The 144,179-nt window shown below is 34.1% G+C and overlaps 1 protein-coding gene across 1 annotated transcript; it reads left to right on the top strand.

Moving 5' to 3' along the window:
* The first annotated feature begins 69,343 nt into the window (after window positions 1-69,343).
* On the top strand, window positions 69,344-128,201 carry LOC126886149 (uncharacterized). Its single transcript, XM_050652998.1, has 3 exons — window positions 69,344-70,760; window positions 98,898-99,082; window positions 128,115-128,201. Exons 1-3 carry the CDS (start codon window positions 69,344-69,346, stop codon window positions 128,199-128,201), a joined length of 1,689 nt encoding a protein of 562 aa, XP_050508955.1.
* Window positions 128,202-144,179: the final 15,978 nt, after the last annotated feature.

The following is a 144,179-nucleotide window of genomic DNA, read 5'->3' as shown; positions in this document are numbered from 1 at the left end:
TATTCCCTACCACATGAGGAAACAGTTAGAGATTTTCATCTTGGAGATCATAGGGGATTTTTTTTTCATATTTTTAGAGGTGGGTGGGAAATCTTCTTAAGATACCGGTCTTATGCCTGGTTATGTGGGATTCCCTTGCCGCCGCTGAGATGGCTGCACAGCCCACCACGTGTGGTACGCTGAACCGCATTCCCCGCCGGGGCAAGAACCTACCCACTAAAAACCCTCCGTCCTCTCAACCAAACATACTTGTGATCTGGGAATGCAGGCCGGGATCCGCTCTGGTGAGAGCATATCTGCGACACTGCATCCGCCTCACGTCTCATTTAAATATCTACAGTGTTACATTTATATACATACACAGCTCGATTTAAATACCACATATATACACATATATACACATATATACACATGCATTGCCATATACACATATATATTTTTTTTATGGGCGTTGTTGTCTTCTTTCAGTCTCCTTGGATTGGAGCGTTTGTCTCACGAACGCATGGGTCCTTGCCCACGTACCTTCATCCTCACACATCCTCGCAATCATATCACTCACAGAGTCAAAACGAACACCATTCCTTCTCTCCAATTGTAATCTATCCACACTCCATCTTGCACATTCCAGCAACGTATGTGACACGGTGTCGACCAAACCACAGTAAGGGCAGTTTTCTGTAGCTGCTTTCTTGAACCTGAAGAGATACGAACGGAAACAACCGTGACCGGTGAGCACCTGCGTCACGAAATAGTCCAAGCGCCGGTGCCCACATCCGAGCCACGTCTTCAGGTCCGGTATAAGTGATCTGGTCCACTGCGCCACATCCGCAATTGCCTCCAATTCAATTTGCCACATCCGTATGGATGTGGCTCTCTCCTCGCGTCTTGCACTCTCGGTCGGACCGTTGTCCCCAGTACGATAAAATAAACGGGCCCTCTCGGCAGCCAAGATGTGAGAGGGTACGCAGCCGGTGATGGCCCACAATGCTGCCGCAGACACAGTCCTGTAGGCGCTTGCCACACGTAAGAGACTTGCTCTGTCTGTGCGCGTCAAGAGCCTCCGATAGGACGATATTTCTACCGCCTCACTCCAGACTGGGGCCGCGTAAAGAAGAACAGACTGTACCACACCGTGTAAAGCCCTCCTCCTCTCAGATTTGGGCCCGCCAATGTTGGGCACTATCCACCGCAACGCGGCCGCTCTCTGCGTGGCGGTGCGCGTCACCACCCGCAGGTGCTCACCCCAGCTCCCATTCGTGTTGAGAGTCACTCCCAGATACTTAACACACTTTTTCGGGATGATCTCTGCTCCGCCACACTCAAATATCACGTTCTCACGTTTCCGTGGTCCCTTGAGAATCACTGCCTCGGTCTTCTCCCCAGCGAATTTCAGACCGCGCTGATACATCCAATCTTCCGCGAGGTCACATGCTCTCTGTGCTTTGTACAGAAGTTAATCCGTATCCCGCGCTACCACCAGCAACGCAAGGTCATCCGCGAACGCGAAAGGAGTAACCCCCCTCACCGTATTCGAGACGCAAGAACCCGTCATATGCCAGGTTCCACAGCGTCGGGCCAAGGACGGACCCCTGCGGCACCCCAGCCGTGACATCCACAATTACTCCTCTCTCAACAACAATTCTCCTGACGGATAGATAGTCCGAGACCAGGTTCCTCAAATAACCAGGGAAGTTCCTATCCTCAATCGCTCTCATTACTGTACTCCATTGAAGTGAATTGAAGGCGTTTCTAACGTCGAGCAGGAGCAAGGCGGCCCATTTCTGGTCGCGGGCCTCCGTATTCAACGTTTGGTGCAACCCCAACACTGCATCAGTCGTGCTAACATTCTTCCGGAATCCATACTGTCTGGGGGATAAGCCTCCAGACCTCTCAATCGCTTCATTAATCCTCTCACGCAACATTCTCTCAAACAGTTTACAAATACACGAGAGGAGGCAAATAGGCCGATACTTTTCCTCTCCTTTAGGGAGGAGTATTAATTTTGATGTTTTCCAGTCCTTGGGGAATGTCTGTTCAGTGAGTACAGCGTTCATATGGCCCAGAAGCCATGCCGGCTCCAGTAGACCCAGACGTTTAACCGCCTCAGGCGGTATCCCATCTAGGCCCGGGGCCTTGCGGAACTTAAGAGTCCCCAACGCTTCAACGAGTTCGTCTAGGGAGAAGGGCGCAGCCCGCTCAACAGACCGATCCCTCCGAGCTCCATGCCATTCGCCAGACGGGAAGAGCACTCGTGTTACCGATAGCTTCTTATCCAACGGCATTTCGTAAAGAGGGTATGCGCCGAAACGCTTCATTACAATTTTATACCCTTGTCCCCATACGTCCTCCTCCAGCTCGTCACACAGACCCCTCCAACATTCTTTTTTTCTAGAGCGTATCAACCTATTCAGCTCCCTCTTCTGTGCACGATATTCATTTTCCATTTGTAGCACTTCATCAGCGTTTGCTCTACGTTTCCTTGCACGCTGTACCCTTCGACGCAGTGCCACACATTCCGACCTACCATTCGCAATCTCAGCATTCCACCAGTAAGGCATTATCCTTACCCTCTGTGGAGCTACCTTACTGGTCCTCATTGCACTTTTCACAACTTGTTCTAGTCCCTCCGCCGAGGGCGGAAGGTTTCGAACCATTTCCACTTCCCACCTAACACTCTCATCAAACACTCTCCAGTTAGTCGATTGTATTCCGCATCGTGCTCCCGGGCCCTGAGAGGTTCTGTTTCCAGTAGCGACGCCCATTCCAGTTATCGAAAACCCAATGTAGCGGTGCTCCGTACCCGTATAGGTTTGCAGCACCGCCCACTCCTTCACGCAGCTAGATATACGTTGGGACGCACAGGTAACGTCTATGTACGAACCCGTCACAGAATTGCCTCTCACAAACGTGGGTTCTGAACCCCTGTTGAGTACAAAAAGGTCCAGGGTTCCAATCCATTCGCTCAGCATTTGACCTCTAGTGTTGGTGATAGGAGAACCCCATTCCGCCGATTTCGCGTTGAAGTCCCCAAGCACCACGCACTCCCGATTCAATCATCTCACTTCATTCATAATCTCATCCAGCTTATTTTCATATGCGTCAATTGCTATATTCGGTGAAATATAGCAACAGACCAGATTCATTCTCTCCATCTTAGCGACCAGATATCCATCGTGTTTGACCACATCATACACACGTAGGTGTCTGTTGCAGAAATATATCCCAACCCTACCCGAAGCATCCGCAATCCATCCTCGGTTCCCGATCAACGTGGGGTTCGGTTCCGCCGCGATTAGGACGTCAAAGTTTCCCTCCGCGGCGGAAGCCACGGCGAGACCCGTTAATTTGCAATTAATACATTTGTGCCCTTCTTCTGGGCAATCGTTCACGGTGTGTCCCTCTTCTCCACACCGGATGCATCCCTTCAAGACCTCATTTTTACACTCAGACCTGCGATGTCCGTACTCCATGCACTTGTAGCACCGGGCGATACGGATTTTCTCCTTAATTGTGCAGGATATATACCCCACCCTAATAAAGCCTATCCGTAGAAGGCGCGCTGCAATGTCTTCATCGACCTCAACTGTGGCGTTAAAGTCTCCACCATATGCCTTACGAAGGGGTTCCCTGACCTGACACGTTCCGTTCCGTCCCGCAAAAGTCTCAATTGCGCTGACAATGTCAGTTTCTTTGGTTAGACGATCTGCTCCATTTACAAAGAGCTCACGCCTGACTGTACCACCTTTCGCCACGGCTCTTGTGACCGTGCCCTGCCTAGCTGAGACGATGCCCTTCACCGTTTCCGCCATCTCTCTACCTCCTCCTAGTTCCAATACAATGCCCTGATATCTGGTCTGCCTAAGACGTTTAACAACAACGTCGCTCCTGCCGCAAAGGTCTGTGCGTAACTCACCCAGTAGTTCGTCGAAGGACTTATCCTTCGGCCGCCTTTAGTTTAGCCATATCTTTATCTACCTTTTGTAGATTCGCACGGGGGCGATCCTCTCCGGGGGCTACCTTACTCCGCGCATGGGATTTCCTCTTGCGTTTTCTATCGGCCACTGTCCACTCGGTAGACAGGCCGCTGGAGCTACTTTCAGAGCCGGATTGATTCGACTCGGCCGTCGATAGATCGACAAAGCCGTTTTCCGATCCACTCTCCTCATTGTTAACTTCAACAGATGTCTGTGTGACACCTATTCTGACCTCATCCATCGATCCCTCCGGGAGAGCTCCCTCCGCCGCTGTGGACGAAGAGGGCTCACCCAAGGGTTCCCTCTCTTTCCGCTCTTCCTCGACCTTTCTGATTTTTTCTTTTTTATTTTTCTTCTTCACCTATATCCCACGAGTAGGGCCGAAAGACAGTCCGGCAGGGCAGTGCGCCCTTACCCTGCTAAGGCTAGTTTACAACAGGGTGTCGCCTGGTACCCTGAGGGATTCCGTTCTCGACCACGTGTCGTGTGGCCATTCAGTCGTCGGCACGGTCTCTCACACCTTGACTTCCGGAGTTTTTATCGCAGGTTTACTCCTTCGGTTTTTTTTGCCTGGCAGGTTGTCTCCTGTGGGTAGGTAAGGTTATTGGATTTAGGATAGGTAACAGAGAAGGTAATGATGGACAAACTGGGATTTGCAGATCCATCACGAGGTTGATGTGCGGCAGTGGCATTCGGCGACCAACTCCGAGTGCCAATCTCGCCCACCACCCCGGTGAACGGCCACTCTCCTGCCCCGTCGCGACCGCCTCACAAAACTTAGCGGCCGCGACCGGACAAAAGAGCGACCGCCTCTCCGTTTAGTCGGCTTCTACGATAAGCAGGAGGAAACTGTGGGCATATTCTACTTTAGTGGCCCGTGACCCACACGGGGAGATCATAGTGGATTGGAATTTATAATACCAAATGTAATTTCAACAGCAAATCACCACACAAATGACATTACGAATACTATAATATTTAGAAATTTGTCTGAACCAAGTATGTATATCAACATTGCAAGAAAGGCTGAATCATGAGGATTTTAAGGTTGTTTATGAAAATCTCGACAATATTGACTCTGCTTATAATGATTTCGTAAATATTCTATTATATCATATTGATATATGTTGTACTTTGTAAAAAAATTAAGTCAAAATAATAATAATAACTGGATCTCTAAAGAAATCTTGAAGATGGGATTTGATTTAAAAAACGTTTTCTGGTTGACAACAAATTCGACAGACCCTGATGTACAATTAAAATATAAAGACAAAACGAAGTATACTCACAAAATTCAATAAGCAAAAAAGCACTGTTTCCAGAATGCTTTTCAAAACAATAATAATCATCAAAAGCAAAAATTTATTTGGAAAACAGTTAATATAAAAACTGGAAAAAAGGACAGTATAACAACATAGAAAAAATCGATCACTCAGAAAGTTTTATAAACGAAAAAAAAGAGATGGCAAATGCTTTCGGCGTATTCTTTACATCATTTTCAAAAATGCATTAAATGCCAAATACGGGGATTCACAATTTAAAAACTATACGACTTTAAATGTTGACCAAACATTCAACTTTTATCCTATAGACTACATCGATGTTGCTGAAGCTGTTTCACCCTTAAAAATGTAAATTCAGTGGGTATTGATTGCATTTCCACAAAGCTAGTTAAATGTATAAGCGTACACATTATTCAACCGTTAACTGATTTAATAAATAAATCTGTGGAGATGGGTATTTTTCCCACTGATTTGAAAGTTCGTATAGTTACTCCTCCTTTTTCAATAAAAAAAAGAAATCATAGTATTTGCAGGAAGTCTTTATAATCCATTTTGTATAGAATTTAATTTCATACTTACAAAATATACGCTTACCAAAAATTATGTGAATATTTTGACCGACAAAAACAATAGAGTTTTGTAAAAATGTAGCAGGGAAAATAAGGTTTTAAAACAATTTATTAAATTTTTTGTATGCAGTGAAAATGCCACATTTGGTTTACATGATAAGGTGAAAAGGCATTTCTCTCGATATTGGCTATATTCTAATCTGCACTGGGTGGACGAGGTTTACACACAACATTGGTAATATTTTATTGAATATACGATGACCGGTGCCAAAGATTTTGATATTCCCGAAGACTAAGTAGTTCCTGAAATAAAACGTTTGTTTCCAAACATGAACGTATAATTTTTACAAGGTGGTGAATCTACACATTATCGCAGGGAGGAAAAGAGGTGGGCCTAGTTCCCAATTTATGGACCAGGTGGAAGACCAGTAGATTTTCTACGAAAGGCGAAGGAAATGAATTTATGGAAGCTGATCCTAGAAGCTTTTCTACCACTATGACCAAGATTTATGAGTTGTAAAGCCAATGATGATGATGAAATTATATTGAAGTAAATAAAATAAGAAGAAGTAAATATAATAATCACCACTATACGCCAGTCAATGGGAGCAAAAATAGGATATTACCTCCGAATTCTATCCTAATGCATGGATTTTAATGAAATTTTTGGAATAGCCTCTACTTATCGCTTTATTCAAAATATACCCTATGCCGATATGTGCTTTTATCTTGGGGTGGTTTCCACCCATTCTTGGGGATGGAAAATTTTTTGGTTAAAATTACCACAGTAGTCTCTAGAGAACCTAATTCTAAGCAAAAACAGTTCTATAAAACTTTTTTAAACTCAATACTTTTTGAGTTATTCGCAGTTGAAATTGGCCATTTTCATTGAAAAATGACACCTTTGCGGACGGTTTTTTGCGAATACAATAAAAACTATGCATCTAACGAAAAAACTATATAAAATATTTTTGTAGCTTATAAAAAAGCAAACAGATTCGATCCTTCATAAATCTTTTACTTATAACACAAAAAGTGATATAGTAGGTGAGAAGAGTTTGTTTTTTTTTTGGTGCATGCTCAAATCGGTGTATTAAAAAAAATAACTTGGAATAACAGAGAAACGGTCAATTTTACGTGTATATTAATCCTAATACCTTTTGTAGTGATTGAAAATACCTTTAAAATGAGCAATATTAAATGTAGATCACATTCAAACTAAGCGAGATATGCTGCAAAAAATTTGATGGCTAATGTATTTTAAGAAAAAATGAGAAGTATATCTAACCCTTCATCCGTCAGAATTTAAATGCATTGTTTTCCTTCTAAATACTTTTTACTATAGTGTTGTTTATATGTTTAAAAAGTTGGACGGGTTTAAAATGAATGGTTTTTGAAAAAAAGAAGATCAAATTATAGAGCGCATTTTTAAATTTTCTTAAAAATCTTCCTTTTTCACCATGTAAGAAAATGATAAGATATACAGTAATGAAAACACAGCAAAATTTTAATCTAAAAATACCTTACATTTTTGTGAACTATCTTTTTTTCGTTTCTCTTATCATTTTCGAGTTACATGGAGAAAAAGAAGATTTTTAAAAAAATTTAAAAATGCGCTCTATAATTTGATTTGATTTTTTTTTCAAAAATCATTCATTTTAAACCCGTCCAACTTTTTGAACATATAAATAACACGACATTAAAAAGTATTGTTGAAGGAAAACGATGTAGGTATTTAAATTCTGACGGATGAGTGGTTTTTTTTACTTCTCATTTTTTCTTAAAATACGTTAGTCATCAATTCTTTGCAGCATATCTCGCTCAGTTTGAATGTCATTGACATTTTAATGTTGCTCATTTTAAAGGTCTTTTCAAGCACTACAAAAGGTATTGGTATCATTATACACGTGAAATCTACCGTTTCTCTGTTATTGCAGGTTAAATACACCGATTTGAGCATGCACCAAAAAAAAACAAACACCTCACCTACCATATCTCTTTTTGTATTATAACTAGAAGATTTATGAAGAAACGAATCTCTTTGGTTTTTTATAAGCTATAAATATATTTTATACAATTTTTTCCTTAGATGCATAGTTTTTGGGTATTCACAAAAAAACAATCCCAAAGGTGTCATTTTTCAATGAAAATGGTCAATTTTCAACCACGCATAACTCAAAAATTATTGCGTTTTCAAAAAAATATTATAGAATAGTTTTTGCTTAGAATTAGGTTCTCTAGCTATTTCCGTGGCTATTTCAACCAAAAAATTTCCCAGCCACGAGAAGGGGTGGGAGCCACCCCCACGATAAAAGCACACATCGGCATAGGGTAGACTTTGTTTCTCAATATATTACCTACTTACTGTGAAAATATCAAGTAAATCGATGTAGTAGGATGGAATTCGGAGCCAAATACCCTCATTGACTGCCCTACTAGACTGGAAAACAAATTGGGCTTTTACCAACCAATAGAACAGGGCGGTTTTCGTAGTGGATTCGAAAGAAATGAGCATCTTCAACGTGTTAAGACGGTTATTGAAAAATCGATTGGGTACAATAATAGGCCACTTGTCTTTGCCTTTGTGGACTTCTATAAGGCCTTTGATACCGTTGAGCTCGACGCATTCTTGAGGGCTTTACATGTATGCCGTATCGATTATCGATATATTAGGCTAATATATACAGCATCTATCAGAACGCCACAATGGTAGTGAAGCTGCACGAAATTACCAATCCAATACGAATTGGCAGAGGAGTACGGGAGTACGACAGGGCGATACTATGTTACCTAAGCTGTTTATCACCGTTCTGGAATACGCCTTTAAAATGCTTCATTGGAGGGAGAAAGGTCTAAATATAGATGGACAAAATCTAATAAACTTGCGTTTCGCAGACGATGTAGTTCTAGTGGCAGACAATATAAAGGATATTAGAATAATGTTGGAGGACCTTCAAGAAGTGTGCTCTCAAGTTGGGTTAAAAATGAATATATCTAAGACAAAGCTAATGACAAACCTGATTCCCAATGAAAACATTGTCAATAACAACTGCGAAATGCAGTTTTCCGAAAAGTACAAATATCTTGTTCATGTAATACGAATCACGAGAGACAATCAAACGTACGAATTGAAACGAAGAATTATTATCCTCTCCTTAGCCGCATACGGTAAACTCACAGACGTATTCAAAAGTGATCTTCCAATCTGCTTGAAACTGAAAGTCTTTAACCAATGCGTTTTGCCGGTTATGACCTATGGTGCTGAAACTCATTAACCAAAACATTAACAACCGCATCTGCTAAGAAGCTAAGAATTGCTCAACGTAAGATGGAAAGGTCGATGATTGGTGTGTCATTGCGGGACCATATAACAAACGAAGAACTACGATTGAGAACAGGAGTCACATATATTGTATATCAGGCGGCTAAACTTAAATGGAACTGGGCCGGTCATGTGGCCCGTCTACCAGATGGGAGATGGACAAAAAGGTTGCTCGAGTGGAGACCAAGAGCGGATAAAAGAAGTAGAGGAAGACCACCCAAGCGATAGACGGACGATATAAAAAGAATGACCACTAATTGGATTCTAAGCGCTCAGGACTGAAGACAGTGGAGGGAAATAAGGGAGGCCTATATCCAGCAGTGGATGCAAAGGGCTGATTAATGGTGATGATGAAATAAAATTAATATAATACCGCGCTGACCAGATGGGACGTGAATTGCAAATTGTAGAATTCCCTCATCTTCCTTAGTCTCAGCATCCGTATGGCTTGCAAATTGTAGAAGCCTCGGAGGTGTAACCAGAGAAGGTTCCCATTGTTTTCATTCTGGTGGGATGTAGAATAGCATTATGTTGTTTTATATGCCATTAGAGTGAAAACTTAGTCTTTTTAAAATTAATATTTTTAAAGTAAACAACCTTCGTCGGGCCTCTTAGGCACAATTTTGTAACTGTTGAGTTTTTAAATTGTGATAACTTTTTATTTTTAAGAGGTAGAGACTTGAACTTTTGTGAAATCTCTACATTTATCCAGTAGATTATGTGATCAAAATGTAACTATTTTATTCAGTTCCCATAAGAAGCCTTAAATTGTTTCAACCTCCATTTGTACCTTTGTACATTTGTACCTTGTGCATTTTTTTAAATAAATGTAAAAAAACAATATAGTTTGTATTTAAATTATAGTTTATTTGAATCAAGATACAAGATGAATGTTAGTGTGGATTTTCGCAGCACATACATGTCACAAGAATGTTGGTCACACATAGGTAGAAAACATACTACACAACTTTTAATCGTTTTACGCTGTTTTTTCCGTCCGTGTCGATAAAAACATGGCAACATTTGGTTACTGGAGTAGATCCACGAGTGTTGCTAGATAATTGAGGATGAGTAACTACAGCAAATACCGTATTTCGGCCAAGGACCATTTCTACAGCACTACCAAGAAAATGACTCATCATTATCATCCGTTTTTTACTTCGAGATTGAACTGAAGGCAAACAAAGATCTTTAGAAAGATCCTTCAAAAATTGCCTGCGTTGGTCCTTTGCTTTTTGTAATGGATTGTGCACTCGATATATATTTCTGTTGGATTTCTGTGCACTCGTTGGATGCTAGGCTAAGCCAGTGACATAAATCATATAAAAAAGGCCAATGGCCAACGCATTGTTTGACGCTTGACAGGATACTCACTCAGCAGTTTATTCATGGTATCAACCCCCTTCGGTTTTATTGTAATATTTAATTGTTTCCCGCTTTGCTACTTCACTGTCTTCTACTTCTCCTGTCATATGCATTGACGACAGTAACACTACTGCTTTGTTTTTATTTGGTACATAAGAGTATACAGTAGCATCATGATTGTATCCAAAATTTGTGGAAAAACAGCTTTTTCTTTGTTTGCTTGCCTATTGCTGGGTAGAAATCTCTTATTTTTATAATTTTGGTCATTAACATCATGTGCCATGAATTCAAGTCTTTAGCAACTTCAAAACTGGCAATAAAGTTATCTGTGGAAACATTCCGCCCAGAACCTTAATAAGACCAGATCCAAAACTAACTGTTCTTTCGCCAACGCTAACCTGTGGGGAACCATATTATGATGTTTTTCCAATATAAATACGACCTTTTACGGGATAAGCGTTTGATGAATGACAAGCAAAAAAAACCTTGATCCCATATTTAGCGGGTTTGGAAGGTATATTATTATATTGTATAAGATTTGTACGGCCTCCAAACGAAAACGACTGTTCGTCGATGGTTATGCATTGGGATGAACCCTTATTGTAAATGTTTATTCAGCATTGTCCAGACATCTCGTACGATTGTAGCCTTATTGGTTTTTTTTCGTTCTTCGCGGCATTTTCGTTGTGAAATCTTATAAATCTTAGAAAGGTCTTGAAACGACCACCAGACAGTGCTGCACGTATTAGTGGCACAGACTCCATACCCACATTTCACACAAATTTGCTTTGTTATTTCTGTGTACACCTCTTTTGTCGCCATTTCGATAAACTAGATGTGGAATCACTATTACTCATGATAATTTTTAGGCAAACAGCATTATGTGTTGGCAAACAGCAAAGAACCCAGTGTGCGAAGATGTAGGTGTTGTTGGCCTTACACTTCGTCCTGGTGCCTTTGTTTCGCGCACCAGTTATAGATCGCTGGTTTTTCCCCTTGGGGAAATTGAATTTTCTTTCCTTAGGGAAATGGTTTCACTTTTTCTCTACTTTAACGAAGGACCACCCAAAGCTTTGGGACAAAATGAAATATACGAGAAGAACGTTTTTACTAAGTCTATTTACCAAAAACAATTACAATAACGAAATTTTGGACGCCGATAGCTTGCTTGCAATAGCTCAATAAACACACTATGAGCACGAAAACAAAAAGAGTTGGCACTAGTTACTGAACACGTATTAAAGAATCCGGTTTGCGCTGAACCGAGAGCGTTGAGCTCCAACCTTTCGACTGTCCCGTCTGGCAGTTGCAACTGTACTGTCCACTGTCTCCGAATACACACACCCCAACCCCCTTTCATCGCAACCGCCTTCCTTGACCTTCAAAATTTCCTTTTTTGGTTAAAGTTTACGTCAGCGGTCTTTCTCATGAAATGGCCTGGTTGGAATTTTTGGATAACAAAGACTGAGAGATAAAAATTTCTAACTGTGTACTGTCATTGTTATAATTCTTAAGAACGCATTATGATTATATTTAGAAAGTTACTTTTCAAGCAAGTACCGGCATCCGTAAAGATAATTAAATTTTAGGAAAATTAGGAAAGTCTATATCTTAAAACTAATATACAGCGTGAGCGAAATTAAACTAATATTAAACATTGTTGTTTAGCAACATAGTCCCCCCGTTGATGTGACCTACATCTAAATGAGTATGAGGTAGAGGACACACTTTAACAATAGATCTTATGAATATTCCGTCTTTAGTTCTTACTTTTATGGTTCGAACCTTGCCGTCTTTACCTGGTAATGTTTCAATTACTCTTGCCAATGGCCACTTTAGAGGGGGAGCGTTGTCATCGATTAGGAGTACAAGATCGTCAACTTTAATGTTTTCTTGGGGCGTAAACCATTTGGGCTTGTTTTGGAGACGATTTAAATAATCCCTGGACCAGCACTTCCAGAAATGCTGCTGAATTTTGCTGCATTTCTGCCACAGTGACAAACTATTTTCGGATCTTGACGAGATGTCTTTCTCTGGATAGGAAGTCATGCTGCTGCCGATCAGAAAGTGACCGGGGGTTAGAAATGAGAAGTCATTTGGGCTGTCTGACAATGGACAAAGTGGTCGTGAATTTAAAACTGCTTCTATTTGAGCTAAAATAGTGGTTAATTCCTCGAATGTAAAAATATTATTGCCTATCATCCTTACCAAGTGATACTTACAGCTTTTTATTGCTGCTTCCCAAATTCCACCCTGATGTGGAGATCGAGGTGCAATGAACTTCCACTCAATTGATGTTGAGGCTGCGAATGCCTTTATGGTAGGTAGGACATCCGCTCCCATAAAGAAGTCGTAAAGTTCCTTCAACTGATTACGAACTCCGAGAAAATTGGTCGCATTGTCCGAATATATCGTTTTAGGGATGCCTCTGCGTGAAATGAATCTTTTCAAAGTTAGTAGGAAAGCTTCAGTACTGAGACTGGACACTAGCTCTATATGGACTGCCTTAGTAACGAGGCATACGAATACTGCTATATAAGCCTTACAAATGGGTGCACGTCGCAATCTTGAAGATTTTATTTGAAGTGGGCCCCCGTAATCGATACCAACATTAGTGAACGGTCGAGAGACCTGAAACCGCTCTTTGGGTAGATCGGCCATTATTTGATAAGCCGGCCTTGCGTTAAATCTATAACAGCTCTTACATTTGTATATGATTCTCTTGATTTCGCTTAGTCCATCAAGAGGCCAATAAGTGAGTCTTATGTTTGACAATGTATTTTGAGGGCCGGTGTGCAATAGGCGAATGTGTTCTCTTTCAAGCAACGATCTAACTACATGGCATTTTGAAGGAAGAAGGAGTGGAAATTTTTGATTATATGAAACATTTGCATGGCGAAGTCTTCCACCAACTCTTATAAAACCAGATGTGTCTATAAATGGATTCAATTTTAAAATTGCCTTATTTTTAACTAGTTTCTGGAGCTGTATGTCGTTAAATTCTGGTTGAAAGAATGTTAGTTGAATAATTTTGACTATCCTTTGCTCAGCTTCTATCAGTTCAGTAGCCGAAAGTACACCATTTCTTTTGTTTTTCTTATTCTTAAGATTGTAGATAAACCTATTGCAATATGCAATTACTCTTTGTAAACGAGTGAAGGATGAAAATTTGCAAAATGTTGTATATAGAGTTGGCTTTGAATTATTTACAGTGTGAAGAGTGCCTCTTATTTCAGGGACACCTGTTAAGTCAGTATTTGGAACGAATTCATTGAATTTAGTGGTTGTGTTCATTAAAAAGTTAGGCCCATGCCACCATAATGTATTTTCTATCAGCAAAGCGGGTGTGGTACCGCGAGAAAGAATATCTGCAGGGTTATCTTTAGACCCTATGTGATTCCATGAATAAGTTTGCGTTAACTCCTGTATTTGAGATATACGGTTTGCTACGAAGATTGACCAACGAGAAGGATGATAATTAATCCATGCAAGTACGATTTGGGAGTCTGTCCACAACCTAACCGAAGCTATGGGAGAAACCTTTGGTGAAATAATAAGGACAATATTTGAAATCAAGGTAGAGAGCAAAACAGCACCTAATAATTCAAGCCTCGGTAGGGAAATGATTTTTAACGGAGCTACACGGCTCTTTGAGGTGATTAGGTTGCACGAAACGGTTCCATTTTCATGTAAAACTCGTAAATAAATACAAGCACCATATACTTTCATGCTTGCATCGCAGAAACCATGGATTTCAATTCGAGAAATATTGAGAGGATTGAGCAGAGGTCTAGAAATTGCAAGTTTGGCGAGATCAGGAATGTGAGCTAAAAAATTTAACCATTCTGAGGAAATTTCTTGTGTGAGTTTGTCATCCCAATTTAAGTTACACATCCAAATTTTTTGCATTAGCAACTTTGCAGATACAGTAATCGGATTTATTAGACCAAGAGGATCGAAAATAGAGGCAATAATGGATAGAACTTCTCTTTTTGTGTATTTTGTTTCATTGGAAATGTCAGGGATAGATATAGAAAACAAATCAGACTTAGAATTCCAACATATCCCCAGAACTTTATTTGACGAATTTTCGGGTTTTACCACATAATTAGAATTTTGTGATTCAGTGGAAATGAAGTCGAGAAACTCAGAAGAATTAGAACTCCATTTATGGAGTGGTATTCCGGCGGAATTTAAACTCACAGAAAGCTGTTTATAAGTCTTATGCAAAGTGTCGATGTCATTTGCACCATGTAAAATGTCGTCTACATAACAAGAATTTTGTAGTGCATCAGCAGCTAATGGGTAATTTCCTTGATTACGAACTGCCAACTCTTTGAGGCATCTAGTGCTTAAAAAACTAGCTGAATTTGTGCCGTAAGTCACGGTCTGAAGTTCTAGACATTTTAATTCTTCTTGCGGGGAATTGCGCCATAGAATGTTTAACAGAAATGTCTGTTCCGGATTGATTCTTATCTGCCTAAACATCTTTTCGATGTCGGCGATGAGAGCATATTTGTAAAGTCTAAAACGAATTAGGATTTCGAATAAATCAGGTTGTACGGTATAACCTTTAAGCATAATATCATTGAGAGGCACATTTGAGGTTGATTTCATTGATCCATCAAATACAACCCTGAGTCGGGTAGTTAGACTATCATGTTTGAGAACACAATGATGTGGAAGAAAAAACTTATGTACTGACGATTCATTAATTTTAGAAAGAGGAACGCATTTACAATGACCTAAAGATACATATTCTGATATGAAATCATTGTACTGACGCCGTAATTCGTCTGATTTATTAAGCCTTTTTTCAAGATTGAAAAAACGTCTTTTTGTCAAATGAAATGATTCGCCTAATTTTCGATATTCATTAGGAGTTTTCAGAGGTAGGTCTACTTGAAATCTGCCACTGGGAAGAATTGTAAACGAAGATTTGAATATGTCCTCAGCTTGCTGTTCTGAGGGAGTTAATGTTTTTGCATGAATAGGATTGATAGGTTTAGTCTCTTCTATTTCCCAAAAGTTCTTTAAAAGAGAATCGAGATCAACAGTTTGTGCGTGTAATGAAACATTTGAGTAATGAGAGTGAACATTAGTTGAAGGATTCGAGTTTGATCCTAACATTGCATTACGAGAGTATGGAATATTTCCTCCTACAATATACCCGAAATGAGTGTTTTGAAGAATAGGAAGATTGGGACCTAGTTTTATTAAGCCATACGTAACTAGATCGAAATAGATATCAGCTCCTAAAAGAATGTCTACGTCCGACGGGGTACAGAAATGTGGATCTGCGAGTTTTACATTTTTTGGTATTTTTAATAAATTTAAATCAAGCGCGACTTGTGGATGCTGGCACGTAATGCTTTCAAGGATAGCGCAAGACAGATAAAAATTTTTGTCAGGAGATGTGTTTGAATGGATTTGAAGGTCTACCATCCTGTTTGAAACAGAAGAAGTTTGAGCTATGCCTGATATTTGAAGATTTCTGGTATATGGTGAATAAGAAATTCTTTTGGCTAACCTGTCTGTTATGAACGAAACCTGGCTACCGGAGTCTGTTAAACAACGAACTGAGATGGGATTATTTTGAACATCGTAAACAGTTACCAAAGCAGTTGCGAGTAAAACTTGTAGGTTTTTCGAATATACAGAGTGAGACGAAATATTGCTCGGACCTGGGGGATTTTGCATATCTGGCAAAGATTGCGGAATTGCATTTAGAACAGAATTGTTCTGCAAATTTTCTTGAATATTCTCCGAGGTATATTGAGAAGGATGCTGGTTTTGACGTTGGTCACGGAAATTACGAACAAATTGATTTTGGGCGGGTTGACTTTGATGATTTGACCTATCGGAAACTTGCTTTGCATTATTTTCCGACGGATGCGAAATGTGGAGCAAAGAATGATGGCGCCTATTGCAGGTTTTGCAATTCGACAATGAGGGACAAATATTAGATTTGTGGCCACTAGCAAGGCAATTGAGACAGAAACCTTTGTTCTTTACTTTTTGTATACGCTCTTGAGCAGTAAAATTTAAAAATTGTTGGCAAGAGTATACCTTGTGTGAGTTAGAATTGCAGACAAAACATTTAAAAAGTGTATCTCTGTTATCTGCAGAAGTATGCAGAGACGGTTTTGGTTTATGATTTGTTTTTTCTTCAAAGATCAAATTTTCCAATATCTTACATTTCTTTTCAATGAAATTCAAAAACTCATATATCGTAGGAAGTTCGTTAAAATCTCTTTCTGATTCAAAGGATCGTTTCATATTAAAATCTAATTTTTGTGTGAATATATGAATTAAAATTAAATCTGCAAGATTGTCGGAAATATTTAAATTGTTTATCGCACTTAAATTCTTTTTTATGTGAGTTAAGAATTCACGCAAGTTTTGAGCAGTATTTTTTGTTATTGAAGGAACGTTCAAAAGTTGTTTTAAATAAGTATTAATTATTAAACATTTATTTTCAAATCTATTTTTAAGTATATCGAGAGCAATAGAAAAATTTGAACCCACAATTTCCAAATTTTCAATTAGTTGTAGAGGTTCGTTTTTGAGAATTGATTTTAAGTAGATTAGTTTTTCAATATCTGAAAGATGAGTGTCATTTACGATAAGTTTTGTGAAAATCTCGGAAAAACTAGGCCAATTCCCTATAGTCCCATCGAAATGAGGAATTTTTAGCTCCGGTAAGCGGACATGACGGTTATTTGAGTTTGTGGGACTTTGTTGAGCTGAGGTGCTCATAACAGAATTTACTGAAATTTGATCAATTTTATCATTTAAGGCTGATTCCAAGATTAGAAATCTCCCTTCTACATCTGCCATGTCAACAGCATATGCATCATCTAATATTTCTAATTCATTTTGAACGTCAAGGTACTTGTCAAAAACTTTTGATAAATAATCTTTTCTAGAAATAAGTTCATTTTTTGAAATATTTTTATTTCCATTATCTTTTAACCAATTCTCCAATCTAGTTATCGAAGCTTTGCTACGACCCCTTGCCTTAACAAGGTCATCTCTTGCTTTAGTGAGATCGTCAACGGTTTTATTCATGGTTGACTGCGTAAATTAGACAAAAATTTGATGAGCGAAAACTACGTGAAACGATTTGATCTTTGAATTAAAAACCAAAAAATAATATTAAACAGAGAAATTAACGAAATATGAGAATGTCCAATAAAATCAAGAAAATATATTAATGTCCAATAAATATAAAAAACAGCGAAATAACGAAAGTGTTCAATAAATATTCAAAGAGAGTTTATAGTGCGCACTTCACAAGTAATATTAAAATTAAAAAGCTTACAGTTTGTTGTGAGTTTGATGCGATGCGTTGAATCAGCTACCACGATGAAGAAGTCTGGAGACGTCCACTGGAAGATCCTGAAGGTGCGTCGATGTCTAACTTGAAGGTGAACCAAGCGAAGATCTTTGGTTCGAAGTTAAAATATGAAGATATCCGGTCTCGAAGGAACATGTGCGAAGATGTAGGTGTTGTTGGCCTTACACTTCGTCCTGGTGCCTTTGTTTCGCGCACCAGTTATAGATCGCTGGTTTTTCCCCTTGGGGAAATTGAATTTTCTTTCCTTAGGGAAATGGTTTCACTTTTTCTCTACTTTAACGAAGGACCACCCAAAGCTTTGGGACAAAATGAAATATACGAGAAGAACGTTTTTACTAAGTCTATTTACCAAAAACAATTACAATAACGAAATTTTGGACGCCGATAGCTTGCTTGCAATAGCTCAATAAACACACTATGAGCACGAAAACAAAAAGACTTGGCACTAGTTACTGAACACGTATTAAAGAATCCGGTTTGCGCTGAACCCAGAGCGTTGAGCTCCAACCTTTCGACTGTCCCGTCTGGCAGTTGCAACTGTACTGTCCACTGTCTCCGAATACACACACCCCAACCCCCTTTCATCGCAACCGCCTTCCTTGACCTTCAAAATTTCCTTTTTTGGTTAAAGTTTACGTCAGCGGTCTTTCTCATGAAATGGCCTGGTTGGAATTTTTGGATAACAAAGACTGAGAGATAAAAATTTCTAACTGTGTACTGTCATTGTTATAATTCTTAAGAACGCATTATGATTATATTTAGAAAGTTACTTTTCAAGCAAGTACCGGCATCCGTAAAGATAATTAAATTTTAGGAAAATTAGGAAAGTCTATATCTTAAAACTAATATACAGCGTGAGCGAAATTAAACTAATATTAAACATTGTTGTTTAGCAACACCCAGTGTGGATGAAATCTATGTTTCCAATTGAAATACAATGAAATTGATATACAATGCTACTCTACTTAGAATTTGTTTACGAGCACTATTTCCAAGTTTATTGTTGCAGCAATTTCAAAAATTTACGATAGATAAGCCGGGTCACGAAAAAGCGGCTTCGAATATTAGTTTGTAAATCCGTAAAAGAACAAATTACCGAATATTATTATTTATTTATTGCAATAGTCAATAGGCCGGGCCGAAAAAATTGTTTTCTACTTTTTCTATACGGCTAGTTGCCAAAAGTTGTGACTAGTATTTATATAATCCTATACCAAATTTGGGCAGGTTTAAAAAATAATTAACCGGGCCCCTGGCCCTTAAAATTTTTTTTGGGTCAAATTTTTTTTTTCAAATTCTTGTACAAGGCTAGTGGCTAAAAGTTGGAACTACTATTTATATAATCCTATATCAAATTTGGGCCGGTTTAAAAAGTAATTAACCGGCCCCCCCCGGCCCTTAAAGAATTTTTATTTTGTTTAAAAAATGCTAGGGGGTATTAAAAAAGCTTCTGTTGTCGTATTATATTGTTAAGCGAAAGAAAGATAATACAGTCGATAGGAAAAAATACTTAAGCTTTTAAATGCCGTTTTAGAAGATCTAATTTAAATTTTCAAAAATAATACAACGCTGGTCATCGACAAAAGTAAAATTCAGAGAGGAGTTAAGGAAAACAGACGGCAACTCCAGCGCGAGAATAAAAATTTAAACAAGTAAATTAAAGGGCTATACTGTGATGAAAGAAAATATCAAACCATGGTCTTCGGAAACGCGAGGCGAATTATGAAAACTGAAGACCATATAGCTTTAATCGAAGGACCCGGTAATTTATATTTTGGGTACTTAGCTCTGAGCCACTCTCGTGTCATAGATACTGTCGAAGGAATATCTATTATTATTTACAAAGCCATAATATAGATCTAAGCAGTTTAAGTGTTACGGGATGTGATGGTACAAATGTCAATACGGCTGGAAGGTGGAATCATTGGAATTATACAAAGGCGGGTGCATAAACTGAGTGAGCTGATTGGATCCCCTCTTCGCAATTGCGAAAAAATTCCTGTTATTAAATTTAAACCCATAGAAGCTATCCTGCCTCTTGTAAACGAAAATGATCTAAGTCCAGATCAACAGTATTTATTCGAACTATATAATTATATAAACAAACTGGAACATGAAGTAAAAACCACTTCTATGTAAAAGGTATATTTACTAAAATTTTTTTTTTTTTTTTACTTAATTTTTTACTTTAATCCATTGGGATTCTAAAAAAAAAAAAAAAAATTTTTAGTAAATATACCTTTTACATAGAAGTGGTTTTTACTTCATGTTCCAGTTTGTTTAACTATAAGGTATACAGCCAATCCAGGGAACTACCCCTTTTTAGTTTATATAATTATATAGTTTTCTCCAATTATTATAATAATAATAATTTGAGATGGAATATGTTCTCAAAGTTTGGCAGAGAGAAGTCCAGGATGGCACAAACACGTTGGTTCATGACAGCGAACCGCATTAGAGTTTATGCAGCTACAACTGATCCTTTGTGAAAGCTTAAAGATTTTTGCTGAGTTTGTATTAAAAGACAAGTATATTCTCGTATGAGGTTTGAGATAAAAACTTAGCCAAGATTAAAATATGGTGCCAGGCATCTATGGAAATTAATACAGGCCTCGAGAGATTTTCCGAGTAATGTCTCATCAATTATCAATAAAGTTATTCAAGACAATGCTTAATTTGCACACCCGGAAGTCATTCAAATTTGTATGTTAACAGATTTACGTTAACGTATTAGAGAGGTTGCTGTCAGAAAAATTTTAAAATATAGGAAGGCTGGTATAAAAATTGCGTTTTCATAGTATCCCAAATCCCTAAATCAATTTCGATGCAGAAGATTACATACATCTCATAGTGGGTGGGTGGAACTCGCCATGCAGCTACCTCATCGTGATGAGTTCTGGGTTAAATAAATAATAATATACAAAATAATGTTAAATATGTCCATAATACTGCCGTGCTTAGCGAAAACGCCGTATCTGCAAAAATCGGAAAAAATTAGATTTATACATTTTTCTAACCCAAATGTGCATATCTATCTTATTTGCTTACTAAAAATGACGTAAGTTAAGCCAAAATACATTAAACACAACGCATTTTATGACGTATCTGCAAAAATTTTCATGGATACTTAGAATAAATGCGTCATCTTAAAAATACTTAGAAAAAACGCCGTATTTAAAGGTCACTTGCCGCGTTTATCCTAAGCAGGCACTAGATGCGGCGTTCTGCCTAAGCATTTGACAGATTTTTACAGCATGTGTAAAATTTTTAATAAGGTTAGTTTGTTGCCATTTTTCAACGTGAACGGTTGTTTGATATAATTTTTTAAATATGTCAAATAGAAAATAGAACAAAGTTAATACTGCAGAAGGCTATTTTTTTTATCAATAGAAAATCTAAACACATATGTTTGAGTTGTTGGTGATCAAGAAATAATGTGAGGTATAGCGGAGTTTCCTATGTGTATGAATATTGTTGTTGATGCGACATTGTATTATTACGTTACATCAGGCATTTTAAACAGTGCAAATTTTATAAAGTTTGTTCGAAATAGGAATTTTGGTACGAAGTATTTTGATCGCCGTACGTCGTAGAATTTTCAAATAAAAAATGTGTTATAAAAGTACATAGTTAAATCAATGTATAATAATTAATAATTAAAAATAAACTTGATCGTAAATGTTAATCGTTTCTGGAATGTTTTTAATTTTAAAATTCAAGAAACGCCCCTTAGCGGCAAACTTATTAATTTCAAAATTATTTCCAACACTTTTTTTATCCATTTTCATGACATACTTTTATAAAAAATGTTTTTTATTCTCCTTTTTCATCGTTATATTGTATTTATTATACAGTAGACTCCCTCTATAACGAGAACTGAAATGGCAGACTAATTACCTCGTTATACGCGGATCTCGTTATATCAGACAACAATTATATTGTGCATACATACCTATATCGTTGTCTAAAATATTAACTTTCTATTATATGTATAGTGATGCCATTCGGAGCAATATAAGTTGCTAAATATTGTTTCTTCAACAATAAGGCTTCGCCATCATAAATTATAAATTTTTTTACAATATTCAGTATCGGCCAATAAATAAACAGAACAGGAAGAACTTTATTATAGGTAGGCGTGGATTTTTATTAAAGCACTACCCTCGATATCTTCAGTGGAGTCGGCCTCAACAGAAAACAGTGGAGGCATGTTGTCGAGTTGGCTAAAACCCACGAAGGGTTGTAACGCCACGGAGTATTAATTAAGTACTACCCTGGAGAACCGCACAGATGTTGGGAATTTATGTATACAGGTATAGTTGGGCTATTTACTTATAGCCATTACAGCACTAAAAATAGATAAAGAATAATAAAGATACATATCGACGCTGCCAAGCCAAAACGGCATAAACGACATTAACTTGATTTTTCAGGAAACACAAAAAACTGATTATTTTCATTTTTACCAATTCTGCTTATCTGCAAAGTGACTCAAAAAAATTGGTGATTTTTTTTTCAAATTTTAATATTTTGTAAACATTAATGTGGCTGAAAATACTATGTGAAATAAATTAAAAACTAGAAAATGGCGCTTATGTCCAATCAAGATATAACATTGGTGAATATGCCAAACTTACCTCTGGCGTTTGTGTCGAACGCATTGTTGTAAGGTTAGCCAAAATGGCGCTTAAAAGGGACATATGCCATTAATGAAAAAAAACGAAAATTAAAAATTGTCGTTTATGCCAACAAGAAAAATTATGAAATTACGAAGATTTTTGATAGGTTTTATTTTTTATTAATCAAAAATACATTCTAAGTTAAAAACAAAACCCTAAATTTTTAAACATGTTTTTGGTGCTAGGATGAAATACTTAAAAGTAAATAATACTCAAATAGAAGAGCTATACAAAAATTGGTATAAGAATAAAACTCAAAAAACACTTTCAAAGAACAACAACTTAAAAACTAAGAAAAAACAAAAATCAGAGGTACATAAAAATATTTATTTTTTAATTTCAAAAATAAATAAAATAATTATTCACAATTTTTCCACGGACGTTAATGTATTCTCTTCCAGAATCTTTTAAAAACTTTTGTTTTTTCTTCTTGTCCGTTTTACAAACAATACCATCTTCTTCATTATTATTATCACAATCTTCACTTCTATGGTTTTTATTTTGCTTTTATTTTTATTCTTCGACTTTCTTTTTCTTTTCTTATCGGGATTTATGTCCTCATCAGAATCATCAGTTGTTTCTGAATCGGCGGATTCTGATTCACAATCACTGTCAATATTTGGTTCAACATCCGTATTGATTTGATTGCTTGTATTTTCCTTATTTTGATCACTACTTATACCGGCACCCAAACCATTATCTGCTGCTAGTTGAAACATGATGTGAGATCGTGACTAAATATTTCTTCTTCTGCTGCAACGTCTGGTGGATCCTCAAAGATGATAATGTCATTGCTAAAAGCTTCTGCAATGTTGGCATTATAAATGTCATAAACCTCTAAGGGGAATATAGGGGAATTATTGCCAGTCTGTATATCATTTTGTGCTGCTTCGGTATATGGTTTATTTTCATTTAGTAAGGCTATTATTTTTTTACTTCTGCTATTCATCTGCAACAAAAATATGGCATAAACGCCAAAAATCGATCGCCATTTTTAGCTATATAAAATTGATTTGAACTATATGCTGTAGAACAAAAAGCATTGTTCATCACACTAGTACAAAGTTACAATAAAAAATTTTAAAATAAACTTTTTATTTGCGCAATTTTTAAAAAAGAAACCTGCATAAGGATACCATTGAGGAATGGCGCTTGTGTCAACCACGATGTAAATATTTGGTTTTGGCATAAACGCCTCATAGTTTTTAAAGAAATTCAGGGTGTTTACGCTTCAAAAATCAATACAAATTGAAAATATTGCAGAGGTAAGTAATATCATGTTACTTATCCATAAAAATTGTAAAAATACATACCTTTACTATTATTACTGGACCGAACTGTACACAATGATAATCTTACGGGCACTGGCGGTTGTGTCAATCAGTGTTCACGTCGACCTTCACGTGCGTGACTAGACTGGCGTTTATAAAAACTTTAAACCAATATTACACCTATTTCACTTTGTTTTCGGTTATGCCGCGGTGACTGTCTGGTGCGGAAATTAAAATCCTATTTTTTCGTGCATCTACCTCAAAACTGGTCATTTTGGCGTTTATGCCGTTTTGGCTTGGCAGCGTCGATATTTTACGATTTCATTTTTCGTCGTTATAGAAATGTTCAGTTCAATAGGAATTTTATGGGACATCTAGTGTACCTCGTTATAAGCGAAACCTCGTAATAACCGTGTTCGTTATAGAGAGAGCCTACTGTATTATAAAATAAGAAAATGCTTAGCGCAAACGCAGTACTGCATTCTTCGTATGGAGGAAGAAGTTAATTTTTATGTAGTATACTTAGAAAGAACTCAGTAACATGAGTTTTTAGAGTAAATAAAATATATTTTGCCAATCTTATGTATAAATATGAATTCTATGATATTTATTATGTATAAAAAGTAGAAAACAAAAAAAAATTCTAAATAGTTTTCAACGGCTAGACATTTAAACAAAAACCAATTTTACTCAAATGCGATCTCTCTGCAGATACGGCGTTTTTCCTAAGGACGGCAGAATAGTTCAATGTAACAACCTTTCATGCCGAATATTGATTCAAGCAAAGAGGAGCACAGTTCACAGCGCAAAAATAGCAAATAAATATGAATTGTTTACCCCTCTTTTATATTTTTAGTCCTGGGGCTGGTTAAATTTTTTAAATCATGATGAAAATTTCTTAATGAGATCGTAGCATCGATATTAATATTTTAGACACTAGCCCGCCCCAAAAATAAAGCAAAAAAAAACTTTTTTTAGGCCCCCGGGGGCCCGGTCAAAAATATTTTAATTCAGCCTATGTTTGGTACACAGTATTAGAACTACCATACACAACTTTTTTTTACTAGCCCGTTTAAAATTTCCCAAAAAAATTATTTTTGCCCTTTTTCGGCCCGGCCTAATAGTCAACAATTTTTAACCCGTTATGTTAGTAATAAATAATATTACCTTAAAACTAACTAACAACACGCTTCACCCAAAGAAGTTCAAAACATAATCAACAATAATCTAATAAAAAAGAAAGCACCTGGCTATGACGTAATCACAGGTGAGGTAATTAAAAATCTACCTACCAAAGCAATTAAAATGCTAACTCAATTGTGTAATGCGGTACTAAGGCTAAAACACTTCCCAATCCAATGGAAAATTGCGGAAATTATCCTTATACAAAAATCAGGAAAACCTCCAAATGAGCCCACTTTATATCGACCAATTAGTTTAATGCCAGTAATGTCTAAGATCATGGAAAAATAATAGAAAAAAAACTTCTACAAATACTAAGAGACAGAAATATGATACCCGACCACCAATTTGGCTTTAGGAAAGAGCATGGCACCGTCGAACAAGTTCACAGAGTGGTCAACGCTATAAATAAAACCTTTGAAGAAAAAAGTTACTGTTCAGCAGCATTCCTCGATGTTAGCCAGGCTTTTGATAACGTTTGGCATCAAGGACTGTTGTATAAACTGGAAAAGAACTTACCAGAAGAACTATATACACTCCTTAAGTCGTATTTATCAGAAAGATACTTTCGAGTGAAGTTTGAGTCAGCCTATAGAAAACTATATCCCATCAGATCAGGGGTACCTCAAGGAAGCATTTTGGGACCACAACTGTATCTGCTTTACACAGCCGACTTACCCACAAATCGTGATACAAAGACCACCACCTTTGCAGACGATACTGCAATCCTAGCAATACACAAAAATCCCGTCGAAGCTGCTGCAAAACTCCAGAGAGTATTTTTTTTTATTTTATTTGGGATACAGACAGGACAAACCCATAAAAGCATCCACTACAGAATTCCAGATACATTTACAATTTTACAAACTGATATATAACTACAAACTAAAAGTAAAAATATTCATTGAAGTTAGAACATAAATACAGAAAATGATATATTATGTATGAACAAAAGAGAAGAAAAAAAAAAAAAATGAGAAAATAAGCGATAACAAGACTGAATACACCAAAAGACTAAGTTTCAAGGAAGTGATTCTTTAATAGTTTTTTAATCATATCCGCTTTATGAAAGAAGATATCAATATCCACAACGCTACAGTGGCGTGCTGACCATATAAATGAATCGGTGCAATCACCGAGAGGCTGCGGCCTCTTGAGGCCGGTCCAATAACAGTTTTTCCAAAAAAATTTTGATGTAACAAACATTTTTTTTTTAATTTCAAAAAAACGTTTTGTTTTTTGAATGTCACTGATATCTTTAGAAACAAGGAACATGGACGGTTTTATTCTTTAACATGTGTTTTAACTGAAACAAAAGTTTGAGACACCCTGTAGGAAGCGAAACGTACAAAGGTGGGTATACATCGAAGTTATGTTGTAGTCCCATAGTTTGTGAACATTTTATTTTTTTAGTTACTCTGATATCTTTAATAAAAAAGAAACTAAACGGTTTTACTCTTTAATAAGTGTTTTAACTGATGACATGCGATACGTGAGGAGGTTATGTCTAATCATACACTAAGATGAAATTATTTTCTATATAGAGTGCGAAAGGAACAAAGTGTTCAAATAAAGAAAATATGTGCACTGTACCTCTCGCTATTTAAAGAGCCTCCACGTACATAGACACCAAATCCGTACTCACTCTCAAGGAAAGTGCACCCCAAAACATAACAGAGCCTCTATTAAACAATCTCGTCTCTCTTATGTTGCGCTGTGCATACCGCTCACTTGGTCGACAAATATATCTTAAGGTTTCGACCAGAATTGTTAACGTTATATGCCTCTCTGTTTTTAAAGGTTTGTTAGCTGTTATTTTTTATTGTTAATTTAGTTTTGTTTCAGATAAAAGATAAAACATGTCATGTTACAGAATTAAACCGTCCATTTTCTATGTTTCTAAAGATATCAGGGACATTCAAAAAACAAAATGTTCACAAAACATAAGACTACAATACGATTTCGATGTATATCAACACTTATACCTTATCCTCCCTACAGGGTGTCTCAAACTTAACATCAGAAAAACATATCTTTTCTTCTACCCGGTATAAGTTAAAAAAAAGAAGTTTGAGTAAACCTTTGCCCAACTGGGTAAATACCAAAGAAAAATCTAAAATTGTAAAAAAATAGCGGAATCCGTTAATCTGTTCGCGAAAAAAACAACTATGAAAATGAGCTTAATTTTAGGTAATGCATAACTTTTGAAACTATGTATATTTTATTATGTGATATGTGATAATAGGTGATAATATAAGATTGCTTATTCACTTATTCTTAATAAAAAATATAGCAAATTTAAAAAAATTTCATTGAATTCAATGTTTCAATGCTTGATTTAAAAATAATTTTTATTTTTGTATTTTTTATTTTATATAATAAAAAATCCTGGTAATAGAAGGTAAAATGAGGATGGGAGGCCGCTTTTCTATAAAATCACCGGGCCGCTCGAAAAGTTCCAGCACGCCACTGCAACGCTAGACAATTTATTATAAGTATTTGTCATTCTATGAGCAGGTGAATTTAAAAAATAATTTGTGCATGCTTGGTCCGTAACAAAAGTATAATTATTTCTAGTAGTGTGGCTTGGAGTACGAATTTTCAGGAAATTTATAAGGTCAATACAATCTATATTATTATTTAGGACCTTGTGAACAAATAAGACATCCACAATTTGTCTGCTATGCTCAAGAGAAATTATTTTTAAATTAGAGCGAATGCGTTGTCTATCACTATCAGGATAAAATTTCCTTTTACAATAGGAAATAAACTTGTTTTGAATGGATTCTACTTTAGAGATGTATACCGAATAACGCGGATTCCAAATAATAGAACCAAACATTAAAATACTATTGACATATGCCATATATAACGTTCTAATGGTAAAAGGGCTTTGTAACTCAAAACAAGTTCTATATATGAAGCCCAATTGCTTACTGGCTTTTCTAGTAATATTAGAGATATGTTGATCAAAGAGTAGCTTACGGTCCAAAAGTATACCAAGATCTTTAACGCTTTCTACTGCATGCAATACACAGTTAGGAATTTTATATGTGTTATAGTTTAAGTCAGGGCTGCTGCGAGAAAAATGTATATAATTGCATTTTGAAACATTTAAAAACAGGTTATTTCTTACACAATAATCAGATAAATTGTTTAAGTCTTCTTGAAATTGAATTCTACCATTAGGACATGAAATACAGTGATATATCTTTAAATCGTCGGCATACATAATAAATTTAGCAAATTTAAAGCAGGCAGAAATATTATTAACATATAAATTAAAAAGTAAAGGACCTAAATGGGACCCCTGAGGCACTCCTGACGTAGTGATCACAGCATTGGATTTAAAAGCTCCTAAAGTTACTTGTTGTGATCTATTTCTGACGTATGAGTCAAACCATCTTAATAAGTTACCATGTATACCGATTTGAGATAGTTTCAAAACAAGAATCGAATGATGAAAGCTTTACTGAAATCAGTATAAACTGAATCAACGCTTTTTCTCTCATTTAGACTTTGAAGTATCGACTGAACGTTTTTTCATAAAGCCATGTTGTTCAATATTAAGCAGGTTTTTTACGTCATAATAAAGAAAATCAGAAATTATACTTGCAAATACCTTACTAAAAATATTTAACTTAGAAATAGGTCTGTAATTTTCAACTGTGCTTTTATTTCCGGATTTATGAATTGGAATAATAAAAGCATTTTTTCATTTATTAGGAAATTTACCGGCATTAAGTGATTTATTAAACAACAGAAATAAAGGTTCAGTTAAAGATTGTTTACAGTTTTTAATAAAATCAGTAGGTAGCTCATCTGGTCCAGGCACTTTATGAGGTAAATTTTCAAGTTTATTTTCAATAATTTCGCGAGTAATAGTATATTTACAGATATTTAAAGGCGTGTTAGTGTAAATATTACCAAAATTGCTAACATTACTAGGTACAAAAACAGAAGCAAAGTAATCAGAAAATACGTTACAAATTTTCTGTACGTCAGTAGTAGAGCCCTGAGCAGTAAGCAAACTGTTTGGAAACTATTGGAATTTCTCTTATTTTTTACAAATTGCCAGAAGTATTTAGGATTTTCAGTAATATTGGTTTCAACGTTAGTTAAATATTTTTTATAATCTTCATTTATTAAGAATTTAGATCTGCCACGTAAAATTTTGAAGGTTAAATAATCTAAATTATTGTTGTATTTTTTCCATCGACCATGAAATTTAAGCTTTTCTTTAATAACTTTTATTGTAGAAGTAGAGAACCAAAGATTGTAGAAGTAGAGAACCAAAGAGGGTATCTTTTATAGTAATTAGGATATGTAGGTACATGCAAATCAATGATTTTATCAATAATATTATAAAACAAATTTACAGCTTTATTTATATCATTTAACTTAAATTTAGTTTTCCAGTCAACTGCATATAAAAGACGGTTAATTTAATTAAAATTCGAGAGTTTAAAATTTCTTCGAGATTGGTTTAAAACCCTAGTGCAAATATTAAAATGAATATCTACATCAAACTCTAGAGTATTGTGATATTTATCCTCGGGAACTAGTGGATTCGTAGACAAACATACATTTTTTATCAAAAAACTATTGTTAAATATAAGGTCTAAAGTATTTCCTGATTTATTGACATTTGGGTTGTACTGAACCATAACAACCAAAGACATGGTGTCAACTAATAAGCTTGATCTAGGATCATTATAATTACTTGGTTTGCAGTGGTCATTCCTATATAGTAACCATTTAATTTCAGGAAGATTAAAGTCTCCACAAATGACAAAAATATCATTAATATTATTTAGGTAGATATCAACAAGCTTATTACAAAAAAAAATTTAATGCAGCCATGTCTCTGGGAGGTATGTAAACACAACCCACGTGTACTTCTTGTTTATTCCGAGGAGTGATGGTGACCCAAACATCTTCTGCTTCAGAACACCAAGACTCCTCGGAACAGCTAGTAAGTTCCTCGGACACAGCTATAAGAACACCTCCTCCCGTAAGTTTGCTAGAAGAACTTGTCTCCCTATCCCGTCTATACACTTTATAACAAGAAAAAATTTCTTCACTTAAAATTGATGTATTCAGCCACGTTTCCGTTAAACAAATTATGTTTTGTTCACAATTAAGAATATTGCGAAATACAATGCTAACTTCTGAATTTAATCCTCTAACATTTTGATACAAAAAAGACAGATTAGAAACACCAGCCATATCCATAAAAAAATACAAAAAACAATGTCAAAAAAATAAATATGTAGTTTAATCCAACTTCTCGATATCCCCATCGCATGAAATTTTTATAATTCGGGATCTATCATCCTTTCGCACGAATATGACGCAATTTCTTGTCCAAATATATTTGTATTGTTTTGATTTCGCAGCTAGTTTCGTATCTCGTAGAAGTTTTTTATTTTTAGGGGTCAAGTGTTCATTAACATATAATTGGTCAGATATATTTGCTATTTTCAATCCCCTAAAACTACCATTTTGACGACGTTTTGCTTTTGCGGCAGCCAGAAATGCATCCTTTTTAATTTTTTTAGAAAATTTTACAATAATAGGCTTAGGTAGGTCTGTACGAAAAGTTGAGGAACGGTAAAAAGAGTCAACATCACCTTCGGTTATAGGGAGATCGATAGCCGGACCAATTTCGGAAACTATTTTTAAACATTCTCGTTATCTTTAAAAGGAACTCCGCATATCTCAACATCATTGGCTCTTAACTGTTGCTCAATAGTATCCACTCGAGAATTTAAAAACTTGACCTCATCCCTTAAATTTAAATTTTCTTTTGTCAACTTTTCAATTTCCTTAATCTTGTTAGTAAGAGTAGAAATAGTATTTTCAAAAGTTGTAATTGAATCGCTGCAAAAATTAACAGACTGCAACAAATCTCCGTATTTAATGTTCATTGATGCCATATCCTTCTGAATACTATGCAAAACTTTCAACGTTTGTGACGAGGAGGTTTCTTCTAAAGGAAAGTCATCAGAATCTTCATCAGCGACAATGACCGAACGCCTCTTATCAACTGTCCCTCTGCAATTAATACACGTCCAAGATAAACCTGGTGTCTGAAAGCGTGAGACATCCGATTTAGTTAAACCAACACACTTAGGGTCGATTTCTCATACCTGCGTTAATCTATGGTTCAGTTGAACCAGGTTCACCCGTGATCTGTGGTTTTGTTTGAAATGCATTTCTCATTGCGCGTTCATGTCAGCGCTCGTTATACAGCTTTCGAGAAATGCCAATAGATGGCAAAAGGTAAAAAACTGTCGCCATTTTGAACTACTACTTTTATGCTGTTTTTGAATAAAGTTAAATTTAAGTATTTATAGTCAAATAGTCATTTTAATAATTATAAATAAATGTTATAAAAACAAAAATAATGTTATCGTTTATCGTTAGGCTTAATATAATAAAATAGGATATATTTATATCATGACAGCGTTTCGTGTTAATACAACGCATGCGTAGTCCATGGAATCATCTGAACTGAGTTCTGAAATCTTTGAACGGCCGAATTCCACCGTTCAAGCATCGTTCAAGTTTAAACTGCCATCGGTTGAACGTGTGAATTGAGAAAGACGATTTTGACTTTAAACTGAGGTTTACTAGAAGTTCAGGTTAAACTGGAGTTGAACTCGATATGAGAAATTGGCCCTTAGCGTGATAGAATTTCTGACAACCACCACAACATTTCAGACCAGGTGATTTGCCGGTGACTCCTTGAGTACAAAGTACACAGTTTGGCATCGTTTAACCAGAAACGATTAATAGTCTATTAAGTAAAAACTAGACGAACTTTTTACAGTAATTAGTGTATATGATTTCTGACTTGAAATAGAATTATAACCATCAAATTTATGAATTAATTACTCACATTCAAAATCCATATGCAAGCAGAAAAACTACACCAACTAATACTTTAAAGCAATACTCTGTTGTAGTGAAAATTTAAACAATATCGTTTACGGTAAGACTGAGAATATCGCCGTAAATTGAGAGCGAATATAAACACGTCCGCACCGAACGACTGTCTTAAACTCTTTCGAGATTAAATCAAATAAATACTTGGGCACAAAATTGGAGAATTAAATTGAATGAACAAAAATCAAACCATATTGTTTTTACAAAATGTCACGGTGAATCACCTACAGTAACAATAAATTATAAGGTAATTACCTCAGTTACCTCTGTAAAATATCTGGGCATGCACTTGGACAGGGGATTAACCTGGAGAACCCACATATGGAACAAACGGAAGCAACTGGGCATAAAATTTAGTAAGCATTATTGGCTTCTACGGCGTAAGTCTAAGCTCACAACAAGAAATAAACTGCTAGTCTACAACACAATATTCAAATCAGTATGGGCATATGGTCTGCAGCTCTGGGGAACAGCATCCAAGTTGAATGTATCCATAATTGAGAGATTCCAGTCCAAGGTGTTACGTTCAATAATCGATGCTCCGTGGTTTGTTACTAACAGGGATATTTACAATCATCTGGAAACGAAAACCGTCAGTGAAGTGATAGTGGAGTTAAGTGCAAAATACATCGTACGTCTTGAAAGCCACGCGAATGTGCCTGCAATTAATTTGTTAGACAACAGTCAGGAAACAAAACGGTTAAAGAGACAGACACCATTAGATTTACCGCACAGACATTAACATTGTTACAGTAGCTAAGTTAATATATTTATGTAATACAGTAATTTAATATTATCTCTATAGAGATGTGTGGCGCTGCTCACAATCTCTCTTCATGTCATTATTTCTCAGATAAAATGTGCCTATTGTTATATGTTATAACAGATTGCCTAATAAACGTAAAAAAACTAACAAATCTTTCCTTTTATATTGAGGAATTTTAAGAAAATATATAAAAGATACAAAATTCTACCTATGCCGTCTGTTTAACCTTATAAAATTATGCCGCTCGACAAAGGTTAAAAAGTTAAATACGCAATATGGTTTTGTTCGTCAAAATGTTATTGTGACGTTGTTTATAATGTGGGCACATATTATGAATGGCCTCACAACCTGGCCTATTTCTGAGAGAAGGATCTAGAGAATACGAGCCTCGACCATGGAATTCGAGACGACCGCTGTCAAAGTATATAAGAACAGGAATTCGTCCGCAGGCCAGTCATTCATTGATCGAAGCGCGTCGCGTAATTTAATGTATTCGAATCGAATGTATTGAAATGTATTTATTAGTTATCGGAATTATTATGTTTAGTTAATTAAATCATAAATTTGAGTTTGTAAATAAATTAGATGTGTTAGTTGGTGTTATTTGTAATTATTAAATAAATAAGCGATGTAAATAAAATAATATAAGTAAGTCTTCCTTTATTTAAATTAAAATTAGTGCCTAAAAATATAAATAAATAAAATAGTAGAGTCAACCGCGTAAAAAGGCAGTTTTATAACAAATGGTGCAGAAGTGAGGATACTTGAAATAAATAAAATTAACGTAAATTCGCGTAAATACAGTTCGGAATAAATAAATAAATATAAATCGTAATAAATAAAGTGTGTGATCATGTCTTCCTTGTGTAAGCTAAAAATTGCAGACCTGAGACTTGAATTGGAAGAAAGGGACTTGAGTTCTACTGGGGAAAAAGGCTGATCTAGTCGAACGTTTAAAGAACGCTCTGCAAGAAGAGGGTCACGATCCAGAAACCTATTTGTTTGAAGACAAGCATGCTGCTGTGATCTCGTCAATTTCGACAGTATCGACAGACATTACGTCGTTAGAGAACAAAGTTTCTAGTGAAATTTCCCAAGTTTCCTCGGATGTTTTGAAAGTTTCGACAGACATTACATCGCTAGAGAACAAAGTTTCGACAGACATTACATCGTTAGAGAAAAAAGTTTCTAGTGAAATCACCCAAGTTTCTACAGACATTACATCGTTAGAGAAGAAAGTTTCGGGTGATATTTCATCCCTTGAAAGCAAGATGACTAACGAGATCTCTGCTAGCATCTCTAAAGTCACTTCGGATTTTGACGACAAGATATCGTCCATAAAATCTACTTTTGAAGAAAAGATCAAGGAAATAGAAAAGAAAATGGAGGAAACAGAAAAAGTAGACAAAGGGATGGAACCCATCTTAACAGATATTAAAGATGATGAAACCAAATGCAAATTGGAGCCACGGTCGATAGTTGAAGAGAGTGTAGGTCATGCTCGTGTTAAGGTGCCAAATTTCGACGGAAAGTCATCATGGAACAACTACATGAAACAGTTCGAATCGGCGGCTAGAGCGAACGGATGGTCCGAAAAAGAAAGAGCTGTAAACCTTACTATTGCTCTTCGAGGCGACGCTTTGGATGTCCTCCAGACCATAGCCGTAGAGGAGACAGATGACTTCGAGCAGCTTAAAAAGAGACTGAATATGCGATACGGGCACGAACATTTAGAGCATGTCTATCAGTAGCAGTTTAAAAATCGAAGACAAAAGAAAGATGAAGCTCTTCAAGAATACGAGGTCGATATTGCCAGGTTAGTACGGTATGCATATCCAACAGCTCCCGAAGACATGATGGAAAAGTTGGCTGTTCAAACATTCATTGTTGCCCTTGGTGATCATTAAATGCAAAGAACACTGCGAATAGCTCGTCAAAAGACGCTGGTTGATGCCTTGTCTGCCGCCCTCGAATACGAATCAGCTACCCAGGCCTCGGGCGGGTACAGTAAAGTTAGGACTGTGAAAGAGGAAGAGGACGAAGACAAACTGGACCAGATTGTCAATATGATAAAGGGCATTTCATACAAGAAAACAAAGACCATAATGTGCTGGAATTGTGGTGAAATGGGACACGTACGGAGTTCATGTAAGTACCCTAGGTACAATAAGAGTCAAGAGACTCACCAGCAGGAAAACTAGAACGGGTCGGCCTTAGGGGGGCAGCTTCGACCCGCAACTTTTCCAAAGACCCTCTCATACTAATAGCTTCTTTGAAATGTCGTGAAGATAGTATATATGTAGATGAAGAAATAAATGGTAAAAAGTATACATTGTTGGTGGATACCGGAGCGACCAGGACCATTATTCGACCGTCAGTTATAAACAGCCGTAAGAAACTCTTACCAACGAGGTTGCGATTGCGGACTGCCACAGGTGAAAATGCCAACACCCACGGAGAAATCCAGATACAGTTAGCAATCGGAGCAGAAAAGTTCGTCCATACTGTCATAGTTGCAGACATTGAAGAAGGTGTTATATTAGGAATGGACGTAATGAATTTGCATGGATTTCAATTGGATTTTAAGAATAGGGTAATCAAAGTTGGCAACGAGGAGGTATTTCTTCATCCACATGATGACAGAACTGTGCTAGCAGTCATTAAAGAATATACAGTTGTGCCTGCGAGGAGTGAAACGATCATCGTAGCGCGGCTACAGGGAACTGTAGAAGAAGGAACGCCTGTTATGATGGAGCTATGGAACCACGACGAGGAGGTTGGCCGAGGAATCATAATTTGAAAGGAATTGGTTACTTCTGCTAAAGAAATTCCCGTGAGATTGATTAATGTCAATGACTACCCAGTGACCATCAAGAAGGAGACAAAAGTAGGAACTTGTGTACCCGTGACGTCTATAAACCGTCAGACGACAACATCAGATAATTCCAACGATAACTTCGACCAAATGGTTGCAGTTGCAGGCCAATCTCTAAATCAAATGGAAAAAAGGAAATTAAGGGAATTTCTTAGGCAATATCGTGACATATTCGTACCGAAAGGAGGAAAGACAGGAAGAACGACAGTTGTCAAACATAAAATTGACACTGGTACCGCTAGGCCGATTCGTCAAACAGCTCAACGATTACCACAGGCGAAGAGAGAGGAAGCTTAAAGGATTGTTCAAGAAATGAAGAAAGACGGGGTGATAGAAACTTATACGAGCCCATGGGTCTCTCCGGTGGTCCTGGTCAAGAAGAAAGATGGAACTACGAGGTTCTGTGTGGACTACCGTTTGTTGAACAATGTTACCAAGAAAGATAGTTATCCTCTGCCTCGGATCGACGACACGTTGGACACATTGGCTGGAAGTAAATTGTTTTCTACGTTGGACTTGAAGTCTGGATATTGGCAGGTAGAAATGGATCCAGTGGACAAAGAGAAGACGGCCTTTACGACAGGATCTGGATTATGGGAATTCAACGTTATGCCGTTTGGACTCTGTAATGCTCCTGCGACATTTGAGAGGCTTATGGAAAATGTGTTGAGAGGGTTATCTTGGAAAACGTGCCTGGTGTATTTAGACGACATAATCGTTTTGGGTGATACGTTTGAGGACCACCTGAAGAATTTAGAAGACGTTTTTAATCGACTTAAATCTGCCCAGTTAATGTTAAACCCCAAGAAATGCCAGCTATTTCAAAGTAAAGTCAATTATTTAGGTCATATAGTCAGCAAAGAAAGAGTGGCCGTGGATAAAGGAAAAATCGATTCTATTAAGGAATGGCCTGAACCAACTGATAAACATCAAGTGAGAAGCTTTCTGGGACTATGTACATACTACCGGAGTATCATTAAGAAGTTTGCAGATATTGCTAAGCCATTAACGCGACTTACAGAGGAAGCAAGGGATTATTGCTGGGATGGAGACTGCCAAACGGCCTTTGAAACTTTGAAGAGGCATTTAATTACAGTGCCAATATTAGGGTATCCACTGCCAGAAGGAGAGTTCATATTAGATACGGATGCAAGTAATGTGGGAATTGGAGGAGTGCTGTCGCAGATTCAAGGAGGACAGGAACGAGTCCTTGGATATTTTAGTAAAGTGCTTTCAAAACCTGAACGAAATTATTGCGTCACGAGAAGAGAACTTCTAGCAGTAGTAAAATCAGTGGAACACTTTTATCAATACCTCTACGGAAGGAAGTTTCTAATCCGAACCGACCATGCCGCCCTTAAATGGTTAATGCAGTTTAAGAATCCAGAGGGTCAGATAGCCAGATGGATTGAACGACTTCAAGAATATGATTTCAAGATCGAGCATCGGGCCGGAGTTAGCCACAGGAACGCTGATTCTCTATCTAGAAGACCGTGTCCATCAGAATGTTCCCATTGCAACAAAACAGAGTCAAAGGAAGCAGCAGTACTAAGAACAACAGTGGTCAACGACGAGTGGACGCCTACCAAGATCAAGGAATAACAAGAGAAAGATCCAGTTTTACAGAAGATTCGAAAATGGAAAGAAGAAAATCGTCGACCATCTTGGCAAGAAATATCAAGTCTAGGCTCAGTAGTTAAGACGTATTGGGCCCAGTGGGACTTATTTATCTTGAAAGACAGCTTGCTTAAACGAGTAATAGAAAATGATGATGGTTCAGCGAGGAGAGCACAGTTGGTGATTCCAAAGAGCAGAGTAGCCGAAGTACTTCGTCAGTTACACGACAGTTTATCAGGAGGGCATTTTGGTGTAAAGAAAACCCTTCAGAGAATTCGGGAACGATTTTATTGGATGAATAGTTCCGACGATGTGAAGGACTGGTGTAAGAAATGTACTACCTGTGCTACAAGTAACGGACCCTACCGGAAAAGAAAGGCTCCTATGAGACAGTACAATGTTGGAAGTCCGTTTGAAAGAATAGCTTTGGATATTGCCGGACCATTTCCAGAAAGTGACAGTGGATGCAAATACATGTTGGTGGTAATGGATTACTTCACGAAGTGGGTTGAGATCTACGCAATTCCAGACCAGAAGGCCGCCACTATTGCAGATGTGTTAATCAAAGACTGCATCAGCCGATTTGGAGTACCTCTGGAGATCCATAGTGACCAAGGAAGGAACTTTGAGAGCGATCTGTTTCAGGGAATTTGTGATAGATTAGGCATGAAGAAGACAAGAACCACGGCCTATCACCCGCAATCGGATGGAATGGTGGAGCGTATGAATAGGACAGTCGGCAAGTATTTGACAAAGATGGTGTCCGATCATCAACGAGACTGGGACCAGTACCTTCCGTTCTTCGCAATGGCCTATAGATCTGCTGTTAATGAATCAACGGGCCAAACACCAGCAAAAGTCCTATTTGGACGTGAGATGCGTCTACCCTGTGATCTAGAGTTTGGATGTCGACTTGGAGAAGATGTTGCTGGTGAGGATTACGTGAATGAATTGCGAAGAAAAATGGACGATATACATGAGTTGGTCCAGTCTAATCTTCATATCGCTAGCGACCGAATGAAGAAACGATACGATACCCAAGCCGAGAAGGGATGTTTCAAGGAGAACGACAAAGTCTGGCTTTATAATCCAAAGAAGCGAACAGGTTATTCTCCCAAGTTGCAGCAGTTCTGGGAAGGTCCGTACCTCATTGTCAAGAAAATTAATGACGTTATCTACTGAATAAGCCAGATTCCTAGGGAAAAGCCGATGATAGTCCACCATAACCGGTTGGCGCCGTATGAGGGAGACCACTACGTAGATGAAGAAGTGGAAGTCAACCAAGTTCTAGAAACACCTGACCTCACGTTTGAGGAGTTCATGGGGGCCTATGGAGGTACCGGCAAAGCAAGACATGGTGTTACCACTGAAGAAAAGCGAGATCTATTCGCACTTCCCGATGACTATTCACTGGCCCATACCATCCCAGCCAGTATCAAAGACGCACGAGGTTTGACATCTGCCTTTCGAAGAAAGTTTGGTTGAGTTGCAGAACTTCAATGCCAACTGCCAGCTCCTGGCAAAGCATTGAAACTCCAAGATGCATCACGTTACCTATTCTATCTGGTAACAAAAGACACTGTCCGTGACCAACCTACCTACCAAGATGTATGGGATGCATTGATTCAATTGAGAGAGCACGTGTTGAAGTCCGACGTGCAAAAGTTAGCCATGCCAAAGTTAGAATGCAGCCAATTAGACTGGAGAGTTATCCGAAATATGGTAGAAGAAATTTTCCAAGACACCGAGGTCCAGGTGTTAGTCTGTTGCAATCCGCATAGTTACTGGTGCGGAGAGAAGACCGTACCCTGTCACTTTTATACAACTGGGAGTTGTAAAAGAGGGTCCAGTTGCAGATACCAGCATCCAGTCCCAGTCCCGACAAGGTTCCAGGAGGAACCATCTTTTAAGGAGGGGGCAATGTGACGTTGTTTATAATGTAGGCACATATTATAAATGGCCTCACAACCTGGCCTATTTCTGAGAGAAGGATCTAGAGAATACGAGCCTCGACCATGGAATTCGGGACGACCGCTGTCAAAGTATATAAGAACAGGAATTCGTCCGCAGGCCAGTCATTCATTGATCGAGGCGAGTCGCGTAATTTAATGTATTCGAATCGAATGTATTGAAATGTATTTATTAATTATCGGAATTATTATGTTTAGTTAATTAAATCATAAATTTGAGTTTGTAAATAAATTAGATGTGTTAGTTGGTGTTATTTGTAATTATTAAATAAATAAACGATGTAAATAAAATAATATAAGTAAGTCTTCCTCTGTTTAAATTAAAATTAGTGCCTAAAAATATAAATAAATAAAATAGTAGAGTCAACCGCGTAAAAAGACAGTTTTATAACATTATTATTATAATCTGTGGCTCAGTGGTAAGAGCTCCTCTGTGGCGAAAGGTCCGAGTGGTCGAGGTTCAAATCTCACCTGGGTAGAGAATTTTTCGTTCATTTTAAATTAATAAATGAAAATAGTTTCCGTCCTTGTGGAATCGGTTCTCACCGGATGGACCGCAGACTGTACCATGCCAATGGCCATTAGTTGTCGAGGCATTAAGCTAAATAAAAAAAAATGTATATGTTACTATTTTTGGTAGAAGTAAGCCACATTTTTTTATTTGACGTTTTGATTTCCACTTAGGAAATTGTTATTAAAACCCACAGATTTTATACTCTGATAACGATTTTCCAAGTGGAAATCGAAACGTCAAATAAATTTACTTTTAAAGAAAAGAGTCTATAATATTATTGTATATGTATACATATAATTATATACTGTACTCTGCAAATGATATTTCTTTAATACCGTAAATAAAATTTACCTTTGATATATTTTTTGAATAATTACACGTTCAATTACGTAGGTATTGGCAATTAATCAGCAATATTATATTTAAATATTTATTAGATTTCATTAACATAATATTAAGTGATTAATATATTTATAAGCAAGGTTGCTATTGATCTTAATCCTCAACATTTCTATCATAATTTTGTTACGGTTATTTTCTCGATGGAATAATTATGCAAACATGGTTGACATTAAGTTAAACTTAAAAATTATAGTAGTTATTAATTGTGTTTCATTGCATATCATATTTTTTGATCATAGAGTTTTAGGGTAGTAGAATACAAACATAAAAACACGGTCTACCAAATATATTTGGTAACTAACTTTTGGTAAATAAGGTTAATTTATTCTCACAGGTACCTACGCTGTTAAAGCTATGAGGAGTAGGTGGCCTAATACAGGGGGTCACCAATTGGCGGACCGCGGTCCGCATCCGTAGGCTAGTTTTGTGCGGATCGCGATTAAATTCAGAATATAGTGTTTTGCAATTTTCAAAATATTGGCCACTAAATTGTGTACTATATTTGGCTCAACTTATGTGTGCAAAGTAGCTTTCTACACATCTCAGCTAACGGATGAGTACCTAAACTCGCTAATGACAATCAGTTGCACTAATAGTCTAGTAAAATAAAATTACACTACATGTAAATCAAAATGTAAATTCGTACAGTTTGAAACAAATTTTATATCAAAGTTTAGGAGGGTATATTTTCAAGAAAGTATCCAAATCATACAAGGGGATCATTGTTTAAATAATTAAAAGGGGTCATTTTTGCAAAAATTACTTTTTTAACTGCTGAGGTCATTCAATTAATAATTAAGGTCTATAGGACTGTTTTCTGCAAAGTTGAAGGGTAAATCTTTCAGATACGACTTACTAAATTAAATTTGACCTCCTATTTATTTAGATAATTATACATAAATCTTTAAAAATCAATTTGCAAAAAATTATTTTTAGCGTTTTAAATAAGCACTATTAATATCTTAATTTACAGGAGAAGTTGCGCTATGTTATCATTATTAATAAAAAAATTGGTCCAAAAATATAAAATATTTTTTGAGATATTGAATTTGTTTATTAAATGTTACTCTATTTTCAATTGCAAAAACGCGGTTGTTGCCAAAGAAAAATTCACCTGTATTAAATCTAATTATTTTTATTTTTATGTATATTTTCGATAGATGTATTGATAAATTCAAGGTTCAATTATACTTCCCCCTAAAATAGCATTTGAAAATTATTCAAATCTGTTTATAATTTGATTTTTTAATAACGTGACGGGGATTAAATATTTTGAGATGCCGTTTCGATAATTGGGTTCCTGGGAATTTTTCACTAATTAACAAATTTTTTTGTTTTTTTTTTTCTCTTCTTTTTTTTTGGAGTTATATTATTACGGGTCCTTTTAGGATTAAGTTTCATTAAAAATGTCGAATCTCTAAGTTGTAGATTCAAGACCTAAACATATTAAGATTGGTCTAAAATCACTTAAATAAAATGTGGCTACTTACTTAGTTACAGGGTGCTTTATTTAAAAATTTAAAAATTATTTTTACCAAGTACTTTCAAACTATTTGACGTATCCTCATCATACTTGGCAGAAAGTGTGGATACTATACAGTCTACTAAATTGTGATAAATAAAAGTTTCTAGCTACTACCAGAGGCGTACGACAGGGGATAGTTAATGGTTGACCCTTCCCAAATTCTACGCCACTGAGGGAATTACTATTTTAGCAAAATTTTTCGATTGTTCAATACTTTCTATGTAAATAATATACTCTTTACTGGTAACGATTAAGTCGATAGTTTTCGAGATATTGGACGTTAAAAATGAAACGGTATAGTTATTTTGATTCATTCATTAATTCATTTTAAACTTCCAATATCTCTCAAACGGAGAGTTATCGTTACAAATGAAGAGTTAATTATTTACATAGAAAGTATTGGAGAATCGAAAAATTTCGGTAAAATAGTAATTCACTCAGTAGCGTAGAATTTGGGAAGGGTCAACCATCCACTATCCCCTGTCGTACGCCTCTGGCACTAGCTAGAAACGTTTATTAATCACAGTTTAGTAGGGTGTATAATAGCCACACTTTCTGCCAAGTATGATACGGATACGTCAAATAGTTTTGACGTTTTTAAAGTACTTGGAAACAATAATTTTTAAATTTTTAAATAAAAAAGTCTGTAACTCAGTAAGTAGCCCACATTTTATTTAAGAGATTTTAGTTAAATCTTAATATTTTTAGGTCTAGAATCTACAACTCAGAGGTTCGACATTCTTAATAAAATTTAACCCTGAAAGGGCCCGTAGTAATATAACTCCAAAAAAAAAGAAGGAGAAAAAACGACAAAAATTTTTGTTAACTAGTAAAAAATTCCGAGGAACCCAATTTTTAAAACGGCATTTCAAAATACTTAATCCCCGCGACGTTATTAAAAAAACAATTTATAAATAAATTGGAATAATTTTCAAATGTCATTTTAGGGGGGAGTTTAATTGAAATTTGAATTTATCAATACATTTATCGAAAATATACATAAAAATTAAAACAGTGAGATCTTAAGCAGGTGAATATGTCTTTGGCAACAACCGCGTTTTTGCAATTGAAAATATAGTAACATTTAATAAACAAATTCGATAACTCAAAAAATATTAAGTAATTTTCGACCAATTTTTTTTTACCTGATACTGATAATATAGCGCAACTTAGTCTGTAAAATAAGATATTTTATAGTGCTTATTTAAAACGCTAAAAATAATTTTTGGCAAAGGCCTAGCCGGGTAAGATGATGAAAAGTGCCCCCAACTCGATTCGAATTCCATATATGTCAACGTTTAGCACATATAGTGAAACTAACTTTCTGAAATTTTTAGCCCCCTAGGTGGTCATGTGACCCACCTAGAGCCTAATTAGGGTTTTTATGTTTTTATTTTTTATCTCAGCCGCATCGAGAACTAGCGAAAAAATTTAAATAAAAAAGTTGTAAGCTTTAAAAAGTTCTGTCCGTAAAAAATTATTTTTTTTTAATTTTTGGCGGGAAATTTATATTTTAAAACGATTTTAAAATTTTAAATGGGTATAAAAAAATAACTAAGACATTCGTTTTCACGAAAAAAATATATAACGTGTATTTTTGCATAATATTTCATCACAAATTTTTTTAAATTTTTAAAATTGGTGCACACATTTAAAAATAAAAAATCGCATTTTTCGGTTCTTTTTTTTCGTTTTTTGATATAATTATATACATATTTTTCAAAAAAGGTAACACCGTCACTAGAATAGGTAAAAAACTGAAAAATAATTGGGGTTTGCTTAATAAAAATTTTTTGTAATGCCATCCGTTTTCAAGATACAGGCCGTTAAAGAAAACAAAATTTTACACATTTTTTACGATTTTGCTGAAACTACTGGCAACATTCTAATAAAATTTGGCGAGTTTTAAGAGGTAGTTGTTGTGCATTTTTTGACATACAGTTAAGAATTTTGTATTTATTATTGGCGCGCATAGGGGTACTGGTCTGAACTTTTTAAAGAAAAAAGATAGTACGTCACTGACATATTTCAAATTACCAATCGTTTTTGAATTTCTCGTTCAATTTGTAACAAAAAATCTATCATCCTATTTTTTCATACAACGCGCCATTTTTATTCAAAAAATAAAATATCTTAACCCTTACAAAGTATTCGAAATTCTATGAAATAAAATACTACTTAGTAGTAGCTTCTACATATACAGTAACACGCTGTATTTTCCTGTCACCGTATCACACAAAAAATTGGCCAGCGCAAGTACATGTAATAATTATTCTTACATGTACTTGCACTGGACAATTTTCTTTGTGACACGGTGACAGGAAAATACAGCGTGTTTTATACGTTCGTTCATGGGTATTCTTTCATTTTTCCGACTGTATATAAACTCATATACTTATCCATTATAAAATACTAAATCGAATACTTTGGAAGCGTTAAGATATTTTATTTTTTGCAGAAATACGGCGCCTCGTATGAAAAAATGAGAAGGTAGTTATTTTATCGCAAATTGAACAATGGATTCAAAAATGATTGTTAATTTGAAATATGTCAGTGGCGTACTATCTTTTTTTCTTTGAAAAGTTCAGGCCATTACCCCTAAGCGCGCCAATGATAAATATCAAATCCTTAATTGTATCTCAAAACATGCACAATAACTACCTCTTAAAATCCGCCAAGTTTTATTACAATGTTGCCAGTAGTTTCGGCAAAATCGTAAAAAATGTGTAAAAATTTTTATCTTGAAAATGGATGACGTTACAAAACATTTTTATTGAGCAAACCCCAATTATTTTTCAGTTTCTTACCTACTCCAGTAACGGTGTTATCTTTTTAGAAAAACATGTATAAAATTGTATCAAAAAAACGAAAAAATTAACCGAAAAAATGCGGTTTTTTATTTTTAAAGGTGCGTTTTACCAATTTTAAAAATTTGAAAAAATTCAAAGTGAAACATTATGCAAAAATACACTTTATATATTTTTCCGTGAAAACGAATGCCTTAGTTATTTTTTTATACACATACTTACTTACTTAAGGCGTCCTCTTGTGGCTTACGGTGTCGAGGTAAGTGGAGAAATGAGACGTCTCCATGCCTTTCGGTCGGTAGCTAGTCTTTCTGCTTCTCTCCACCCAATATTTCTTTTTCCGCAAGCCTTTCCAATATTTGCATTCCACGTTCTTGCTGGCCTGCCTCTTCGTCGTTTGTTGTCAGATGCCGCTTTCCATACCTTCTTTACAGTTCTACCTGCACTCATTCTCGCCATATGTCCGAACCACGATAACTGTTTCGTTTCAAGTCTGTCTTAAGTTTTCACCGCACCTTTCACGTATGTCTTTATTTCTTATACGATCACGTCTGGTCACCCCGGATACCGCACGTAAATATCACATTTCTCATGCTTGAATTTTACTACGGATGTTGTCGTTCACTGTCCACGTTTCAATACCGTTTAGTAGTGAAAAGTTTCGTTTCACTACCGTTCTTTTTTACTCATTTAAAATTTTAAAATCGTTCTAAAATTTGAATTTCCCGCCAAAAATAAAAAAAATAAAATTGGAATAAATCATTTGTAAAAGGTATAAAATTTATTAAAATCCCTAAAGGGCTACATCAGAACAAAACGTTTTCGATTTTATTACAAAATCATCATCAGTGTAAGACAGTCTAGATGCTAGCTGAGCCACCAAAGAAATATAGGGGTAATAACCCTTCAAATATAAAATGTATGCTTTACAGATGCATATTTACTTAAAATGCCTTGTGATGGGCAAAAGGCAACATGAATAATACACTGATGATGATTTTGTAATAAAATCGAAAACGTTTTGTTCTGATGTAGCCCTTTAGGGATTTTAATAAATTTTATACCTTTTACAAAGGATTTATTCCAATTTTTGTGATTGATGGTATACAGTACTATACAGCCAACTACAGGAAAACTTTTCTTTCCTTGTGGATTTTTTAAAAAAATAAATTTTTTCAGACAGAACATTTTAAAGCTTACAACTTTTTATTTAAAGTTTTCGCTAGTTCTCGATGCGGCTTAGATAAAAAATAAAAACCTATAAACCCTAATTAGGCTCTAGGTGGGCCACATGACCACCTAGGGGGCTAAAAATTTCAGAAATTTAGTTTCACTATATATGCTAAACGGTGACCTATATGGAATTCGAATCGAGTTCGGGGCACTTTTCATCATCTTACCCGGCTAGGCCCTTTGTTTTTAAAGTTTTATATACAATTATTTAAATAAATAGGGGGTCAAATTTAATTTAGTAAGTCTTATGTGAAATATTTACCCTTCAATTTTGCAGAAAAAAATCCCATAGACCTGCATTGATAAGTTAATTACCTCAGCAGCTAAATAGGGATTTTTTTGCAAAAATGATATTTTTAATTATTTAAACAATGATCCCCTTGTATGATTTGGATACTTTCTTGAAAATATCTTTTGTACCCTCCTAAACTTTAATATAAAATTTGTTTTAACCTGTACGAATTTACATTTTGACTTTTTTTTTATTTTATTAGGTTATAAACTATTTCCAAATTTCAGAGAGATTGTACATTTTTTTACACAGAAATAATTTTTTTAAACAAATTCAAAATTACGATTTTGCTTCGAAAAATGTATTTTTAGCTTTTTTGGTAATTTTAACTAAAAAGGTATCTTGTTATTTTTCTCAAATATTGACAGTTTTCGAGTTGTTAGCAATTTAAAATCTGAAAAGTGCGAAAATACGCATACGCATTTTCGAGACTTGAAACCTCATGTGTAAATTATTAGTGTTTAGGTTGACAATTGTCTAAATTGAAGCTTATAAATTCAACTTCAAGATTCTAACGAGTCATCGGGGCTTATTGTAATATAGACCGTTGTTTTTTAATTGTCAATCGTTGCGCGTCACATTTTATATGTATATGTGCATCTCTGTCGCACGTATACATATTAAACGTACTTATGCGAAATTATATTATGTACTTACTTATGCTAAAATTTATTAAAATTTTATGATATATTATTAACATAGCTTTTTTTTAATAATTTATTTGTTTATTTAGTTAATTATTGCAAATGTGCTAATTAAATACGCTAATTATATAGTGCGATACGCGCCATATAGTGCGACGTGCCCCCGGCTTAAGGGTCGAGTGGACGTGCATAATTAACAATTAAATACAACGGTCTAAATTAAAATAAGCCCCGATTACCCAACAGAATATTGAAATTGAATGTTTAAACTTCAATTTAGGTACTTGACGACCTCAAAAATTATAATTTACAAATGAGTTTTCTAGCTTCTAAAATGCCTATTTTCGTATTTTTCAGATTTTAAATAGCTTAAATCTCGAAATCTATAAACTTTTGAGAAAAATAACAGAAGATCTTTTTTGTTTAAGATGACCCCAAAAATGCTAAAAACATATTTTTCTACGAGCGTGCAAAAATGTCTACTTTCGCGCACGCATTTTAGTTTAGAAAGTTTCACTTTTCCGCACGCGTGTTACTTTTCCGCACGCGTGTTACTTTTCCGCACGCGGTTTTTACTTTTCCGCACGCGTGTTAATTTAGATATGTTAATATGGCCTTAAAGTAATTATAATACATGCAATAAATTAATATTTAGATGTTATTTACTAATTTATTTCAAATATATCTTATTGTGTTCCTGTTTTAATGAAATTAACGCGACAATTCGATGAAATAAAATTATTTTGACATAATATTCGAAAGTCAAATCGGTAGACAATAACAGTCGTTTTGAATCATCGTCATGGAAACCAAGATCGTCGTCATGCTAACTAATTATATTGAAAGTTTAGTCTTGACAACCTTGTCCATTTCTGTATGTATTTTCATATTAATTAAATTAATTTTGGTAATTTTTTAAAGACTCTTAGAAAAAATATTGTTCCTAACTCTTGCAGAAAGTCTCTTTTCCGCACTCGACTGCTTGCCGAACTCCTGCTTCGCGTCGTTCGGGAAACTGCAGTCGCGTGCGGAAAAGAATGACTTTCTGCACTTGTTAGGAAAATAACTATTTCGGGGGCAAAAAGGTAATGTTTTGAATTCGTTAAAAAAATTGTTAAACAATTTTTTTCCAAAAATTTTGCCCGGGACCGTTCGGATTTATTTAAAAGGTATATTTTTAACATGAATCCAAAAATAAACCGAATCAGAACAACCAGACACAGATAGCATTCAATCCGGACCCCGCAAGTGTTATAGGTTTGCGAAACGGACCCTCAGAGAACATAGTTGGTGACCCCTGGTCTAAGAGGCTGAAGCAACCCACAGACATTTTCTGAGGTTTCTAGACGTCGCAGGCTGTAGTACAGTTCATCCCAAACCCTTCTTCAGTGCGTCATAGATTATCGAATTCCCTGTAACGCATTAAAGTTGGAAGTGACAGACAAAACGTACCTCCGTGAATATTATACCTAGAATTTAGGAAATTATGTATTCGTTAACGGGTATTTGCATATTAAAACGACTTATACTCATACATGTATAATTGGTTGGCAATTACTGTATATATATATAGTGGCTAAACACCCCTTTAGGGGTTACGCCGCTTACGCTCTCTAGATCTATGTTTTGAGGTAGATCAGTCCTCATGTTCGTTATTTAATTTTCTCTGTTATTTTTCTCCACTCATTCCTGTCTCTGGTTTTCCCTTTCCAATGTCGTATGCCCGCATTGTTGAGATCACTTACTACTTCTTGTAACCATGTAGATCTTGGTCTTCCACGTCTTCTTTTGCCAGCTGGTGTCCATTCCAATATTGAGTATATCGTCGTAGTTGATCCGGATCTCCATATGTGTCCTAGCCATTTTGCTCTTTGCTGTTTTATTTTACATACTATATCCTCCTCAATTTCTTCCAGTAACTCAAGGTTCGTTCTTTGTCTAAATTCATTGTCATTTATTTTTATTGGTCCTAATATTGCTCTTAGTATTTTTCTTTCTTGTATTCTAAGGTTTTCCTCTTGTTTTTTTGTCATGCTAAGAGTTTCGGCTGCATACATCATCGTCGGTCGAATTATTGTTTTGTATACTTTCATTTTTGATTTCTTACTCAATAACTTATTTTTAAGTAATTTTTTATTTGCATGGAAGCTCTTATTTGCTGTAATAATCCTTTCTTTGATTTCGGTTTCTCTTTCTCCATTGTTTGTTATTAATATTCCTAAATATTTAAATTTTTCGACTTCTTCAAAAGTGTATTCTCCTACTCTAACCTTTCTGTTTTCAAAGTTTTTGTCAAATCTCATTATTTTGGTTTTCTCTTGGTTTATTTTTAATCCCATTACTTTTCCTTCTGTTACCATTTCGTTTAACATTCGTTCCATTGTTTTTCTATTTTTTGTTATTAGCACAATATCATCAGCGTATGCTATTATTTGTCCTTCTCTCGTTCGGAGGGTGCCTTTGTTGATCTTCCTGACGACGTATTCTAGGGCAAGATTAAACAGAGTTGCTGATAATGAATCTCCTTGTCTCACCCCTTTATTGATGACAAATTCTTCTGTGTCGCCTACTTGAGTTTTTATACTAACTACAGTTCTACTCATTGTCATTTGTATTAATCTTCTTAATTTATGTTGTATTCCCATTTCTTTCAGAGCTACCATTAGTTTTGATCTATTTATTGTATCAAATGCTTGTCGAAAATCTATAAAAAGCAGTTCAATTTCTATTTTATATCCATGAGCTTTTTCCATAATTTGTTTAACTGTATGTATGGCATCTGTTGTAGACTTTCCCTTAACAAATCCGCATTGATAGTGTCCTATGATATTCGTGGTAGCTTCGGTCAGTCTTCGTTGTATTAAGGCGGACATGATTTTATATGCTGTGTTTAATAGCGTCAGTCCTCTGTAGTTTTTACACATCTGTTGATCTCCTTTTTTATGAATCCTGATAATTTGTCCTTTGTACCATTCTTCCGGCATTTTTTCTTCGTCCCATATGTCTTTTATTAAATTGTATAATCTATCTTTTAATTCTTCACCACCATATTTTATAAGCTCCATATTGATACAGTCCGATCCTGAGGCTTTACCATTACGGCTGCTATTAATAATTTCCTCAACTTCCTCTTTTGTTGGTATTTGTAGCTGGTTTCCTAACATCATTGTCTCTTCTCCTCTGTTTTCATTTAGGTCTTGATCTTGTTGTTCTGTTAATAATTCTTTAAAATAGTTAGTCCAAATTTCTTTATACTCTTCATCGTTTTCTGATACTTTTCCATTTTTATCTTTTATGCTTTTTATCTTTCCTTTAAACGTTTTGTTCTGCTCACTAATTTTCTTATAGAATTCTTTTGTGTTTCTGTTCTTACTCTCTTTTTCTATTTCTTTTATCTTATCATCCAACCACTCACGTCTAATTTTCCTTATTTTTTTCTTACATACATGCCTTATTATATTGTATTCTTCCCTATAATCCTGTCTATTTGTTCTTATCCACATTTGTCTCATTTCTACCTTCTTTTTTAACATTTTATGGCATTCTTCATTATACCATTCTTGTCTTTTTTTGTTTCTTTTTATCCCTACGTGTACTTCCGCTGTTTCATTTATACATTTTTTTATATTTCTCCATTCTGTTTCTATATCCTTTGTAGGTTTAGATTGTTCCTTCAGTTTTTTGTTCATGTCATCAGCATATTTAATCCTTATGTCTGGAGTATTCAGTTTTTCTACGTGCCATTTATTTTTTGTTGTCGTGTTTTTTAGTGTTCTTTTGACTTTTTGTCTTACTTTTGCAGTCACCATAAAATGGTCTGTGTCTGCATGTGCACCTCTGTAGGACCTCACGTCTGTTACCGATGTTTGCTTCCTTCTTGTAATCAGAATATGGTCTATTTGTGACCATGTTTTTTGGTCTGGGGAAATCCACGTCACTTTATGGTATTTGGGATGTTCGAATTTTGTACTAACGATAATCATATTGGTACTAGATGCTAGATTACATAATCGTTGGCCATTGTCGTTAGTTTTTTCGTGTATTGTGTGCTTACCTGCTACTTGGTTAATGTAGTCTTCCTTACCTATTTGGGCATTAAAATCTCCCATTACCAGTATTGTGTCTTCTCTAGGTAACTTCTCCATTTCTCTTTCGAGTTCCTCATACAATTTGTCTTTTTCCTCCGCAGTAGCACTTTCAGTTGGGGCATATACGTTTATGATTGATATATTAAATGGTTTGGCGTTAATTCTCAGGTAAGCCATACGTTCATTTATTGGTTTAAATTGCATAATGTTATTTTTTATTTTTCCCATAATTATGAAAGCAACTCCATATTGACCTTGTTTTTCATGTCCCGAGTACTGTAGTGTGTAGTTTTTTCTATTTATTTCTCCTTGACCTGCCCATCTGATTTCTTGAATCACTGCAATATCAATTTGGTATCTTTCTAGTTCTGAGACGATATCCTGCATTTTTCCTGGTTCAAGCATTGTTCTGATGTTCCACGTACTTATTTTTAGTTGATCACATTTTTTCGGTTTTTTATTATATTTTTTTGTGTTCGTATGTTTTATTTTATCTAATCTGTTCAGGTCCTTTTCCTTTGCCATTTTCGTGTCCGTTTTTTGTGTTGTATCCAATATTTGTTTTTTTATCAGTTTTTTGGCGTGTCCTGCTTTGCCCTTTCCAGTTCATTCTTCTCTTTGTTCCATTTCCATTCAGTCCCGTCAATAATTAATTTTTGATAACCTACTCTAGTGTTCTTACCGTTTTCTTTTTGAAATTTTGCAATTCTCCGTATTTCTTGTTGTATTTTCATCTCTTCTTGCGTTAGATCGTTATTGATATATATTTCCGGCTTTGAATTCCTTAGTTTGTTTTTGTTCTTCATAATTTTTTTTTTTCATTTTTGTTTTTTAGTTTTACAAGACATGTTTTGTCCCCTATTTTATAAGCTTCTTCTATTTCTACTTTAATACCTAATTCTCTTTCCACGAAATCTGCCATAACCTCATTGACTACATTTGGGTTATTTGTATCCATCGGTAGACCCTGGACAATAACATTGTTAGCTTTTCTCTCTTTCTCGAACTTTTCTACCTTCATTTTCACTATCTTTAGTTCCTGTTTCATTTCATCATTTTCTTTTTGTAGTTGTTGGTTACTTTGTTTGAATTCATTTATTTCTTTTCTTAATTCTCGGAGGTCATTTCTATATTCTCGTTGTTCTTCTTTTATTCCTTTTACCTCCGATGTTAAACTTTGTGTTTGATCTGTTAAATTTTGCATCATTTTTAAAAGCTGATCAATTTTGTTTTCATCTTTCTGTTGTTTGGATGGTGTTCTGGATAGTTTCTTGCTCTTGTTAAAAATATTGTCTGCATCTATCTCTAGACTTCTCTTTTTACTGTCTTCTGAGGTGTAATCATTATCACTATCCACCATTTTTTATGTATTTGTACTCTATATTAAAGCAAGCGATAAGCTCTAGTTCCCCAGTCGACCCGGCGAAGGCTCTAGAACTTCTCAAGCAATAATTGAGTATGACTTTAAATATATTAAAATTCTTTTTACTTCGAAATCTTGGCAATTACTGTACAATACTCTAAATAAATAACCAATTAATGATGCAAATAAAGATACTTTACCATAAAAGTAATCGATCCTGACAGTACCTTCAGAGTATCAACGGGTAAAATGACAATTGTAATTTCTAGGTTAGTATTTTTTAGCGACGTAAATATAAATATTTTATGTCATTGGTATATACCAGGGGTGGCCAAACTGTGGCTCGCGAGCCACATGCGGCTCTTTAAAGGATTCTTTGTGGCTCTCAATAGATGTACCCGATTTCCTTTTCAATTTTGTGTTATTATATTTTTCGCATTATTTTTTAATATGTATCGGTACATACATTTAATTGCGGCTCGCGAAATATTTCGAATTTTGAAAAATGGCCCGGACTATCAAGAAGCTTGGCCACCACTGGTATATACGGACATTGTGTAGTGAAATTTGATTTTAAATTTATTTAATTTGACATTAAAATATTTTAAATACTAATATTCGGGCAAATATTTCTATAAAAATATTGATGTTTATATAAATATTCTGATAAATATTAGATTTAACTAGGAAGTCGTGCAATGATTTGCGATATTCTTAAAATCATATATGTCGTCAAAATTAATGACGCACTGAAAAAAGGGTTTGGTATGAACTGTACTTCTTTTTACGTGGTGTTATACCTAGGACCTAGGACAGTACAGTAGTTGATTAAGTTAAATGTAAAATGCTGGTTAGTCTTAGGATTAGGTGCATTGTTAATTTAATAAATAATAAAAAAAACGTGGTGTTATAAAAATGTTTAACAAGGCAATGCTGTTTGATGTTTTCTAGGATCTTTGGAATGGCACCAAGAGAAAAATATAAATATCGTCTAGAGATTTTTTATTCTGCTATGTGTCCTTATTTGTATCTCAGAATAATTAGCGATTTTCTGGTTGTATAATTTACAGATTGTTTTGTTAGCGATTGATACATAGTGTTAAAAAATTCTCGGGAATATTCTAGATATCGAGAATTTTATGAGAATGAACCCTACGACGCACTTAGGGATATTGTTGAAGCTGAAATAGAGTATTAAAAATCATGAAATCCTATACAAAATTATGAGACTAAACAACAGTGTTCTTTATATTATTATATAAACAAAATACAAAAACAGAACACAAAATTTATTTAATAAGAATATGAAAGATTCTGCTTAACAAGAAATAACGCAAGTAATGGATGTGGCGATTTAATCAGAAAAACATGAGGTCTCAGGTTCAGAATATATTTCTATCATTAGCTCATCCTGGTCATCTACATTCTGCATTTCAATGTACTGATGAGAAGTTGTGGGATTTTATTTTTCACGAGTCGTCAGGTCAGTCATGGATTGGTCTACGTCTAAAGGGGCATTTAGACGGGCTAGTTTTTGAAGTAATATGTTGCCGAAAATATGTGTTTGGTATGTTTCTGGCAACATTACAGCCATCTAATGAAAATATCGCCGTTTGGCTGAGCCATGTGGCCGAAATTTTACTGGTATTTGTATACTATTTTAGTGTCTGATGCATTGCCGATAAAGTCGAACTGCTGTGGAAAATTTTGCATGTTGCTCTGTATTTCATTTTTATTTCCTGTACTCTGTTGGAATTTCATTTGGTTTTGTCAAAACTTACAAAGAAAAGATGAATACATGGTAAAAGGAAATCAAAATAAGGTTTATTAATGCAGTACATTTAAGTCTAGAGTTGTGGAACTTGGCATACTTCTGGAACTATGAGACAAATGGAAGAGTAGTACAACCTGAATAAATACATTAAACTAAAACTGTTAGTATATACATATAAATAACAATTGCTAATCTTGTTGAGATTGGTATTGCATTTCTCATGTTTGATATTTCTTCTATATTCTTCTAATAGTTCGAAATCACTTTTTGACATTCTTGTAAAATTCTTAAACAAATAATTGTCTAGCATTATTTCCATAGTTAAACTACTCATTGTTTCGCGTTTACTTAGAAAAGCTGTATCCACATTTTCCGTTTTTCATTTTTCTTTTTTGTGTATCGTCTAAGCATGACTAAGGACGAAGCATCTATCAAGGGAATATTCTCGAGAACGAGAATATTCTGGCTGAGAATAATCTCGAGAATATTCCCATTCTCGAGAATATTTTCTTGAGAATATTCTCTTCTTACATCACTATTGATACACAAATAACCATTATTTGTCTATACTAAGTTTAAATAAGACATGCACTGCATGTAAACAACGATTTTACTTGTTAAAGGTGTTCAAAATGTATCTACTCGTTACATAATAAGAGTATATTATTAACATCATTTTATCACTTTTGCTTTTTGTCGGTTATTAGATTGTATTGTATAGTATATAAATTAATGTAATCACTGAATACGCATATAGTGAAAAAATAATCATATTATTAAAATTAATGATTAATTTACGCGATTATATAAGTAATCGTTATCCAAAAATATTCAAAAGCTGAACCAAATAGCCACCTCGTTCGTTGCTGGTGACGACACCGCTGTCAACTTAAGTTTACATCTAGTGCATAATATGCTATGCGAATAAACTGTAGTTAGTTTAGCAAATAGTATTACATCCAGTCTATTAGGTGCAAATGGTTTGTCTTCGAGTACAATAAGGATGACGATAAGGTTGGGTAAGCATCACTTCTTTTAGGCATAAATTACTGGAATAATTTTATTGCTGAGTCGTTTCTTACATTTAGTAGCTGGAAATGTCTGCCCCAGATAAAAGATTGTATGGTTTCTGTGGAACGCAATCCATACCGGCATTTTTCGTTGTGTACTAAGGTTATAATAATTAGATATATCGTGGATCTAGTCGTATAAACGTAAAAACGTATAAACGAATGGACACTAAATATAAAAAAATAATGAAATAGCTACATAACCAGAGATAGCTACATAAAATAGCAAGAAGTATCGGTAGAAGAAGTATCGGCCGACTGCGCAATAGATGGAGTAACAACCTTCCATAGATGTATCAATCCGCCAATGAATAAGCAGAATTGCGTATAAAGAGGAAGAAGAAGAAGAGAAGAAATTATTTTCAGACATTTGATGCCTGACTGCATCTTCTAGCAGCATCATGTCGTGCACGATTTAGCTAACCCATCACCAATTCAACCAAATTATTAGCTCACACCCGCTTATATACATTTTTCTGTACTGGAGTCACTACCGTGCATTTCTGCGTAGGCGTCCTTCGTATATTGTCTTGTCAAGTGAGATGTTAGATAATCAGGATTAAATAATTCGGTTTTTAGCAGCATTCCGAAGCATTTCATAGCTCAGGATTCCTGTCCATTGGCGAATATTACTCAGCTATGACAACTTTTTGCATCCCAGACCCCTCTTTCCCTCTATACAGTGCGTCCATAAAGTAACGCATAAATTAGTTATTTCGTAAACCGGCGACTATAAGGAAAAATCCCGAAATAGGTCGATTTTTGTTTTTAAATTACGATTTTTTGGGATATATATCATACTAGTGACGTCATCCATCTGGGCGTGATGACGTAATGGATGATTTTTTTAAATGAGAATAGGGGTCATGTGATAGCTCATTTGAAAGGGTATTCAATTCTCTATCCAATAATATAAACGTTAACAAAATTATTTATACAGGGTGTTGAAAAAACATTTTTTTAATTAAAATAAGTGAGACAAAAAGAAGAATATATGTAATTTATTTAATTCAAAATACATTTTACTACTGTCAGAAAACAGAAAAAAAATTATTTGACCAATAAACATTGATTTTCGCTTAAAAGAAATGTTCAAACTGCCAAGACTCCAAGACACAGGTGGGTGGCAGCTTTAACATTGAATTTAAGTGAAAAACAATACTTATTTGTCAAATAAACATTTTTTTCCTGTTTTCTGACAACAGTAAAACGTATTTTGAATTAAGTAAATTACATACATTCTTCTTTTTGTCTCAATTATTTTAATTAAAAAAATGTTTTTTTGAACACCTTGTATAAATAATTATGTTAATGTTTATATTAGTGAATAGAGAATTGAATACCCTTTCAAATGAGCTATCACATAACCCCTATTCTCATTTAAAAAAATCATCGATTACGTCATCACGCCCAGATGGATGACATCACTAGTATAATATATATGCCAAAAAATCGGAATTTAAAAATAAAAATCGACCTGTTTCGGGATTTTTCCTTAATGTCGCCGGTTTACGAAATAATGAATTTATGCGTTACTTTATGGACGCACTGCATATTTACGTTCTTGCCTATTTATTATTTATTTTGTCTGTCCCATAATTCATCTTTGCGCTTAATATAGTCTTTAACATAATATGTATTTCGACTTTTTTATATATATAAAAGTTATATCCGTTAATCTATGTTACATCTATCAATATTCTTAATATATTATGTTATTGAAAAAGTTTTAAGACACAAAGTTAACAGTTTTCGACAATAGGTACTAGGTACTTGTTAATTTTGAATTGTCACACCACACGCTAACATAAAAGGAGACATTCTACGACATATCGTAATCAGATAGTTGTATACATAATATTCTTTTGTTTTTTTTTAATACAGAAGCAGCAGCAATTTGCTAATTTTAATAATCGTATGTGCAATAAACTGGTTCTATGGGATCTATGAAACGAAGGTCAATTTTTTGTTAAAGTAACAACGGTAATTTTAAATTGCTATTATTAAATGTGTGCATTATAATATATATAAAAAAAGTTATAAAAAAGAAGTTTTAAGTGAAAGGATTCTAGGCAGGTAATTGAAAATTATGATTGAAATTATTTTTTTTGTCGTATTTAAATGAATTATCTACTATCGTATACACTACTTTTGTGTATATTATATTTGTCGTCTATATTGTATACATAAATGTTTAATGGGCCATAAAATAATGGACTATTAAAATTATTTTGATGGGATGTTGACGTGATTCACGGTCATTGCATTTGGGTGAAAGTTTCCGCAAATATTTTTGACGCCGGGAGCTGGATTAGTATTAGGCCTGGATTAGGGGAAGTTATAATTTTGAACAGGTTACGGGTTCGGAACGTCAGACTACAAAAACGTCCCATGTATTTTGTCGGACAGAACTTCCAATTGATTTGCTACCCTTTCATTAAACTCTCATGCAAAAATCAGACTACTATTATTTGCAACTAACATAATTCCTGTCATTTGACATATTCTACGTGTCAGACTTATTAATATGCCCAACATATCTCTCAGAAAAACATTGTTCATATATTATATAAAGTTTGCTATTGAATAAACTTAAAAAACCTGCTAGTTTTCACAATCATAAGCTTTAACACAATTAAAATCACGTTCCACAATTAAAACTTCCCCTGTTCCAGTGTTCCCATACATCAAAGTTTGTCCGACTAGATACCGTTAAGCTATTAACAAATTTTCAGATTGCTATTACTACACTTTTTTGGTACGCGGGATGATCCAGGCCTATATATCGAGCGGAATATGTCTGAATAAAAGAGAAGGTAGCACTCGGTCGCCTTCCAAAATATGAAGATATTTTAGTAATCATAATAAAGTTTGTCAAAAAAGAAAATGTTACGTTTCCGTGTACGACGGATGACATGTGGAAGGACAATATCAAGGCAATAAACTGCCCCCAATTCTGGGCCAAAGACCTAAAATGATTACGCTCGATAGGAAAAAGTAAAGCAATAATATCCACTTATGCACGTTTTTAACAACATCTTTGGTAATACCACACAATGATTCTGGGCCAGCCTACCAAATTTCTACCGTGCCTTCTTTTGTTAACAGATCTACTGATTCATTCCCATGCATCCGTTCATGACTCGACACCCATCCTAAAGACACTTGATTGTCTTTTGTCAGGTTTTTGATGAGATCTTTTCAGTTATTCACGAGGTTTGAATTGGTTACTATGTCCATCTAGGATGTAAGAATTGTTACAATTGCACGTCCGCTCAAAGAATTCTAATCCAGTAACATGGCCAGTTTTAAGTCCATAAATGGACCTTATTAAGTCCCAATTTGAAATGGTGCTAACGACACGATTTGAGTATTAGTTGAGGGGTAATCTGTGTAATAAATTTTGCCCAGGTACATTTTTGCTCCTAGAGCATTATCAGGGGCGTTTCGTCAAATTAGGAAGGTATCCTATTAGAATGTGACATTTTTTTGATGGGAGTGATGTCGAATTTAACAAATAACATTTAAAACACACTGCACAAAGGACAAAACAGTATAAATAAATTATAAATGCTGGTATTACATTTGTATGTCCGATATGGAGAAACAATCTCTGTAATGTTTATCTAAAATTGTTTATGTCATACTCAGAACTGCTTTCAGTTCGCAGTTAAAAACGTCACGTGCAATATAGTGGAGTCAGCAGTTTCGTATGAAAGTCAAGTTTTGGAGTCAGGAAATCGTACCAGTTTTTTTTATCCTTTTTTTTTATTGGTCAAATGTTAACATGGCTGAGAAAGAGATCCCTTTTATGTTTTTATTGGTTAATACTAAAGAGAGAAATATTTGATTACAATGATTGGTCAAGGAAGGATGCTGTGGTAAATTGTAGAAGGGGAATGATTTGAGAGAAGAGAGTGTCCAAGTTTGAAGGTTCAGGTAGTTTTGGGTGAGAGTTTCCGGAGTCTAGTTCAAGTTCCTGGATAAGCCTCGGAAGACCCGCTTCGGTGGTACCGGAGCAGTTGAGTCTAAGTAGAGATTCAGGCAACATGTAGTATTGGAAGTTATTCATCTTCGTGGTTGCTAGCCCTCCCGGCAAGTGCCGCTGGTACAGTCAAGACCATGGCGCCGTTTGCCGCTTTCAGGCAAAACGCTGATTAGTTGTTTTTATATAACACACTATCTAAAGTTTTTTCTGTAAGAAGTTATGATCTAAGTGTTAGTTATCATACTAAATACTTTGAGAAATTAATTAGAAGTTACTGAATTAGTTGAAAGTTTAGTTAACCACCAATATCAGCAGTATCATTTTGAAGTTTTTGAAAAGGTCAACATAGTAAGGACGATTGTGTTGTTTGTGATTTTTCTGGAAATTTCCATGAAGATAATCGAAATTGTACTATCGACATCTTTTTGTGATTAGTGAAGTGACTTGGACATTTTCAAAGAAACAAGAACAGGACAATTCCTGAACTAACAAAGGTATTTAAAATGCAAACCTTTTAATAATTGGACACACTCTTATAATTGAGGGGGCCAGACGTAAAAGGGTTTAAGTGCAGTTTTGATAGTTCTGAGATAATCAGCTTCAAAGTTTGAGTTTTATAAATTCTAGGAGTCGTTAAACTAAAATATGTCTAGTATACAATGTATAAAATGATAAAAATATAAAAGTATACTATTACTCTTACTATATCCTTCCTTTTTTTCAATTATTAAAAAAATGTACTTGAATCGGTACATGGTGTGGATAAATGCTCTGGTAAAACGGTTCAAGTGCAGTTGTTAACTACATATTACTAATCATTTTTATCACAGCTGTTATCCACATAACAGTGTAACTACAACTGGCACGTTGCATAATACTTAATTAATCTTCAAAATTGGTCACAAATCTAGTATTTATTTACTTAAAAAATAATTCTGTATTAACACGGGTTTACACATTACAGAATACTAAAAATAGTTTTGTGGTAAAATGGTTCAAGCGCACTTATTAAGTATGCGAATCTGTACTTGGAGTAAAATTTCAAAAAAGTGCATTTAAAAGCTTTTACTTCTAACCCCCTCAATTATTGTAAAACCAAAAAGAGGTCCAGATTATTTTCTTTTTATTTTTTTTTATTTTATTTTTCAAAAAATATAATTCATTTGTAATATTGTTTGGTTATTAATTATCTAACTCCCTTCTCTTGTTCTCTTGATAAACAATAAGTTAGTAAGAATCAAACTATGTAAGAAACAACTAAGTAAGCATAAGTTGGGTTATATTTATTTTTTTGTAAATTTATATGAATTTTGCGATAATCATTTGTCTTTTATTAATTTTTACTTATTTATCTAAAGTTTTTTTTGTTTTGTCTTCCATTTTATTTGCAAGATGGTAACGCCCAATATTTTATTCAATATTTCTATTGTCAATTCAATGTCATGTATTTCCAAGTTAGTAAGCAAATGTAGAGAAACACCCCACAAAGATACCAAGAACCACTCCATATCTCCACCCATTCTGAGCAACGGAGCCTTTGTTTATTTCATTGTAGCCCAAATATTCATTCCTTCCTGACACATTAACATCTGGCCGTTATAACCGGTAAAAAAATGGTTCGGTTTCTTTAATGAATAGCCAATACTCAATGGGTTACAACGTTACATTTAATTTACATTTTAGTTTGCGATACTCCATTCGAATTCGAATCGATATCATCAATATTGTCCGTATCGACCGAAAGAATATATCGATACCAAGATATTTTTTTTATTAACTCCTAGAGAGATCTGCAATCTGCAAAGGTATCTAAACCTAAGTTAAACATTGTTTGTATGAATTTATAAACATTTTGCCTCAAAAACTAAACTAAAATCTGTGTGATGTAGATATAGGCCTGGATCCGGCGTACCAAAAAAAAGTTTATTAATAGCCAGCTGAGAATTTGTTAATATCTTAACGGTGTCCAGTCGTACACACTTTGATGTATGGGAACACTGGAGCAGGGGAAGTTTTAATTGTGGAAAGTGATTTTAATTGTGGAACGTGTCATCCTCACAAGTTTATGATTGTGAAAACTAGCAGGTTCTCTTTAAGTTTATTCAATAGCAAACTTTATATACTTAATATATGAAAAAATGTTTGTCCGACAGATATGTTGGCATTTTAATAAGTCAGTAGAACATGTTAAATGACAGGAATTATGTTGCTGATAAATAGCAGTCTGATTTTTGCATGAGAGTTTAATGAATGGGTAACAAATGAATTGAAAGTTCTGTCCGACAAAATACAAGAGACGTTTTCGTAGTCTGACGTTCGAAACCTGTAACCTGTTCCTCAATTAGAACTTCCCCTGTTCCAGTGTTCCCGTACATCAAGTTTGTCCGACTAGACACCGTTAAGCTGTTAACAAATTTTCAACTTGCTATTAATAAACTTTTTTTTGGTACGCGGGATCCAGGCTTAATAGGTCGGATGGCAGTAGATATTTTAGCGTACGGATTTCATTCGCATCGCGCACGTTTAGTTGGGCGGCTAACCGATTTGGGTGCATTGACACTATTTCACTGTGGTTCACACTAAAACGATGTATGGCTTCTTTGATGGCCATCATAATCCAAGAACAAGATAATCAATCGATATATAAAAATGGCGTCAGCGTATATTGCGTACTGTCTAGTGGGTTGGGGAAGGGGAACTGGAAGTTGGAACTAGCCAATTTGGATCGACAATAGAAATCAGTCGTCAGTACTCTCAGATCGTTTTTGGTTTCAGTCAGCTTAACATGTCTCAACGCGAGCGGGGGGTTAAAAACTTCCCCATTTTTTTTTTATAAATTTATTACTTTTTCCTTATTCTACAGTTAACCTACTCGTTTTATCACCGGTTATTAACAACCGGATATAAACCAGACAAAAAAAACAACCAGAAAAACCGATTATTGCGGAGTTAAAACCCGGTTTTACATTATAACCGGTATGATATAAAGGTTACAGCCTAAATGTATTCAGAAGCGCTTGTCTTCGTAGGGTTGTGAGAAAGGTCACACAAATTACAAAGCCGCCTTTTTCTATCAAATTAGTGAATCATATGTAACTGTTGGTTATATGGCTGATGTGAGTAAACAACAAGTTATGTACCTTTATCTTCGTTCCCCAGGTTTTACCTGCAGCGCGTCTGCAGTTTCAGAAGAATTACGTAGCTCTGTTGGTTAAATTCTTACCTAAGATTTTGTCTTATGTGTAGATATTTTTATACTGCATGTCATTCGCTGTAAGTTACTTTCGTTATCTGAGGTGGTACAGTCTTACTCAGATAACGAAGAATTTTATTACCTAAGATCACAGAGATATGTATTAATTATTATCTGCCCACAGTTTTCCATTATTAAGTTAAAGCGCTGTGAACTTGAGTGATTGACGACGGTAAATTGAAAGTGCAGAGAAAATATATGGATGGAAAGAATATTAAAGAGCTATTTTTGAATACGATGAAAGAATAGAGATAATAGAACCAATAGGTAAAAATGAACCTACAATTACCCAAGCGAAAAGCACTAAAACTTGTTAAAAATAAAAAAACCATGAGTCCGGATTTACCACCTTGAGAAATCGTAAGACTACATTGAGTAGAGAATCACTTTAATTCTTATTCAATGAAATTTACCATACCTGGGAAATTCCGAAAGAATGGCTAATATCTGAGTTCATCGCAATACCCCACGCAATGAAATGTGAAGAATATAGAACGATCAGCTTGATGAACCATATTTTAAAAGGCTTCTTGCAGTGATGCATAAACGTGTCTACAAAAAATTAGACGACTTAATAACAGAAAACCAACTGGGATTCAGAAAAGGCTTTGGAACTAGGGAGGCATCGTTTATTATAAAAAAAATCATAAAAAGACTTCGAGATGTCAGCTGTGACGTGTTGATAATAATATGTCTCGTTACCTTTGAGAAATTATTCAAAAAAATACAACACAAAAGACTTGCAAACATATTACGGAACAGACATATAGACGATCAGGATGCCAGAATCATTAAAAATTTATACCGATATCAGAAAGCAATAATACTAGTATACCAAAAAAATCTAAATGAAGAGGATATAAAATCTCTATAACATAACAAGGATGTGTGCCATCTTCTCTGATTTTTAATATGTGCTCAGAAGAATGTTTAAAGAGGAATTAAAAGACGTCAATGAAGGCCTATCAGTTAACGGAACACTATTGAATGATCTCAGGTATACAGATGGTACAATGCCCTTTGCAGACAGGAGAGAAGGGCTGCAAATTTTGATTAATCAGGAACTGAGACTATGAGAAATCTCTGATGCAAATATTCCTAAGACAAAGAACATAGATTATAATGGAAACATGCATTAATAATTATGAAACAAACAGACATGAAAAAGAGAAAAGTCCAAGAAGCAGCCCTTATCCTACTTAACGAAGAAAAATGTGTAGGAAACCCATCAACAGAATGTAGCAGATTTTAGTTGTTATATATACACCGGTATTTTAGGCGTCAACGCCCTTCCGGTAGAGATCTATGGGGGAGTATCACCGAGCCGCAAGCCCTTATTCCTTGCCGTACTGCTCCCTCATAGGCCGATCAGGTGCCCGCATATTCCAGTCTAAGCGCCAGATACATATTTAGAATTTTATACTGACGCGTTAGCCTTTTTTGTTTTTCCGATGGCCTGGCTAGGCTTAAACTCACATGCCTCACGTCGAAGTGAAGTGCGGGTCAGCCGCTAGTCGCACTGAGCTATCCGATCGACCAAGGTTTTCGTTGCCAATACTAAAAAAAGAAGTCAACAAACAACAAGACTAGCGGAGTAAACAATTAAGTTTGACAACAAGTCACCTACAATGTCTGCACAGTGCACAATACATATGTAACACACAATAGACACACACAAATCTGTGTTACAAAACTTAAGTTGCACACTGACAATGATTATGATACAGATTACACAAACAAATTAACACAAAATAACACATAATACAATAACAAAAATAGGCAGAATTTAATATCCCTAGTTCGCGTAATAAAAACACCCTCAAAATGGGGGGTGAAAAAATATAGGTACGTTCAAAGTATCGTCTGGAAATGGATAAACTGACTAATTCTAAGCAACTTTTATTCTATAGCATTTTTTCTGTAAGTTAATACTTTTCGAGTTATTTGCGAGTAAATACGTGCATTCTTTAACAAAAAAAACTCGTGTTTAGGCGGTTTATTGTAAATAACTTAAAAAGTGAAGTATTTTATCGAAAAAAAAACATATTTAGCAAAAATATAGCACATATAAAAGTGAAAAATATGGTGTGTGTATGAACTCTTTAGACTGAATATAAGCAAAGTTGTAGCTAATGAAAAAGAGGTTAATATCCATCAAATTGCAAAGTGAATAATTCAACGTGAAATAACCAAACAAATGATGCAATGTTTTGAGAAAACTCATTACAATTTTTTAAAGTTATTAAAAAAATTCTTTATTTGTGTTTTCTTTTTAAATAGTTTTTAGAATCAAAAGTAAGCAAGTTACGCTAAAAATAAAGTTGGTCTCTTTTTTTTGTCACAAAACTCGGGAATGTCACCCCCCAATTACCATCTTAAATCAAATTAATCGTTACTGCTACACAAGTTACTTGATTTATTGTATTATTTATATCGCACACCTAGTTCAATAGTCCCACAAGTGCAAAACACAATATTCTCGAGAAATGAGCAAAACGTTCTGTAGCAAACGCGTTATGCCCTGTAAATAATTTATTTTGAGAATGACTGACTTCGAAATTACAATTTAGGTAGCATATTATACAGTTATTCGCTGGATCTTATTACAATTTATTAAAAATAAAACGTTATTATGATTTTGATAGTTATGGCGATATTGCATTGTGAAGAAAGTCATTTATAAAACGATACCTAGGAGATACGGCGGCAATATAATGAAAAAAGCAATTGATTTTTGCAGTTGTGGCTGTATTGAATTATATCGGTTGTATTGTGGCAGTGTATATTATCGCCACATCTCTCTTGATTTTTGCAGTTGTGGCCATATTGAACGTATTGAATTACATCGGTTGTATTGTGGAGTGTATATTATCGCCAGATCTCCGAGTTATGGCCATATTGCATTTTCAAAACCTCCAAAAACCCTACAGTGAAATACCGAAGTAACTTACTGTATACTTATCCAAAACAATATTTTAGTTCAGGCTGTATTGAATTAGATGGGCCATTATATAGGCAATATTTTACAGCCTTAACCCAAAATTCGAATTTTTTGCAATTGTGGCACAATTGAACTAGGTGTGCGATATGATCTGTAAAGTAACATCGTCTAAAAGTTCATTTCATTTTGCTCTTTTGAATACTTTGGATTTTTTATTTTTCTGTAAGGCAAAAATTGGTTAAGATGTGTCAGTTCAGAATTTGCAAACACTCGTGATTATTGACTAGTTCAAGTCTTTTCAACTACAGCCCTATCAAAACTAAGCGCTTTGAACCGATGAAACTTCCAGATCATATAAACAATACACGAGTAAAGCAACTTATGACATGGTAACGATTGATTTCATTTGGGATGCTAATTAGGGGGTGAATTTCACGATTTTTTTTACCAAAAAAAAAAGTAGCAACTTTATTTTGTGCGTAAATTTGTTACTTTAAATGCTAGAAACTTTTTTAAAAACAACAATAAATGATTATTGACTAGTTCAAGTCTTTTCAACTACAGCCCTATCAAAACTAAGCGCTTTGAACCGATGAAACTTCCAAATCATATAAACAATACACGAGTAAAGCAACTTATGACATGGTAACGATTGATTTCATTTGGGATGCTAATTAGGGGGTGAATTTCACGATTTTTTTTACTAAAAAAAAAGTAGCAACTTTATTTTGTGCGTAAATTTGTTACTTTAAATGCTAGAAACTTTTTTAAAAACAACAATAAAGCTTTTTTTTAGTAACTTTAATAACTTTAGTAAAAAAGTTGTAATGAGTTTTCCCCAAAAAGTGCTTCATTTTTTTTATTATTTTACGTTGAATTGTTCGATTTGGAATTTGGCGAGTATGAAAATTTTGGCTTTATTGGTATCTTCTCTTGATTCAATGCCATAGGTCATAACAGGTCTGATGCAAGATTTATAAATTCTAACTTTTCTGTCCATTCTCATATATGGGTTATTCCAGACCACATCTCTCAAACATACGAAAAATCAAACATCATCCGATGAAGACGCTATAGAAGTATACTTGGATAATAGAACTATACTTGGACAATATTTAATAAATTCAGTGCTCGATATCTGCCTTTTATTTCCATATAAAATTCATATATTCGAAAATTCGACCATTTCCATTTTTTAATGTGTTTTTTTAGTGTGTACCTAATGATAATTTTTCAAGATGATGAAGATGAAGACGTTTGTTATATTTTTTAGAACGAAATACAATTTAAAACTAAAATACAGTAACTTTCTACGAGATTTATAGTCATTTTACTGATAACAAAAGTATCTTCAATTAATGTGTCAATATTAGTTACAGCTGTTAGGCATTATTTTGCAATTTTAAAGTATTATATTAGCAGAATCGGTTTAGAGCAAGAAAATACATAATCGGTTTTAAATCCACAATGCCGTTCTTAATCCCTATATAGTATATTCAGCTCCATTTAAGTCCAAGACAAACTCAATTTGATCTAATAGAAACGTATTCTGAGAACATCCGATACACCATCGACTTTGTATGCTAATTGTACACATGCCCTGTCATGTATTTAGTTGTTACTTAGCAAATGGTTGCACTAAAATCGTGTACTATTGTTCTAAAATAAATTATGTTCTGACTTGCATCCCCGGCCGTTGAGATGTGGGTGTTTATGGGCTCATTGTACCATATAGCAAGATTAGGACAAAAAAAGTTTTAAAAAGTGCCAGCTCATTTGTGGCTGTGTTGTATGTTTCGCGTTTGATGGTTAAATACATGACGGCTGCCTATTAATATTACTAAACGGTGAGCACTGACGCCACTAGAGGTGGAATAGCAATAAGTAGAATATTCTTTGTTTTTGTAAAAAGACGAAAAATAAGCCGTTCTTTGTAGTTTTACGAGTTGGCAAATTATACTTTTCAACTTACTTGATATCTAGTATTTACAATATTTAATATTAGAAAAGGAATACTGGACCTTTTTTAAAAACCACTTAAATTATTTTTGTTATTAATGAATTCTTGATTATTGGTCAGGTATCAAATATCTCTCACGGTTTTGGAAAAAAACCCTAGAGTTCGGCGTCGACACCCACCACATATTGTTGTAGAATTTAAAATACCGCTTCATCTTGTCCAATTAACTGAACTTACTCTCACAGGAGCAGAGAGCGTGGTAAAGATCCAGAACGATTTCCCAAGACCCTTCCATTGCAAAAATGGACTAAGACAGGGTGGTGGACTATCGTGTCTTTTATTTAACCTGGCATTAGAAAAAATTATTCGAGAGTCCCAAATTAATACGAATGGTACTATCTTTAACAAATCAGTACAAATTGTCGGATAAGCAGATGACATAGACATCATAGGTAGATCTAAATAATCTCTGACTGAAGCATTTCGGTCGTTAAGAGCATCTGAACAGAGAATGGGGCTAAATAAAAATGTTCAAAAGACCAAATATATGTGTTGCACTAGGTCAAGCAAGCCGACACCTACAAGAATAATAATTGACGACCTAGAACTAGAAGGTGTCGACACCTTCATATACTTAGGCTCGCTGCTAAATAAAGATAACAATGTCAGTAAAGAAATTAAAAGAAGAATAGTGCTCGCTAACAAGTGCTACTATGGCTTAAGAAGACAGATGGCCTCAAAAATACCTAGAAAAATGAAATTGACTGTCTATAAAATACTAATAAGACCAGTGCTAACATATGGGTTAAAAACTTGGTCACTTACTCAGAATGACCAAGAACTGCTCAAATGTTTTGAGTAGTGTTGCCCAAATGCAAGACCAAGACGAGACTTAGACAGTATTGGTCTTGGTCTTGCGGCAGTACACCTGGTCTTGGTCTTGGTCTTGGTATTGCGCTCCCAGTCTTGGTCTTGGTCTTGGTCTTGCAGCAAGAGTCTTGCAAGTCTCGCAGTTGCCCATTAGCCTATTGCATATCTTAGAACAACGTAACAGAGAGGTACATTTTAAGCTTGAATATCATAGCCATAGTAAAGACTAGCCAAATTAATAAATATCTAAACAACTGACACCGGGTGGGGTTTGAACCCACGATCTAAAGTGATCGCTGTTATGTTCTAACTAACTAAAGTTAAAACTACCTAAATTACAAAAAACTCGAAGATGTACCACAAGGTTATTTTTTATTGTTAAAAAACATATATAAGGACGCGTTTCGGCTTAACACAAGCCATCATCAGCTTAAATACAGGACAAAAAACAACTGACTGACCTACAATGTAAAAATATCCAACGTTATATATGAGAATAAAGTAGATGGTGACAACGCCCACCTCAGTTTAGGAACTTACCAGAAAAAACAGGAAGGAGGAGGAATCAGCTAGTTTACATTATGAAATATATAGATGTACACATTTCTTCATTAATTATTAGCTATTAATAGCATTTTGTAATTATAGTGTTGTAAAAACCTCAAGAACTTTCACTTGTAGAGGAACCATCATGTGAGCCGGTCAGGTGTAAAGACCTTCCGGTGGAAAGTCAAATTGCTGTCAGTGATGACATAGAGTACTCAACAAAGAAGTGTCATTAATGGTGGTAAACTTGTAACTAGGAGACTGTTCGAACTAAGGAAAGAAAAGAAGAAGATAAACGTCAGAATTAATTTAAGTGAATTGAGCAGAGTGGAAAGGAAACTGAGACTGTATTAAAGTGTGACAAAGATGGAAACGACCAGAGAAAGTCTGTAATAATGTTGAATAGCAATAACTTTTATGTAAGTAACCACTGAGGCGGACGAGACCAAGTAAGGTTGGATAGAAGTAGGCCAGTCATTAAAAAGATTCAATCAGGGTAAAAAAACATATTATGGTAGCACCAAATAAATTACAATAAGATAATACTCCAAATTAGGTATCACAGTCAGGAAGAAAAATAAATAAATAATATATATTACAATATCTGTTTAGGTAAAATGGTTTAAAAAACCGAAATAACACCCTGTACACTCAAAAGTGTTAAACTAAAAGAGTACATAGATTAAATTTATAAGGTTATTTGGTAAGAGTATGGGTGTTAAAACAGTTCTATCACAAGAAGATGCATAAGTGATGGACTACAATAATTAGGTGAAAAAATGTAATATTGTACAAAAAGACCATGAGTGTCTTTGAACATGTTACTTGGGAGTGACACCATGAGAAAAATATGTGAATAAAATTTGTTTAAGTATGGATACTTCTCTTCATGGATACTTCTCTTCATGTTTTTGATGTCAGAAAGACTAATAGTATCCAAAGATACAGGAAGGAGTCAATTAGAAGGAAACATATTCTCCTTAAGATATGGTTTTTGTCAAGTTGTAGGAAGAATCGAGTAGCACCTAAATCTATTTCTTTGTTTACGAATATCAACACTAAAACCTCATTCAACACCATTAAGAAAGCCAAGGACATCTGGTTAAGGGAGGAAATTAAATCTTTATATTCAACTTTAAACACTTGTAACATTAATTTAAAGTTTCTTTATTTTCGTTTAAATGAAGTTCTTACACACTTTGAATTTGTTGTCTTGGATAGTGACATTAGGGATGAAGTTGAGGATTTTGGTAAGTGCAAATTTGATAGTCTTAAAAGTAAACTTCACAACCTTATTAAATTCAAAAATAGTAATAATTTTGCCCTGAACATCTCAGGTCGTAACAATAACGGTATCCTTGAAGACCAAGACACTACTACTCTTACAGATTTTAAATTTCATCCAAGAGTCTTAAATCTCAGTTCTTATAACTTTGATCATAATATTACTGAAATTTTGAACTTAGGTCTGAACTTCAATTTTCATTCAAATAATTTTAACAATGATCTTAAACTCTTAGCTATTGATTCAGACAACATCATTGAAAACTTAAATTATAGTTTAAGCAATACTCAAGCTCCTTACTTTTCCAACAACAAAGATGTTATAAGAGCTGACATCTCATCAACATTAAATAACATCCATCGTTCTCACAACTATAATCCAACCTCTTCTATTCATAAAAGACAATATAAATACTTCAAAGAGTTAAAAAAGATTTGTGAAAGTGAGAGTTTGACTATAACTAAAGCTGACAAGGGTAATTGTATAGTAATACTCAACAAACCAGATTATGTTTCTAAAGTTAACTCTTTTTTAGAATCAGATTCCTCTTTTCAATTAATTAACCAAGATCCTACTGTTAAATTTCACTCATATTTAAGGAAATCCTTAAAACTGTATAACTCATGCCTTCAATCCTTAGACAGCTCACCTTTACGCTTAACTACTATGAATCCTACCACCCCACTCCTTAGAGGTTTGCCAAAAATACATAAACCAAACATTCCTATCCGTCCTGTTGTTAACTTTTCAAACTCACCTTGTAGTAAATTAGCTTCCTTTTTAAATTCCAACTTGAAAAAACTGACTAATTTTACTAACCCTTATTCAGTACTTAGTTCAGTAGATCTTGCTAATAAAATAAAGAACACTACAGTTCCAGATAACGGTATCTTACTTTCGCTGGACGTTACCAATTTATTTCCTAGTATTCCACCTTTTGAATGTATAGAATTAGTCAGAACTTTACTCTTCTCAAACAATGTTCCAACACACAATACTTTGGATATCTGTTCACTTTTAGGCTTGTGTTTGGAACAAAATTTCTTCAAGTTTAGTGATAGCTTTTTCACTCAAAATACAGGCTTATCCATGGGCAGTAATCTGTCCCCTCTTTTAGCAGAGATTTTTATGAATAATCTAGAAACAGTTTTTCTGCATAATTCTGATTTCAAAGATAATGTTGTCTTTTACTTCAGATATGTGGATGATTGTCTTGTTCTTTGGGATGGCACTAAAGAGGAAGCATTAAAATTTCTTAGTTATCTTAATAACCTACATGACAGAATAAAGTTCACCATTGAGTTTGAGGAAAAACTCTCACTTCCTTTTCTAGACCTTCTTATTACCAGGGACCAACCCAACAAAACCCTTACTTTTGAAGTTTACAGAAAACCGACAACCACTGATACTTTGATCAATTACCTTTCTAATCATCCATTCTCACATAAACTTGCCTCATTCAACTGTTTTTTTACACGTGCCTTAAAACTACCTCTTTCTGACACAGCTTTCAATAAAGAAATTAACATAATTCGACAATTAGCGGTTAATAACAATTTTCCACTACAGTTAATTGATAAGCTCTTGCACAGACTTCATAATAAGCTGAATTTAACATACCCTACTATAACGACTAATACCACTTCCTCATTTTATGGTTCATTACATTTTCTAGGTCCTCACTCCTATCAAGTTCAAAAAATTTTCAAAAAATATGACATTCCTATTGCTTTCAAAACTAATCATAAACTTAGTTCCATAGTAAACTCTAAAGATTCAGTTCCACCTTTCCACAAATCAGGAGTATACAAGCTTTGCTGTTCTTCTTGCAATTCCGTTTATATTGGACAGAGTGGGAGACGTCTAGACACCCGTTTTGCAGAACATTTGAAATTCATTGAAAAATATAAAGACACGGATATCTCTAACACTAATTCTGCCTTTGCTAATCACATTCTAACTACTAATCATCATTTTTCTACCTCTGATTTTCAAATAGTTCATTCTTGTAATAAAGGCAATAGATTAAACATACTAGAAGCCTTCGAAATACATATAGCTACCAATAACTCATCTTTAAATGTTCTCAATGAACAACTCCTACCTACTGAACCTTATATTTGTCTTAATTTAGCGTTCTAATTAAGTTTTTTCAGTCACCAAGATATTGGACTTACCCACATTCTCAGTTAATATTATCTCATTCTTGTTTTTAACATAATCTATCTCTTTTCTCTTTTCAATAAACGGACTTGCAGGATGCTTCCTCCTATAGAACTTTTTTCATAAAACCTCTTACACTATACCTATTCATAATACACACATCTAGATATATCCTATCATTTATCCCAATATTCACCTCTTCCTTCCAGCCAGTTAAACCCTTCCTTTTATTTCAATATACTCTAAGGATTGTTTGTATGGTTGTCTGATAGTTGGGGTTTTGTTTTTGTTGCGACCTGCTTTAGTGTCTTAAAGATTCTTTTGCTATTTGAATCCCATCTTTTTAACTTACCTATTTTCCATATCAATTTTGTTAAATAATCAATCAATTTCAATATAAACAAATTTTATTCACATATTTTTCTCATGGTGTCACTCCCAAGTAACATGTTCAAAGACACTCATGGTCTTTTTGTACAATATTACATTTTTTCACCTAATTATTGTAGTCCATCACTTATGCATCTTCTTGTGATAGAACTGTTTTAACACCCATACTCTTACCAAATAACCTTATAAATTTAATCTATGTACTCTTTTATTTTAACACTTTTGAGTGTACAGGGTGTTATTTCGGTTTTTTAAACCATTTTACCTAAACAGATATTGTAATATATATTATTTATTTATTTTTCTTCCTGACTGTGATACCTAATTTGGAGTATTATCTTATTGTAATTTATTTGGTGCTACCATAATATGTTTTTTTACCCTGATTGAATCTTTTTAATGACTGGCCTACTTCTATCCAACCTTACTTGGTCTCGTCCGCCTCAGTGGTTACTTACATAAAAGTTATTGCTATTCAACATTATTACAGACTTTCTCTGGTCGTTTCCATCTTTGTCACACTTTAATACAGTCTCAGTTTCCTTTCCACTCTGCTCAATTCACTTAAATTAATTCTGACGTTTATCTTCTTCTTTTCTTTCCTTAGTTCGAACAGTCTCCTAGTTACAAGTTTACCACCATTAATGACACTTCTTTGTTGAGTACTCTATGTCATCACTGACAGCAATTTGACTTTCCACCGGAAGGTCTTTACACCTGACCGGCTCACATGATGGTTCCTCTACAAGTGAAAGTTCTTGAGGTTTTTACAACACTATAATTACAAAATGCTATTAATAGCTAATAATTAATGAAGAAATGTGTACATCTATATATTTCATAATGTAAACTAGCTGATTCCTCCTCCTTCCTGTTTTTTCTGGTAAGTTCCTAAACTGAGGTGGGCGTTGTCACCATCTACTTTATTCTCATATATAACGTTGGATATTTTTACATTGTAGGTCAGTCAGTTGTTTTTTGTCCTGTATTTAAGCTGATGATGGCTTGTGTTAAGCCGAAACGCGTCCTTATATATGTTTTTTAACAATAAAAAATAACCTTGTGGTACATCTTCGAGTTTTTTGTAATTTGGTTTACCTCGAGACCACATTTGAGTAAGTATGGATACTTCTCTTCATGTTTTAAAACTACCTCTTAAAACCCACAAAATTTCATTTGCCTATTTCAGCCGATTTTAGAGCAATAAATAAATCGTCAGTTTGTAAGAAAAATTTCAACCCCTCCCTATTTGGTAAACAAAGCATTTATAAAGTAAACGTTTATGAAGTAAACTGTCATTAGTTTTTCGTGCAGAATTACCCATTAAAGTTTGCCATACTTATGTCGGTTCGCTAAACTCAGACGCAACTGGCTAGATATTTTAGTCGATAATTTTTTTGTTTTTTGCCAATTTTGCAAAAATTTGCAAAATTACTAACTATTTAGTAATTATTAACTATTTATTAATTATTTTTTGTTAATTTTACTAAAATTTTCAAAATTACCGACTAAAATATCTAGAAAGTTGCGTCTGAGTTTAGCGAACAGACTATATTTAAAAACATTCTGTATTGATGAAAAACATGGATAGTTAAAAAAGTACATAACTATTTTATTATCCAATATAAGTGAATGAATAAAAAAACATAATGTTAAGAAAATATGAGGCTTTAGTTGGGCTTTAATTTCAGTATGCTATTATTGCATGCTAGAATAATAAGTTAGCATAATGCTAGAATACTCCACAGAGTGAGAAAAAACACAGTTTGATTGGTACACCCGGTATACACTGACAAAATTGACCTGTCTAGCAACAATCTCTATTATTACTGCGATATTTATAAAGAATAGAATAAGACCAAATATTAAAAAAAATCACTTAAATTTAAATAACAACAGGTTTAGGAAATTTGAGACATTAAAAATGACCCATTTTTAAGGTGGTGCCATGGACGTATAAATAAAGATGGGTGGTGCGTTAATTTCTTGGAGAAGTGTACCTATATCGTTAAAATAATATTTCGGTATTATGTCTACACGATATCCAGCATATTATACGGGACCTTGGCGCTACATGTCGAAACAAAACTTCCATTGATAAAATTGAACAAAATATTCTACAATTTCCCTAATAAAACGCTTTGAAACAGTGTATTGTTTGGATGTCGACCTTTTCGTATAATGGAGTCTTTATCTATAATATTGTATTGTAAATCATAATATGTATATTGTATATCCATTTGCCGCCTTATTCCATAACAACAAAGAAGCTTTATTTTTGTTTTCAAGTTAGGTACTTTTCATGGTTCATTTACCGTTGGCGGTGACACACTGTAAAATGGCCAAATTGCAATTTTTGTTATCGCTTAATTCTTGACGATTTGGAACAGTGTGTACTTATATGTATTGTTTTGGGTATATTTGCATGTACTTAATCTATTTATTGTTTAGCCCATTTTTTCATTGTCCAGTCACCCTTGGCTTATATAACAAGTGTTGTTGAAAAAACTGAATCTGTTTTCAAATCTATTTTTTGAGTTTGGTTTATTAGAGTTGATTAGGTTTATTAGGTTCAATTTGTGCAGTCGATTCAGAAAGTTTAAATTTTAAATTCTGAAAATATTGTGAAGTGAAAAAAATTAGTGAAATAAAAAGAGTGTAGCTGAGTGGAGCGATGAAAAGAAAAATTAAACAAAAAAAGGAAGAAGTTTTGAAGAAGATAATACCCAAAATTTCTTCATTTTTTCATCAACCAGATTCTCAAAGTGATTTAGATTGCAATGGTAAGTACTAGATCTAGATCTCTATCTACTAATGAAACAATAATTAATTCTTATCTAATTGTCGTCTGTAACAGGGGTGGCCAAGGTCCTTGATATTCTTTGATAGAAATTTGAAATTTTTTAGAAGCCGTCATTAAATGCGTATTAAAAAGTTATGCCGTTATGCAAAAGAGGTGTTAAAATTTTTTTTACAGAATTTTGTACAGAATATTTGTTGAACACGTGTAAATAAAAGTACAACCTATTTGTACTAAATTTAAATATTATAAATTTATTTTACTTCTTTTGATAATTCTTTAAATCTTAGTGAATAAATGGTGACAGCACTTCTTAGTAATTCTTTTAGATGCTGGTTAGTTGGTACTGATGAGTAATTGAATTTCAGGAATTTTAAAGTGGAATAAAATCATTCACACATGTCTTCTTCTTCATGTGCCGTGCTCGATTATCGAGTATTGGCTATCAAATTGGCTATAGTAATTTTGTTGGCGGCAGCTCGGAAAATGGAAGCTGGAGTTTCTCAAACCACTCTCTTAAGTTTCTAAGCCATGGCGTCTTTCTTCGACCTGACCCTTTTCTTCCGTCTCCTTTGCCTTTTATTATTAAATGGAGTATATTATAATTCTCTGGGTGGCGCATTCTTCTCTAGGTGCCGTCTCCGCTTCGAAGGTTGGCAATTATCAAAGCGATTTTTACTTTTGAGAGTGCGGCTCTAAATAATTCGTTGTTACTACATCCAAACTATGCCCTAAGATTCTTCAGCCATGAGTTAAGGTGATACAGTAGCGATCAACAGGTAGCCAAAACGCGTTCCAAGATTGCGGCTGTAATTTTGAATATTTTTTCGAGATATTTGGCACACGTATTTGTAATATAATAAAGAATGGTGGTACAGAGCCCAATTTGAAAAATATATTAATATGTGGAAATTACTCTGTAATTAAATGCAATATTAAAAAAAAAGAGCCTGTACCGCCACTAAGAAGAAAAAAAAATACACTTTCTTCAAATAAACTTTTTTATCAGATGCCTAGATTTTGTGCCATTTTGGAACAACTAATGAAATAAAAAATTTTAGTAGTTCCAAAATGACACAAAATGTAGGCATCGGATAAAAAAGTTTATTTGAAGAAAGTGTTTTTTTTTTGTTCTTAATGGCGGTACAGGCTCGTTTTTTTAATATTGTAATTAATTACAGAGTAATTTCCACATATTAATATATTTTTCAAATTGGGCTCTATACCGCCATTCTTTATTATATTACGAATACGTGTGCCAAATATCTCGAAAAAATATTCAAAATTACAGCCGTAATCTTGGAACGCGTTTTCGCTACCTGTTGATCGCTACTGTTTCCTCTTAAATCAGCTATCAGCTTCCTATAAATATTTTTCCTGGATTTTACTTACATAATGAAGTGGAGTATTAGATATTTATCTCCTCTCATCACATGTCCCATATATCTCAGTTTTCTTCTCTTAATTGTTAGAAGTACTTCTCTTTCCTTATGCATACGTCTGTCTCATTACCTCTACGTTGGTTATTCTATTTACCCATGAGATCTTTAGCACTCTTCGGTACACCCACATCTCGAATGTCTCCGGTCTTCTCACGTCAATTTTCTTCAGTGTCCACGCTTCCATCCCGTAGTATAATCCGGATAGCACATAGCACCTCATAGCATGGCCAAAAAAATATTCAAGTGTGCGAGTTTTTACTGTTCTGATGACTTCCCGTAATTTTTCCCCTCCAATGTATAACAACTTCGTTACAAACTCTATCCACCCAACTTATTCGTAGGATCCTCCGATACACAGGTTTCAAAGGCTTCCAGGTTTTTGAGAAGGGTATCCGTTAAAGTCTAACCTTAGACACCATACAAAAGAGTACACATTCACATAAGTACGGTGTTCCATCGAACATTTTCTAGCACTACCTTATATCAGTTCTTGAAAAGGGCCCCGCGAAAATCTTTGATACGGGGCCCCTGTGGGGCTAGCTACGCCACTGCTGCTGAGAAAGAATCTATGACTAAAAAATTTTATTTTTACGTTATAATAATGACCTCTTAGTACATGTCAAATGTGTCGAGTGTTCTTTTAATGGATATTTTGATTCGCTATGTATGTTTATGGTATTGTTCGTAATGCGCTTAAGTCCAATTTTCAAAATTTTTAATATAATTTTTTTTGTTTCTCATAGAGTATCTAAGAATATAGCCGAACTTATATATTCCCTAAAACGACCCTCAGTTCTAACTGCAAGACGCAAGAGTCTCGCAGGCTTAGTCTTGTTCTTGCTCAAGTTTTGCACGGTAAGTCTTGGTCTTGGTCTTGCTAAAATTAGGCGGTCTTGGTCTTGGTCTTGGTCTTGCGAAAACGCAAGAACAAGACCAAGACTGCAAGACTAAGACCGATTTTGGGCAACACTAGTTTTGAGCGAAAAATTTTAAGATGAATATATGGTGGCATAAAAGAACAAGGTTTGTGGCGCAGGCGTTACAACTTTGAGTTGAATAGAAATTTTGGAGAACCTGACGTTGTACAATTCATTAAGGTAGCACGCCTTAGATGGATAGGTCATGTAATCAGGCGAGAGGAAGATGCCATAGTCAGAAAAGTTTTTGACAGAACAGGGCCGATAGGACAACGAGCAAGAGGAAGGCCGAGACTTAGGTACCAAGACAACATAGACACTGATTTAAAATCTATTGGAATTAGAGCATGGAGAAGAGTTGCCAGAGACTGGGGCGAATGGAGGATTGTTTGAAAAGGCTTTGGCTCATAAAGAGCTGTAACGCCACTGATGATGATGATGATGATCAAATATTTCGTCTAAATGAATGATAGGTTTTTAGAAATCAAGTTGGTGTACCTAACATCAATTTAGGGTATACAGAACCTATATTTCACGTCATAATATGCAAATATCTAAAAAGCTAATCAACTTCCTTGAAATCTACATTTTAGTGCTGGCCACTAACCAAAGATATGAGTAGGTTTTTTCCTCAATGTTAGACAGGCGGCACCTTAGGTTATTTCCAAAATTCCCAAGTATATCATAGCAGTATTCTGAGTCTACAATGCTTAGTGAGCATACTGATCGCCAAATAGCATCTCCTAGGACTAAATTGAGCATTTGAGTTATGAGAATTTTGTAAGGTTGAGTCCTGGAACCTCCGTGATAGAAGTTCTTTTAGACTAACTCGGTAAATGCTTAAGGACACCTTGTGGGTCCCAGAGACAGAGTGAACGAGCGTTGATGGTCAGAGTATAGAAAGATAGTTCTGCCAAGAGAAGTTCTATTAACTCCCTCCTGAGCACAGAATAAGATCGCGGAGATCTCAGCCGAAAAGGCGCAAGAATCGAGAATTTAACTGAATTTAATCTCCTGTAACAACTTGGACTCATCTGTAAACCAAACGAGCCCAGTCTGGCAGAACTCTGCTGACTCTTGTTTCTCCCATTCATCACTATAAAATAATTGAACAGAGACACGGTGTATGAACTCCAAGAGAGAGGTCATGCAGTATAAAAACATAGGACTCCGCAGCTATTAAACAACTGTCAGAATGCTCAATCTACTTGATCGGTTTCTCCCAACCATATGGTTTATTTCTCTGCAATTAGATGTAAAGAAGCGTTTCACCCAACTGAATTTCTAGGGTGGCTATGGAGGCCGTTCTCTTAGATCCTAAAATACGTTGGTCACTGAACCAATCCATCAACTGAATCTTGTTCGAGACCTTCCTAATCCGGGGTGCTACAAGAGCTCGGATACTACATACCTTGATTGAACTGTTGTTTAAGTAAATTGTGGAATACCAAGCACCACATCAAGGGAGACATAATTTCTCCATATAGACACTCCAGAGACGAGGCAATCGTACGCAACGGGTGTTACGGTGGAACACCCACTTCTTCAAACAATGTACATATTTGTCAACTTTCCAATTAATTGTGGTATTATATGTGTTTGTATGCTTAAGTCTGTGTTTGCGTATGCGCCACATCCTGGTATCGGGCTACTTTGCTCAACTACGTTATTCGTTGATGGTTACGCATGGGTTTTAAATATTGTACTTTGTATATTTGTACTAAATTTGTACTTTTTATTATATGTTATGCTTCTTTTTAGTTTTTGTTAGTTGTATTAGTTAAGCTTTAAGTTGCAAGTATTAGTAAGAGTTATAGCAGTTCTCGTGACCGTTGCATTCCTGCCTTACATCACTTAGCACATTGCTATGGCACAGTATGTGTATGGCAGTCTCTTCTTTAATTTCGCACTTTCTGCACCATGGTTCATTTACCTTGCCTAGATTGTATAGGCAGTTTCTTAAACGGCAAGGTCCAGTCACCATTATAGTGACCGTTTTGATTTCTCGTTTATTGAGGTTCGTCAAATTGTTCAAAAGGTTTTTATTCTTGATTTTTTTTTTATTTTGGATTTGCTGTTTAGTGGCTCTATATTTCTTTTGATGATTCCTTATCAGCCATTTCTAAACATCGTTTATCGTAGCACCTAAGCGGTGTCACATTAAAAGTTTTGAGCCTTTGAAGTTTTCTCTCAAGCCTTGTTTTGCCAACATATCTGCTCGTTTATTCCCATGCACCCCTTCATGACTTATATTAAATAACTTTATCGTCTTTGAATGGTTGTTGAGGAGGTGTTTGCTCAACAGTCTTGATATCGTAAACGGGTTCTTTACTAGCCTAGAATAGTAGGCTAGTAAAGGATATCTATGTAAAGCATAGCTAGGGTAGCTAGGATATCTGTGTAAATATTGATTCTCTTTAGGTTCCCCATCTATAATTTATCAATGCAGTCCACCAAAGCAGCTCCTTCAGCCTGGAACACAGCTGAATATTGAACTAAGCTGTAAAATTTATTATAATGTCATGTTTACCCAAAGACTGCTGATCCAGTACCATTGGCATATTGATTGATTTGTATTAAATTTATACAAGGTGTCCAGAAAATCTACCAACAAACGAAGACAGGAGATTTCTCAGATAATGTTAAGACAATTTAACCCTAATTCACCTAGTCCGAAAATGCTTCCTAAGGAAATTAAAGCTCTTTAAAGATGGCGTCTTGTAGTTAGTTTTTCAAAATATCTCCAGAACGCTTCTATATAGAAAAACGAAAACTAGTACCCTTATTTCTATTCCAGATATAAATTGATTTCATTAGTTGCGAATTTCTAGTACCGGTCACAGGCATCCGTTTGGGTAGGGCAAAGGATATTTTATCGCATAAGTTATTTGTATTTAACTTTTAAGCATTTCTGATACTGGATTATTAAATAGTGATGTATTCTAATACTAAAGGTAGATACTTTTGCTTTAACTCGGCAGAATTCACTGTTTTCTAGAAAAATTGATTTAAAAATTTTTAGTTTTTTGAATTTGAAAAAAATTTTAAAATTTTTTTCAAAATAAAATAAGACTTAAAGCAAGAATAACTTGAAATACTAAAATACCTCATAATTTAATAATCTAGTGACAAAATAGCTTAAAAATTAAAGACAAAAAAATTATGCGATAAAATGCGGACGCCTATGATCGGTACTAGAAATTCGCAATTGATGAAATCGATTCATATTTGGAAGATAAATAAACATACCAATTTTCGTTATCCTACATAGGTTTTTGTGAATTTTTTTTTCAAAACTAAAAAACGAAAAATGTTCAAATCTATTTTATTAGAAAACGGTTTATCCTACCGACACAAAGTAATAGTACCTTTTAATACAAGAATACCTCATAATTTAATAATGACCTTGCCCTACCCACAACAGACGCCTATTACCGGCACTACAAATTCACCATTGATGAAATCGATTTATTTCTGGAAGATAAATAAGTGTACTAGTTTTCGTTTTTCTAAATAGAAACGTTTTTGAGTTATTTTAAAAAAACTAATTATAAGACGCCATCTTTAAAGAGCTCTAGCTACCTTAGGAAGCATTTTGGGACTAGGTGAATTGGATTAAATTATCTGAGGAATCTCCTGTTTTCGTTGGTCGGTAGAGTTTCTGGATACCCTGTATAAAGATTTTTTTATATTTCATAAGTAATTTGCTTTGATTTATTTTTGGCAGTGTACCTACAGTACAAATGAGAACAATACCTGGGAACAGAGATGTAGGGAAGTGGAATGCCATCTAGGTGGAAGCAGATCCTCAGAAGCTTGGAGGTTCATTCGAAATCTAAGAAATGAAAACAGAAATAATACAAACCTTCAAATGATTGATTTAAAAAAATGGAAAACCCACTACAAAGAAGAACTTCAAGAAAATAGACAGGAATACATAAATACATCACCAAAGCACTACAATTTAAATGGTCAAGTCGTAGAATTAAATGACGAATTCGTTGAGAGAATGATTAAATCACTAAAAAATAAAAAAGCATGTGGTCCAGAAGGAATACCAGCGGAACTTATAAAAAATGGAACTGCAAAATTGATCAAACTAATAACCTTAATTTTCAACAACTACACAAATGGAGAAAACATACCAGAAAATTGGAAAACAGGATGGATAACCCCAATACACAAAAAGGGTAACAAGGAAGACTGCAAGAACTATCGCTGTATTACTGTAACCAGCACCTTTAGCAGATTATATGGGAAAACTTTAAAAGCTCAAATAGAAAATGAATATGCACCTATAGAGATCGAACAACAAGCAGGATTCCGAGCAGGAAGATCCTGTATCGACCACATCTTCACGCTCAACCAACTCAATGAAAAAAAAGTAGCCAGAGACAGAGAAATACATCTACTATTCGTTGATCTAACTAAGGCATATGATACCGTACCACTTTGTAAATTATGGCAAGTCCTGGAAAAATCCCCTATTAATATAACTTTAATAAAAGCAGTGCAACAATTCTATAACAATATCCAAGCAAATATAAAAATCAACAGCAGATTATCCGATAGCTTCATGGTGAATAAGGGACTACGACAGGGATGCAGCTTATCGCCAACACTGTTTAAAATCTATATAAATGAGGTCTTGCATAAGTGGCGCAAATCGTGTTCTGGAATGGGGATACAGCTAAACGACGACTCAACATTATACACACTGCATTTTGCTGACGATCAGGTGGTGATTGCCCAGGATAAAGATGATCTAATATTTATGACAAACCGGCTGTTTCGAGAATACAAAAAATGAGGCCTATACGTTAATATGAAGAAAACCAAATATATGTGTATAGGAGGACAGAAAAGTGAATTACATCTAGAGGATGATATGGTTATCGAGCCAAGCTCTGATTATGTATACCTTGGAACGAGAATCCAACAAAGTGGAAGGACAGAATTCGAAATAGAGGAAAGAATTATGAAAGGAAAGAAGGTAATAGGAGCTTTGAACACGCTACTTTGGTCAAAAACCATATCAAAAGAAAAGAAAACACAGCTTTATAATAGCATCTTTAAAAGCATGGTACTGTATGGATGTGAAACCTGGCAACTGAATAAGCGAACAGAACAGAAGATGCTTGCACTGGAAATGGACTTCTGGCGAAGATCGGCCTGCATCTCCAGAGTCTCACATATAACGAATGAACGGGTACGAGATGTTATGAATAGAAAAACAAACATAATTGAAGAAGTCCAACAAAAACAACTTTGTTGGTATTGCCATGTACAAAGAATGGAGGAACATCGACTCCCAAAGCTAATAATGGAATGGCAACCCCCAGAAAGAAGGAAAAGGGGCAGACCGAAAACAACCTGGATAAGTGGAATCCAGAAAGCCATGTCTGAGAGAGATCTCCGACCAGGAGATTGGACAGATCGACGCGGCTGGAGAATAGGAACCGGAAGGCGCAGGACGATATAAACCGGTGTTATATATACCTACAGTAGGGAAAATGAAAGAATACCCATGAACGAACACATAAAGCACGCTGTATTTTCCTGTCACCGTGTCACAAAAAAATTGGCCAGCGCAAGTACATGTAATAATTATTACATGTACTTGCGCTGGGCAATTTTCTTTGTGACACGGTGACAGGAAAATACAGCGTGTTTTATATGTTCGTTCATGGGTATTCTTTCATTTTTCCGACTGTACATTTTATTGATCGCAATACTCTTACAGCTTCCATTAATTGCAGCTTAATTTCATAATAAAACATACCGTTAAAACTTACCCACGTACTAATAACAAAGTACCTTTTTATCTACAACTTTTATAAGATAATGTCTATTATTATGAAAAATAGTTGCATCTATTTTGTTTCTTTTCTCTACACCTCTTTGTTTCCGTATTTGGCGATTTCTCAATGAATGATAATTTATGGGACTTTGAAAGTACAATATTGCATAATTAAGGATATATGAATATTCAAAATTATGCATCTGTTTCACTTTGTATAGTGAGCTTATTCAAAGAGTGATGTTGAATTGTGTGGATGCTCGTGCCACAAAATGTTCATGAGCAGGATCGTACCATACCACGTACGTAGCTTAAAGATAATTTTGTTTAAAACTTTAATTAAATGTACATATCATCCATTTTTATCTCATATCAGCTAGCTAAGTTTTAATATAGAGCGAGATTTATAAAAAAAAACAGAAATTAAGTTTTTCTGACGTAAATATAAACAATCTTAAAAGACTAAGTTGAAGAGCCTATGCATTCTCTGAAGAGCCTCTAACAAGAGGTGAGATCATCGATAAGAGTGCTGGCTGTACTCTCTAATCTATGTAAAAATTAAGACGGTTTTGGCTTCGCATTGCAACTGAATTTTTATATTATTATTACTCCTATAGAGTAACTAGGTCCATTTTCCGTTGGAACTTTACCAAGCTGCAGACGGGGGTTGTGAATTGCATAGTGTATAATTCCTTCCCTTTTGTCTTCACTGAAGCATCCATCTGGCTTGCATATTGTAGAAGCCTTGGAGGTGTCACCAGGAAAATGGGCCAATAAGTTTTTCAATTAAAAATCTTTTAAAAATATTTTATTTTACAAATATTTTATTAGGTTGAAAATCTTTCATTTAGCAGATGCTGCTACACACCTACTACTTTCACGTCAGTTGCAATATGGGACTAATATGTCGAAAATTTTTTACCTAGAGTAGAGAAAGCAGCCTATGCATTCTCTAAAGAGCCTCTAGCAAGAGGTGAAATCGTCGATAAGAGTGCTGGTTGCACTCTCTAATCTAAGTAAAAATTAAGACGGTTTTGGCTTCGCATTGCAACTGAATAAAAATGGTATACATTTTTATTTTATATTATAAACAATCTTCTTCATCTTATTTTAGTATCACAACAGTGGACGGATATTTGCCTGTCTAGCTTGTCCTTCCATCCAGAACTCTCTCGTGCCCTTCTTCTTCATTGCCTTATTTTCATGGCTTTCAGGTAGTCTTAGGATATAGGTGATAGGAGTTGCAAACTTTTTAATGTTCTTTGGGGAACCAAAATTGACATTAAAAGCAAAATTCAGCTTCTTCGTATGCTTTTTAGAGGTTTAGTCGCATTCCCATCTCTACTATTCTTTAAAATTCAATTCAACGGAGTCGTTTAACACGAAAAGGAAAAGAGTCGCGCTCTTTTTTGTCACACGATCGGTCGCTCGTTAGATTTTGTCTAACGATACGTATTTAAAACAAATGTTTATTTTATAAATAAAGTAAAAGACAGACGTACACGCAATTATTTATTGTTAACTCCCGATGACCGGTTTCGCTCTCTATAATATGCAGAGCATCTTCCGGTCAACAGTTACAAGTAACTAAATTATTTCGCTACAAGGGGATGTCATATATTTAATTTTAACATGTAACGGTTTTAAAGTGTTATATATAATTATTAAAAGATTTCTATTTATTTATGTATTGGTGAGTATAAGGCTGAAAACGTTGGATCAAAAGAAGTTAGTATTATCTGAGATTGGTGTTAACTCTGGTTATGCAATTGTAACCTTATTGCTCAGGTCAATGCTTCTTGATGTTCCAATGTCAGGAGCAGTGGTCGCACAAAGGAAGAAACAGTTGGAAAGATCAGAATTGTAACTAAATGATGGTTTTAGCAGTCATATTATAAAATGCCATTTGGTAAACATCAATGTAGGTAACTGAAACTGAAATTCAAAACAGAAGGGAAAGAAAAGAAAGAAACCAAAGGGTTATTTGTGGGGTTGGGTGAAGATTATATATATGTGAATTATTCAGTTGAATGTGTAGTATGCCAGTAAAATTTTGACACTGTTAATTTTCCCACAAATTTTCTATATATAAAAGCAAGATTAAAAATCAAGAACTGAAATTAACAAAGTTAAAGGACTGTAGTGCTCCTGAGCTAACTCCTCATCGCAAACTATTTGTTGTCTCGTCTGTATGTTCGTGTGCTTTTTGTATTAAACTTCGTCGGGCGGCATAGGTACAATTGTAACTTTTAAGTTTTCAAATTGTGATAACTTTTTTTTTCAAACAGGTAGAGACTTGAACTTTTGTGACATCTCTAAATTTATCCAGTAGATTATGTGAGCCAAATATAACAAAAAAATCTTCATTCGGTTCCCAGAAGAAGGCTTAACCCTTAAACGCCCAGGAGTGGGTAAAAAATGTCCACCTACTGCGTATTCTCTTGTAACATATTTATTACGTGTTTAAAAATGTTTAAAAAATTATTTATTGTTAAAAAGACAGCCCTTTATCGAATGTTAATTTGGATCTACCGATATTTTTGAAAATAAAAGTAGCATCTTGAGTTAAATATGGGTGGGCATAAAAAGTATACCCTTGGTAAAACTTGTTATTAAAGGTTTCTATATAATTTCTCGTTGGTAGGAAGATAATCCATATAATTATCGACGTATAATTACATAATCTACATAATTATCCGCCATTGAGGAGGTTGAATGGAAGGATGTGGAGAAAATCGACAAATCTGAATTACTGGCTTTTACTGGTATGTTAATTTTGATGTACATTGTAATTTTGTTGTAAGGTTTGTAAATTGTTTATATTAATATTTTAGAAGATGCTGTGTTTATTATGCATAAGAGTCTTAAGTTTAATCCATTTCCAACAACTCTCAATAAATATATTAACTATTTTCGAGGTGGACATTTTTTACCCACCCTTGGGCGTACATGGAACCTAAAAAAGTTTGGGCGTTTAAGGGTTAAATAATTCCTACCCCCCATTAACGACGGCATGGGTACATTTGTACCTTGCATATTTTTTTAATAAATAATTAAAAAAAACAATACATTTTGTATCCAAATGATAGGTTATTTGAATCAAAATACAATAAAAAAATATGAAATTTTTTTTTAAGAAACGCTTTTCTTTAGTTACGAGTGACTAAAATTAAAAAACATTATAAAAAAATCAACTAAAAAGCAAAAAATAAAAAAAAATTGAAAAAAACTAACACATCCGTCAAAGAAAAGCGTGGCGCGTGTTCATCGAATAAACGGTTTTCGCCCCAAGTTTCCTTTAACGAATGTGTTAGATTTTTTAAATTTTTTCAATTTTTTCAATTTTTTCAATTTTTTTTTTATTTTTTCCTTTTTAGTTGATTTTTTTATAATATTTTTAATTTTAGTCACTCGTAACTAAAAAAAAGCGTTTCTTAAAAATTTTTTTTTTAATTTTTTTTTATTTTTTACTTTTTAGTCTTACACTTTTTAAGCATTAAAATATATCGTCATGTTTATTAAAATGTGTATAAAACATAATATGATGTACTAACATGAAAAGTGGTCGGAATCGGCAAAAATTTTTAAACTTTATTGTTTATTTATGAAGCATAACGTAAACAATTAACGTAAAAAGTGAAATTATATATTGTTCATATGTTCATATCATTAGCTATACAATCCGTAAAAGTTTCAAGTTTGTACATTGTAAAAAACAAGAGAATTTAAGCGTTTTCCATTAAAATCGTTTTTTTTTTATTTTGATAATTAATAAACACGAAAAAAAATTTTTTATTAACTATTCTTGTATTGTTCCTGCGAATGCATATGTCTGCAAATTTTCATTCATTTGCATTGAAGAAAAGGCAGTCAAAGATTTGACGCAAACTATTGAACTAAATAAAAGCGTTTAAAAATGAGTGTCAGTGTGAATTTTGCAACCTATACACATCGTTTTAGAAAAATAATGTTCGTCACACACAGGGCCTCGACTTTTGACCCTTCGCTTCGTTATCGAACGTATTCGCTTCGTATCTGTTTAGTATACGTAGCGCATACGTTCGATAACGAAGCGAAGTGTCAAAAATCGAGGCCCTGTTTCGTTTCGACAAATATGACAACTTCCAGTTACTGGAGTAGATCCACGAATGCTGTGAGATACTTGAGGAGGAGTGTCTACAACAAATACATACTCTGTTTCGACCAAGGATCATTTCTACAGCACTACGAAAAAAATGACTCCTCATGATCATCTGGTTTTTACTTTGAGATTGAAATGAGGGCAACCAAATACCTTTAGAATGATCCTTCAAAAATTTCCTGCGTTAGTCCTTTGTTTTTTGTAATGGATTATCCTCTAGACTCTAGATGTATAATGTACCATGCTCAGCTAGTGACGTCAATCATATTATAAAAAAAGGCCAAGGGCTAACGCAATATTCGACATAAAATGCTGGGTTAGTATACAATCAAATACTCACCCAGCATTTTATCCATGCTGTCAATCTTGCTTTGGTTTTATTGTATTGTGTACTGAATTATTTCCGGCTTCGCTACTTTACTGTCTTCTACTGCTTTCTTTTTCTTCGGCACATATAGGAGCATACAGTAGCTTCATGATTGTATTCAAAATTTGTGGAAAAACCACCTCTTTCCTTGTTTGTTTGCATATTGGTGAGTAGAAATCTCTTATTTTTCCTAACTGTGCCTACTAGCCGTACTAACGTCATGTGCCATGAATTCGAGAATCTAGCGAATTCAATATTGGTTAAAAAGTTATTTGTGGTAACATTCTGCCCGTAACCTTTATAAGACGTGATCAGATCAAAAACTCTTTGTTCGCCAACGTTAACTTGTCGGGAACCATATGCTGTTTTTCCAATAGAAAGATGATCTTGTTAGAGATAAGCGTTTGATGCATCACAAGCCAAAAATACTTTGATCCCATATTTAGCGAGTGTGGAAGATATTGTGTAAAATTTGTACAGCCTCTAAATGGAAACAATTGTTGGTCGGTGGTTATGCATTTGGATGGTGTGAAACCTTGCTTCAAATTTTTATTCAGCATTGTCTAGATATCTCGTATGAGTGCAGCTTTATCGGTTTTTTTGCATGCTTCGCGGGTATTTTCGTTGTCAAATCATATAAATCTTAGCATGGTCTTGAAAGAATTACTAGACATTGCTGCACGTATTAGTAGCAGATACTTTATAATCCACACCTCACACAAGTTTTCTTTGTTAATTTTATGTACACCCCTTTTGTAGCCATTTCGGTGTACTACTGTCCGGATTTCGTCCTGACAGTCCGGATTTGAAATACATGTCCGGATTGGCGTCCGGATATGATAAATGTCCGGATTTTTTTCTTTACTAAGAAAAATGGAAAGCATTTGGCCCAAAGGTGGGAAATTTCATTCTGCGCAGGACCTAGAAGCTGGTCGCATTGCTTGTCATATTAAAACATAAGTGTAAGTTAGGGTGACCAAACGTCCCGTAAAAACGGGATTGTCCCGTTTTTTAACGATTTGTCCCGGTATACCTAAAAAGTCTCTCGGGACGCCTAAATGTCCCGTACTTACGTTGGGTTGATTTTATGCATCTGACTATATTTTCTCTCTTTAATTCTTCTTCAATTTTCTTTAATTCTTCTTCGGCATTTGATTTCATTCTTATTTCTCCCTATCTTGTTACATTGTGGCCCAGTATTGTTCTCAGTATTTTTCTTTCAAATTTCAGAAGGTCTTCCTTCCTCTTTCTTGTTAATCGTCATTGTTTCCATCCCATATGTAACAACAGGTCTTATTAAGATCTTATTTTCTTATACAGATTCATCTTTGTTCTCTTACTTAGAGTTTTGTTTCTCAGCAGATTTCTATTCAATTCATATTTATGTTTTTTTTGGCTTTCAGAATTCTTTCTTCGGTTCTCTCTTTTCCGGTTTTCCCTATTGTTACTCCTAAGTAACTAAAGGTGGATACAGTTTCAAATATTTATGGTTCTGTGTTATTGTAATTGTACGGCCTTACTTCTTCATCACAGTCTTCTTTTGCAATGAATAGCATTTTTTCGTAATATTCTTCCCATATTCTACTGGTTCTGTTTGTCTTCAAATGCGATTTCTGATTTTTGGTTTTTTTAGTCCTCTTGTTTTAATGCTAGGCGTATATTTGGTTGCTCTGACTTTTTTATAAAATTGTTTTATTTTATGGTCTTTCCTGTCCTTTTCAATATCCTCCAGCGAAACCAGTCATTTTCTTCTTTTTATTTGTTACATTAGCCTTATTTCTCGCTATTTTGTATTCATTTCTGTTTTGTTCTGACGGGTTGATGATTCATGTCATTCTGGCGGAGTTTTTTAGTGTTCTGTCTGTTTCGCAGCCTTGATGTAATTTACGATCATGTAATTTACGTAAGTAAATTGCAAAGGAATTATATTTCCCAAATAAGCTAAAACACCATGTTTCAATAATTACATCTCGATGGAGGCCTCTCCTTGGCAGTAGTGCACCCAAGGGGGTTAACCCCCCCCCCTCCCCCCGAGCATATGAAAAAATATATAAAAAATAGTAGGAAAATGTAAATTATCTTTCACAAACAATACAAAAAAAAATTCACCCCCCCAGAAGAAAAATTCTAGGTGCGCTACTGCTCCTTGGATGTGTCCCGTCTTTTCAAGTTTATTATTTGGTAACCCTAGTGTAAGTATATAACATAAGTGTAAGTATATGTATTTTAAACTGGCAGAGATTTTCGATGTTAGTTGCACATTGTAGCGAAACAGCTGTATTTTTAATTGTGCCATATATGCATTTCGCATATATGTACAATGTAGAGGTAGCAACACAGTAAAATTCACATTTTACATTTTCTACAACCCCTTGGACTACCCCTGTCCGGATTTGGCTTAAATAAATTATGGTAACCCTAACTAGATGTACCTATAATCACTATTATTCATGATAATTTTTAGGTATACACGTATTGACAAACTACACAATTGACATACAATACAATGCTGCTCTTCCTAGAATTTGTTTACGGCCACTATTTTTAAGTTTATTGTTGTAGTAATTTCTATAATTTACGACAGATAAAAGCGATCACGCCATAGCGGCTTCTAATCTTTGTTTGTAAATCAGATATAATAAGAATAAGAACAAATTTCTGAATATTATTATTTATTTATTGCAATATTCAACAATTTTTTACCAGTTGTAACAATTGTACTTATCCCGTCTGTTAACGGTGTAGAATTATGCCGGACGAAAAAGGTTAATCTAGATTTTACTTATTTATTAATGACATAATTAAACGTAGGTGCCTCCATTTCTTTTTTCTTTTATTTAGTTCAACAGTTTATTAAAAATTTTTCTCTGTTTCAATCAATAAAACAAATTCTCACTTAAGTTTTAATTAACTCTCAACTGAATATTTCACTTACATAATCTTTACCCAACCCCACAACTAACTCTTTGGTTTCTTTCTTTTCTTTCCCTTTTGTTTTGAATTTCAGTTTCAGGTACCTACATTGATATTTACCAAATCACATTTTATCATATGACTGGTAAAACAATCATTTAGACAACAAGAGCGCGACCAATCCGGATTAAGTACGTTTTTTTCGCTGAAAAATAGAATACTGTCCAGAAAGAGATGTGCCAAAATTTGTATTTTAAACTATCGACTTCCTTATACCAGCCCTGTTTTATATACAAACAGGGTATAATACCGTAAAAAAGACACCTGACGTGGGTGTAGACAGTCCATGTAACTTAGTTCGCACAATAATATAATCCGTGTGGGCGGTGGTTCCATTGTGTGTATATTCCATTCAGCTTTTGAATTGAAATATTAAATAAAAAGTTGCGGTTTGAAAACCTGCAACTCTGCCGTTCCATACTCGTATACATAGCGACAGCCGAGATTCATTCTTGATTTTTTAGTCCTCGATGGATCAATGATTAATGGTAAGTTTTATATGTCATTAATACTAATACGATTATTTGTGTTATACATTTTTTTATTAATAGGAAATTTACGCAATTTGTCGCAGTTTTAAGGAAGTAAAATTAATGTAGAAAAATCCTAAACACCATAACGGGATCTTACAAATTGTTTAATCTCAAATATGCATCATTCATATCCGATATTAAACAGTATGGTTTGTTCAACAGTAAATGGTTTGAGTTCAATTAGTGCGGTCGTAAATATTATTAAATTTATCTGACCTAGCCCATTGTTAAGACCCACCCGGAGCGATAAGCCACCGAGGTAGACAGAGTTGGTCTTTTGCAAGTAACACTGACTAGACGGTACTCCCATAATAAAGCCTAAAATAAATTTTACCTGAAACCGGGCCTTTTATACTATTATCGGTTAATCCGGGCTGTTTATAGTGGTAACTAATTGAACTTAACCATTTACTGTTTAACATACCATACATATTATTTATCACCCAGTATATCACATGAACCAATTTGTTATTATATTTACACATGTGCGGGTTACTAATTTCGTCAACTAATTGCAAATCGTAAACAATATATTAGAAATGATACAAAATCGCTGACTAAAGTAAAACTAATTACCTTTGTTCAATGCAAGAAACAATGGGCCTCGTGTCTCCGATGAGCCAAAATTAGATTCTATAAAACTATGATCCCTCACCGAAAGGACTAATTCTTAGTTTAAACTTCATACGAAGCGTATCAGTAAAGTGGCGTCTCCCGGGAAACGAGTGTCAGTTTACAGAAATAAATTATCTGCCTTGAATTTGGTGTTTCACTAGAAGGCGATAGATCCTGCAGCAGAGCCCGAAGATATACACAAATCGTCGAAGATCATTACATAAAAATATTACACAAAGAATGCAAAATGGCATAATATATGCAAAGTTACTGAAGACATACTTGGCTAAAATTAATTTATTTTGATAAAAATATGTAGCAATGGGACGCTAGTTGGTGGTGTGTATATTGAAGAGCATGGATGATAAAATACTTCCCTGTGGGGACCGTTGTTTTGAATTCCCCACCTACTTACTTTGTCATCCAGCATGATGATAAAACTACTGTTTTACATTTAACGAATGTACAACAGGAACTAGATGGGAGGTCGTTGAGAATATTATACAATTTATTAAGCAATGCCTTGTGCCTTACTGCGTCACAGTACATTTCCATGTTCACACGATCATCATAATCATTGGTTTTTGATGTAAATAAAAATATTATATTAGCAACTTCTATAAGTCTCCGTTCTGTGTGCTGCAGAATTATACTTAGCTTTCTCTTTTCACCAGTATGCTTGAGCCATTTTAAGTTTTGATCTTCCCACATCCTTTCCGTTGCGCTCCAATACCCTTGTTTCGGCTAAATATATAAAAGTTGGTACGTTGACTTGAAAAAGTTGACATGAGACTGTATTTTTGTTGACAATAACAACAATATTATTGCAAATGAGAACGAAATGGGAAAAGAATAGCAGCTGTATTATATCAGAGTTGTTTGAAGATGACAGAAGTAATTACCGAATTCTAACAAAATTGTACTGACGGCCCAGAAATTATGAAACCAGAGGTAGAACACTCTATAAAAAATGCTAAAATTATAAAATCTTGTGGTCCAAATGATACACCAACTGCGTGGATGAAGCTAGTAGATGATGATAACATAAAAGTCATAGTTTTTAGTTCAATATACAGGGTGTCCAGAAACTCTACCGACAAACGAAGACAGGAGATTCTTCAGATAATTTTAAGATAATTTAACCCAATTCACTTGGTCCGAAAATGCTTCTTAAGGGAGCTAGAGCTCGTTGAAAATGGCGTCTTGTAATTAGTTTTTCTTAAATACCTCCAGAACGCTTCTATTTAGAAAAACAAAAATTGGTACGTGTATTTATTTTCAAGATACAAATCTAATCCATACATTGCAAATTTCTAGTACCGATCATAGGCGTCCGTTTTGGGTAGGGCAACGGTTATTTTATCGCATAACTTTTTTATCTTTAACTTTTATGCATTTCTGATACTGGATTATTAAATTGTGAAGTATTCTAGTGCTAAAAGGCACTCTTGTTTTAAATCGGTAGGACACACCGTTTTCTAGAAAAATCGATTTTAAAATTTTTCGCTTTTTGAATTAAAAAAAAAAAATTTCAAAAAAAACTGTTTAGAAAGACGAAAACTGGTACAATTATTTATATTCCAAAGATAAATCGATTTTATTAGTTGAGAATTTCTAGTACTGGTCATAGGCGTCCGTTTTGGGTAGGTCAACAGTTATTTTATAGCATAACTTTTTTGTCTTGAATTTTTGAGCATTTTTGACACTAGATTATTAAATTATGAGGTATTCGAGTACTAAAAGTTACTCTTACTTTATGTTGGTAAAATACTTCGTTTTTTGTTGAAAAGTTCTTTCAATTTTTTTTCAAATTCCAAAAACGAAAAACTTTCAAATCGATTTTTCTAGAAAACGGGGTGTCCTACCGACTTAAAGCAAGAGTACCTTTTAGTACTAGAATACCTCACAATTTAATAATCCGCTGTCAAAAATGCATAAAAGTTAAGGACAAAAAAGTTATGTGATAAAACACCCGTTGCTCTACCCAAAATGGACGCCCATGACCGGTACTAGAAATTTGCAATGGATGGAATCGATTCAACTCTGAAAAGTAAATATGTATACCAATTTTCGTTTTTCTAAATAGAAGCGTTCTGGAGGTATTTAAGAAAAAATAATTTCATGACGCCATCTTTAAAGAGCTCTAGCTCCCTTAAGAAGCATCTTCGGACTAGGTGAATTGGGTTAAATTGTCTTAAAATTATCTGAGGAATCTCCTGTCTTCGTTTGTCGGTAGAGTTTCTGGACACCCTGTATAACACCGGAGTGATTCGCACAAATTGGCTCAGATCCACCTTTGAAGCAAAACCTAAAACACACAATGAGAGAAAATCCTCAGAATATCGATTAATTAGCCTAATGAGCCACGCTCTCAAGATATTTGTAAGAATTCTTCACAACAGAATTAGACGGAAATACGAATATTATCTCGATTTGGTTTTAGAAATGCTATGGCAACCAGGGAGGCACTTTTTGCGCTAAATATCCTATTACAAAAATACCATAACTAGAGAAAAGATGTATTTTGCATATTTCGTGAACTTCGAAAAGGCATTCGATAACGTACAGCATGCAGAGCCTAGTTTACTTCAAATCAGGCCCGAGGCACTACACAATTTTCGGACCCCAAAATATGATTTAATAATAATAATAATAATAACTTTTTTAAATTAATTAATTATTTAATAGAAATATAGTTGCACCAGAAATTTAAATTTTTATTAACAATAAATAAAATTTATATTTAAACAATTAAACATTGTTTAAATACAGTGTGTCGCATTTAAGATAAAGGCAGCTCTATATTTCGGCTTCGGCTATCAAAATAAATACAGATTTGAGGTTTTGCACAGTCATACATATTGAAGGTTCACATTTTTCAAGATATTCAACTTAAATTTAAATTTTAATTGCGGCCTACTACTGCGAATCCATAAACAGGGTAAATTTTCTATATTTTGCTTCTCGTTAGAGATATCAGAAAAAGTTATTTGAAAAAGTAGTTCCAAATCTTATTCTAACCCCACATACCAAATTGCATGACAAAATTCGCACTTTTAGCTTTTTCGATATTTGTAGTCAGGAACCTAATATTTGTCTGTCGCGAGATGCATCTTGGGCCAGAAAATTTTAAGTTTTAGGATCCTGACTACAAATAATAAAAAAACTAAAAGTGTGAATTTTGTTATCAAATTTGGTATGTGGGGTTAGAATAACATTTGAAATATCTTTTTCAAATAGATTTTTCCGATATCTCTAACTCGAAGCCAAATATCGAAAATTTACTGCTCTGTTTGTGGAGTCGCAGTAGGCTGCGTTTAAAATTTAAATTTTAGCTATCTTAAAAAATGTGAACATTCAAAGTGTATGACTGTGCAAAGCTTCAAATCTGTATTTATTTTGACATCCAAAATATAGGGCTGTCTTTATCTTAAATGCGATACACTGTTAATACATATTATGTCATTTCCTTTTGTAAATAAATTGGTCGTTGAACCATAAAAGGATAAACCATTCTTGGACAAAAATTTGATGGCTGCTATTATTCGTTGAAGAACGTTTCTCCAATGTTCCTTTCTTCTAAATAACTTTTTTCCATTAATGTTAAAATTTTTCCTGCTGTATTACTTCTCTTGACTAACGTACCAATCAGGGCCGGTTCTAGGCTTTTGAGCGCCCCGGGCAAAACAGAATTTGGCGCCCTTTCATACTGATATACAAATTTAATTCAAATATAAAAATAGTAAAAAAGGCAAAAAATTCAAATTTCAAATATATTTATTCAAAAAATGGTACAATAGTTATTATTTATAAACAATAACTATTTTGTACTATTTCTTGAATAAATATATTTTTACATGTATATTTTATAATTATTATAACTGATGCAACATATGGCATGGCATAACGAGCGCGTTTAAAGTTCAAGCGATGAAGGAGCGAAACAAAAGATAAAGATAAAAATAAATGTATATTTTTAACAAACAGAAAAAAACGTGTTAAACGTTGTACAATGCCAAAAATGATGTTGATTGTGCCCACTGCATGCGCAATCTGCATCTCCAATGACTAAATTGAGGGAGTGGCATCCACATGGTATAAAAAAAGCACGAGGATATTCCTTATTTTCCCTTCACGTTAGAGCGGTTGTCATATCCTTGGCATCTACAATCAACTAAATTCAATTAGAAATCATTGAATAATTGTTTTATTATGTATATAATGAGTAGGCCTCGACTCGTAGGACTCGATACCTAGAACCAAAGATATGGGAACAAATGGAAGAAAGACATTGAAGTGTCTCTTCGAAAATTGAACTTCTACGACAAGTATCCTGACTTATGGGTGTGAAAATTGTATAATAAATAAGAAAACCAAAAACAAAATAAGAGTAACAGAGATGAAATTCCTAAGGCGAAGCTGCAGAGTAACAAAAAGAGATAGAATAAATAACAAAGAGATTCAGAAAATAATGGGGATGAACTAAGATTTAATAGACTACATATAATAGAAGCAATTAACCTGGTATTGACACTGAGAAGAGCAAACAAAAAACGTTGGATAAACAGAATAACAGAGCGGAGCCCGATAGGAAGACGAAAGAGAGGCAGACCCCGAAGATCTTTCAGAGATGAAGTGGACGAAGCAATGGAAAGAAGAAATCTGCGGGAAGGGGACTGGAAAACAGAAAGAACTGGAGAAAATGGTTGAGTGAAGGAATACACTGAAAACTGTGGAAATCCTTAGAAAGGATGCAGGGTGTTTCTAAATAAGTGCGACAAACTTTAATGAGTAATTCTACAGGAAAAAATAATGATAGTTTGTTCTATAAACGCATTGCCGAAAAACGAGGTGTTGAAATGTTTCTTTGCGTATTTTTTTAAATAAAATCAAACATTTTATATCCATCATTGCAGCGCATAAGGGTTATTAATTAAAAAAAAATAATAAAAATAATAATAATAATAATTAAGGGCATAAATTAAAAAAATATAGTACGCCACTGAGATATTTAAAAAAATCATTTTAGAATTCCTCGTTCAATTTGTGACAAAACATCTACCCTTTTTTCATACGACGCGCCGTTTTTGTGCAAAAATAAAACATCTTAATGCTTACAAATTACTCGAAATAAGTTTCTGTACATTCATGTGAAGAAGAACTTATCATTCCTAATCACCAATAGTCATAGTTTGGTAAAAAAAATTTAAAACAATAAATAAATCACTTTACAATGAAAGAATAGGTAATAATGTATTTACTAAGACCGATAAGAATAATAATTTTAAAAAATCACTTCAAAATGTTCAAAATTTTCGTGGTTTACCTCATGATAATGTGCGATTGAATATTATGATTTCGATTTCCTACTATACAATTAATTATTTATTTATTTTTTTTATTACGTAGATAGCAACTTACCTAAATCTATATAACATAAAAAGAATAAAAGTACATTAATTCCACAATCAATATCTTACAAACATTTTTTTTATTTCAAAGTACGCGCGCGCCCTTGTTAATGCAAAACAGAAAGACTAAATATTATTTAATAAATGAGGTAATGCCAGTATAGTATCGCTGACTATTTTTAAGTTTGTTGATAATTTAAAATTTGATCTTCCTCTATTTTTAAGCAGATTGTTGACATATATGTTATACGATACGTGACAAGTGACCTTTAAAAAAATGAACAAACTTTTTAGATCGAAAAACAATTTGTCTGCAGTCTGCGTGAACTTTGTATGAGTGATACAAGATAGAAGACATAACAATTCTTAGGTGGCATTATTTTTAATAGTGGGCTTTGATTAATCTATTAATCTTTGTTTTGAGTTTTGAATTCTGACTATAGATAGAAATAGTTTTCTTTTAAATTAAATAATATTAGACTTATTCAATCATATTAGGAAAAATGTTCAAAGTTAACGTATAAAATATTTTATTTTTATATCGGCGTAACTCAAAATTTGGCGCCCTTCACAATTTGGCGCACCGGGCAACCGCCCGGCTCGCCCGCCCCTTTATCCGGCGCTGGTACCAATTGATAAAATATGTTCAGGAGTTCACTTATTATGTTGAATAACTGTCCTATTGATATTTTTCCAGTGATTATACCCATCTAAAGTTAGAAAAACAATCATTTTCGTGGAAATCAGTTTATAAACGTAACAATAAACACAGCTACATTTAGGACTGTACACTAACCACTTGCGAAGAATTTTTTTCCCCATTAGCTTTCATTATTGATTATAAATATTCCACTAGATAGCTCACCTCTTGGTAACCGAAAGACGTATCAACAACTAGATGGCGCTACTCGAAAACCGTATCGAGATTTCTCATTCTCTCTCTGACTTGCGAGGAGGTAGGAGTTGTGTCAGGGCCGAACTTACCCTATAGGTGTATTAACTGTGACAAGTGTTGTGACAAGTTATAGCAAAATTTAAAAAAAAGGACTCACATTTTAGATAAAATGGCCTCTGTAACGCATAAGTGTGTTTACGCGGGATGTTTTGAAAGAAACGATGGAACAAATAATAATATATCTTTCTTTAAATTTTCCCTGAAAGACGTAGAGCGCACAAAAATTTGGCAAAAAAAAACTGCGGAAATATTGATATTATATTGATGGATATCGGTGACCTGAAACAGAGCGTAATTTGCCAGCATCATTATGCAGTCAACATATTTACCAAAGTGGCCAAAGAAAGTTATTAAGGAAAAATGCTCTTCCTCTAAAATTTGCACAGTTAGCAACTGATTTAGGTGAGTACTCAACTTTGGAAATATTTTTATGTTGGCCTAATGCGCTTTGTCAATGAGAATAATACTATTAAAATATATTTTATATAAAATCAGTTGATATTGAGTGATTTATATATTTTTTATACAATTAAATCAAAAGAAATTTTTTTTAAATATGAATGCGTTGTTAGTATCACTCCAGAAATAACGGAGATCCTTGTTTTGCTTTAATTAAAATTACACATACATTTCAATGATTACCTATTTTAGGTGATACCCCACCAGTATTATGTTCTACATACGTTTATTGCGGTACGAAACGTAAAAGATCTACAAGTGGCGATTGTATGGTTAGGTCAACTCCATCGTCTAAGAGATCAAGTAGTAGTCTCAGTGATATTTCCAGTCTTGATATTAATTTGCCCACAAAACTTGAAACTGAATTGACGGAGAAGGTAAAAAAATTGGGGTATCAAGTAAATGCTTTAAAGAAAAAGTGCCGTCAGAAGAACAGTCAGCGTTGTAGAAGAACAACAAAAAACAGAAAATCGGCAACCAAATTCATGATACAGGTACTGTTAGAAAATAAAAGCATATACGTGCACACTTTTTACTCTGGGCTAATTAGCAAAATTCATGGAAAAGTTATTTACCAGCAATTTTATTGCTGGAATCGAATTATAAGATCCTATATATTAATAATATAGGCATGCTAAGTCCGCAGATAGTGTGCTACTTTTTTTATAAACAAAATGGCGCCGACAAATCGTATTTTTTTCAATTATTGCTCTATAACTCCAAAGATTTTAACTTTACAACAAAAACACCCAAATAAAAATTCACCGCAATTAAATTCTGTATAGAGATATGTTTTTCACGATTTGCTCCGAAGAAAATGTTCCTCGGAAAATGCGGGTTTTCCTAACAAAAACCATAATTTTCAAATAAAGTTTTAGGTAAGTAATTATTAATCAATAATTAAATAACATAGTGACATCAAAGATTTCTTGGTATAGATTGTAATTCCAGAAGCCAGTGAAAATTTAACGAATATTTTAGCAACAATTCAATTGTTAATTAACAAATTACGATCGCAATAATAAACAAAATAATCATGATACATTGATCAAATTTATAAAGATTATAAAGATGAGATGCTTGTTCAATATTTTATCGACAAAATATAAATTTTTCTATTTTTTGCATAATCTTTAAATTTAAAAAAAAATAGTTATAATACGTTGGTCTAATTAGTAAAGTACAAAGAAAGGTTATTTACCAGCAATTTTATTGCTTTAATCGAATTATAAGATTCTATATATTATTAATATAGGTATGCAAAGTCCACAGATAGTGTGCTACTTTTTTTAAAAACAAAATGGCGCCGACAAATCGTATTTTTTCAATTATTGCTCTATAACTCCAAAGATTTTAACTTTACACCAAAAATACTCAAATAAAAATTCACCCCAATTTAATTCTACATAGAGGCATGTTTTTCCCAATTTGCTCCGACGAAAATTTTCCTCGAAAAATGTGGGTTTTCCCAACAAAATCTCGAATTTTCAAATAAATTTTTTGGGCCAGTAATTATTTATCAATAATTATATAGCTGGGTGAAATAAAAGCTTTCTTGGTATAGATTATAAATTCAGAAGCCGGTTAAAATAAAACGAATATTTTAGCAACAATTCAATTGTTAATTAACAATTTACAGTCGCAATAACAACCAAAATAATCATGAGACATTGATCAAACTTAGAAAGATTATAAAGGTGTGATGCCTATTTAATATTTTGTCGACAAAATATAAATTTTTCATATTTTTGCATAATCTTTAAATGTTTAAAAAAAATTGTTATAAACAAATTAACATTTCTTAGAAATTGTTTATTATATTCTAATTTTAAAAAATTCTTAAAATGCGTATTTCATAGGTCTTGAAAATGAATGCTTTAAAAAAAATTTCCAACCATTTGCAAAAAAGTTAGGAAACAGCAAAATAAATATACGATATCTCCATTGTTTATAATTTGTTTTAATTGTTTCAAAGCTTAAAAGTGAGTCTATGGTACAATCTAATTACTCACAAAGAATGTCAAAAATTAGTGCAATGGTTAAATTTTAATCCAAAATTAAAAATACTTTTTTTTGTAATTTTTAGCGCGAAAGTAGGCTTGATACAGAGCCGGAGATAAAATGTTCACTCGAAGCGACTGACACGCTTAAACTCGCGCGAGTTGTGTATGTGGGCGGGTAGCTACGGTACTGTATTATTCTACTTTCGCGCGTGTAAATTACAAAAAAATATATTTTTAATCTTTAATTAAAATATAACCATTAAGCTGATAATGGATATTGTTTTATAAATAATTAGCTTGTACTTTAAACTCACTTCTACGCTTTGAAAGAATTAACAAAAAATTATTAACACCGTAGTAATCGTATGTTTAATTTGCTGTTTCATAACTTTTTTGCAAATGGTTGCAAAAGAGTTTTAAAGCATTCATTTTCAAGATATTTGAAATGCGCATTTTAGCTATTTTTTAAAATTATAATATAATAAAAACTTTCTGAGAAACGTTAATTTGTTTATAACTATTTTTTTAAACATTTAAAGATTATGCAAAAAAATAAAAAATTTATGTTTTGTCGACAAAATATTAAATAGGCATCTCATCTTTATAAGATTTCAAAGTTTGATCAGTGTATCATAATTATTTTGGTTATTATTGCGACCGTAAATTATTAATTAACAATTGAATTGTTGCTAAAATACTCGTTTAATTTTCACCAGCTTCTGGAACTATAATCTAAACCAAGAAGGCTTTTAAGTCACCAAATTATTTAATTATTAGTAAATAATTACTTATCTAAAACTTTATTTGAAAATTAAAGATTTTGTTGGGAAAACCCGCATTTTCCAAGGAAAAAACTCGAAAAACCCTCATTTTCGTCGGGGCAGATCGGAAAAAACACGTCTCTATGCAGAATTTAATTACGGTGAATTTTTATTTGAGTGTTTTTGTTGTAAAGTTAAAATCTTCGGAGTTCTAGAGCTATAATTGAAGAAAACACGATTTTCTGGCGCCATTTTGTTTATAGAAAAAGTAGCACACTATCTGAGGACTTTGCATACCTATATTATTAATATATAGGATATTATAATTCGATTCCAGCAATAAAATTGCTGGTAAATAACTTTTCCCAAAAATGGCCTATTCTCCGATAATCAGCCCAGACTATAATTTGTTAATATGCAGTTTTCACACAAAACTCGTTGACAATGGAGTCACAATGAAAAGGATTTAGCTCTGGCCATTTATTATAGGTCTCCTAGTTGTTAAAAATTTTTAATTAGATCTCTTAACTTTATATTACCTTCAGTAAAAACAATTCAAACTTGGTTTAAACATTTCCTTAATTGACAAGTTGAAGAAAAAATCAGAGACCATGGATGAGTGGGAAAAAATTTGTGTGTTAATGTTTGATGAAATTTCTTTGAAAAAACCATTGGAGTACAATAAATTAGATGACATTATAGAAGGGTTTCAAAATTTAGGTGCTTTAGGAAGAACAAACAAACTTGCCAACACAGGTCTGGTTTTCATGATACGCGGCTTGTTACGTAAGGCTACGCGGCTTGCTACAGGTGGTCCAATACATAGCACCAACTTAAAAAACATTGTAGTTAAAGTTGTTTCAAAATTACAAAATATTGGGTATATACCAAAAGTGTTGTGTGATCAAGCATCTAATAATAGAGCTTTATTTAAGCTGTTAGGCGCATGTAAGGATTAGCCTGCAATAGAAATAGGAAATCAGAGGATTTTCACTATGTTCGATACACCCCACTTATTAAAAAAGCTAAAAAATAATTTTCTTAACAAAAGGTTGACGTTTTTTGCCGATTCTAAACAAATATCGTGGCAAGATATTGAATACACATACAACATCGATAGAACCAGTGTGAGAGTACGATGCATGGTGAAAATAACAAACATTCATATAAACCCTAATAATTTTCAAAAAATGCCTGTAAAATTAGCAGCACAAATTTTTCCCAACTCAATTGCCTCAGCAATATCTGTAGGGCAGTTACACACCAAAACGGCTTCTCTTACTGCCGAATTTTTGAAAATTATAAATAATATTTTTGATGGCCTTAACATCAAATATTGTAGTGATAGTAATTCAAACAGAAGGCCAATGTCAACTTTAAGCAAGTCAACTGAAAACTTAAAAGCAGGTTTAGAATATTTTAAAAAAATTAAAGTTTTTGAAAATCAGAAAGAGAGAAATAATATTCACTGTCTACACGGCTTTCAGTGGACCATTTTGTCAGTTTTATGTTTGTGGGAGGAACTTCAAAAATAATATAATGTGTCATATCTTTTAACATCTTTTCTGAACCAAAATCCTCTGGAAAATTTTTTCTCTATTGTGCGCAATAGAGTTAGTCTAGTGCGTTCATAAAAAAACATGTGTTTTTACTTAATAACAGGCGGTAGCTGGTTTGTCTTTAGTTTCATGCGTGGAAGAGAATGATGCTAGGTCAAAAGTATGTGTTTTATCTCGTCAGGTATTAATGACGCACGGGTAAATAATCGTGGACTCAACTGAATGTTAAACTACACTATTAGCTTTAGCTTATATATATATATATATATATATATATATATATATATATATATATATATATATACATCCTACTATCAATTTGGCATCGATACATTATGCATTTACCATCGATTTGGCATCGTCTTGCAAAGTGGCATCTGTATATCGATGCCACTTTACACTACCTTAATAACTTTATTCCTGTACTTGCTACCAGAAGTCTAATCAGCTCGGTAGTTAGAGATTTGATTCCTTGATGTTACTTTAATATATCAGCTTTCCTTGTTTACCTCTTACTAAGTTATATAAGTTTATTCCATAAAATGTTTGAGTCCAAAATGATCGTACAGTGAAAATATTATATACATTTAGTTCAGTGTTTTACCGTTTTGTCGCTGCCGTTATATACATGAAAACGTATATCCCACTTTCATTATCAATCATTTTGGCATCAGAAATTTGGCATCACTGTTGAATACAATATTATTCACAACGAAAAATAGACAATTTGAGAATGTATATATTATTTTCATAAAGAAATCAGTCTGGCATCATGTTTTATTGTTTTCACCCAATTTTGAAAAAATGTGAAAACTTTGTATTATCCACGTCCGTCTGTCCGTCTGTCTGTAACCACAACTCCTCCGTCAATATACCAGCTAGAATGACAAATGAGGTATCAAATGAAAGCTGATAATCCAAGGATGGTACTAAAGGTGAGATATTTGACCTTGGCGGTCTGTCCGTCGGTCTTTACGACCGCGAATATAACTCCTCCATCATTATACCAGGTAGAATGACAAATGAGGTGTCAAATGAAAGCATATAATCCAAGGATGGTACTAACGGTGAGATATTTGACCTAGGCTGTCTTTCCGTCGGTCCCTCCGACCGCAAATATAACTCCTCCGTCATTATACCAGGTAGAATGACAAATGAGGTGTCAAAAGAAAGCTTATAATACAAGGATGGTACTAAAGGTGAGATATTTGACTTAGGCGGTCTGTGACTCGGTCCCTCCGACCGCGAATATAACTTATCCGTCATTATACCAGGTAGAATGACAAATGAGGTGTCAAATGAAAGCTGATAATCCTAGGATGGTACTAAAGGTGAGATATTTGACCTAGGCTGTCTTTCCGTCGGTCCCTCCGACCGCGAATATAACTCCTCCGTCATTATACCAGGTAGAATGACAAATGAGGTGTCAAAAGAAAGCTTATAATACAAGGATGGTACTAAAGGTGAGATATTTAACTTAGGCGATCTGTGCGCCGGTCCCTCCGACCGCCAATATAACTCCTCCATCATTATACCAGGTAGAATGACAAATGAGGTGTCAAATGAAAGCTTATATTCCAAGGATGGTAATAAAGGTGAGATATTTGACCTAGGCTGTCTTTCCGACGGTCCGTACGACCGGGAATATAACTCCTCCGTCATTATACCATGTAGAATGAGAAATGAGGTGTCAAATGAAGGCTGATATTCCAAGGATGGTACTAAAGGTGAGATATTTGACCTACATGGTCTGTCCGTCTGTCCGTCCGACCGCGAGTATAACTCCTCAATCATTATACCAGGTAGAATGATAAATGAGGTGTCAAATGAAAGCTTATAATCCAAGGATGGTACTAAAGGTGAGATATTTGGCCTAGGCAATCTTTCTGTCGGTCCGTACGACCGCGAATATAACTTCTCCGTCATTATACCAGGTAGAATGACAAATGAGGTGTCAAATGAAAGCTTATATTCCAAGGATGGTACTAAAGGTGAGATATTTGACCCAGGCTGTCTTTCCGTCGGTCCGTACGACCGCGCATATAACCCCTCCGTCGTTATACCAGGTAGAATGACAAATGAGGTGTCAAATGAAAGCTGATAATCCAATGATAGTACTACAGGTGAGCGATTTGACCTAGGCTGTCTTTCCGCCGGTCCGTACGACCGCGACTATAACTTCTGCGTCTTTATACCAAGTAGAATGACAAATGAGGTGTCAAATGAAAGCTGATAATCCAATGATGGTACTACAGGTGAGCGATTTGACCTAAGCTGTCTTTCCGCCGGTCCGTACGACCGCGACTATAACTTCTGCGTCTTTATACCAAGTAGAATGATAAATAAGGTGTCAAATGAAAGCTTATAACCCAAGGATGGTACTAAAAGTGAGATATTTGGCCTAGACAATTTTTCTGTCGGTCCGTACGACCGCGAATATAACTTCTCCGTCATTATACCAGGTAGAACGACAAATAAGGTGTCAAATGTAAGCTGGTAATACAAGGATGGTACTAAAGGTGAGATATTTGACCTAGGCGGTCGGTCGGTGGGTCCGTCCGACCGCGAATGTAACTCCTCTATCATTATACCAGCTATAATAATAAATGAGGTGTCAAATGAAAGCTTATAATCCAAGGATGGTACTAAAGGTGAGATATTTGAGCTGGGTACTCTTTCTGTCGGTCCGTACGACCGCCAATATAACTCCTCCGCCATTATACCGGGTAGAATGACAAATGAGGTGTCAAATAAAAGCTTGTGGGTGAAAACCTAGGACTTACGAAGTCCAATTTAAAAATAGGGCATATCAGAGATATGCCTTAGACATCATAGAAGACAATGACACAGAAAAATCAAACAAGCAATATGTCAAAAGGGCCTTAGTTATGTATCTTCGGTCCTGTTGGTCCAATCGTGATGTATAGCACCTCAAATGATAGGATTTGACAAACAGAATACAATGAGAGAAAAATCAAATACAACCTCATGTCAAAAGGGCCTTAGTCGCGTATCTTCGGTCCTATAAGACCAATCGTGACGTACGGCATCTCAAATAATAGGACTTGACAAGTAAAATACAATGACACAGAAAAATCAAATGCAGCAACAAGTCAAAAGGGCCCTAGTTATGTATATCTAGTCCTATTGGTCCAATTGTGACGTACAGCAGCTCAAATGGTAGGGTTTAATGAACAGAATACAATGACACAGAAAAATCAAATACAGCAATATGTCAAAAGGGTCTTATTTACGTATCTTCGCTCCTATTGGTCCAACCGTGGCGTACAGCACCTAAAATAACTGGATTTGACTAATATAATACAATGACGTATGAAAATCAATTACAGCATCATGTCAAAAGGGCCTTAGTCTTGTATCTACGGTTCTATTGGTTCAATCGTGACGTACAGCGTCTGAAATGATGGGATTTAACTGGCAGAATAAGATGGTGTAGACAAATGAAAATGACGGCATGTAATAACACTTTAAAATTGTAGAAATAAAATGGATTAACACACATGGTATGACATATTAGGTGAGATTATTTAACAAATAGAATACGATTACATACGTCCAGTTTTTGACAAGCGACTTCTCTACATATGATAAACGCGAAAGGGCCCCAACGTTCACTGCTCGACATAGGCCTCCCGTTCACTGCATATACCCACTGCTTTCTGACGCTGTGACTTGAGAGGATAGGATTTAACGAATAGAACGGCAAAGAAGACTAAACAAGGCAGCTCACGGGAAAAACACAACTGTCCGTTTTATACTCTACAGGGAAGCATCAAATATTCAACGTAAGAATATATTAGAGTATAACGGTATGATAAATCTTTTTCTTCTTTTTTTCATTTAGTGCATTCCGTACGTTTTTTAAACATAATCAGGAGAAGTTGTTGAATTTCTGAAGTCTATAAAAGAATTTCTTAACAAACCTTTTTTTAATTGTGTTATGGATTATTTTTAAGAATGTGTTTAAAAGGCAGTTCGCAGGCTTATTGTTCAATGGGCTTATCACTTTCAAGCGCCTGTCTTTTTTGTAGGACTATTAATTGTTACTTGTGATTTCAACCATTCTAGCGGGGCAATGCCTTTTCTATAACTGAAATGAATATTGTTATCCATTTAATTTTTTTCCTCAATTAATTGAATGCCTCCTACTGGTGTTTGGTCTAAGCTTACCGCTTTTCCCCATTTAAGCTAAACTGCTCGTCAAAAGTTAGGGATATAGAAAATTATGCTCATTTTCATAGCTAATTTTTTCGAGAACAGATTAACGGATTCCACTATTTTTTTTTAATATTTTAGATTTTTCTTTAGTATTTACACAGTTGTGCAAAGGTTTACACAAACTTCTTTTTTGTACTTATACCGAGTGGTAGGTATAAGTACAGAAAAGAAGTTTGAGTAAACCTCTTGATAGGTATTAGTTACGTATCTTCACTCCCATTGGTCCCAACGTGTCGTACGGCGGCTCAAATCATTGGAATCAGCCAACAGAATACAATGACTAGGGAGCGGATTTATATGCGATCAATTTTGATGAAATATTCGCATATATATGCGGTAAAAAATTACGAAATATGCGCAAGATATGCACAAAAATTCAAAAAATGCGCATTTCGGGAAACCACAAATTTTCTGTCTTATTTAGTAATCTTATTTATTTTTTTCAAATAAAATCATTTTTTATATATGCAATTTATTCACAGTTTTTACAAAAACTGCTACCAATAGTTACCTATTTAAAATAAAACAACAATATCACTATAAATATATCTTCGATTATAATTCACTACAATGTGTTTTTCCAAATTCTTTACGAGGAAACATATTCTTTGATCAGACAAAATATTTTTATAACTTGAAAAACTCCTTTCAACATCGATAATTGGTGCGTATTTAAAATAACTTGTTAATTTCCGTTAGAAAATCGTAAAACTTTGGCTAAAGGTGTAAATTCTCTTAACAATAGAGGATTTAAAAAATCACCAGAATTATAGGTAGGTACCTACCCTAATAGCACAAGGACGTCCAATGGACGTCCTTCACGGACTTTAGGGACGTCCATTGGACGTCCGTTTTCGTCCGAGGAACGTCCTTTATACGTCCTATTTTGGTCCAAATGTCGCGCTACCGAACGTCCATTGGACGTCCATCTAATGTCCGAGGGGACATATATTGGATCTTAATCGGACGTAAATTGGACCTTAATCGGACGTCCTAGGGGACGTAAATTGGACCCTAATCGGACGTAAATTGGACCTTAATCGGACGTAAATTGAACCTTAATCGGACGTAAATTGGACCTTAATCGGACGTAAATTGAACCTTAATCGGACGTAAATTGGACTTTAATCGGACGTAAATTGGACCTTAATCGGACGTAAATGGGACCTTAATTGGACGTAAATTGGACCTTAATCGGAGTAAATTGGATCTTAATCGGACGTCTTAGGGGACGTGAATTGGACCGTAACAGGACGTCCAATTTTGGTCCAAATTCCACGTTGCCAAACGCCCAATGGAGGTCCACCTAACGTCCGAAGGGACGTTCGGTGGACGTCAATTGGACCTTCATAGGACGTCCCAGTTTGGTCCAATGTATTGCTGCCGATCATCCATCTAACGTCCTGGGAGGACGTTCGGTGGACGTCTAGAGACGATATTTATACCTGTGGAGAATGTATTGTGGGAAATAAAAAATATATTTTTTAAGGAACTTATATTACATCTTATATTAATTTACAATTATTGGATATTAGATTATTTACATTAAATTATAGTTACATTTCTCCAAGAAATTAACGCACCACCTTAAAAATGGGCCATTTTTGATGTCTCGAATTTCCTAAAGCCATTGTCCCATCTAAGTGATTTTTTTAATAATATTATAGCCTAGGCTATATGGGCTACCTCCATAAGCTTGTCATGCACGGGGAGCTATACTGTAATAATATTATATCACATCGCTGAGGGAACTCTACATTACATATACTTTTCGAATCAAAACTTTTATTCTCTTAATATTATTACTTAAAAAATATATACTACATTCGTCTCGCTAAACTCGAAAAATAACTTATAAACCATAAAAATCTCCAAAAATATAAATGACATAAATGAGAATTGGCACAATTATTATTATGGTTTTAAGTTGATTTTTCGGATTTAACTACAATATTATGCAAAAAATTATGTTATATCGCAGATTTAAAATGGGTTTATCTCGAAAACAGTTATATTAAGTTTAGCGAGATGATTGTAGTACACTTTTTTTAAGTAAAAATATTAAGAGAATAAAAGTAGACTGGTACGCAGTCTGATTTTTGCATAAGAGTTTAATGAAATGGTAACAAATCAATTGGAAGTTCTGTCCGACAAAATACATGGAACGTTTTCGGTAGTCTGATGTTCCAAGTTTTTAACCTGTTCCACAATTAAAACTTCCCCGGTTCCAGTATTCCCGTACATCAAAGTTTGTCCGACTAGACACCGTGAAGCTATTAACAAATTTTCAGCTTGCTGTTAATCAACTTTTTTATTACGCGGGATCCAGGTCTATAAATGAATACAATAAATAAGTAGGTAGGTACATATTATACACTTATTTATACGAGTACAATTAATAGTAGAGCTGGTTTTTGGGATGTTACAAGCAGCATTTGCATTTCCACAGAGATACTTATGACAGAAATAATAAAATACCGAGACGGACTATTATTATAATAATTTACAATAGGACCCGACGGCCGACGCTATAGGGACAGGTAAAATTTATGACTGAACAATGCACCGAGCATCGATACAAGCAATATGTACCGGTCGAAGGTTATTTTTTATTGTGCCAAATGGACGTATATAGTACCTACCTTTAAAAATCGAATACACAAATTAAAAGATATTTAACAACCATAAAGATTTGTCAAACTCTATCACCGACTTCATGAAAACAAGTATTACTACATTCTTTGATGGTTTTTGCTGTAAATTTTAAAGGATTGATATGAAATTTGGCATACGCATAGCTAACATGCCAAAGAAAAAAAGTGATATTGTGCCAATGTGTGCTATTGCCCTGGGGTGAGTTTCACTCTTTCTCTGGGGTGAAAAACGTTCAAAATAAGTCCGGACTTCGATAAACTGATTAATATTAAGCAACCTTTATTCCATACTTACAAAGTATGTGTACTTACAAATTAGTATGTGAATTTGGGGGGTGAGTTTCACCCCGAGGAGGGGTGATATACAAAATATAGATAGATACACAAAAGATATACAAAAATGTTTCAAAACATCGAAAAAATGTGGTAAAATGCAAATATACATATCATATTATGATAAAATTGCGATTTTGGCCATTTGCCTTTTTGGATAGAATGATGATGATGTTGATTAGGATAAAACTGCGAAGAATTTTTTTATCGAAATATAGTAAAAAATATGAAAAATATACCAAAAAGCTTGAAAAAATATGTAAGTATGTAAGGAAAAACATAAATAATTAAATAAACTTTTGACAACACAACACAAAAGTTTGAAACACTCACTATTTGGATTGGTTGTCCTGGCTTGTGATTTTCTTCTTTGCAGATGACGCTCACGGATCGATGTCAATGTCCAACGGACGTCCGAGCACGGACGTCCAATGGACGTCCAAAGGACGTTCATATTTATTCAACACGTAAGTACGTCCAACGTCGGACGTCCGAAGGACGTTCATTTATAGTCCATCCGCATTAGGACTAAAACTGGACCTATTTTGGGCACACGTACGCTCAACTTCAAAAAGATGCTCTCAATATTCATCTGTAGTAAGGATACATTGACAAAAATTATATTTTTGCTTATTAGAATTAACCACCAAACTTCTATCATCTTGGTAACGGGAATAATAAAACATTATAAAGTCCACTTTACATCAACAATAATTGAACAAGAAATTGACGACAAGTTATTCAAGGTCAAATTTGGCTTATACAAAATACAATTCTACTTCCAATTTTGCCGTGAATAAACAGAAAATAAAGAAATTTGACAAAATAAAACATATCCAATTGTTCTATTTCATCAAATTCCTTCATTTTCTTTTACAAATCATACATTTTGTACTCGTCAAATTTGGCCTTGAATAACTTAGTCAATTTCTTGTTCAATTTATTGTTGATGTAGAGTGGACATAACGAATAATTTACCGATCAGATTTTCACACTTTACATAAAAACAAAAACATGTATTAGATATTAAACTACATATACAGTTTTGAATTAAATATGATTTATAATCTTTTCCATTTAAACTATTTTATTAACATAATTAAGTTAATATTTTATTAATTAATTTTGCTGTTTAATCCCCTTATTGGTAGAATATGTCCAATATGGACGATTGGAAAAGGTCCGTATTTCGTCCGAGTACGGACGTCCAAAGGACGTTCATATTTATTCCACCCGAAGGACGTCCAACACCGGACGTCCGAAGGACGTACATATTTAGTCCACCCGAAGGACGTCCAACGCCGGACGTCCAAAGGACGTACATATTTAGTCCACCTGAAGGACGTCCAACGCCGGACGTCCAACGCCGGACGTCCAAAGGACGTACATATTTAGTACACCCGAAGTACGTCCAGCGTCGGACGTCCAAAGGACGTCCGTTTATGGTCCATGGACGTTAGGACAAAAATTGACCTATTTTGGACGTCCAAAGGACGTCGTGTGCTATTAGGGTATTAAATATAACAAAAGTATATAAAATTCGGATTTCCGGGTAAAACATCCTTCGTCATTTTAACATCCTACAATCATTTCATAACGGCGGCGTATTATCCTATAAGTACTTTGTGTAGAGATCGTTTATTTTCTAAGAAAAAATGAAAGGCGGTTAATGAGCTGTCTCTCTTGGTTCTCGAATTAATACAGACCACAGCCTGTGCGTGGAAATATTTTGTCGAATTAAAAAATTTAAATTTTGTTTTGGACTAATGAAATAAAACATTTTAGTAGTTCCAAAATGACACAAAATCTAGGCATCGGATTAAAAAAGTTTATTTGAAGAAAGTGTATTTTTTTGTTCTTCTTAATGGCGGTACAGGCTCGTTTTTTTAATATTGTATTTAATTACAGAATAATTTTATACAAATATTACCTAATATATTTTTCAAATTGGGATCTGTACCGCCATTCTTTATTATATTACGGATACGTGTGCCAAATATCTTGAAAAAATATTCAAAATTACAGCCGCAATCTTGGAACGCGTTTTGGCTACCTGTTGATCGCTACTGTATCACCTTAAACAATTTTTTAAACAAATTCACAAAAATAATTTTTTCATTACGAACGATTTTTTAGATAAGTTGGGTTATTCTGAGCAAAAAAGGTATCTTGAGATTTTTCTCTAAAATTGATTTTTGTCGAGTTATATGGCCATTTTCGCATTTTTCAGGTTTTAAATCGCGTATAACTCGACAACAATCAATTTTAGAGAAAATTGACAAGAGACCTTTTTTGTTCAGAATGACCAAAATTATCTAAAAAAAATTGTTCAAAGTGAAAAAATTATTTTTGTGGATTTGTTTAAAAAATTGTTTAAACAATTTTTCGATCAAGGCACCTTGTGAATATGTTATAAGGACCTCTTTTTGAGTAAGTTTGTGCAAAAAAATCGAATCGGAATAATTTCACTAACAGGGGCGACGATAAATCCGGGACTATAGCGCTAATTATTAATAATTAAAAATAACAGCTTTGTAATAAAATAATGACAAAAATCTCTTAAGGACCTTGAAGCAAGGGTTTGAAACTTGATCTGCTCACTTTTTAATTTCATAATAATAACTTTTAATCGAGTTATTAAGACTTAAAAATGGCCATTTTCGCATTTTTCAAATTTTTAATCGCATATAACTCGACAACAATCAATTTTAAACAAAAATGGCAAGACACCTTTTTTGCCCAGAATGACACAAGTTATCTAAAAAAAATTGTTCGAAATGAAAAAATTGTTTTTGTGAATTTGTTTCAAAAAAATTTTTTAAACAATTTTTCGACCAATGCACCGCCCGGCACCCTTTGGATATGTTATAAGGACCTCTTTTTGAGTAAGTTTGTGCAAAAAAATCGAATCGGAATAATTTCGCTAGCGGGGGCGACGATACTGCCCGGTCTACTTTTGATGCTGATGGTGATAGAATAGATACTTTTTATATAACAAAAATAAAACTTTTTTTAAACTCTTTAAAAAATTTGTGGCGGGTTTTCCCCGAAAAGTGCGTTATTTTTTGGACATTTTACGTTGAACTAGTCGATTTGGAATTTGACGAATAAGAACCAACTTTTGATTAGCTCCAACTCTGTTTTTATTGTGTGTCCAGACTTCATACATACATCATTTTTTTTACTGTTTTATAAGCTTTATATTTGCTAGGAATAGTTTTTCGATCAAATACTTACTTTTTGATTTATTTGCGAAAAACCATCTAAAAACAAAAGTTACAAGGAATTTAATTAGTTTATCCACTTACGGACTTATTTGGACCTATATTTTTTCACACTCGAGAAGGGGGTGGTACTCATCCCCAGAAAAAAAGCACACACTGGCACTCTGATGTTCATTTCGCGAAATATCGCAGGGTTCGTATTTAAAATTTTTAATTTACTCCTCACCCCTTTCCGTGGGGGTTCGTTTTTGGTATCATTCGATAGACTTTTGAAAAATATTGAACACGCATTTTTTAGTTTTTCGATCTGACGTTCATTTCGCGAAATATTCGCTTTTTTGTGAAACTTTGTGACTCGCCCATCATTTCTTCAGATTTGGGAACACTTAATAATCGGAGGGGGCCAAGTCAGGAGAGTAAGCCGCATGAGAAAGTAATTAGAACCCCAACTCGAATTTTTGCTACTGTCACAACGCTCTTGTGAGTCGAGGTATTGTCTTAGGTCTTGAGAACACTTTTTTCTTCTGCTTATGGAGTCGTTTTTCATTCATCACATACCGGAACTCACCACATAAATTTTGAAGACCCTGACATCAAAACTGTATTAAATTATATGTGATCTAAGTAAGTTAATGAAAAGTCAGAATAGATAGAGTAGAACACTTATAAAAAAAATTGTAACAAGCAATTGACATCGTAAGTTCTAATTTTTCACAAAAAGTGACCGGAAGTTGAACCGGCAGTCGATATTTGAACCCTTCGTGTAACTTTTTGTCAGCTGATATGACGGATGAATTTTGTTCACCTACAGATATGGACGAACAGACAGGCATGAAACCGGAAGTATGTATTTGTTCTGGTCTTTCTTAGTCGTGTTGACCAATAGTTTGTACTATTTCGACGAATTTAAAACAGTACTTTCGGTTGCAACTCTGGAACAGGCAGTCCGAGGTCAAACTTCTCACATGTAATATCATATTTTGGTTATAGGCTTTCATTTGACACCTTATTTGTCATTCTTTCTGTCCTACTAATAGACGAGTTGTGTTTATTGACGGACAGACATGGATAATTCTAGGTTTTCACATTTAATGATAAAAACAATAATTATACAATTCAGTTAACCTGACTATATCATTGTGATAATGACTTCTTATCTAAAAGTGACAACGGCAATAATTGCCGTTGTAATAATTATTATTCCATTCACTCACGATAAAATATCGCAAAACCTCCAGATTTTAAAGAACCGCTTGGATTGACATAAAATTTGGCACACACGTAGCTAAAATGCCAAAGAAAAAAGTGAAGTGAGATTATGCCGATATGTTCTCTTGTCCTGGATGTGACTTTCACCCCTTCTTGGAGGTGAAAAAACATACGTGCAAAATAAGTCCGGAAGTGGATAAACTGACTAATTCTAATTCTAAGCAAATTTTGTTCTATAAAAGTTTTAGGTCAATACTTTTCGAGGTATGTGCGAGTGAATATGTTTATTTTTCATAGAAAAACACGTTTTGGACGGATTTTCGCAAATAACTCAAAAAGTAAGTATGTACATATTTTATCGAAGAAAATATTCCTAGCAATAATATAGCTTATGAAAAAGAGGTGTCAGTATAAGGTCTGTAGACCCAGTAGAAGCAGGGTTGCAGCTAATGAAAAATAGGTTCTTATTCGTCAAATACCAAATCGAATATTTCAACGTAAAATAACCAAAAAAATAAAGCACTTTTCGGGAAACACTCATCATAACTCTTTTAAAGTGTTTAAAAAAAATTTTTTTTGGTGTTTTTAAAACAGTTTCTAGCGTGAAAAGTAAGCAAGTTACGCTGAAAATAAAATCGTTCCCTTTTTTTTGGCAAAAGAAAGTCATGAAAATTAATTGTTACCGCTTCACACGTTACTTTAGATAAATGTATTGTTTATACAGGGTGTCTCCGAAAATAGTGCGTTCCTTTAAGGTGTGGATATAATACACAATTTAGAACAAAAAGGTGTTGTAACATTTTTTCCTAAAGTTAACCGTTTCAACAAAAATTACGTTGTTCTCCATAAGAGTAAATTTTTATTTTCATAAATTTATATGACCTGGCAACATGGCGTAGAAGAACCTGTGACTGTGAAATTTAATCTAATGGGACCCCTTGTTTATTTACTAATTGAGTATCAATTTGCATATCAAAATGTATTTTCGTTTTTTGGTCAAACGGCTGAATTTAGAATAAAATGTTATAAGACTTTTTTGCTCTACATTGTGCTTTCTATCTATACCTTTAAGGAACGCACTATTTTCGGGGAAACCCTGTATATGATCTGTAAGTTGCATTGGTTCAAAATGCTTATTTTTGAAAGGGGTTTTGTTGAAAGGCCTCGAACGAATCACTAGTCACGAGTATGTATATGCAAATTTTGAACAGCCATATCTTAACCAATTTTTGTCTTCCAGAAAATCAAAAAATTCCAAATATTTAAAAAAGCAACACCTACATGTTTTACTCTTTAAGATATTTGGTATCACTAATAATTTTTAAGTTATTTTGACAAAAGTCTTTTTTTCAAAATTAAAGATTTAAAAAAATTTACTTTAAAACCAAATTTTTCCACAAATAAGCACTTTGAACTGATGAAACTTACAAACACAAACAATACATAAAGTTACTTGTGAAGTGGTAACGATTAATTCCATTTGGGCTGTTAATTAGAGGGAGTTTTTAGAATATTTTTAACCAAAAAAAAAGGAACAACTGTATTTTGAGCGTAACCTGCTTACTCTTGCTGCTGGAAACTTAAAAAAAAAATAAACCTTTTCTTAAACATTTTAAGAAAGTTGTAATAAGTTTTCCCAGAAAAGTGTTTCATTTTTTTTATTTCACGTTAAAATATTCGATTTGGAATTTGAGATATAAGAGCTTATTTTTCACTATAGTCTGTTTTTAAACAAGAGGAGTCATTCAAATTTCCCGCGCCGTACACCTTGTTTGTAATTGGTACAACCTCAGGCAATTTTACTCATATCAAATTTTGACACTATTGTCATTTCATAGGTCAGTTTATTTATTTTATCAGCAATTTTTGTATTTTCTGCGTTCTTCCTTTTATTTTTAGATTTTTAGTCAAGATTACCGTCAAAGGCCGATATGATCAACCAAAAAAGAAGATTTATCTGATGATATTTCTAGTGACTTTCTTGGGTGTCAATCTGCCATTTAGTTTACCTACTCCTCTTGGTTTTAAAACAAAGCTTAGCAATAACTCTGCTTCTACTGGGTCTACAGACCTGACACATATACCATTTTTTCACTTTTTTATAAGCTATATTTACTATTTGCTAATTTTTTTTCAATAAAGTACCTACTTTTTGAGTTATTTGCGAAAAACCGTATAAAAACGTTTTTTTTTGTTGAAAAATGAACATATTCACTCGCAAATATCTCTAAAAGTATTGACTTAGTAGTGAAAAACGCTATAAAATAGAAGTTGCTTAGAATTAGTCAGTTTATCCAATTCCGGACTTATTTGAACGTATTTGTTTTCATACCCTATAACCGACGAAACTCACCTCCAGATCAAAAGCACATATCGGCACAATATCACTTTTTTTCTTTAACATATTAGCTATAGGTACGTGTCCCAAATTTTATGTCAAACCAAGCGTTTCTTCAAAATTCTGACCAAAAACCCTAAGTAAATTAAACAAAAATATAAAATGAATTTTTCAAACAAATATTTTAAGTCGGTATGAGAAATTTTAATTTAACAGATGAAATCAAATAAACACAATTCAACTCGTAAAATATTTAGACCCTTGCTTGGTAATCCAGCTGAACAGGTAAAGAACCTACCTTTTATGTAGTTTATAATCTGAGAGGATGGAATATTTTAACAAAATATTCCATCCTCTAAGTTTACAATAGACCTTTTCTACCTGTCCTCAAAAGATCGGTATTTTTAACTCGTGGCAACGTCGAAAAGCGGCAAAATGATGGGAAATACACATTTTTATGTGGTGGAAGTCAAAATGGTTATGAAGTGTAAAAATTTTTGTATATAATTTAAATTTTTAAAATTAAAATTTTAGAAAACTGAGAACGATACAGGGCGTTAAAAAATGCGCTCAACAAACATACACGAATTAAAATTCGAAAATGATAGTATTTCTTGGTGATGCCAAATGACTGCAACATGAAAAGATGACATAATGATAGCGGGATGTATATATATATATATATATATATATATACAGTCGAACCCGCTTATTAGAATACCGGTTAAAGGAATATCCCGGTTTTAAGGAATAGAAATTTGAGGTCCCAAAACGTTTTTACTAGGCTTATAAGATCGGTTATTAGAATATCCCTGTTATAGGAATACTTTTTCTTGGCACGACGCCTATTCCAATAAGCGGGTTCGACTGTATATATATATATATATATATATATATATATATATATATTGATGTGATCTTGATTATTGATATGAGATAATATTCTTATATGTCATTTAATTTAATCAATGCATTAATCATAATCTAATTAATTTACCAGATCACATATCAATATGTTTTCAATCTCAGGGCGAATTATAAAATTAATTACGTACTCTCGTGGCTTCTAAGTATTTCTCAATGGTTCCTAATCGGGATAGGAAAGAAAGAGTAAAATAATACACATATATGGGTTACAATTATAATCAAAATATTGTTTATTTTATTTAAATGGCAATCACTGCTTAATATTTGCTAGATCTTATTATTCTTAAACATAACATTTACAAATGGGAATCTTATTTCCTTTTGGTTTCCAATTGAAAGTTTTTATTAACATTTAACTATTAGGATTTATTAGCAACAATTCTTTTTAAGTTTGATGAAGATTTTCTGATATTATTTATTTTGTTCTTCAATTTATAATGTGGTATTTAATACGAAAAAACCCACACATTCATGTCCAAACAAATGAGACTGACCTTTTTCTGGTGAACTGAGAATGTCTTCACACAAGACCCGTTTCCTGCTATCCTTGGCTGCGATCAAAACCTCGTCCTGGCTTTCAGTAATGTTCTCCTTTGAAAACTAGCTCGTATAGCTCTCGTTCCTACTTCTGTCGTGATGCTGTATTCTACCTTTTTCGAAACTGCAATCAGCTACCGGGACACTCTTGGCTCAAGGAGGTTCTTTTACTCTCAACCTGGCCTACCTCTCGTTCCACGATAGATACTCCACACTCACGGAACTACACCGGCTTTCTCACTCTCCGTACACTACCGTCTACTACTGGACTTCACTTCTCGACAGCTCAAAACATTCTGCTCTATCTTTTCATTCATTCCCCTACTTTCTAAATATCCCTTCCAGATTCACAAATCAAACTTCCACCACCAACTCTCATTCGCAGTCTTCCTCAAAACCAATTTTTAATGTTTCTAAATATGCTTAATGGATTTCAAAGAAAATAGTTAATTCCCATTCTAAAATTACTTTCTACTATTTACAAAATTTAATGACCTATTATCTACTTCAACTGAGTCTTATTTAGCATAGGCTAATGATCGAACCTTCCGCGAACAACGATAATGACCTATTGTCTATTTCAACTGAGTCTTATTTAGCATAGGCTAATGATCGAACCTTCCGCGAACAACGATAATGGTACGCGCCATTCACTTTGTTTATTCTAGTCGCATTGTCCCGAGTTTCGTTTAATCACTTCTTAAAATTAAATATAACAATTTGTTGCATACAGGTTGTTCTAAATTTATATGCCCGTGGTTGAGAAAATTGAAAATATTTTATATTAAATTGAATTCTGCTTATAATTATTAAAATTTAATTTTCAGATCAAATAGAAATATAACAAATCCCCGCCTTGTATTCGATAAAATTTATCTGCATTTTTAAATAAATTTTCTCGAGGCAAAACCAACTCCCTGTATATTTCCTTACTTTAATCTACGTCTTATACCCCTTCTTCTTGTATTACTCTAATTAGCCCCACCTGTAGAGTAATTGTTTCCTTATTTTCAGTGTCCTCATCCTGTGTTAGAGTGTCGGCTATTATGTTGTCTTTCCCTTTTTCCCATATCAATCTTCTGTCTTTTTCCTCAGATTTTTCACATACTTTTACCGTGTATTCTGCATCCTCGTTTTCATATGCCTTCTCTTCAAATGCCACTGTTTCGATCATATCTTTTTCGCTTTCATTTGTTAGCTTTATTTCTTCTTCTCCTGAGCTCATCTCTTCTTTTGAGGAATCCCAGTTTTCTTTTGCCTTTGATACTCTCAATTTTTCTTCTTCTGGGCTCAACTCTTCTTTTGAGGAGCCACAGGTTTCATTTTTTTTGTCTTTTTCTGACTTTTTCTCCCTTTTCTTCTTTGTCCTTGCTTCGTTGCCAAATTCATTTCCACTGTTTGTTCTTTACCTGATTCGTCCGTATTTTGTTTCTCCTGTTCCTTGTCCTGTTCTTCTTCTTTTTCTTCTGTTAGATTCATCGTATTATTTTTAAAATCTATCACTACATGTTTTTCTGCCAATTCGTCAACTCCTACTATCATGTCATGTGACATGTTTGGCATTATTACACATTGTAGTGCATACATCTTCTTACCCAGTCGTACCATTACTCGTATGCCTTCATTTATAGTTGCCAATGTCCGTTTGTTTGCGCCCACTAAATTTACCCTAGGTATTTTGTAAATTAAATTTGTTAAGTTAACTTCTTCTATTAGTTTTCTGTTGACCAATGTTATTTCAGATCCAGTGTCTATCATAATTTTAATTGGTTTCTCGTTGATAAATCCATCCACAAATTTTAAATTAACTCCATTTTTCTTTTCGTTGTTTCTTGCCAATTTAATAAACTCCTTGGGGTTACAAAAGATTCCTGTTTGATTTTTGGTTTTTAGTGAGCGCCGTCGTGAAAAAACGCCGGTTGCTCATCGTTGTTTATATTTTCGTCATAATGTCTCTCTCCGTCATATTCATCTGTCTGGGTATTATTTACTTCTCTTCTATTTTCTCTTGGTCTGTCGGATCTGTTTCGGTTTTCTCGATATCCCTGTTCATTTTGTCTACCATTATTTCTGTTTTCTTGATTTGCGAGTGTGGTGTTTCTATTCTGGTATTCTCGATTTCTGTCCTCATTCCATTGCCTATTTCTTTGTTCATAATTTCCTCTTCCGTTGTCTCTATTTTCGTTTTCCCTTCTGGGATTAAATTCTCGTCTTGTATAGTCCCTCCTATTTTGATTTCTATCTCTGTAATCCTGTGTTTCTCGGGGCCTGTAATCTTCTCGCGACCTTCTTGATTTTCTTTCTCTTAAACGTGATTCTCTTATTTGTAGGAATTGGCATAAACTATCTATGTCTTTGTAGTTTTGCAATGTGATATGGTCTTCCAGCGTTTCTTCGAAATGTCTTGCAATCAGTTCGACTAATTGTTCCGATGAGTAATTATATTGTAAATGTTTTGCGTTATAGTAAATTTGTAATGCATATGTCCTTTCTGATATACCCATCCTATCATTGTATTTCCCATTTTGCAATTCCTTGTTAATTTCCAATTGTTGGACTTTTCCCCAGAAATAATTCAAAAATTTTTGTTCAAATTCTTGCCAACTGTCAAATTCTTCTTCTTTGCAATCGAACCATAGGCTTGCTTCATATTTGAGATGGTTTCTGATAGTTTCTTTTGCTGTTTCGAAATTTCCGATGTGCTGTATTTTCTTTTTCAGGCTATTTATGAACGGCACTGGGTGTAATCTTCTTACGTCCCCGCCAAACCTTATCTTCACGTCATCTGTGCTATGTATAACCATTTCTCTTCTTTCTCCGACATTTTGTTGAGTATTGATTTCCGCAATCTTTCTTTCCACTTCTTCTATGTCTGCTTGAATAGCGTTTTGCAACTTGTTTTCGAAACTTTCCATTTCTTTTTTCTGGCAATTCGTTATCTCTTTTATTTTATTTTGAATTTTCATTTCTTGTTCTTTCATCTCGTTTTTTATTGTTGTCAAACATCCTTTTACTTCCTTTTCATACTTTCCTATGCGTTCCTCCATTTTCTTGTTGTTCTCTTCTATTGCTTGTTTCATTTTTTGTTGTGTTTCATCCATTTTTTGATCCAATTTTTGTTGTGTTTCATCCATTTTTTGTTGTGTTTCATCCATTTTTTGATCCAATTTATCCATTTTCTTTGATGTTTCTTCTTGATTTTTATCCATTGTCCTTTTTGCTTCATCCATTGCTTGTTTTGTTTCTCTTTGATTGTCATCCAGTTTTTGTGACTGGAGTTGCATCAGTTGTAATAGTTTATCTATTCCTGTTTCCATGATTGTTGTGTCTAAAATATCTTCTTGGTCTGAATTATTCTCTTGATTTGAATGTTCTTTTTGTTTTTTGTTGTCTTTGCTTTGGCTTCTTGTCACAGACATTTGTTTGCAAGAAGTACTGTCCCCGCCAAATATGAAATTTTACTAGTATGTTACCAAGACGACTTTTTCTCACCCAAATATTATAAATTGTCAATAAATATATCAAATGTAAATATCGTAAAAATAAAATATTAAATCAGTTATGTAAAATTTGTACCTAAAGAGATCTAAAATTTTATGTTATCAAATGCAAGTATCTCACTTTTTACCACAGGCATCTAAATTTTCAAATACCGGCTTTACTCTTTCTATCCTTCAAATTTGCCACTAGAAATACTTTACAATGCCCCACGTTGGGCGCCAGTTGATGTGATCTTGATTATTGATATGAGATAATATTCTTATAGGTCATTTAATTTAATCAATGCATTAATCATAATCTCATTAATTTACCAGATCACATATCAATATGTTTTCAATCTCAGGGCGAATTATAAAATTAATTACTTACTCTCGTGGCTTCTAAGTATTTCTCAATGGTTCCTAATCGGGATAGGAAAGAAAAGAGTAAAATAATACACATATATGGGTTACAATTATAATCAAAATATTGTTTATTTTATTTAAATGGCAATCACTGCTTAATATTTGCTAGATCTTATTATTCTTAAACATAACATTTACAAATGGGAATCTTATTTCCTTTTGGTTTCCAATTGAAAGTTTTTATTAACATTTAACTATTAGGATTTATTAGCAACAATTCTTTTTAAGTTTGATGAAGCTTTTCTGATATTATTTATTATGTTCTTCAATTTATAATGTGGTATTTAATACGAAAAAACCCATACATTCATGTCCAAACAAATGAGACTGACCTTTTTCTGGTGAACTGAGAATGTCTTCACACAAGACCCGTTTCCTGCTATCCTTGGCTGCGATCAAAACCTCGTCCTGGCTTTCAGTAATGTTCTCCTTTGAAAACTAGCTCGTATAGCTCTCGTTCCTACTTCTATCGTGATGCTGTATTCTACCTTTTTCGAAACTGCAATCAGCTACCGGGACACTCTTGGCTCAAGGAGGTTCTTTTACTCTCAACCTGGCCTACCTCTCGTTCCACGATAGATACTCCACACTCACGGAACTACACCGGCTTTCTCACTCTCCGTACACTACCGTCTACTACTGGACTTCACTTCTCGACAGCTCAAAACATTCTGCTCTATCTTTTCATTCATTCCCCTACTTTCTAAATATCCCTTCCAGATTCACAAATCAAACTTCCACCACCAACTCTCATTCGCAGTCTTCCTCAAAACCAATTTTTAATCTTTCTAAATATGCTTAATGGATTTCAAAGAAAATAGTTAATTCCCATTCTAAAATTACTTTCTACTATTTACAAAATTTAATGACCTATTATCTACTTCAACTGAGTCTTATTTAGCATAGGCTAATGATCGAACCTTCCGCGAACAACGATAATGACCTATTGTCTATTTCAATTGAGTCTTATTTAGCATAGGCTAATGATCGAACCTTCCGCGAACAACGATAATGGTACGCGCCATTCACTTTGTTTATTCTAGTCGCATTGTCCCGAGTTTCGTTTAATCACTTCTTAAAATTAAATATAACAATTTGTTGTATACAGGTTGTTCTAAATTTATATGCCCGTGGTTGAGAAAATTGAAAATATTTTATATTAAATTGAATTCTGCTTATAATTATTAAAATTTAATTTTCAGATCAAATAGAAATATAACAATATAGATATATATATATATATATATATATATATATATATATATATATATATATATATATATATATATAAATATATATATATATATATATATATATATATATATATATACAGTAGATATTAACAAGTATTTTATAATAGCAGGAAAACAATATCAGTATGTCTTAAAATCTTGGAATCATATGGAAACTTTTTTATTCAGTTTAGGGAAAAATGTATTATTGATAAAAACTTGCATGTCCTAAAACTCAAAATGAAAGAATCAGATGTCAAATATTATGAGTCGTATACCAAGTTTGTTAAAAAATATTAATTCTTCTCAAGAGTAATACACCTTCATTTTTAAAGCACTTTCATATAAATATGAAGGTGGCTTTTAATTGTTCTCGACTTTTAATAATAAAATGTTTCGATATTGTCAATAATGAAAGTACTTCTTGAGAACAAGAAATAATAAATATCTTTTTTTCCTAAAATTTTAATTTTACTATCTTAGTTTGAAAAGAATTAACATTTAAATATACTTATCTACTTTGTTTTGAAGTATGATCTAATTAGTGATGTTTTAAACTTTCTAATCCTGTCCGTTTATCAGCTTTTACCTATTGTTCCTAGGCAGATGGCCCTCAACAATTTATATGTTGGAAATTCCCTGTCATTTTATCAAGATATATGTATACCAAATTTCATGCCAATCCAATGGATTCTTTAAAATTCGGAGGTTTTGCAATATTTTACCTGGGGTGAATGGGTTAGATCTGGAAAGAAATTCTGTATATCAACTTCAAATAATTTATTTCGCATTAGTTCTGAAAATATCATTCTTTTACAAATTGCAAAAAATAATTTACATGTGAATTATCACTGCTAATTTTATTATGTATTTTCTATTTTGTTGTTTTTTTGTAGTGTATTAATATTTAAATAATTTTTAAGAAACCTCTTCACTATTTTTATTAATCAATTTTTAGCGTTTTATCTGAAGTAAAATCGGAATTCCAAAATAGAGATTACAATCGCGTTAAAATTATTTGTTAAAATGCTGAATACTACCCTTATATCGTTGTCTATTACGCCAGCCAAGCAACTCAAATTTATTTTTCAATCTTGGCAAAAATTTCAATAAATGTCGCCACCGTCCAGCCAGTTAGTACTTAGACTTGAGGGGCAAAGTGGGCGGAGTTTAACACTGAATTCGGTTTTACCTAAAGGTGAGGTATCTACTTAGTTATTAACCAATGCTTTCATTTTATAAAAAATTGCACTTTGCAAATGTGTGGTTTTATTATTATCCAGTTGTGTAATGCATTCATAACACATTCGCTAATTTTATCAATATGTATATTGATTCGGTCGATTATTTATAAGATATTGTTATGAATCCAAATTAAAATGTTTTGGCCAATCCCCTATAGCGCCAGGAAAAGAGTTATTGACATTGTCGTTTTCTATAGGAGATAACGGAGATGTACTTGTGACAGATGAAGTCGCTTGAAAATAAACATTGGAGTCATCATTTATCATTTCATGTTCGTAAAATGAAATAATTTTGATAATTCATTGTGTTATTGCAATAAAACCATTTTTTTGGGGATCTTTCCGGGCCCATTTAAATGCGGGCCCGAGGCAGGTGGCTCACGGGCCTATTGGCAAAATAAGCCCTGACAGCATGTAAAATTAATGCAGATGCTGAAAAAATACCTGAAATACCTAAAAATACTTTAACTAATGGATAACTTTAATGTAATAAAAGCGTTTTAGTAAAATTGTGGGTTGTGGGTTAGGCAACTTTGCATCTCGTAGTGTAAACTTTGATTCGATAATTCCTAAAGCCGGCCACTCACGGTACTCCGGTGTCGTTCGACAAAATCGTCGTTGATACGAATTCTGCAGTACTGCAGCAGATAGGCCAGTCTCTCTGTGGTAAAATTGTAACATTCTTGCTAGAGGCACGGTCACACACGATCAAAATTTTTGTCAATTAGTCGAATTCAAAAAAATTGTACGATGTCGCATTGCCGTGAGTGGCTGGCTTTAAGCATCATACACGCGTTGCTATACCTCTTTGTAATTTTCGACCTTCCCACATATCGTTCATTTTGGTTCACAAGAGAGTTTTGCGGTAATCGTTTTTTGGTATTTCACTTTTCTTAATTATTTTATCTTAATTTTGATTCGACAGTTCCTAAAGCATCGTACATGCGTTGTGCTATACAGACCTTACCGATTTGAAAGGACCTGTTTTTTTTTCACAATAAACTATTCTCACTCTGCACAGCCGATAAACCAGAGTCTCATAATACTACGATCGCTTCCTTTGCTGATGACGTAGCAATACTAGCTGTAAATGAAGATCACATACAAGCCTCACAAGACCTGCAACGCCATCTGGACATACTCAGTGAATGGTACACAAAATGGCGAACAAAAGTAAACAAAACACAATCATCTCAAATAACGTTTAACAACCGCCACAACACATGCCCACCTGTAAGAATGGAAAATGAACGAATACCAACAGTAACAGACGCTTTACCTTGGCCTCCATTTTGACCAACGTCTTACTTAGAAGAAACATATCCAGACCAAAAGAAGACAACTTGACTTGAAATTTCGGCAAATGTATTGGCTCCTTGGACGCAGATCAAAACTCAATATCCAAAACAAAATTCTTCTGTACAAAGCAATACTTACACCTATTTGGTACTACGGACTACACCTCTGGGGCTGTGCAAAGTCAACATCACTGAATATCATCCAAAGAATTCAGTCTAAAGTTTTAAGATCAAAGAAGAAATCCATCGAGCTACGGAATCACAAAATGAGCGTACCATTCACGATGATAATGAATTAGTAAGGGAATTATTCCATAATGGCCCTGCCACAAGGAGACTAGAGAGAACCTGGCCTCTGCACCTATTTTAAAACTTAAACATAAATAGAATCAGATGAGACATCATTAGAAGTCTCTTCTTCATGCCCAAAAACATGGAACAAATTTACTTAATACTCTTTTAATGATCTAGATTGTAAATAAACATAATTAAATAAAAAAAATCAATAAACTTTAACATAAGTAACTAGTACTTAAAAACAAAATCTGTAAGTTACAAATTTGAGTATCTACGTCTAAAACACGTCTTGAGATTTTAAGCACGAACAAAAAATTATCTCAAAATTAATAATATGCGATGTTAACAATTGAAAGAATATGCGACTGAAAAGTTATAAATGTCATTTCGCGAATAAAATGATATCTTAGCCCCGCTATGCTACCTGTACAAGCTTACACAACATGTAAGTTGTTTTGAGAAGCGTACACAACATGAATTAAAAAATGAAAAGCTTCGATCCAATGATGAATAATAATTGTAACTTTTCAGGTAAACATAATTCCCCTATTAATTTTATCTCACATTTTCTTGAATTACTTTCCTGTTTAGACCAGTGCATTTATCACAAAATAAATCGATTTTTAAATACAGCACCGAGAGATTTGTAGTTTTTTGCGTTGTGTATAGGATGATGTCAGGAAAAAAGTTTCCTCTAAAAAATGGGTGGAAATTAAAATAAGTGCATTAAGGGCCAGCTTTTGTTATTCGGGGGTTTTTGAGGTATTCTTCTTCTTCATGTACCACGTCCCTTCAGAACGTTGGTTACCATCATAGATTAATTTTATTCACTGCCACACTAAAAAGCATGCTTGTATCAACACCATACCAATCTCGCAAGTTCTTCAACCATGAGGTTCTTCTTCGTCCTGGACTGCGTTTGCCTGCTATTTTTCCTTGCATGATATTTTGTAGCAACCTATATTTGGGACCTCTCATTACATGTCCGAAATACTCCCGTTTTCTCTGCTTGATGCTTTTTATGATCTCAGTAGTCTTGCTGAGACGTTCCAGTATTGTGGAGTTTCGGATCTTCTCCACCCAGGAAACTTTTAAAATTCTTCTATAGCACCACATTTCGAAAGCCTCAAGGCGATTTAGATCGATTTTATTCACAGTCCAGGGCTCGAGACCATAAAGTAAGACCGATAACACATAGCAACGAAGAAGGCGGATCCTCAATGCCAATTTTAGGTCTCTGTTACATAACACCTTGGACACCTTCAGGTCGCTGAAGACTAATACGCTATCGGAACCGATTACCGGAACACCTGGTGCCCAGGTTCACTGCTAAATCACGTCATCTGAAGTTTCGAGTATTTTCGGCACTAAATTGATGCAAACGGATTACTCGGGGGCTTTTGGGGTTGCTAAACAAGATTATGCCGTCAGAACTGACACCTGGTGCATCTGGTGCCCGAAAACCCTCCAAACTCCAGAAGGTAACATGCCTTAGCAGTGATCTTGATATTTCTGAAGTTCCAGAAGATGAAGTGACCCTAGACACCAGGTGCTCGGGGTGTCGGTTCTGATGGCGTATTTAATGTACTTATTCATTTTTAGCAACCCTAAAAACCTTCCCAATAACCTATCTATATCAATGTTTAAAGCTGAAAACCCTCGAAACTCCAGAGATGACGTGCCTTAGCAGTGACAATGGGGACCATGTGCTCCAGAGGTCGGTTCTGAGGGCGTAGTCGTGTTCAGCAACACCAAAAACCCCCTGAGTAACAAAATGTGGCTCTTAACATGCTTATTTTGACATGTTAATGCACTTTTGGATGCATTGTATGTACCTTCAAAAACAATAATTATGTATTTCCACTCATTTTTGTATACGTAGTAAACTTTTCTTTTGATATCATCCTGAACACAATACAAAAAGTTGCAAAAGGTGCTGTACTTAAAGATCGATTTATTGTGGTGTTTTTAGTGATACATGCCCTGGTCTATTTATATAAAAATCCAGTCTTCCGTATCAGAAGTAAATTCAATTAATAAAACTGCACTTTCAATTAACTGCGTGTATCGAAATGACTTCTGTAGGTGTTTATGGTATTTCTATATTCGTATTTCTTGTAAAACTTGTTTTAAAAATGTTACATCGTATATTTTACGTAAGTCGCAAGCGAACAGAAAATATCACTAAGCATTCTTTGGATAGATAGTTTTTAATGAGATGATAGGAATGAGATATTTTATATACGTTTCTTTAAAAAAACAAGTATTAGTTTACTGTTTTAGTGCAATTTAAAAGTGAGTTGGCATCCTTAACATGGAGTTAGAGGTAATTAACTTATCATAAGTAATTAAATAGTAGAAAATTGAAGACCACTTATGGAGAAGGGGCCACAATTAGTAACAGTGTACGGTCTTAGAAACTTGAATATAAAACGTACACTTAAAGGTGGGAGGACAAAACCAAATAAGGAAAAAGGCACACAAACAGGAGTTATATTTTCTGAGATGCAGTCAACACCTTCTCAGAGGCGGCTCTAGCCCATGTAGCGCCCGTGTGCAATCAATGCCCTGGCGCCCTTCGCTTGACGCGCAGTTAAAATGGAATAGTCGAATAGGTACCTATAATACCTAGTACCTGTACTAATAGTACATAGAGTATTAGAGGGTATTAGGTATGCTTATAATGTAAATACATTACATAGGATAGGAATACATTATTATCCATTTATTACTCTTATGCATATTCCGGTATTTCATATAATGTAATAGTATGGGGCCAATCGAGCGATGTTCAGCGAGTTTTTGTTCTTCAAAAACGGCTGATTCGACTAATATTCGACTTACTATTCCGAACTTCATGTCGAGATACTTTTAGACGTTTTAAAATCTTAACAGTCCCATCTATTTACATCTATAAATTAGTTTCATATGTGTTTAAGAAGAGATATAATTTGTTGAAATTTTCGGATCTACATTCATACAATACCAGGCATAAAGACAATTTTAAACCAATTACAAAAAACTCGAAGATGTACCACAAGGTTAATTTATTATTTGTTAAAAAACATATAAAAGGACGCGTTTCGGCTTTACACAAGCCATCATCAGCTTAAATACAGGACAAAAAACAACGGACTGACCAGAAAAACAGGAAGGAGGAAGAATCAGCTAGTTTACATTATAAAATATATAGATGTACACATTTCTTCATTAATAATTAGCTATTAATAGCATTTTGTTATTATTGTATTGTAAAATCCTCAAGAACTTCCGCATGTAGAGGAACCACCATGTGAGCCGGTCAGGTGTCAGGCTCACATGATGGTTCCTCTACATGCGGAAGTTCTTCAGGATTTTACAATACAATAATAACAAAATGCTATTAATAGCTAATTATTAATGAAGAAATGTGTACATCTATATATTTTATAATGTAAACTAGCTGATTCTTCCTCCTTCCTGTTTTTCTGGTCAGTCCGTTGTTTTTTGTCCTGTATTTAAGCTGATGATGGCTTGTGTAAAGCCGAAACGCGTCCTTTTATGTTTTTTAACACATAATAAATTAACCTTGTGGTACATCTTCGAGTTTTTTGTAATTTGTTTACCTCGAGACCACATTTGAGTAAGTACGGATACTTCTCTTCATGAAGACAATTTTATTTTGAATAAAATATACCACAATTTTTCAAAAAAATCACCTTTATACTCAGGTATCTCGTTATATAATATGCTACCAGAACAATTAAAGAGCTCAAACTCAACAACTCTGTTTCAGAAAAAACTTAAAAGATTACTGGTAAATGGATGTTTTTATTCCATTCAGGAATTTAAAGACAGCCTTATGAAGTACGTGTAGTGTAATTTATTTTTATTTATAATCACTGTTTTTTGTGTTATGTGTGTTTTTGTATTGTTATCTGTGTTTTGACTATGTATATGTTGTGTATGTTAACACAGTATATTTTATATTTACATGTAATTGTAATTATTCTTAGTTTTAACTTAACTCATTACTTATTATTATATACGTATTATATATTTTGACACGTCCAATCTGTATGTTTACAGCGTAAAAGGACTAAATAAATTTGATTTGATTTGATTTGATTTGATTTGATAAACAAAAATCCAGATGCAAATAATGCAATATTAAATTATGTCGGGAGCCAATAGGTATTCACGGCGTCAGAACAACCTACGCAAATCTGTTAAAAATATTTAATTAAAAATGAACTTTTTTATCTATGAGGTAGTATACAGGAAAATTGATTGAGGAAATTTGACAGGTTTGAGTACACGAGTAAATAGTACTTTTAGGAAGGAATTGGTTAGATGAATAAAAAAGAACAACTTTGTGATTATTTAAAAAAATAATAATTAATAATTATTAAAGGACGCACATAGGCACTTACTACAACATATAATAATTATAATTATAAAAAAGATACTTTTCGTGCTTTTGAATTAGCAAAATCTTGAAATAATATCACTTACTTTAATTTTTACTTCATGTTCAATACTTACTAGTGATAAATTTATCAATCGACTTTAAGACAATGTTGACCTTAGATAATTTTGAATTATTTTTAATTTGGAAAATGATCTTTCACTGTGCGCTACTGTCACTGTCAATGTGAGGTAAATTCTAAGAGCCGTGAACAAATTTGGGAACACTGAATGTAATAATGTAATTATTTATTTGTATATGTTACAGTTCAAGTTGATTCTCAGTTAGAGTTGACTCCAACTAGTTGGAGTCAACTCCAACTGAAACGAGCAGTAAAAGTTGATTTTAAAAATTTAAATCAACTTTTACTAGTTGGAGTTGACTCTTCCTGGATCGATTCAGTAAATGTTGATTATACGAGAATCTCAAGTGCATTTTTAATGAGTGTACGTTTCTTTGTTTTGACCGTTTCAACTACTTATTAGTATAGTCTGTAACGTCGCCCCCGTTAGGTAAATTATTTTGATTCGATTTTTTGCACAAACTTACTCAAAGAGATACATCCGTATAACAATCCTTATAACAAATACACAGGGTGTCACGCGGTACCGCGGTCGAGAAATTGTTTAACCAATTTCAGTAAAGTCAGTCAGTAAAGTGACACTTTATCGAACGAGTCTGATATTACGAGCAGAGGAACAGACGCGTTCGATAAAGAGTATTGAGGTGGTGCGTACAAAATTGTATCGTCAATCATAAAAAACATTAACACTTACTTACAACTTTGAGGAAATTTTTTTAATTTTAGACGAAATAAAAAATTCGTATGAAAGTAATCACAGATGACTTTTGCATGATGGCCGGTTTTGATGTTTAATCGATAGTTTTATCAATATTGTATACCTACCTAATTACTAAATCTGTAAAGTTTTGATTTATTTTGTATGAATATAATTGCGAAACACTACAGAATTTTACTTTTTGACATAAATTTTATCAATAATAAGATAAATTTTGTACAATATTTTTAATAATTAAAGTAAATAAATTTTAATTTCACTCAAATAAATAATCGATTGCTGCCATTGACCACTTACATTCAATCTCGGTTAATTTGATTAATTATCGCGGCAGGTAAAGTAACATTCTTCTTTCAATACAACAAAGTGTTACTTTACTGTCGAAAATGAGGGCAAATGAGTACAATAATGAATGATTTTAGTGACGTTTGGCGATAAACAAAGATTTTAAACAAATTCGCAAAAATACACACACCGGCAAAATTAGCCGAACACCTTAAAAATGGGACATGTTTGATGTCTCGGGTTTCCTAAACCACTGATCCGATTTGGATGATTCTTTTAGTATGTTTAGTATGTTATAGCCTTATTATTTAAGAATATCGTTGTAATAATATTGTTGCTAGACAGGTAAATATCATTTTATACCGGGTGTACAAATCATGCTGTGTTTTTTCTTAAAGTTTGGAACACCCTGTGGAATATTCTAGCACATGTAAAATATTAAAATTAACACTCGATTGTAGATTTAGGCTTTCTTAACATTTTATTTTTGATTCATTTACTTATGTGTGATAATAAAAAAGTTATGTGCGTTAACAACTATCCATGTTTTTCATCAATAAATCCTCATAGTAGGGGAGGAAAGTATACTAAATTTGCAGTTACTCGAGCTTTATGGGAACCTATTGGATTGTGAAGAGTATGTGCTAAAATCAGAAAAAGCTTAAGTTAAATTTTCCATAAAATTGGGACTTCTCATTTTTTAATTTAATTTTCCATTTGAAACAATCATTTTTCTCCGATTATAGCGCTATCTATCCATAATTAGAAAAAAATTAAAAGCACTCGTGAGAGTGCCGACAGAAGTGAAAACTACTTATAGTATATAAATTACGAGCTCAATGCTTTTACCCCATCCTAAAAGAAGTGCTATATCTATATCATATACGATTACGCGATGCGTATACCCTATGCTATTTATGTATACATACACATAATTTATATATATATATATATATATATATATATATATATATATATATATATATATATATATATATATATATATATATATATATACAAAATTTATTTCAGCGAAGTGATGACGGTCGCAAATTCAATACTTTTTCCCCATCCAAGAAGTGCACAACGTCCCTTAAGAAATTTTCAATTCAAAAATTTATTTCGTCGAAGCGATAACGGTCACTAATTTACTACTTTTTCCCCATCCAAAAAGTGCACAACGTCCCTCAAGAAGTTTTCACTTCAAATATTTATTTCGTCAAAGCGATTATGGTCGATAAATTAATACTTTTTTACATCGAAAAAGTGCACAACGTCCCCAAATAAGTTTCACTTCAAATATTTATTTCGTCGAAGCGATTACGACCCTAATTCAATACTTTTCCTCCATACAAAAAGTGCACAACGTCGCTACAAAAGTTTTCACTTAAAAAATTTATTTCGTCGAAGTGATGACGGTCTAATTTAATAATTTTTCCTTATCCAAAAAGTGCACAACGTCCCTCAAGAAGTTTTTACTTCAAAAAATTTATTTCGTCGAAGCGATGAAGGTTCGCTAATATAATATTTTCCCCATCCAAAAAGTGCACAACGTCCCTCAAGAAGGTTCAACTTCAAAAATTGATTTCATCGAAGCGATGGGGGTCGCTAATTTAATACTTTTTTACATCGAAAAAGTGCACAACGTCCATAAATAAATTTCACTTCAAATATTTATTTCGTCGAAGCGATGACGGTCCCTAATTCAATACTTTATCCCCATTCAAAAAGTGCACAACGTTCCTAAAGAAGTTTTCACTTCAAAAATGTGTTTCGTCGAAGCGATGACGGTCGCTAATTTAATAATTTTTCTCCATCCAAAAAGTACACAACGTCCCTAAAGAAGTTTTCACTTCAAAAATTTATTTCGTCGAAGCGATGACGGTCGCTAATTTAATGCTTTTTTCCATCGAAAAAGTGCACAACGTCCCTAAAGAAGTTTCACTTCAAATATTTATTTCGTCGAAGCGATGACGGTCCATAATTCAATACTTTTCCCCATCCAAAAAGTGCACAACGTCCCTCAAGAAATTTTTACTTCACGACTTTATTTCATCGAAGCGATGACGGTCGATAATTTAATACTTTTTTCCATTCAAAAAGAGCACAACGTCCCTAAAGAAGTTTTTACTTCAAATGTTTATTTCGTCGAAGCGATGACGGTCGCTTATTTATTACTTTATCCCCATCCAAATTTAATAATTTTTCCCCATCCAAAAAGTGCACAACTTCCCTAAAGAAGTTTTAACTTCAAAAATTTATTTCGCCGAAGCGATGACGGTCGCTAATTTAATATTTCTTTCCCATCTAAAAAGTGCACAACGTCCCCAAAAGAAGTTTTCACTTTAAAAATTTATTTTGCCGAAGTGATGACGGTCGCGATGACGTTCGCTAATTCAATACTTTTTCCCTATCCAAAAATTGCACAACGTCCCTAAAGAAATTTTCACTTCAAAAATTTATTTCGTCGAAACGATGACGGTCACTAATTTAATACTTTTTCCCCATCCAAAAAGTGCACAACGACCCTCAAGAAGTTTTCACTTCAAAAATTTATTTCTTCGAAGCGATGACGGTCGCAATGATGGTCGCCAATTTAATAATTTTTCCCATCCAAAAAGTGCACAACGTCCCTAAAGAAGTTTTCACTTCAATACATATACGTACAAAATTTATTTCGCTGAAGAGATGACGGTCGCGATGACGACGGTCGCGAAATAAATCCTTTTTCCCTATCGAAAAATAGGTTTTACATTTATTTTAAATTTAAATACTTCTATACAATTTATGTATAGATACACATAATATAAATACGTACGATAAAATCTTTTTTCCCCATCCTAAAATAGGTTTTACATTTATTTTAAATTTAAATACTTCTATACAATTTATATATACATACAAATAATATATAACATAAGCGATGACGGTCGCAATGACGGTCGCGATGACGGTCGCGAATTCAATGCTTTTTCCCCTATCCAAAAATCGCACAACGTCCCTAAAGAAGTTTTCACTTCAAAAATGTGTCGAATAAAAGTTGCTTATTTTTACGTGAAGAATTCAAATCTGCAATAAAAATTGGGGGTTCCTATTTGGGATTTTAAATTAAATCCCCCACCCCACCTCCGTGAGGGTTCGTTACACCCCACGGAGAGGGGAGGGGGTAAATTAAAAATTTTAAATACGAACTTTACTTTATTTTAAAATCTTAAATAGGAGACATCTGTACAAACTGCAAATTTAGCATACTTTCCTCCCCTACTATGAGGATTTATTGATAAAAAACATTGCTAGTTGTTAAAGCACATAACTTTTTTATTTTCCAACATAAGCAAATGAATCAAAAAATAAAATGTTAAGAAAGCCTACAGTCGAGTTCTAATTTTAAAATATTATATATACTAGAATATTCCACAGGGTGTTCCGAACTTTAAGAAAAAAAGACAGTATGATTGTAACACCCGGTATAAAATGACATGTACCTGTCTAGCAACAATATTGTTACACCGATATTCTTAACTAATAAGGCTATAACTTACTAAAAGAATCACTTAAATCGGACAACAGGTTTAGGAAAATTCGAGACATCAAACATGTCCCATTTTTAAGGTGTTCGGCTAATTTTGCCGGTGTGTGTAATTTTTTCACTTCGTACAATTTTTTTTAGATCCGTTGGGCCTTTTTTCTCTAAAATTGACTGTTGTCGAGTTATTAGCTACTTAAAATTTGAAAAACGCCAAAATAACCATTTTCGAGGTTAAATAACTCGGTTAAAGATAATTATTGTGAAAGTCGAGCGAGCGGCCGTGGAGTAACGACATAATCGCTGGCCTCATACGCCAGTGCACGTGGGTTCGAGCCCTGCTAAAGACAAACCATTTTCATTTCCAATAATGACACGAGCCGTCTCACCGTGCCTCGGAGAGCACGTTAAGCCGTCGATCCCCCTGGGCTAGTGTACATCGACACTAGTTACTTGAAACAGGGTTAAAGATGTAATTGGCGCCGGAACTGTCCGAAACGCAAAAATGCGATACGATATTATTATTATGAAAGTCAGAAACTAAAAAAAAATCAAAGATTAAAGCTACCTCTACGAGTATAAGATCCTGAAGAAATTTTTGTCATTATTTCATTAATAAGATATTATTTTTAATTATCGACAATGAGCGCTAACCGTGTATTGAGGGCGGCCGTCAATGTGAGTGCGAGTGAGATTCGCCATTGGACGGCTGGAATGGTGCATCTCTTTAGCACTCACCATTGACGGCCGCCTAATACGCACTTAGTGCTCATTGTTAATAATTAAAGATAAAGCTTAGTAATAAAATAGTGACAAAAATTTCTGCTGGATCTTGTAGAGGGGGCTATAAACTTTGATTTGGTCACTTTCTGACTTTCATAATAATGAATTTTAACCGAGTTATTAAGCCTTGAAAATGGCTATTTTCGCATTTTTCAAATTTTAAATCGCGTATAACTCGACAACAATCAATTTTAGAGAAAAATCACAAAATACCTTTTTTTGCTCAGAATAACCCAAATGATCTAAAAAAAATGTTCGAAGTGAAAAAATTATTTTTGTGAATTTGTCTAAAAAGAATTGTTTAAACAATTTATCGATCAGGGTACTGCCTGGCACCCAGTAGATTTGTTATAAGGACCTCTTTTTGAGTAAGTTTGTGCAAAAAATTCGAATCGGAGTAATTTACCTAACGGGGGCGACGATATAGCCTAGACTAATTTGAACATATTCAGTAACATTTAATTTCTAGAATCGGCTGTTTGTGTGAATCAGAATCTACTTTTACTAAATGGCATTGGGAAGAGTATACTTTTCCAAGTTGGAGTCTACTTTTACTAGTAAATGTTGAATATAAATCTTCATTTTATATTTATAATCAACTTTTACTGAAACCAGCCGTTACAGTTGACTCCAACTATAGTTGGAGTCAACTCCAACTGGATAATCAACTTGAACTGTAACATATACAAGTAATTTAAAATGAAGCTGGACCTTGAATGCTGCACCAATGAAAAACTAGAATCATTTGAGCTGTGGGTGTACAGAAGAATTCTGAAAATATCGTGGACAGAACACGCCACAAACAAAGAGGTTCTGAGAAAGATGAATATAGAAATGGAAATCTTAAATTCCATCAAAACAAGAGAACTGGAATATCTCGGTCATATTAGACGTGGGGAGAGATACAACTTGCTCCAATTGATTATGCAAGTAAAGATTCAAGTAGAGATGCATGAAGTCAAACTAGTTTGATTTTATTCAACAAACTTGACTTGACTTGAAAATCAAACTTTTTTGTAAAAAAGTTTGACTTGACTTGATTTCGATATCTTTAGGTTTGACTTGAAATCAAACTTCTTCAAACAGTTTGAAGTTTGAATGTCATATTGGCAACGTGTTTATTTCCAATTCTAATTGAGAGCGTACGGAATTTGTTGTGACTTATTTGGATAGGTCTGAATCTGTATTCTGCTACTCCGCAAATTAGTTTGTAGTTCATATTTATACGTCCATGTTTGGCTTGTTTATTACGTTCGTTTTGAAGTGTGTGGCTTTGGGAGATAATATCTGAATGTGGATATTTTTCGGTTCAGAATAAGTACCAGAACAAATTGAGTCTGCTATTGAAGGTATTTCCACTGCAAAAATTAAGAGAAGCAATCTGTAGTCGAAGCAGTATTAATTAAGAAAAATAAATATACTGATTTATTTGATGTTGCGGCAAGTGATTTCAAAACAATGAAAATTGCAAAGTGCATACATACTTCTACTATGTAAAAATAAAGAACAGCGTTATAAAACCACAAACAGTAAACTAATTCTTTAAAAGGACAGCGTTATACATAACTCGACCAAGCGCCATTTCTTTAAAATCGAGACAACAGCGGATTTTGGTGACAAATAGCTAAAACTATCTTGGAAAAATCCCTGTTATTGTCACGTTAACAGTTACTAATAAAAACAAAAATAAACCAAGCGACATTCTATCTATTAAGAGTTTTTAGTTTTGCATAACAAGACTATATTCATAACTGCCATTCTTAACTGCCCTTCATAACTGCATATATGTATCCATAACTGCCATTCATAACTGTTTCGCAATTTTGTAGACTAAGCGCCGACTTTGGTCTGTTTATGCTAAACTAAGCGTTTGGCCAGAATAACAGTTTTGTTTGTCCCCATTAATGTACACATTAATTTTGAAGTTTCCGTCAAAAAATGATGGAATTTTTTTAAAGTGAAAATGTTGTGTTTATATATATGTAATTAAATTGAAAAATACAAATAATCTATATAAAATCTTTATATTATGTCTAACGTGCTATATACTAAGAATATAGTATAAGTAGTGTGACCAACTCCAATTTAGTCGAATCTGGGACAAAACTGAAAAAACTACCTAAAATCCGGGACTTTTCAATGAAAATCGGGCTATTTTTTTTAAATATAAAACTTTAATATCATCATTTTATTGATTTATTTAACATTTTCATGTTGACAAAAATTTTTTTGATGGAATGGGTTGTAATGGTAATTACATTTTTGTTAGTTTTTTGACGTTTCGACTTCCAATCCGGAAATCGTTCTTAAAAAACGAAAAATTAGAAAATCAACTAATGTTGGATTTCCATGTAAATTAAACCTTGGGTTAAAATATAATTATCATTATTTGATATTCATGTATTTAATCGTCTTTTCAGAAGACGATAATTAAAATACAGAAACTGGAAAAGGTCCAGAGTTTGAGTTTTCGTAGAACTATAATACGACGATATAAAATGCATACGTTTTGGATGTGGTATTAGTATAACAGTGTAGAAATTGCCGACTTTTTTCGTCCCACCAATTCAATTTGATGTGAATTCTTAGAAGAATGATGTATTAAAAATTTCAAAATGGAATTTTACCGAAACGTTGAAAATTCGGATGGCCCGGAAGCCTTATCCGGGACGCCGGGACACGACTTAGTAATTCGGGCCATGTCCCGGATTTTTCGGGCTAGTTGGTCACACTAAGTATAAGTCATAAAATGGACCTTTCGGGATTCTTCTATATTTTAAATTCTGAATGTTTATTAATCATTTCTGTACTAAGAGTATAAATCAATAGCCTGTTTTTCATGTATAAATACTGATTTTATTCCAACAGTACAACTTTTAATTTCAAAAGTCTGCTTTGTAAGGTATACAGGTCAACTTCTACTGTTAGTACCTTCTGCTTTCACTTACGCAGCTTGACTTATACTTTTAGTACACACCACATGTTATGAGATTCTGGGGCGCTTGTATTGAAAAAATGTAGATAATCCAAATTTGACCATAAAATTTCAAGGAATTAACATCCTTAAAAAGGGGTTGGTACGGAAACACATTTTTGAGGTTCTTTGTTTTCATCTTTTTTAACTTTCCTAAACCTTTTTTTATGAATTTCGTTCTGTCGTTGAAGACGGTGCCGGTGTTTATTGTTATCGGTTATAAAAGCAGAAAATTATAAAAATAGCTAGATCCCATTTAAACCAAAAACTGCTCATTTGGTATTTTTTTTATTTAATTTTGTTGTGGGTGCTAAAAATAGTTTACTGTGAAAGTGTCAGTGTTCTATTGTACATGATTTTTAAAAATGAGTAGAGGGAAACAAATACTAAAATTATTGGAACTAAAGGATGATTTATATGGCACTCAATGTATTATTAAATTTCTTATCTTAATTGGCAACTGACATGTCTATCTCAACAAAAAGTATATAAAAAAAATAAAAAAAAAATACAGGATCCTTTGTAAAAGGTATATTTAAAATACCCTAATAAAGGTTAGATCACAAAACAAAACGTTTTCGGATTAACAAGTAATCCATCATCACAGTTAAGCCAATAACATGCATGCGTGAGCCACCAAAAAGTTATGGGTAAAAACCCTTTAAAAGATATAGTTGACACTCAATTTTCAATATGTGAGGTTCATCCCTTTCATATCACATCCACGTGGGTTAGAGTCCTGTGTTGCCCTGGGTAACATCCAGGAATATTTGCAACATCTAACTATTTTAAACATAATATGTAGTATAATATAAGATCTTATACCTTTTAAAGGGTTTTTACCCATAACTTTTTGGTGGCTCACGCATGCATGTTATTGGCTTAACACTGATGATGAATTACTTGTTAATCCGAAAACGTTTTGTTAATATGATGTAACAGTTATTAGGGTCTTTTAAATATACATTTTACGAAGGATCCTGTATTTCTTGTGATTTATGGTATACAGCCAGCTACAGGAATTTTATTTTCCTCGTGGATTGTTAAAAAAGTATATCTACGAAATAAATTCAAACTCTTTCAAATTAGTTTGACAAACAGTTTGAATTTTCAAATCTGTACGATTGACCAGTTTGACTTGACTTGAATTATTTGTCAGAAGGATTGACTTGAGTTTGACTTGAAATTAAGTCAAACTCAAGTCAAGTTCAAACATTCAAGGCAAACTTGTGCAACTCTAGATTCAAGGAAAAAGAAGCACAGGAAGACGCAGAATATCGAGAATGGTGCGGATGTACATCAAATGAACTTTTCAGAGCATCCGTCTCTAAAATCCGAATAGCTATTATGGTTGCCGACCACCGTCGCGGAGATGGCACTTAGAGAAGAAGAATTTAAAATATCCAAACGTGTAGTAGAATAAGTATTTCAAATAATAGTATTTCATTAAAGAGCTCAAACCTATCTACGTCTAAAGAGCCAACATGACACAATTTATTTTCTAAATTAGAACAATATGCTCTTTTTGTATCTAACTCTAAATCCTTCCAGTCTTTTTGTCTTTTAATTTTTGAAAGAACGAAAAAGTGTCACTATTTTGCTTTAAAAGTTCGAAGCGTTCGTCAAACTTAGTAATTGCGGTATCTAATAGGTATTATAAGTATTATTAATAGTAAAAGTTTACTAATGTATTTTGGAGTCATTTACTAATTCATCTTCCGCCTCATAATTAAAAAAAATTCATATTTTATCATTTTATGTTGAAACAAAGTAAAGGACCCAGGACCCGCTCTTTGGCGCTTGGCGCCCCCAACATCTCGGCGCCCGTGTGCACCGCACACCCTGCACAATAGGTAAAGCCGCCTCTGCACCTTCTGGCAGTTTTCATGATATAAATTATATGTGTTTTTTGCGTGATAAATATTTTCACTGGAGATAATTTATTTTAGTTATTATTTTCACGTTCGTTTTAGTTTAAGTTTTATGTTCTCTACTAAATATATGATTTTCAGTATTTAGAATTTCCTTTCAGATCGTAATGAAATATAATGCCCTATTACATAGATATTTGCCGTTATTGCTGCTAGTTGATAACGTTAATAGGGAATTCGTATCTCTTACTGAGAAATGAGACTTTACTTTCTCTTAATGAGAAAGTACTAAAAAGAGCGGGCTTAAAATATAAGGGACTTTCTAATTATTTTAAAAGTAAGAAAGCTGCATACTTGGGGCACATATTACGAGGGGAGCAATAACCTTTTCAGCAACTGATATTAGAAGGAAAGATAGAGGGTAAGAGTGATCTGGAACGTAAAAAAGGCATGTCTGCGTAATATTCGCCAACGAACAGGAATCCACAGCTATGAAATGCTTCGCAATGCTGCTGATTACAGAATTATTTAATCGCGAGTAACTAACATCTTATGGAAAGTGTGAAGAAAATGTATCGGACAGATGCAGTTGTTAATAAATAAATGCCTAAGGAAGATTCTTAACATTTACTGGCCCAACCTCATATCAAACCAAGAGTTATGGACAGTAACTAACCAGGAACCTATGTCTAAAACAATAAGCAAAAGGAAATAGAGTCGGGTGGGTCATACACTAAGGAGACCTGAAACAGACATAGCGCGGCAATCTCTAGAATACACACCACATGGAAAGATAAGACTATGTGGACACGTAGAAACCTGAAAAAGAAGTGTCGAGCAAGAAATTAATGCTCTTGGAAGAACTTGGGCATAGATAAAGATGAGTGAAAAGGGCAGGACAGAATGGAGGCAGACAGTTGAAGCACTATGCTCCGAATGGACTGAAGAGGAATAAGTAAGTAAGTAAGTAAGTAACATCTTACCTACCTGACAAGACAATGTCCGGTGGACGCCTACACAGAAATGCTCGGCGCCTGAATAGGTAGACGAATATAGTAACAGATTTGTATATTCTCATTGTCCGAAAACATTCACTTATAGATTTTGACAGTTTACATATTCTGAAACCTATTTATTTCTATAATTTCCTTTGGTAAAATATTAATCTGTTGTAACTTCAACACATTGTAAAATGCTATTCCTTGAAGGGAATGTATCTAGTGATAGAAGAAATACTTTTTAGCGAAGTGAAACCTTCTGTTGTATATCAAAATATAAATTAAATCAAAAAATCCAAATGGCTTGCAATAGTTGACTTTGACTTTGATTAAAACGAACATTTTCTTTCTTGTCAGACCACTCAATGAACTTTGAAGTACTTGTTATATAACCTCATCACCAAGTATTCGGTGAGTTCATATTCAATATTAAATACTTTAAAGTATTAAATTTCATTAAACAATGGACTACCCTGGACTAAGAAAATTCTATACTAGTCAAAATAGCACTCACGTGAGTGTTGTTCTGCAGACGCCAGTCAATTTTTTTTTTCGAGTATTTCGAGCGATTTTTCTGGTTATAACTATTTTATTGACTAATGCTTTAAATATGCATATTGTGCTCTTGTGGAGAACCATTTTCTCAGGTACAGCATCTGAATATAAATTTTGTACTATAGGCCGTACCGGTCTTATCCTTTATTAATTTGATTGCTTGTTAGAATATCCATCTTTTTTTTTGCCGTTCAAAAAGTTGAAAAAACGTTGAAAGTAGGAGCGAAGATTATAGAATAAACTGATGGCTCTATAATCAGCACAGTTTTTTGCTGTTGTCTTCTTCGGTAGAGCTATGAACAATAAATGGGACCAACCATTCCTTAGGTGGCCTCTGGTATAAATGGTATTGAAAAACTAAATTTTGTAGCCTATAAAACATTGCTGTCATAATATATAAGCTTGTATACTTGACTTGGAATTTTATTAGGACCTGTCGCTTCGCCTTTTTTGATGATTGCTTGTATTACCTTAGAGAGTGTTATAAGGGGTCCGTCGCACTGAGTAATATCCAGAGGTGAAATACTCCTATCGTCTTCGAGTAGGTTTGTAATATAATTTTTTCATTCTCTAAGTTTGTCCTCTACGTCAAATATTACTTTACCATATTCATCACGTGGTAGTGCAGTTTGTCTCTTCTTGAATAGAGAGATATTGCAAATTTAACACAGCCTACGTTGCACTATTTACACCGCGCTATTTTGACATAATTGACATTTCTTAGACAGTTCATAAATACAGATATTGACTAACAGATATTTGGTTGCGGTATTACGGCTCGAATAAATTAGTCGTTTTTCTAATTTGTAAGCAATTTAAAATAGATCAAGACTTAGAAGCTCTCATTTTGGCCAATGCTAATGATGAAGACATCGAGTTTCTCATCTTGCATAACATTCTGGGAGAAGAACGTATGTTGCAGGCTCAAAATCAAGAATTTGATTTAGAAAATATGTCAGAAGCAGACGTAAAAACTAATTTCATATTTAGTAAGCAAGATATTCCTGTATTGGTAAATGCTTTACGCATACCAGATTATTCATACGGATACTAGAAACACTGTTACTGGTAAGTGCATTTATTTTTTTATTTACTTTTTGAGTTATCTACCTATACTAAAATCACCAATCAAGATGTACTAGAAATAAACAAACCAAGATACGTTAAATGCAACGAGGAGTACTCCCGAATCATTATTTATAATATACAGAGTGTCTACTTAAGTCGGAAACATATGGGAAACTTTTTTATTATTAATTTGACGAAAAAAAGTTATTTTTTATAAAAAGTTCTGCATGCACCAATACCTAAGATTCAATCATCAGATATCAAATTTTCTCAATATTATACGAGATATGTCAAAAAACATGAATTTCGGTCAAGGGTAAAGTACCTTTATTTCTCTCAATATCGAAAATTCTTATGATAAAAAGTTGTTTGGAATTAAAAACTAAGATCAAATATGCAATTACATG

The sequence above is a fragment of the Diabrotica virgifera genome, chromosome 6 (genome assembly GCF_917563875.1).
Source record: "Diabrotica virgifera virgifera chromosome 6, PGI_DIABVI_V3a".
NCBI classification, from domain to species: Eukaryota; Metazoa; Arthropoda; class Insecta; order Coleoptera; family Chrysomelidae; genus Diabrotica; species Diabrotica virgifera.
This window is presented reverse-complemented; position numbering and strand designations above follow the sequence as displayed.

Coding starts and splice junctions, on each gene's coding strand:
- LOC126886149 (XM_050652998.1), top strand. CDS start 69,344: ATGGATACTTCTCTTCATGTTTTTGATGTCAGAAAGACTAATAGTATC. Junction 70,761..98,897: donor GGATATCTGTTCACTTTTAG/GCTTGTGTTTGG, acceptor TACCTATTTTAG/GTGATACCCCACCAGTATTA. Junction 99,083..128,114: donor AAACTGAATTGACGGAGAAG/GTAAAAAAATTG, acceptor CAATGTTTAAAG/CTGAAAACCCTCGAAACTCC.